The following is a 112,639-nucleotide window of genomic DNA, read 5'->3' on the forward strand; positions in this document are numbered from 1 at the left end:
TCCATGCCTCGGCCTCCCAAAGTGATGGGATTACAGGCATGAGCCACCACGCCTGGCCAGTAGCACCACTTTCTGGAGCCTTAAAGGTTGCCCGATCCACAGACGTGGAATCACACTTAACATAGCATCTTACCAGGTGAATTTTTTCATGGCATAGAAAGTTGAGGGAATGAACCCATGAACATAGTATCCATGGTCTTATCATACACTTCACCACCCAGTAGCTATAGGATGCAGTATTGGAAAGGCCAGTTAAAGATGGAGTCAAAGCACTAGCATGGAGGTGATATCCTACAATGATTACATAGCCTCCAGAACATCGTGGTATATGCCTTGAATCGGTCAAGTTAGTATGGTACTGTGTCCATATGTGAGTCTGGAAAGAATGGTTTCCAGAGTGGCCCTACTTAGTAAAATTCCAATGACCCCCTACAATTTCCTCTGCCCACAACACTGGGCTCTGCAGAGTTAGAGGTCCTGGTTCCCAAAAGGGGCACACTCTTGCCTGGAGATACAGCAGAGATCCCACTGGACTACAGTGATGGCTGTCACCAGGTACTTTGGCCTCCTAATGGTCAAAGACTAGCAAGTAAGAAAGGGAACGGCCATCTTATCCGAGGTAACTGTTGATGGTCAGCAGGAGGTGTGGCTGCTGTTACACAATGTGGGCAGGTGGAATATGCATGGAATTCTGGTGACCTATTTGGGTGTCTCTTGGTAATCCTTTGCCCATCTGGGCCTGAGATGTGCTCAGACCACTTACAAATAGGGCACCCAACCAGATTAAGCTATTGAGAGCAGCTGAGGTGGTGGCCAAGGGTGAGAGGGATTGGAATGGATAGTGGTGGAGGGATATGATGAGGACCAGACGACCAGCCGTGGCCTTGAGACCAACTACAGTGACAAGGACTATATATAGTTCATTCCATTAATTTCCCTCTTATAAGCTTCCCTGTAGGAAGAGTGCCCCTGAAAAGTTTGTTTCCTAAATACAAATGGATAAAGAAAGCCATGTGGTACAAAGGGTGGACTACAGCTGACACAGTGTGGCACTCAGGTCAAGCTTGCTGCCCAACTTTGAGGAGCATGTTTAGCCAATAGCCTCCAGCTTTAGCTCTTTCAAGATCTGCCCCAGCATTTGAGCTGAAGTCATCCACTTCTCTGGCGGCCCCCACCAGTGACTGAGCAAGGCAGTACAAGGGCCTAGACTTTTCTGTCCGGAGCTGGACCCCTACTCCAGAGCTTCTCATTGGGCTGGCAGAGACTTTGTCAGGTCCTCACCAAAGTCTGATAGGCCCCGTGGATCAATCATGCTTTTTCCTTTGACTTTTACTGGTGTTATGCCCCAGAAAAAGTGCAGAGAAAGTTCTGTACTCTTAACTCCATGTCAGGATCTCCTTCCTGGAGAACCCAATCTCTGATGGCACATATTTCAAAAATTTTCAAAATGTCTCCTTTTTCCTTCCCAGAACTCCTTAAATCACCTTTCTTTCTCCCTTTCACTTTCTTTTTTCCTTTCACTTTCCGTTCTTCTTTTCCCCTTTCCTTTCCCTTCTTTCCTTTCCTTTACTCCCTTTCCTTTCCCTTTCTCTTTCCCCTTCTGTTTCACTTTCCATTTCCCTTCTCTTCTCTTTTCAAAAGGATCTTCCTCTGTTGCCTTGGCTGGAGTGTAGTGGCACAATTGTAGCTCACTACAACCTTGAACTCCTGGGCTCAAGAAATCCTCTCGTCGTAGCCTCCCAAGTAGTTGGGACTACAGGCACATGCCACTATGTCCGGCTAATTTTTATTTTTAGTAGAGATGAGGTCTTGCTATGTTGCCCAGGTGGGTCTCACACTATGTTGCCCAGGAGGGTCATGATCCTCCCGCCTTGGCCTCCCAAAGTGTTGGGATTACAGGCACTGCACCTGGCCCTTAAATCATTTTTCATGGCTTCAAATTGGAGTAGATTCTATGTCTATTCTCCCAACCACTGTAGCCAAACTAGACTCTTCAGTCTCTCATCTTGTATATTCCCATTGCAGCGTTTATCCACGAATTTGCTTATATTTCCAAGCATTTTTTTCATGTCTTCCCATACATGCTCCTTGAGCGCAGGGACTGTTTCTTAAACTTCTGCATGTTCTTACGTTACTAACTAATGTAAGGACCACATAGAAGATAGTCAATAAACATCTGGAACTTAGTTGATTTGATAATAAAAGGTCCCTGGGAACCTGTCAGACCACAAATAAGGCCAAGTGGATTAAAAGACAACTATAGAAGCCGCAGCTAGAGGGAACAAGATGTCCCTCTTAGACATCCTGAGATGATCCTATGTGGCCGCCATGTTTGGCTGGTTTTCATAACAAAGTACTCTATTCCTGAAAGAGGGTTTATCTACCATGGATGACAAAGCGGAGAATTCTCATTAGTCATTTTGAAGAATTTCTAAGATGGCAACCAGATTCTATTATTTTTTAAAAAGATGTATTTCTTATCTGATCAATGACCCATCTATTTTATTTGAAGATGTTGGAAAAAAACAAAAAACAGAAAAAACCAAAAAAAAAAACACTTTTTCCTCTTCAACTTGTGTCCTGTCTTCAAGGTCCTAAAAATTAACTGGCAATAGACAGACAAACAGGAGAAAAGACAAAGTTTATTTACACATTCAAGGAGGAGCTTCCAGTAACAGAAAACTCAGAAGTAAAGGTTTATATACCTCAACTTAACAGAAAGGAAGTTTTCAGGGTTTCAGTAGGAGAGTTTGTAAGTTTCGATTGGGTTGTTTTCTGTTTTTGAGACAAAGTCTCAGCGCTGTTGCCCAGGCTGGAGTGCAGTGGCACAATCCCGGCTCATTGCAGCCTCCTCCCATGCTCAAGCAATCCTCCCACCTCAGGCTCCCGAGTAGCTGGGACTACAGGTGCACACCACCATGCCTGGCTAATTATTATTGTTGTTGTTATTATTATTATTGTAGAGAGCTCACTATGTTGCCCAGGCTAGTCTTGAACTCCTGGGTTCAAGCAATCCTCCCACCACCTCAGCTTCCTAAAGTGCTCGAATTACAGGCTGAGCCACCGTACCTAGCCCATTGGGTTTTTTGGTGCTAATGGTAATGGGACAGTCTATCTTCCTGGCAGCTGAATACTCTGAGAGGCTGTTAATGGCACCATGTTTTCGGGAGTTTCTGCTTTAGTCAGATAAGAGAAGTTTCATTAAGATTTCTTTCTACCTCTTCTGTAGCTCAATGTTTTCACTTAAAAACAATACGTCAACTCTGGGGGTCAAAGTGTGTCCCCACGGTGGAAAAGTTCTTGTCCCAATCTCTACAGGGAGGAACCGATCTGAAATCTTGGGATACGTCTTAGCATGTCCATCGTGATTGAGGTATAAGCAGTGGTTCAGGGCACCGAGTTAGCGATTCTAGGTAAGCAAGACCACGTCAAGAAGTGGTTCGTCCAGAAGTCCGTGAGAAGGCAGAAACGAGGGAGAGTGACAATCGTTGTTCTTTAAGAGGGCACGGTGGTGGAGGAGAAAGTTACACATCGGTCCTGGACCGGGCAGACCACGATTTGGGGCTTGGGGACGCGATCTGGGGAACCTCGGTGGCATCTGAGCTCCGCTTGATGCCAGTGCGTGTTTGTGCAAGTTACTTCCTCAAGTTCGGGGTGAGGATAATAATATCTACAGTATGGAGTTGCTGGGAAGATTTACTACCAACGGAGGCAGAGCGCACGGCTCGCAGGAAGCGCTCGCTAGGGTCTGCTCTTTCCGGGAATGGGTGGGGTGCGCACTCCTCAACAGGGCTCCCAAGACTTGCGTCACACGCCTCAGTCGGCTGGCTTATAAAAACACCGGCCAGAGCCCCAAGATCGCTTTTAGTTTCTCTTCTTTCTAAAGAAGCCACGCGGAGCCCGGCTGGGGAACCTCACCCTCGCCGAGCCTAGAACCGAGAGCGGCCACCCCAGGCGGTCACCAGCGGATTTGCCCGCGCGTTCTCTTTCTTTCCACCCAGTTGCCCTTGCGGCCGGCGGTAAACCTGCCACTAGGACCCGGTCGGTGAGAGCTAGCCTGTTGACCTGAGAGCGGAGAGTGGATCGCTGGGCTGGACTAACGGCGACGGAGAGCGCGCCCTCGCTGACTCCGGGCGCGCCCAGCAGGAGCACCGCCCGCGCCCGCCCCTGTACACTTGTAAGTTTCGATTTCCGCGGAACCGAGTCCCGCGCCGCGGCGGAGCCAGCACAGCCAGCGCGCCATGGCGGACCCGGAGGTGTGCTGCTTCATCACCAAAATCCTGTGCGCCCACGGGGGCCGCATGGCCCTGGACGCTTTGCTCGAGGAGATCGCGCTGTCTGAGCCGCAGCTCTGTGAGGTGCTGCAAGTAGCCGGGCCCGACCGCTTTGTGGTGTTGGAAACCAGCGGCGAGGCCGGGATCACCCGATCGGTGGTGGCCACCACTCGAGCCCGGGTCTGCCGTCGCAAGTACTGCCAGAGACCCTGCGATAACCTGCATCTCTGCAAGCTCAACTTGCTGGGCCGGTGCAACTATTCTCAGTCGGAGCGGTAAGTGCACCCGGAGGGAGGGGCGCTGTCCGCAACCCTGGTCTGGGTGGACTGTCCAGGCGGGCACTGTTCTGGGAGGGGCACGGCCTCGCCGGGACCCCGCACCTGACAGCCTCTGCCTTCAGCCACTGCCTTCTCTGCTCCCCTCTGGGAGCCCCTGCAGGACCCGCGCTTCTACCGTTCCCTTCCTTCCGGCACCTCCAGACCTTTTTTCGAGAATGGCTAAAATGCTAGTGCCTAGCGGAGACCAGGCTCAACCTCTACCCCTTTCCCCGCCCGCCCGCACCAATCAGAAGAATAAAGTGCTCTGGAGCCAGCCAGGGCCTAGAGAAGCGGGAGGCAGGGTTGGGAAGGAAGGAAAGAGCCTCTACTCTTTGGTATCTTGAGTCTTTCCCTCCCTGCTACCTTCTTCCCTAGACGTGGCGGAGCCAGCAACCAGCCGCGCTGGGCCCCCTGTCCGTCTCCGCCAGAGCGAGCCGCAGGTCTCTCTGCTTGTCCCTCCCTTCCTGGTCACCCCCATGCCCCTCATCACCGCTTTTCTGATGCCTGGCGCTTAACAGGGGTAGTCTTTTTCCAGGTTCCTGAATCTGTAGCAGCCGCGGGCCTTCCCTCCGGGTGGTCTCTCCACGGTGGCGCGCGCAGTTGACCACCTGCCTTGGGACAACTCTCTTAAATCGGTTGGAAGCAGTGCGGCTTACCTCTCGGGCCGCTGCTAATGTTTCCATTTGCCTTTTTTTTTTTTTTTTTTTTCGGTCTAAATGCAGGTGTGCTGCAAGGTTTGGGTTAAGCCTCTTGAGTGATTTTCTTCCCAGTTTCTCACTAAGAGAGCTTGCTCCCTCGGGGACAGCTGCACATCTGAAAAGATGGCTTCCAGGTCCACATTCGCTGTCCAGGCCTTTCCCTTGATCCCAGGCCCTTCCTCTCCCGCATGTGTCCTGTCCATAGAGTCAAACTCATCTTTTCCCCCAGGGGGGGTTTTAATCCTCTTCCTCACAATCTGTCATCACCAAATCCTTTTTGTGAAGTCTCTTTCCCGTCTTGGCGGGTTCCGCCTTCCCATCTCATTTCTCAATGAACTGAATGAATGCCTTGTTGAATTAATGAATGGTTCTCTCTGGTCAGTCTTTCCTTCCACCCTTTCTGTCACTATGTGCTTCTGCTCAATTACTTTTCTCGGTAGAGTACTTTTTACACTTGGCCCATTCTTAAACACTTTGAATTGTATCCCAGGGTTTAAAATGGTGGTCAGCAAACTTTTTAGGCTGGAGTTCAGTGACTCCACCTCGGTTCACTGCAACCTCCACCTCCCGGGTTCAAGCGATTCTCCTGCCTCAGCCTCCCGAGTAGCTGGGATTACAGGCACGCGCCGTCGCACCTGGCTAATTTTTGTATTTTTAGTAAAGACAGGGTTTCACCTTGTTGGCCAGGCTGGTCTCGAACTCCTGACCTCAGGTGATCCACTTGTCTTGCTCAGCCTCCCAAAGTGCTGGGATTACAGGTGTGAGCCACCTCGTCCGACCCGGTCAGCAAACTTTTGATCACGCACCTAACAAACAAAAACTCCAGTCACTCACCCCCAGTATACGTTTAATAAAACACACAAAGGTAAGTGTTTTAGATGGATGAGGTAGAGGACACAATATATTTTTTAAAAAAATTTCTTTACAGCAAAAACCCTTTCAGCTCACTCTAACGTTTTAAAAAAGTTCTTGAATGTGTTCCTTTATTTAAAAATTTCTTTAATATGTTGTGAGGCAATAATTTGAAGGTTATTTCTGAGTTGCTGGGAGTTATGGGTATTGAGGAAATCATCTAAGTTGTCGCTGGTCACCGAAGAAGTATCTGAGAAGGAGAAGAGAGCAGAGGGCGGGGATAGAAAAGGAAGGAACATTCTAGCATGTTCTAGCACTACACCAAATAACATGGTTGGAAGGCTTTGTTATGATTTTTCTGTTACTATCTTTTCTATTATGACAAATTCCTCACCAACTAGTGTTGACTTTTAGTTTGAAATACATATGCTTTTTATTTTTTTATTTCTTACTATGGATATTTTCAACATACTCAAAAGTAGAGAGAAAAAAATGATGAAGCCCCTTGTACTCATCATTTCATTTAAACAGTTTTCAAAATATGGCCAGTTTTGTTTCATTTGTTCTCCCTATTCCCCGTATGTCCCCAACTCCAATGTGTTATTTTAAAGCAAACCTCAGCAACCATTTGATTACTAAGTACTTTAGTATCTCTAAAAGATAAGAACTGTTTTATTAACATAATACAGTACAATAATCACATTTTTATAAAAAAATTACAATTTTAATATCATCTAATATCCAGTTGGTATTCAAATGTCCCTGATTGTCTTATATCCAACTTGTATTTTCAGGAAAAAGCCTACGTAGACATAATCCTTTAAAAAATTTATTTTTTATTTTTATTTTTTTACTTTTTGAGATAGGGTCACCCAAGGCTGGAGTGCAGTGGCCTGATCTCAGCTCACTGCAAACTCTGCCTCAGGTTCAAGCAATTCTACTGCCTCAGACTCCCAAGTAGCTGGGATTATAAGTGTGTGCCACCATGCTTGGCTAATTTTTTGTATTTTTAGTAGAGATGGGGTTTCGCGATGTTGGCCAGGCCGGTCTCAAACTCTGAGCTCAAGCCATCTGCCGGCCTAGGCCTCCCAAAGTGCTGGGATTTCAGGCCTAAGCCACTACCTTGCCTGACTTATAATTGTTTTCATATGTTACATATCTAACATTTAAATACTTAGTTTCAATTTGTTGCAGGCAATACACTTCGAAATTTTAGTTTTATGGATTTTATTATGGTATATTTTTCCCTGGTTTGAAATAGCAAAATTGTTTTAAAGTCGTTAATTGGGTTGTTAACCCCCACTTTTATAAGAATATATATAATATAGGGATTATTTGGTCTATCTAAATTTGGATGGGCCCTCCAGAGAATTCAATAAAGTTTATTTTTTTTTAGTAGAGTGATAAAATCTTATTTCCTAACGTTTATTGGCCGAGCCATATTTTTAATTCGTTTTACATCACTTTTGAATTTAGGAATTACAAACTTTTAATCTATTAATGTATAAAATGTTCTAATAAGGACCTCTGGGAGAATTTTTTTTTTTTTTTTTTTTTTTTTTTTGCCCTCGGGTCCTAGAAAACATGTTTTTTTTTTCCTCCCTAAGTATGTTTTTAAAATATTCTCCTCTTAGCAAGTTATAAAACCTTGTCTTCCAAAACTGCCACTTGTGAGTTTGAGGACTTTCTTTGTAGATTACCAGTTAATGGGGTCTGTTAACTAATTGCTACCCATCTTTTTTTTTTTTTTTTTTTTTTTTTTTTGAGGCAGAGTCTCGCTCTTTCGCCCAGGCTGGAGTGCAGTGGCGAGATCTCGGCTCACTGCAAGCTCCGCCTCCCGGGTTCACGCCATTCTCCTGCCTCAGCCTCCTGAGTAGCTGGGACTACAGGCGCCCGCCACCACGCCCGGCTAATTTTTTGTATTTTTTAGTAGAGATGGGGGTTTCACCCTGTTAGCCAGAATGGTCTCGATCTCCTGACCTCGTGATCCGCCCACCTTGGCCTCCCAAAATGCTGGGATTACAGGCGTGAGCCACTGCGCCCGGCCTGCTACCCATCTTGATGTTACTATCAGTTCAGTAAACTGGTCTCTGTTTACAGGGGGACGATTTGCATTGTGCTGGGTGTATAAAATTTTGTCTGTGGTACTATTATTTATAGATAGGATTTATCCTGTCCTGTAATTTCTGTCTTTTCTTATGCAATGTTTTTAGTTATACATTTTAGTTGACAACAGGGCTTGCTTCGATGTTGGATAATTGTTTTGGTGAATCGGTTTGGATATTTCTATTTGCTTTGCTGAAATATATGCCCACACAGGGAGTTCTAATCCCAGTTCTGATGCAAAAATAATCACTATTTATCGAACAAATAACTATGTGCCAGCCACTATGATAAGCACTTTGGAGATGATATCCAGGTTAGTCTTTAGGGTAGCTCCTAAGGTAGTATTTTAAGTCCCATCCTTATTATAGGAAACTCAGGCATAGAGTTTTTCAGAAATCTACTGAAAGTAACATAACTAGAAGCTGGCAGGATTGGTATTTGAACCTAGATCTGCACGACTTCTTTTTTTTTTTTTTTTTTTTTTTTTCTTTAGAAATGAGGTCTTGCTTTGTCACGCAGGCTGAAGTGCAGTGGCAGGGTCATAGCTCACTGCCACCTCGAATTCCTCGAATTTCTGGCTCAGATGATCCTCCTGCCTCAGCCTCCTGAGTAGCTGGGACTACAGGTGGGCACCACCACGTCCGGCTTGCTTTTTTTTTTTTTTTTTTTTTTTTTTTTTCCCCGAGACAGAGTCTCACTTTGTCGCCCAGGCTGGAGTGCAGTGGCGTGATCTTGCTACAACCTCGGCCTCCTGGGTTCAAGGGATTCTCCTGCCTCAGCCTCCCAAGTAGCTGGGATTACAAGCATGAGCCACCACACCCAGCTAATTTTTGTATTTTTTAGTAGAGATGGGATTTTGCCATTTTCCCTGGGCTGCTCTCAAACTCCTGGGCTTAAGCGATCTTCCCATCCTCCCAAAGTGCAGGATTACAGGCATGAGCCACCGCTCCTGGCCTTGCTTGACTTTTTTTTTTTTTTTTTTTTGTGGTGACAGAGTCTGGCTCTGTCCCCAGGTTGGAGTGCAGTGGCGTGATCTCGGCTCACCGCTGTTTCCACCTTCTGGGTTCAAGCGATTCTCCTACCTCAGCCTCCCGAGTAGCTGGGACTACAGGCGCCTGCCACTACGCCTGGCTAATTTTTTTTCTTTTTTGTATTTTAGAGACGGGGTTTTACTATGTTGCCCAGGCTGGTCTCCAAATCCAGAGCTCAGGCAATCCGCCCACCTCGGCCTCCCAAAGTGCTGGGATTACAGGCGTGAGCCACCGCACCCAGCCTTGACTTCTTAACTAGCTACTTCCATTGTCCAGTAACTATATGAAGTTATTAATTCAAAATTTTTTTTTGCCTGCATGATTTCTGTTTAACTGTTTCAAGCAGGCTGCCTAAGCGTCTTTACCTTGCTTTGTGGTTTTTGCCAATGTGGGTGTTTCCTCTGGGTTCTTTCCTGTTTGTGTCTTTCCTTTTCGGTTAGTTCACATTTTGGGTGGGGGTGGGTAGATGGGAAGAGGACTAGTTGACTATTTCGCAAATTGGATAGAATACTGAAAAACGCAAAGAATAATATAACAAGCACCAGAGAATATTTATTCTGAACCCATACAAGTTATAACTCCCCTCCTAGAATAAATAAGTGTTCACATTTTTCAATTCTGCTCCTCTTTTAAAATATAGTAAACAATCATAACAGACCTAAGGTTATTTTTTTCTCATCCCCCAGTCTCATTTCCCTCTTTCCTAAGAAGTAGCTTCAATCATGATTTTGGTGTGTATCTTGCTCTTCCATGATTTTATAACTTCCTCATATATATTTGTATCCATATACAAAATGTAGTATTATTTTATGTGTTTTCAAATTTTTATTCAATGCTGTGTTTTGGAGATCTATTCATATTGCTACACAAGGACCTAGTTTATTCATTTTAAGAGTTGAAAAGTATTTCATCATAGGATTTATACCTCAGTTCAGTTACCTGTTCCTCCCAGTAAGGGATATATGGTATATTTCCAGGTTTTTGTTATACCAAATCAAGCTGTCAAGAATTTACATGCAAGTGTCTCTTGGTGCTCATGGTTAGAGCTTTTCCAGGGTAGATCATTAGGAAGCAGAATTGTTGGTTTGAATATTACATAGCTTCAACTTTTCCAGATTCTGACAAATTAGTATAAAGGTGGCTGTGCCAATTTATACTTATACGTTTGAGTGTCCCCGTTTCTTCATTTTCTGGCCAACTAATGCTTGGTGTTATCAAACTTTTTTGACTTATGCCAATTAGAAGGCTTTGAAATAGTCATTATTTGAATTAATTTTTTTTTTTTTTTTTTTTTCTGAGCTGGGTACAAAGCACTACATGGCTGTACTCCCAGTGCTTTGGGAGGCCAAGATGAGAGGGTTGAGGACAGGAGTTCAAGACCAGCCTGGACAACATAGTGAGACCCCCATCAAAAAATAAAAAAGTTAAAAAAAAATTTAAAAAGTAAAATAAAAAATAAAATAAAATAAATAATTAAATAAAAAACGAAAAAAATTAGCTGGGTGTGGTGGTGCATGCCTGTAGTCCTAGAAATGCTGGAGGCTGAGGCAGAAGGATTGCTTGAGCCCAGGAATTTTGAGGTTACAGTGGGCTATGTTCATGCCACTGCACACCAGCCTGGGCACCAGAGTGTGGCTCTGTCTCAAAAAAAATTTTTTTATAACAAATTTTAAAAGTTTTTGTATTAAAGTTTTTATTATGTGATTATATATACATACTTTTTTTTTTTTTTTTGAGACAGGGTCTTGTTCTGTCACCAGGCTGGAGTGTGGTGGTGCAAACATGGCTCACTGCAGCCTTGACCTCCTGGGTTCAAATGATCCTCCCACATCAGCCTCCCAGTAGCTGGAACCAGGCTAGTGCCACGATACCTGGCTAATTTGTGTGTGTGTGTGTTTAGAGACAGGGTCTCACTATGTTGCCCAGGCTGGTCTCAAGTGCCTGGGCTCAAGCAGTCCTCTTGCCTCAGCCTCCCAAACTGCTGGGATTACAGGCATGAGCCACTGAGCCCAGCTGAGCATGATTTATTACTATTAAATATTTAGACATTTGTATCCAAGCCTCCATTTATAACCTTGCTCTGGGCCCCACCACTTTTAGAGAAAGACTACTCTGATTCACTGAAATGTTTTCATTACTTTCTTTTGCATGAATGTACACAATTTATACATTGATTTTCTTATTATTAAAATTGAGACTGGGCTCAATAGCTAACATCTGTAATCCCAGTACTTTGAGAAGCCAAGGTGGGAAGATCTCTTGAAGTCAGGGGTTCGAGACCAGCCTGGGCAATATAGCGCCTACAAAAACATTAAAAAATAAAATTAGCTGGACACAGTGGCACACACCTGTAGTCCCAACTACTCAGGAGGCTGAAGTGGGAGGATCACTTGAGCCTGGGAGGATGAGGCTGCGGTCAGGTGCAAGTGTGCCACTGCACTCCAGCCTGGGCAACAGAATGAGACCCTGCCTCTGAAAAAAACAAAGTGAAATTGATTTAAGTTTTTGCTATTAAACCATTATGCTGTGAACATTTTGGTATATGCTTCTTTGTGTACATGTTACATGAGTTTCCCTAGGGATCCAGTAGTGGAATTTTGATTCTTAAGTTTTATGTGATAATACCAAATTGTTTTCTGAAGTGTGTTTGCCAAGTTATACTCCCACCAGAAGAATAAGAGCCTTCCCTTGCCTCACATCGTAGCCAAGTGGTATCATCAGCTTTTTAAAATTTGTGCCAATACAAAGAATGCAAATTGTATCTCACTGTGTTTTTTTTTTCTTCTTTGAGATGGAGTCTCGCTCTGTCACCCAGGCTGGAGTGCAGTGGCACAATCTCGGCTCAATGCAGTCTCTGCCTCCTGGGTTCATGCCATTCTCCTGCCTCAGCCTCCCAAGTAGCTGGGACTGCAGGTGCCCACCACCAAGCCCGGTTAATTTTTTTTGTGTGTGTGTTTTTTAGTAGAGATGGGGTTTCACCATGTTTGCCAGGATGGTCTCAATCTCCTGACCTCGTGATCAGCTCGCCTTGGCGTCCCAAAGTGCTGGGATTACAGGCGTTAGCCATCGCGCCCAGCCCTTATTGTGGTTTTAATTCTTTATGTATTCTGTGTCTCTAGCCCTTTTAAGTCTCATTACTTGTTTTTTAAGTTTGTCTTACTTGGCATCTTAGTAGTTGCTTCTTATTTGCATTTTACTTTTTTGGTCATCTTGGCACTCTATTTTTGTTTGTAACAGTTTTTTTTTTTTTTTTTTTTTTTTTTTTTACCATTTTAAAAATGGCTAAAACTATTTATTTATTTATTTTATTTTGAGACAGAGCCTCACTCTGTCACCCAGGCTGGAGTGCAGTGGTGCGATCTCGGTTCACTGCAACCTCTTCTCCTGGGTTCAAGTGATTCTCTTGCCTCAGCCTCCCCAGCAGCTGGGATTACAGGCGTGTGCCACCACGCCCGGCTAATTTTTGTATTTTTAGTAAAGACAGGGTTTCGCCATGTTGGCCAGGCTGGTCTCGAACTCCTGACCTCAGGTGATCTGCCCACCTACCTGGGCCTCCCAAAGTAAAACTATTTTAAAGTGTACAGTTCAGGGGTAGTAAGTACATTCATGATGTTGTGCAACTGTTACCACTATTGGAATTCCAGAACATTTTCATCACCCCAAAGAGAAACCCCACACCCATCAGGAACCAGTCCTCATTCTTCCCTTTCCTCAGCCCCGGGCAATCTCTAACCTACTTTTTGTTTGTTTTCCAATTCTGGACATTTCCTATAAATGGAACCTAATAATATGTGACCTTTTGTGTCTGCTCCTTTCACTAAGGAAACATGATTTGCATTTTACTGTTGCATGTTCTGTGTTGTTTGTGCTGGCGTATTCATCTAGGAGAAGTCTTTCTGAAGTTCCTTCTGTTACTAATTTTGCACTGTCCATGGAGTCATGTTGTTGTCGGACTGGTGGCCTTAGAGACATGCTGTTTTCTGCAACATCGTGACACAACAGGATCATTTGGGAATTTTTGTTCTCTTTTCACAATCACTACATCTCAAATTTTTAATTTGATCAAATTTGACTCTCAGTGTCTGCAGTTTTCTTTAGAAATTAAGCTAACAGCGGGGCGCGGTGGCTCAAGCATGTAATCCCAGCACTTTGGGAGGCCGAGACGGGCGGATCACGAGATCAGGAGATCAAGACCATCCTGGCTAACACGGTGAAACCCCATCTCTACTAAAAAATACAAAAAAAACTAGCCGGGCGAGGTGGCAGGCGCCTGTAGTTCCAGCTACTCAGGAGGCTGAGGCAGGAGAATGGCGTGAACCCGGGAGGCGGAGCTTGCAGTGAGCCGAGACTCTGTCTCAAAAAAAAAAAAAAAAAGGAATTAAGCTAACAAATATAATGACATTGTAATATTGTGAACCATGATAAAAATCTTAAATAGTGGCCGGGCGCGGTGGCTCACGCCTGTAATCCCAGCACTTTGGGAGGCCGAGACGGGCGGATCACGAGGTCAGGAGATCGAGACCATCCTGGCTAACACGGTGAAACCCCGTCTCTACTAAAAAATACAAAAAACTAGCCGGGCGAGGTGGCAGCGCCTATAGTCCCAGCTACTCGGGAGGCTGAGGCAGGAGAATGGCGTGAACCCGGGAGGCGGAGCTTGCAGTGAGCTGAGATCCGGCCACCGCACTCCAGCCTGGGTGACAGAGCAAGACTCCGTCTCAAAAAAAAAAAAAAAAAAAAAAAATCTTAAATAATGACAAATGAAGCATGTGATAACACAATATTTTCTACTTTTTACATAATGCAGAGTTGGCAAAATTAAACATTTAAAATAAGTAGATATATTTTTCCATCCATTAAATGGTTCTGATTTGCTTACTGCTTCTGCCTGTATTTACTTCCAAACCAGGCATCTGTGATCTTTACCTATGGCTACTTTGGGATAGAAGAAGCCATAATAACATGGGCATAAAAAAGGGATAAAAGGTTTCAGTAGCACCTAGGATTTCAGGCCCAGTGAGTAATCACTTTAACCAAATTGCAGCAGGGGAGCTGGTCTCAGGTTGGGAGGAGAGAGGGGAGACTTATTTCATGATCTTTTCCCTATTTCCTATACAGGGAAGAGATTGTATTTTATTTTTTTTATGTACTATTTTTATTTATTTACTTATTTATTTATTAAAATAGAGACAGCGGTCTCAATGTTTTGCCTAGGCTAATCTCAAACTCCTAAGCTCAAGCCACCCTCCTGCCCCGGCCTTCTGAATAGGTGGGATTACAGATGTGTACCACCATGCCTGGCACTGAGAAGATATTTTCATATGTTTTAGACCAATTTAGAAAATCAAGCTAAAAGACGTCATCTAGGGAAATCATTTCCTAACATTTTGATCCCGCATACCTATCAGCAGAGAACGTTTTGAGCATGTACTCCTAATCCTAATGTGTGTACATTTATTTAAACATTCTATGATGTAAAATTCTTAATTTGTATGCTATTTACTGTTTTACTTTTTAAAATTTTTTAAAATCAATTTTATTGAGGTATGATTTACATACAATAAAATGTACCCATTTAAAGTGTATGGAGGCCGGGTGCGATGGCTCATGCCTGTAATCCTAGGACTTTGGGAGGCCGAGGCAGGCGGCTCACTTGAGGTCAGGAGTTTGAGACTAGCCTGGCGAACATGGTGAAACCCCATCTCTACTAAAAAAAGCAAAAAAAAATTTAGCTGGGCATCGTGGTGTGCACTTGTAATCCCAGCTACTCAGGTGGCTGAGGCAGGAGAATCTCTTGAACCCAGGATGTGGAGGTTGCAGTGAAGTCAAGATTGCACCATTGCACTCCAACCTGGGTGACAGAGTGAGACTCCATCTTAAAAAAAAAAAGTAAAGTGTATTGTTTAAAGAGTTTTGATAAATGGAGGCACCTATGTAACCATCACAACACCCTAGATACAGCACATTTTCATCAGCCCTAAAGGTTATCTTATGCCCCTTCTCAGTTAACCAGGGAATCCCCCCACTCCTCCAGCCCTTTTGGCCCAGGCAATACTTTTCTGGGCTGAAAAGATTTTTTTACATTAAAAAATATAAGGAGTTCCAGTATTTTTTCCCATCCATGATGGATTGTTTTGAGTAGCTTCTGGGATGTAGTTACCCAGCTTTGGAGCAGTACTTCTCAAACTTTGACATGCATTTTCATCACATGGGAGAGTCTACTAAAATGCAGGTTCCCAAGTCACGTATTGGAAATTCTGTTCCCAACAGGTGGGTTGGAGCCTGAGAATCTGCGTTTTTATTCATTAGTTTTTAAATTTTTGTTTACTTTTTTTTTTTTTTTTTTCCAAGACAGAGTCTCCCTCTCTCGCCCAGGCTGGAGTGCAGAGGCAAGATCTCTGCTCACTGTAACCTCTGCCTCCGCCTCCTGGGTTCAAGTAATCCTCCCACCTCAGCCTCTGAAGTAGCTGGGATTACAGGCCTCTGCCACTATGGCCGGCTACTTTTTTGTATTTTTGTATTTTTATTTTAATTTTTTTTTGAGACGAAGTCTCACTCTGTTGCCCAGGCTGGAGTGCAGTGGCCGGATCTCAGCTCACTGCAAGCTCCACCTCCCAGGTTTACGCCATTCTCCTGCCTCAGCCTCCCCAGTAGCTGGAACTACAGGCGTCGGCCACCAGGCCCGGCTAATTTTTTGTGTTTTTTAGTAGAGACGGGGTTTCACCGTGTTAGCCAGAATGGTCTCGATCTCCTGACCTCGTGATCCGCCCACCTCGGCCTCCCAAAATGCTGGGATTACAGGCTTGAGCCACCACGCCTGGCCATTTTTTTGTATTTTTAATAGAGACAAGGTTTCGCCATGTTGCCCAGGCTGGTCTTGAATTCCTGAGCTCAAGCTATCCACCCAACTCAGCCTCCCAAACTGCTGGGATTACAGATGTAAGTCGCTGCGCCCCAGAATCTGCATTTTAAATACCATCCTAAAGAATCCATTTGCAGGGGTCAAACCACACTTTCAGAAACATATATTTCCTTAGGGGTAACTTCCTGGAAGACTGCAAATGCAAAGTTTTATGTGGCTTTCGAGTTTGAGGGAGTAAAAGAAATGAATTTTTTAGTGCAGAATGAATGAAATATTTTTCTTTAAGTGATCTTTCTCAGAGATTAGGGGTTCTATTACTTTTATGTGATAGACCAAAAGACATAGGAAACTTTTGGCATCCTAGGCACCAGGTCAACAAATATTTATTGAGCACATACTTTGTGTCACAAACGGTAGATTATTCTAGAGGCTTCTGCCCCTTCTCTGTTACTCACAGGATCCTGAAATACTGTCAACCAGTTAATTAATCTCTCTCTGGTTAGTATTCCTTAACTTTCAGAGGGACTTACGCTGGGAAGTATTGTGGCGAGTGGTGGGGAGAAGCCAGCCTGTGAGAGGAGAGGAGGCTTGTGTGAACTACTTTCTCTGATCATCAAGATTTTGGTGGCCGGGTGCGGTGGCTCATGCCTGTAATCCCAGCACTTTGGGAGGCCGAGGCAGGTGGATCACCTCAGGTCAGGAGTTTGAGACTAGCCTGACCAACATGGAGAAACCCTGTCTCTACTAAAAATACAAAATTAGCCAGGAATGGTGGTGCATGCCTATAATCCCAGCTACTTAGGAGGCTGAGGCAGGAGAATCACTTGAACCCGGGAAGTGGAGGTTGCTGTGAGCTGAGATCGTGCCTTTGCACTCCGGCCTGAGCAACAAGACTGGAACTCTGTCTCAAAAAAAAAAAAAAAAAAAAAAAAAAAAAAAGATTTTGGCAGTAACACCACCACCTCCGGCCATCTACTCTCCTTTTTCTCAGTCCTGATGTGGACCCAGGGCGATGTTTCTCAAACTTTGCTACGTGTTGGGATCACTTAGGGAACCTTTAAAAAATATGGATGCCTGACTCCTACATTCTGATTTAATTATGGTTTGAATTGGAACTTTGGGATTTTTTTTTTAAGTTCCTAGATGGTTTTTAATGGGCAACAAAGCTTGTGAACCATGAACTTAGGGGACTAGAGAAGTCAAGACTGGAGAGACCGTCCATAATAACAGAAAGATTATTTTTTTGGTGGCACCCGTGCTGTTTGTCTCACTCTTGGTACAATCGTCGGATATGTGCAGATTCTTGGCCTCCTGCCTCCCCCGTCCTCAGCAGGCCCGGCCTCCTCTGCTGCCCAGTCTTGCAAGGCCCTCGGTGCTTTCCTCCCCCTCGGTGCAGGCTGGGGCTTGCCATGGCTTCAGCCTTAGGATCATCATCTTCTGCAGTGAGCCGGGGCTCTCTTTGTGCCTGGTGTGTTCTGGGTAATACAGTTGTGGTTAAAGCAAGCTCATTTTTTTCGGCTCCACCCTCTGTCTCTCCCCACATCCTTTCTTACCCTGCTCATGTGATCTCGTCCGGTCTATTCTGTTTCTACTCCATCTTACTAGGGGGTCTAGAGGCAGTGAACCATCCCTACCCTCTAATAACATGGCTATTTAATCTTGAATATCAGAAGTACAAACATGGGGAATAGGAATCTCGTGGCTTTAAAATAGTATTTCGTTAGGGTTGGTTTTGACTGATGACATTTTATTCTTTAGCTCAATGTTCTCTAGATTTTATCTTTCACACGTCCTGGTTCCTTTTTCACCTGGCTTATATCATGGTGAGTGATTTCCTGTTTTCTATACAAATCAGCAGTCTTTTTGTTTTTGTCAACCCTATTGGGTGTTGGGGAGCAGAGGGGATGAAGGAGAGAAGGGAAAGGGAAGGAGTACTTCAATATAAATTACTGTCAAAAAAAAAAAAGACTCGGGTTACTGTCTCTTTTTGGTCTGTTGAGTCAGAGCTAGCCCTGTGTTTACCGATGTGTGAAGTGCAAGAACTCAGAGGTGAACATCCGGTTCAGGAATCTAACCCAGAATTGAATGTGACAAGCATATCCAGTGATACTCAGCTCTGACTGCACACTAGAGTCACCTGGGCTCCCACCCCAGTCAAATGAAGCCAGTCTCCAGGGCGGGGCCCAGGTTTGGGTATTTTCAACACTGCCCAGTTGATTATTATGTGTAGCCAGGAATGAGAATCACTGTGCAGGCTAGTTGTTTAGGCTGCACCCGTGGTGAGAGAGAGCACTTATTGCCTGGGCTAAAATAACATTTTGTTCTGTGGCTGGAAGAGAAAAGTGAAAAGGTCATTTGTTTTTAGGCTTTTGGCTTGAGTTCCTTAAAGAGAGACAATTCTGTGTCTTTCAAGGATGTCTTTGCTCTTTTTTTTTTTTTTTTTTTTTTTTTAAGTTATCACCTCCTACCGCAACTTGTCCCGTTTGTTTGAGGTTTATCTGCTCCAAATGTGGGTAGCATTCTGCAAACGCTTGTTTTGTCCTGGGAAATTCATAATAATTTGTAGGAGAGCTCTTTTTGTCCTGGCGAGAGGGGAGTTCCCACAGCTTCTAACCAACCTTCTGTAGGACCTCTTGTCTTTTTTGGGGAGGTGACCCTGAGCTGCCTATACTCCAAGTATGTTCATAAAACCAGATTGTTAGACATGCAAATTCTTGACCTCCACCCTTAGATTTACTGATTCACAGACTGCAGGGTGGGGCCCAGGAATCTAACGGACCACTTGTCTAGGTGATGCTGATGCATGCTAAAAGATTGAGAATCACCCTGGGATGTCTGGGATGGGGCCTGAGAATCTGCATTTCTGACAACCTCCCAAGTGATGCTGATGATGCTGGCCTAGGGACCAAACTTTCAGCATCGCTAGCTTAGCAAACCCCAAAGGGCCACGGGAGACTTTCACACTATTTCCTGGCCGAAGCCCACTAGCCAATATTAGGCACCTGGAGCTGGGACAGAGTGATCAGAAGAAAGTCGGAAGGAAGGTTCTGCCACCTGAAACCTACACATGACCCCCTTCACATTCTGATCGTGGCCCACGCCGCTGAGCTTGTCTGTACAACATTAATTTTCACTCGCATCTGTGTAAAGAGACCACCAAACAGGCTTTGTGTGAGCAACAAGGCTGTTTATTTCACCTGGGTGCAGACGCGCTGAGTCTGAAAAGAGAGTCAGCGAAGGGAGATAGGAGTGGGGCTGTTTTGTAGGATTTGGGTAGGTAGTGGAAAATTACAAAGGCTGGCAGGGGCGGGGGACACAAGGTGCTCAGTGGGGGAGCTTTTGAGCTAGGATGAACCAGGAGAAGGAATTTCACAAGGTAATATCATCAGTTAAGGCAAAAACAGGCCATTTTCACTTCTTTTGTGATTCTTCAGTTACTTCAGGCCATCTGGATGTGTACGTGCAGGTCACAGGGGATATGATGGCTTAGCTTGGGCTCAGAGGCCTGACACTAATCACAACAAGTAGTGCCTATCACATACTGTGTTCCTACCACACCCTTTATGTGATTTATGTCCACGATCTCTGCTTGCACCCTGCTTAAATAATAGTGTGGGAACAGTGGCTTAAATCATTCTGGATGCCGATTTAAATTTTTTTTGGTTTGAAAAGGTTTCAGATCTGTTTTTGTTCATTTTCCCAGCTTAGGTTTTTGCTTGTGTTTTGGGATACCTGTTCATTACTGGATCTTCCTCTTATCTCAGTCACCTTTGATTTCTCATTTTATCAGGCATATTCCCAAAGTAGGATTATCGTGACTACTAAATTAAATAAGAGAGGTGAAGTTCCTGTCACTTAGTAAATGCGTAATAAATGTTAATTTCTGTGCTTAAACCAGATAGAAGGGAAGTGTAAACTGCCCCACCTTGGTGGCTGAGCGAGTGTTGTACCTGAGCGAGTTAGAGAGAAACGCCACACTTTGAGACGAATTTAAGAGTCCTTTATTAGCCGGCAACCGAGAGACGGCTAACGCTCGAAACTCTCTCGGCCCCGAGGAAAGGGCTTGATTTTCCTTTATGCCTTAGTTTAGAGAGGGGAGGGGGAGCTTAATTGCAGCAATTCTACAGAAGTAAAAACATGCAAAAAATTTAAAAAGACAAATGGTTACAGGGAAACAAACAGTTCCAAGTGCAGGGGCTCTACATCTATCATAAGGCGATAGATGTGGGGGCTCTGCCACACACAAACTCAGGGCTTTACGGTCTTACCTCATGAGCAAAATCCTGGAAACTTGGGACATTGCTTGCTTCAGTACCTTATCAGTGAATTGGACTCTTTGATATGTTGAGAGTCAGCTTACACAAGTTAACTCCTTGAGGAAGGGGGTGGGTAAGGAGTCCTTGATGTCTTGTAAATGAAGGAGCCAAATGGAGTTTGTCCGGTTTTGTCAGCTAAGGGAGAGCCTATTCATGTGGAAACAAGGCTAGGTGATTAAGGGAGAGTCTAAAAACAAGGTTAGGTATTACATGATCAATATCCTGAAATTAGGGCAAAGAAAAAGCCCCTAAGAAGCCACTGGGGAGAAGTCTAGGGAATGTGGGAAAACGAAGCAGAGTTTGCCAGGGAAGGGGCTGCAGGTCAGACCCAGTCGAGACAGAGATGTTGCAGGTCGAGACTGGGTTCAGGGTGAGAATCACAGAATCTAGAGGAATAAGAAGTTTGCCTGAGGATGGAGATGAAAAATGAAAAAGAAAACCAGGCCCCCAGGTGGGCAGCGCCAGGGACCCCAGCCAGTGCAGCATGGGCTAGCTTTGACTTTTCTTTCAGACAGGAGCACCTTGGGTAGCTTTGGAAAAGCCTGGACACTTGGGGTTCCAGGCAGAGGGGTCCCTATTAGGCTACCTGGCTTCCTTTAGTTATTTAGAGGAAGTGCTGACTTCAGGGACCTTGGAAGTGCCACACTCCTCATCTAGCACAGGACAGGAAAAATTCTGCATCTCGCCGTGATCTGCACAGGTGCCGTAGGCTTGGCTTTAAGTTTAGGACATCTGGGCTGGAGCTAAAGGGGAAGCAAAGATTCTTAATTCCTTCTGACTAACAAGTTGCTAAATACATCAGAGCCAGAGGGCAGAACCTGTCTAGTGGTGGGAAGTTTCAGTGAGGTCATTTTCAGCTCAATATCAAGAAGAATATTAGGGTGGCATGGTGGCTCATATCTATATCCCAGCACCTAGGCCTAGGTGAGAGGATCACTTGAGCCCAGGAGTTCAAGGCTGCAGTGAGCCATGACTGTGCCACTGCACTCCAGCCTGGACAACAGAGTAAGACCCTGTCTCAAAAAAAAAAGAAAAGAAAAAGAAAACGTTAATGGTAATGGCTAAATGGACATCAGCACAATGAGGTAAGATCCTTGTGAGATAAAGAGGCTCACGGTCATCTGGTCAATCCACCAGAGAGGATTTCTGCTTTGAGGTGGAGGCTGGAGGGGATTACCTTTCTTTTTTTTATTTTTTTGAGACACAGTCTCCCTCTCTTGCCCAGGCTGGAGTGCAGTGGTGCGATCTGGGCTCACTGCAAGCTCTGCCTTCCGGGTTCACGCCATTCTCTTGCCTCAGCCTCCTGAGTAGCTGGGACTACAGCTATTTTTAGTAGAGATGGGGTTTCACCTTGTTAGCCAGGACGGTCTCGATCTCCTGACCTCGTGGTCCGCTCACCTCGACCTCCCAAAGTGCTGGGATTACAGGCGTAAGCCACCGCGCCTGGCTGGCTGGAGGGGATTATCTTTCAAAGGCCCTTCTTGCTGTAGGAGTCCTTCCTCCGGGATTGATAAAGTGGAGTCTTAGCCCAACTGCTGAGGGTTCTGGGTAGGGGCTGGCGGGGACTGGTTATCTGAAACCACAGTGCAGGACCAAAAAGCAGAGGTCGACCTTATCAAGGAGTGCCAGGAAGCCAGGGTCACCGGGTGGAGAAAGCAAGGAGAGGGCCTGCCTGGGAGAATGGCAAGGATAGAGGCTGTCGCTAGAGCCTGAGTGACTGGCCTTGACTTCTCCAGGAGGCAAGGTACGCGGAGGGCTGGCTGGGTTTCAAGGGCTCCGCTCCTGGTTGACAGAGTCCTTGGTTCTCTATTTTTTTCATATGAGGTTATGCTGTGAGATCTGAAGGCAACCTGGAGAGTTGCAGAACGATTTACACACAAACAATAGCATTGAATAAGTGACTTTTAAAGATTAATTCTTAGAGAATAACTTTTACCTAGATGTTTGCATTTTCAAAAAATCATCAATTTCAATAAGATCATTTTGCATTTACCAGTGACAATTAAAAAATAATAGTGCAATCCCAGCACTTTGGGAGGCCGAGATGGGCGGATCATGAGGTCAGGAGATCGAGACCATCCTGGCTAATATGGTGAAACCCCGTCTCTACTAAAAATACAAAAAACTAGCCGGGCGAGGTGGTGGGCGCCTGTAGTCCCAGCTACTCGGGAGGCTGAGGCAGGAAAATGGCGTAAACCCGGGAGGCGGAGCTTGCAGTGAGCTGAGATCCGGCCACTGCACTCCAGCCTGGGCGACAAAGCGAGACTCCGTCTCAAAAAAAAAAAATAATAATAATAATAATAATAGTGCAACAGATGATATTCAATATTTTGGAAATGAAGGAGAACTATTAAAAGAAAAATTTAAATTCACAATAGGAAAAAACAGAATAAATGGAGAGATATTTTCTGTTCTAGAATCAGAAGATTTAATGAAGTTAACATGCTATACTTAATATCCAATCTAATTTATGGAGTTAATAGAAATTACATTCCCAATGTACTGTTTTATGGAAATTGAGATAATTTATTCCCTAATAAAATTTTTATAATGAAAATAATAGGCTGGGTGTGGTGGCTCACATGTGTAATCCCAGTGCTTTGGGAGGCCAAGGATGGAGGATCAAAGAAAAGAAAAGAATAGTTAAGCACACTAAAGAGTTTTTTGAAAAGGTGTAAGCCAATGATATGAAAAATTACTGTTAATATTTAAAGTATATTTAAAATGTTAACAAAGGGCCAGGCGTGGTGGCTCATACCTGTAATCCCAGCACTTTAGGAGGCTGAAGCAGATGGATCACCTGAGGTCAGGAGTTCGAGACTAGCCTGGCCAACATGGTGAAACCCCGTCTCTACTAAAAATACGAAAATTAACCGGGCGTGGTGGTGGGGCCTGTAATCCCAGCTACTTGGGAGACTGAGGCAGGAGAATTGCTTGAACCTGGGAGGCGGAGGTTGCAGTGAGTTGACATGCTGACATCTTGCCATTGCACTCTAGCCCTGGCAACAAGAGCAAAACTACATCAATTAAAAAAAAAAAAAAGTTAACAAAGGACATTTAAATTTTATGATATTGATATGCTATGGGCCGGTACGGTAACTCACACCTGTAATCCCAGCACTTTGGGAGGCCTAGGCAAGTGGATCACTTAAGGTTGGGAGTTCCAGACTGGCCAACATGGTGAAGCCCCCTCTCTACTAAAAATACAAAAATTAGCCAGGGGTGGTGGCGCATGCCTATACTCCCAGCTACTCAGGAGGCCAAGACATGAGCATTGCTTGAACCCAGGAAGCGGAGGTTGCAGTGAGCCAAGAGAGTGTCACTGCCTCTCAGCCTGGGCACAGAGCAAGACCCTGTGTCAAAAAAAAAAAAAAAAAATTAATATGATATGATAAATTGTATGATACAGGATTCAAAGCAGAACAGTAGATTGATTAAAAACACAATAGGGATTACAATTGTTCTTTGTAAATTTTTTATTTCTTTTAATTTTTTATTTATTTTTTAGAGACTGAGTCTTGTTCTGTCATCCAGGCTGGAGTGCAGTGGCACAGTCATAGCTCACTGCAGCCTCAAACTCCCAGTCTCGGTGACCCTCCCGCCTCAGCCTCCCATGTAGCTAGAACTACAGGTATGCACCATCATGCTATGCTAACTTTTAAAATTTTTTGTAGAGGCATGGGTCTTACTGTTTTGCTCTGACTGGTCTCAAACTCCTGACCTTAAGTGGTCTTCCTGCCTTGGCCTCCCAAAGTGATGGGATTACACACATGAGCCACCATGCACAGCCCCAGTGGTTCTAAATTTGATAAAAAGTTAATTAAAAAAAAGTCTAGGATAACAAAATAAGAAAGGAATCATATTTAATAGACGTAATTGAGAAAAGTTGATATAAAACACTTATGTCCTCTGATGTCATTTATTATAACAGTCTTCAGATGTTTTATTTTTATTTCATTTTATTTTTTATTGTATTTTATTTTTTCTGAGACGGAGTCTCGTTCTGTCACCCAGGCTGCGTGCAGTGGCACAATCTCGGCTCACTGCAAGCTCCGCCTCCCAGGTTCACGCCATTCTCCTGCCTCAGCCTCTCGAGTACCTGGGATTACAGGCCCCCGCTACCATGCCCATCTAATTTTTTGTATTTTTAGTAGAGATGGGGCTTCACTGTGTTAGCCAGGATGGTCTGGATCTCCTGACCTCATGATCCGCCCACCTCGGCCTCCCAAAGTGCTGGGATTACAGGCGTGAGCCATCGCGCCCGCGCCCAGCCTAATAATCTCCAGATGTTTTAAAGAATTAACATTGAAAGTATCTCTTTTAAAAGTTAAACTAATTAGGATATATGTAATAGTTATCCAGCTGTGGTGGGTGAATTAATTTTGCTAGTATTAAAGCAGTAGGCTAGGGCTGGGTGCAGTGGCTCATGCCTGCAATCCTAACATTTTGGGGGGCTGAGGCGAGTGGATCACTTGAGGTCAGGAGTTCAAGACCAGCCTGACCAACATGGTGAAATCACATCTCTACTAAAAATACAAAATTAGCTGGGCATGGAGACGCATGCATGCCTGTAATCCCAGCTGCTTGGGAGGCTAAGGCAGGAGAATCGCTTGAACCTGGGAGATGGAGGTGACAATGAGCTGAGATTGTGCCACAGCACTCCAAGCAGGAGAATCGCTTGAACCCGGGAGATGGAGGTGACAATGAGCTGAGATTGTGCCACTGCACTCCAGCCTGGGCAACAAAAGCAAAACTCTGTCTCAAAAAAAAAAAAAAAAAAAAGTCTTTGATATGAATTACTTGTGTTTCCTATCTATTGAAGTAGCATAATGACAAAATCCAATGCAAATGTGCTTGTATGGGAAATAGGCACACTCCTAGATTGCTGTTGTGTTTTCTGGACAACAGTAGATCAAAATGAAACACAAGCTGCCAAGAAAATTACTGTTTTCTTTAAGGCCATATGCCCAAAGGAATAACTCTCAGGAAAATAATGTATAAGAAGAAAGGTTATTTGTATAAAAGTAATGCTAGCCACATTATACTAGCGAAAATCTGGGCATTACCCAACTACCTGACAACTTGATAATTGTGGTGAAAACTAGAAAATATTAATATGTGGTCATATTAATAACTACTAAGGCCATAAGCCTAAGGATTTTGACACTATCACCCGTAGAATATTTAAGTTAAAAGGTGGAATGATAGCCAGGTAAGGTGGCGGGCACCTGTAATCCAGCTACTTGGGAGGCTGGGGCAGGAGAATCACTTGAACCTGGGAGGCGGAGGTTGCAGTGAGCTGAGATCGCGCCATTGCACTCCAGCCTGGGCAACAAGAGTGAGACTCTGTCTCAAAAAAAAAAAAAAAAAAAAAAGTGGAATGAGGCTTGGCATGCCTGTAGTCCCAGCACATTGGGAGGCTGAGGTGGTTGGATCACTTGAACCCAGGAGTTTGAGACCAGACTGGGCAACATGGCAAAACCCTGTCTCCACAAAAAATTTAAAAATTAGCTGGGTGTGGTGGCTCATGCCATAGTCCTAGCTACTTGGGAGGCTGAGGTGGGAGGATCACCTGAGCTTGGGGAGGTTAAGGCTGCAGTGAGCCTGATCATACCACTGCTCCCCAACCTGGGGGGCGCGAGTGAGACCTTGTCTCCTCAAAAAGAAAAACATGTGGAATGAGTTTGTTGTATGGACATTGATAACTGTCAAATTATGTTTGCCTAATAAGAGCAAAAGTGCTACTAATGTTTCTCAGTGATCTCAATCAGTGCGTCTCAGACTTTAATGTGATTAAACCAAGTGCTCTATCATGCTTCCATCTATAGCTTCCATATAGGAAAGTTTATATTATACAACAATTCCATGATCATGGAAAGTTCTACTGACATTGTTGAACTAAATCATTAAAGTCTCAAGGTGAAGGGATGTTACATCTTTTTCTGTAGAGTTTTTTGAAACATGCAATTAAGAGCTTGTTCCATTCCTTTGTAGTCACAAATAAGTATGTACATTGGTATATAAGACATACAAGAGATACAGCAATGAGCAATGTTATATAATGAAAAGATTAGATAAATGGAATTCTTTTGTCCCATTGATTTTTACTGCAGTCCTGGATGTGTTTTCATAATTTGTTCTCTCTTTCTTGATAGGCAATCATTTTTAATAGATCTGTTTTAGTTTCTTTGCCAATCTTTTCCTTTTCTGACCTTTCTGAGCTATACACAAATTATAACTTAATGACTTAATGTATACTAGAGGAAATGCTGTTTAAAGAAGTATTGCAATAATTTAAACTCAGATATATGTATGTATTTGAAGAAGATACACCATACTCCCATCTACCTGTTTCATGAATTTATTTTACTAAAAGTGTATTTTTGGTCGAGTGCAGTGGCTCATACCTGTAATCCCAGCACTTGGGGAGGCTGAGGCGGGCAGATCACCTGAGATCAGGGGTTCGAGACCAGCCTGGCCAACATGGTGAAACCCCATCTCTACTAAAAATACAAAAAATTAGCCGGGTGTGGTGGTGCATGGCTGTGGTTCTAGCTACTCGGGAGGCTGAGTCAGGAGAGTCGCTTGAACCCAGGAGGTGGAGATTCTAGTGAGCCGAGATTGCACCACTGCACTCCAGCCTGGGCAACAAGTGCGAAACTTTGTCTCAAACAACAACAACAACAACAAAAAAAACAGTAAAAAAAAAATAATGAAGTGTATTCTTTAAGCAGAACCAACCCGTTTCTGTTATCAAAGGATATGGGCATGGGTCTTTGCTGACTGAAAGTTTTATGGCTGATTTCTGTTTCTTTGCATCTGTGGAGTAGAAATACTGACCATTGTCGTGTTTTCTTCCAGGAACTTATGCAAATATTCTCATGAGGTTCTCTCGGAAGAGAACTTCAGAGTCCTGAAAAATCACGAACTCTCTGGACTTAACAAAGAGGAATTAGCAGTGCTCCTCCTCCAAAGTGATCCTTTTTTTATGCCTGAGGTAAGTTGTGATTCCTCAGTTTAAGGAGGGAGAATATTGCTGGCAGTATTGTGTCACAGATATTTTGGAGCAGGAGCAGAGAAAATTCAAAATTAACACCAGGGTTCTGCAGGTGGCAGTCGAGGCTGTTCTGAGTGACCTAAGAGATCCCAGAAATTTCTCTCCTATTTGAGGTTTTAAAAGAATGTGAGTCTGGAATACCTCTTCCACTGGGCTGTAAGGGAACCCTGTGTGAGTAAGTATGAGCTGAAGATCTGATAGTAGTCAGACTACTTGATGCTTTAAATCAAGGTGGCTTCTTGGAGGAGATGGACTTTGGAGTGAGGTTGGGAAGATGGCAGGGAAGATGAGGGTAGGCTAAGCTGTTGTAACAGATATCCCCTCAAAACGCAGTGATTCAAATAAAATGTAATTTAGTTTCTCTGTCACTTGATAATCTAGGTCAGGAGTCAGCAATCTATAACCCAGAGGCCAAAGCTGGCCCGCCACCTTTTTTTTTTTTTTTTTTTTTTTTTGAGACAGAGTCTTGCTCTGTCACCCAGGCTGGAGTGCAGTGGCGTGATCTCAGCTCACTGCAACCTCTGCCTCGCAGGTTTAAGCAATTCTTCTGCCTCAGCCTCCCAAGTAGCAGGGATTACAGGTGCCCACCACCATGCCCGGCTAATTTTTATATTTTAATAGAGATGGGGTTTCACCACGTTGGCCAGGCTGACCTCGAACTCCTGCCCTCAAGTGATCTACACACCTTAGCCTCCCAAAGTTCTGGGATTACAGGTGTGAGCCACTGCACCCAGCCTGTTTTTATAAACAAAGTTTTATTGGAACACAACCGTACCTATTCGTTTATGACTGCTTTCACCCTGCAAGGGTGAGTTGAGTAGTTGCAGCAGAAACAGAATGGCCTACAAAGCCTAAAATATTTACTATCCGATCCTGTATGGAAAAGGTTTGCCAACTCTTGGTTTTTCCTGGATGTGGATGGGGGTAGCCTGAGTTGTCAGGCAGCTAGACTTGATGATGTCATCAAGGGACTCAGGTCAGTAGGTCAGCTCTGTTATCTTCAAAAATGTGGCTTCCATCTCCGTGTACAGTGAGTCCGTACTCACTGTCACCATTTTCTAGCCAGTGGAAATGTAGAGAGGAAGTAAATGAAAGGCAAGCAGTTTCCTTTTTTAAAAGATGTGACATGGACATTGTTTATGGCACATCTGCTCAATCACATTGGCCAGAGATTATTACATGTCACACTTAGCTGAAAGGGAGTCTGGGAAATGTAGTTTCTGTCTGGGTAACCATGTGTCTACCTAAAACTTGGGAGTTTCTTTTACTATTAACAGTTTCTTCCACTCAGGAATATAGACTTAAGGATCAGAGAATACTGTTTAAAGACTGGTTTCTGGTCCAATAAAATCCATGAGTAGAGAAGTTAGCCTCACAGTTAAAGAGAGGCATAGAAACATAATGGGTGAGTGGAAGGGATGGAGAAAATGTAAGTAAAATTGAAATTCATTTGCACTTTTTTTTTTTTTTGAGACAGGATCTTTTTCTGTCACCTGGGCTGGAGTGCAGTAGCATGATCAGGGCTCACTGCAGCCTTGACCTCCTGAGCTCAAGTTATTCTCCTGCCTCAGTCCCCCAAGTATCTGGGACTACAGGCATGCACCACCATAACTGGCTAATTTTTTTTTTTTTTTTAAATTTTAGTAGAGACAGGGTCTCACTATGTTGCCCAGGCTGGTCTTGAACTCCTGAGCTCAAGCGATCCTCCTGCCTCAGCCTCTCAAAGTACTAAGATTACAGGCGTGAGCCACTGCACCCAGCTCAGATGCACTTTTATATACAGTGAGATAGCTGTTGGGGACTTCTGGAGGCTTAAACACTTTTTGACTCTGAGCTCAGTGTGTTTCCCTAAGAACTTAAAAAACTTATAACATGAGAAGTGATTTTGAGTTGGCCACTGAGCTCAGGAGAGATATGAGTGCAAGACACATTATAAAGACTTGTTGGGGTTTGGGGGGGAGGAAAATATACCCCATTTTCTCTCCAGCCCCATGCATTCTTCTATCTAGATACTTGGATTTGTTTCTCTGTTTCTCTCTCTCCCTCTTTCTCTGTCTTTCTCTCTCTCTGTCTCTCTCTCTCTCAGGTTCTTACCTGAAGCTTATTTTTAGCTAATAATTTAATTGCCATTTTCCACTTGTGAGAGTTAAGATTCTGGACTGGGAGACTGCATTATTTCCTGAACTAGAGGTCTGAGGAGCTGGTTTCTGGAGTTAGCATGAATTAGTATTGTTGGCATAAGTTTTGTTCAAGAATGTTGGGCAAGAGAAGGCTCTAAAGGAGTGTTTTAACTTGGGGGAGTAGCATGGAATTTTTTCATAGGGCTTTAGCAGTCTCTCTGTCTCTCTCTCTCTCTCTCCCTCTTTCTCTGTCTCTCTCTGTCTCATTTCCAGGAGTCCAAGGTTTAAAGGTCTTGTCTTGGGATATCTATGGGCCTTGGCCTAGATACTAGCCCAGTTCCCCATCACTACCAGCATGGGAAAAATGCCTTATACATCAGCCCTGTTAAAGCTCCTACTGACGATCAGAGACATCCCATCCTTTTCCTTTCATTGAGGGAATGACAAGATGGAGTCTTGCCATGACACTTGAGAGAAGGTATTTTGTGGTCTATCCTTAGTCTAGTGTTAACCTGGAGGCTTGGAAAGGCCATTCATCATGTCTGATCCCTGCTTCAGTTCTTCAAAAGCATCAGGTACTTTTAACATTGGGCCACACATCTATGTTGAGTCCCTGGAGAATAAGGACACTCTTCCTGTATTAGTCCATTTTCATGCTGGTATGAAGACATACCTGAGACTGGGTAATTTATAAAGAGAAAAGGTTTAATTGCTCACAGTTCCGCATGGCTGGGGAGGCCTCAGGAAACTTACAATTGTGGGGATGGCAAAACAGGAACATCTTACATGGCGGCAAGCAAGAGAAGTGAGTGCTAAGCAAAGGGGGAAGCCCTTCATAAAACCATCACATCTTGTGAGAACTCACTATCATGAGAACAGTAGCATGGGGGTAATTGCCCCCATGATTCAATTGCCTCCCACCAGGTCCCTCCCATGAGATGTGGGGATTATGAGAACTACAATTCAAGATGAGATTTGGGTGGGGACAGAGCCAAACCATATCAGTTCCCTTCTCTAGGGAGGAGGTCAGCAGACATGAACCTAAGAGAAGGCGCTGTTGTGTTAAGGGATCCCAGAAGAGCCCACTGACCACAGTGCTGTGAGGGTCCCTCTAGGAAAATGCTCTCATCATGCTTTCATCAAACAGTGCAAAGAAGAGGTCAGCGTCACCCAAGGCTCCCTTTCCATTGTTAGAATTCAGTACCCACAATTAGAGGGTGGGGTGGGGTGGGGTGGGGAGGTTCTTACCTGAAGCTTATTTTTAGCTAATAATTTAATTGCCATTTTTCACTTGTGAGAGTTAAGATTCTGGACTGGGGGACTGCATTATTTCCTGAACTAGAGGTCTGAGGAGCTGATTTCTGGAGTTAGCATGAATTAGTATTGTTGGCATAAGTTTTGTTCAAGAATGCTGGGCAAGAGAAGGCTCTAAAGGAGTGTTTTAACTTGGGGGAGTAGCATGGAATTTTTTCATAGGGCTTTAGCAGGAGGAGTCAGCCAGAGTTCAGCTAATTTCAAGAAGAGTTGGTCCAGGATGGCTCTCTAAAAATGGAGGAATTATCCCTGCAGATTTGCAGCTGTTGTTTTGGGCAATTTGGATTTTTTTTTTTCTTTTTCTTTTTTGAGATGGAGTCTCACTTTGCCTCCCAGGCTGGAGTGCAGTGGTGCAATCTCAGTTCACTGCAACCTCCGTCTCTTGGGTTCAAGCGATTCTCCTGCCTCAGCTTCCTAAGTAGCTGGGATTACAGACGTGCACCACCACACCCGGATAATTTTTTGTATTTTTGGTATAGACAGGGTTTTACCATGTTGGCCAGGCTGGTCTCAAACTCCTGACCTCAGGTGATCCTCCCACCTCAGCCTCCCAAAATGCTGGGATTACAGGTGTGAGCCACCATGCCCAGCCTGAACCACCAAACCTGACTGATTTGGATTTTATCAGAAGGGATGAGGAGGAAGAGAGGGGCTAAGTGCAAGAGGCAGTGCAGAGAAACAGCTTTGTGGTTTACGGGGTGTGAGATGGGGACCACAGTGGAATGTTTCCAGTCACTTCATTGGTTGTTTTGCATTTGTTCAACTAATATTTAAGAGCACGTGCAAGTGTTAGTCACAGTGTTAAAATACTGGAGGTAACCAGTGGGAAGCCACACACTCATCCCTAAAAAACTACATATTCAGGCCAGGCGCGGTGGCTCAAGCCTGTAATCCCAGCACTTTGGGAGGCCGAGATGGGCGGATCAGGAGGTCAGGAGATCGAGACCATCCTGGCTAATACGGTGAAACCCCATCTCTATTAAAAAATAGAAAAAAAAAAAAAATTAGCCAGGCGAGGTGGCGGGCACCTGTAGTCCCAGCTACTTGGAAGGCTAAGGCTGGAGAATGGCGTAAACCCGGGAGGCGGAGTTTGCAGTGAGCTGAGATCCGGCCACTGCACTCCAGCCTGGGCGACAGAGCGAGACTCTGTCTCAAAAAAAAAAAAAAAAAAAAACAACTACATATTCACACTTTTTCATTTTGCTTCGACTTGTGAGAACATAAAAAGATCGGGCAAACCTAACTGCCTGGTATATAAACTTGTACAATTGAAATTTGCTTATTAGGCCGGGCACGGTGGCTCAAGCCTGTAATCCCAGCACTTTGGGAGGCCGAGGCGGGCGGATCACAAGGTCAGGAGATCGAGACCACAGTGAAACCCCGTCTCTACTAAAAATACAAAAAACTAGCCGGGCGCGGTGGCGGGCGCCTGTAGTCCTAGCTACTCAGGAGGCTGAGGCAGGAGAATGGCGTGAACCCAGGAGGCGGAGCTTGCAGTGAGCCGAGATCGCGCCACTGCACTCCAGCCTGGGCAACAGTGTGAGACTCCGTCTCAAAAAAAAAAAAAAAAAAAAAAAAAAAAAAGAAATTTGCTTATTAAAGGAAGAAATGATTTCATTTGGCCTAATGAAGGCAGGAGCATTCTTGTTTAATATCAGCGTGGGAATAGGAATGTTACCAAAACATTATTTGTGAAGTTGCTAATGGTGCTTTTTTGCTACAGTTCAAACTTTAGCGTACATCAGAGTCACCTGGAAGGTTTGTTAAAACACAGACTGTTGGCCGGGCGCGGTGGCTCAAGCCTGTAATCCCAGCACTTTGGGAGGCCGAGACGGGCGAAACACGAGGTCAGGAGATCGAGACCATCCTGGCTAACATGGTGAAACCCCGTCTCTACTAAAAAATACAAAAAACTAGCCAGGCGAGGTGGCGGGCGCCTGTAGTCCCAGCTACTCGCGAGGCTGAGGCAGGAGAATGGCGTAAACCCGGGAGGTGGAGCTTGCAGTGAGCTGAGATCTGGCCAATGCACTCCAGCCTGGATGACAGAGCCAGACTCTGTCTCAAAAAAAAAAAAAAAACAAAAAAAAAAAAAAAAAAAAAAAACAGACTGTTGGGGCCCACCTCTGATGGTTCTGACTCTATGGATATAGGCAAGTGCCTGAAGATTTACATTTCTAACAAGTTTACAGGTAGTACTGATGGTGCTGGTCCAGGGACCATACTTTGAGAATCGCTGGTCTAGAGTCTAGAATCTGGATAATAGACTTGATAGCAGTTGCCTATATCTATTTGAATCATGTTTTAGCGATTGTCCATGTGGCTAAATCATTGCTAGTGGGGGTTGAATCATGGCTTTGCCATCTAGACAGATCACAGTGAACGATACTGATCTGGTTTGCTCAGAGTCTATAGAAATGACTCATTAAAATCTCTGAAATTCAGGTTTCTTACTAATTATATTGGTTTCCTCATTTCATGGTTCAAACACTTGCATCACACGTTATATTTTCCATAACACATTTACAAATTGTGTTATTTAGTCTGCTTAACAACTTGGTTTTTGTAGACAGAACAAATCTTTTTCTCCTGTTACAGCAAAGGAAACAGAGGCTAAGAGTAGGTAAGGAGTCTCTTGAGGTCACACAACTGCTTCCAGGGCCTCAGATTTTAAAACCAGCATCCTCCAGTTCTGTATCATATGGCCTGGCCTCAGCTGCAGTATTTTCTCTGCCCTCTTTCCAGTAGGAACTACATCCCTTCAGAACTGGTCACATACATGTATGTATTTGGATGGAAATATAAAACTTATCTTCTTTAGGCAATCTTTTGAGAAATGTCATTCTGCCTAGCAGAGACTAAATTTTAGATTTCCAAACAGTTGCAGGTAAGACCCATGTGTCCTTTTCTTTTCTTTTTTTTTTTTTTTTGAGACGGAGTCTCGCTCTGTCGCCCAGGCTGGAGTGCAGTGGCCGGATCTCAGCTCACTGCAAACTCCGCCTCCTGGGTTCACGCCATTCTCCTGCCTCAGCCTCCCGAGCAGCTGGGACTACAGGCGCCTGCCACCTCGCCCAGGTAGTTTTTTGTATTTTTTAGTAGAGATGGGGTTTTACCGGGTTAGCCAGGATGGTATCGATCTCCCGACCTCGTGATCCGCCCGTCTCGGCCTCCCAAAGTGCTGGGATTACAGGCGTGAGCCACCGCGCCCAGCTCCATGTGTCCTTTTCATTGCAAAGCGAGTTGATAACCAAAGATGAGCTTTCCTATGCTGGGTTCCTTCATGATATAGGGCTCACTTTGGGTCCTGTTTGTAGCTAACCAGTTTACATTGATTCTTCCGAGGGTTTTCAAATTCATCAGTATCTTTTAGTTAGTCTGTGGGCCTCTTCTGCCCCAAGTAAATCACCAATTGAATGTGACTCATCAAAGATTGTAGAATATGCGTGTATTTTTCCTCCTTTGGTATATCTCTGTTTGCTTCAGAGATTTTTGCACACGTGAGCTTGCCTTAATTAATGTTTGGCAGATACAAGAAGGTGTTTTGACTCTGGCTATTGTTTCTCCCTTCTGTAGATATGCAAAAATTATAAGGGAGAGGGTCGGCAGCAGATTTGTAACCAGCAGCCACCGTGTTCAAGACTCCACATCTGTGACCACTTCACCCGAGGCAACTGTCGTTTTCCCAACTGCCTCCGGTCCCATAACCTGATGGACAGAAAGGTGCTGGCCATCATGAGGGAGCACGGGCTGAACCCCGACGTGGTGCAGAATATCCAGGACATCTGCAACAGCAAGCATATGCAGAAGAATCCCCCGGGACCCAGAGGTAAAGGCCTTTTCTTTTCCAATTGTGTGAACTCTTTTTTTTTTTTTTTGAAACAGAGTATCTCTCTGTCACTCACACTGGAGTGCAGTGGCATGATCTCAGCTCACCGCAACCTCTGCCTCCCAGGTTCAAGTGATTCTCCTGCCTCTGCCTCCGGAGTCGCTGGGATTACGGGTGCCCACCACCACACCCAGCTAATTTTTGTATAAATTAGAGGCAAGGTTTCGCCATGTTGGCCAGGCTGGCCTTGAACTCCTGACCTCAGATGATCTCCTTGCCTCAGCCTTTCAAAGTGCTGGGATTACAGGCATCAGCCACTGCACCCGGCCAATTGTGTGAACTTTCAAATCAGCAGAAATCGCAACAAAGAAAAACTTTGCCATAAAAACTCTACCTTGCCACGTAAAACTCTTCATTTTCCCTTCCAAACTTCATGCATATGCATACACCATTTTTACATAATTATAATGGTAGTATACATGCAATGTTTGCAATTCAATTTTTATGCTTAGCACTATTGCTGCCCCCCAGGTTTAATTTTTTTTTTTTTTTTTTTGAGACACAGTCTTGCTCTGTCACCTAGACTGGAGTGTAGTGGCACGATCTTGGCTCACTGCAACCTCTGCCTCCCGAGTTCAGGCAATTCTCCTGCCTCAGCCTCCCAAGTAGCTGGGACTACAGGTGCCTGCCACCACGCCCGGCTAATTTTTGTATTTTTAGTAGAGATGGGGTTTCACCATATTGGCCAGGCTGGTCTTGAACTCCTGACCTTGTGATCCACTTGCCTCGGCCTCCCAAAGTGCTGGGATTACAGGCGTGAGCCACCACGCCCGGCCAGCCCCCCAGGTTTAAAAAGTGTGTATCATTTTCCTAAAAACAAATTAATAAAGCTTTTTTTTTTTTTTTTTTTTTGAGACGGAGTCTCTCTCTGTCGCCCAGGCTGGAGTGGCAGGATCTCAGCTCACTGAAAGCTCCACCCCCCGGGTTCATGCCATTCTCCTGCCTCAGCCTCCCGAGTAGCTGGGACTACAGGCGCCCGCCACAACGCCCAGCTAATTTTTTTGTATTTTTAGTAAAGACAGGGTTTCACCATGTTAGCCAGGATGGTCTCGATCTCCTGACCTTGTGATCCACCTAGGCCTCCCAAAGTGCTGGGATTACAGGCATGAGCCACAGCGCCCAGCATTTTTTTTTTTTGAAATACAGTCTCGCTCTGTCGCCCAGGCTGGAGTGCAATGATACGATCTTGGCTCACTGCAACCTCCATCTTCCGGGTTCACGACATTCTCCTGCCTCAGCCTCCTAAGTAGCTGGGACTACAGGCACCTGCCACCACACCCGGTTAATTTTTTTTTTGTATTTTTAGTAGAAACGAGGTTTCACTGTGTTAGCCAGGATAATATCCATCTCCTGACCTCATGATCCACCCCCCTCAGCCTCCCAAAGTGCTGGGATTACAGGCGTGAGCCACCGCGCCCGGCCTAAAGGTTTTTTTTTTTAAGGAAAAGAAGCAAACATAAAATTGTTTAGATTTACCAGCTGTTAACATTTTGTCCCAATTGCTTTAGCACTTTCTATCTATACATACATACAGCTCCACACGTAGAACATTTTGGTGGTTAAAGCATTTGATATATGCAAATATCATGACATTTCACACCTGAATATATCAGCATGTATCTCCTCAGAACAAGACCATTCTCTTACATATTCACAAGACAATTAATACAGAAAATTTATTATTGATGCAAAACTATGTACAATTTAATTTATGGTCCTCAGTGCCATTTCTTTAAAAAAAAAAAAAAACCAATATTTTAAAATTTCTAAAAAAATCACAATGACTCCCATTCCCTCTTTTCCCCATCCCCTGGCAACTAACATTCTGCTTTCTGTTTGTATGAATTTGACAACCCTAGGTACCTCATATAAGTGGAGTCGTACAATATTTATCCTTTTCTGACTGGCTTATTTCGCTTAGCAGGATGACCTCAGGGTTCATCCATGTTATAGCATATGTCAGAATGAATAATATTTCATTGTATGTATATAATTATATATTTTTTATTCATTCATCTGTCGATGGACATTTGGGTCATTTCCAGTTTGACTATTGTGAATAATGCTGCTGTAAATATGGTGCACAGAAGCCACTTTAAGACCCCGTTTTCAGTTCTTTGGGGGTGTATAATCTGAAGTAGAATTGCTGAATCACATGGTAATTCTATGTTTAAGTTTTTGAGGAATGATCCTACCTTTTTTTGTAGCAGCTGTGTCATTTTTCATTTCTGCCAGCAATGCACACGGGTTCACATTTCTCACATCCTCTATCATTTCGTGTTTTCTGATTTTTTTTTTTAAATAATAGCCATCCTAAGGAGTATGAAGTGCTATTATTACTTTTTTTTTTTTTCTTTTTTTGAGACAGTGTCTCACTCTGTCACCCAGGCTGGAGTTCAGTGGTGTGACCTCAGCTCACTGCAATGGCCGCCTCCTGGGTTCAAGTGATTCTTCTGCCTCAGTCTCCCAGGTAGCTGGGATTAGAAGTGCCTGCCACCATGCCCAGCTAATTTTTGTATTTTTAGTAGAGATAGGGTTTCAACATATTGGCCAAGCTGGTCTTGAACTCCTGACCTCAAGTGATCCACCCACCTTAGCCTCCCAAAGTGCTGGGATTCCAGGCATGAGCCACTGTGCCCAGCCAAGTGCTCCTATTTCTGAAGCATTTTCATATTATATAATGACATTCATTTTTAATGTCTTTATAAAAGTGGATGTAGAAAAGGTGAATTTTATAAAGCAGATAGAATACATGATTCTAAGATTCTGTGCAAAGTAATGAACAATTAAATTTCCTTATATTTGGGAAATGGTTTATCATTTACAAGGGACTTTCACCCCAAATAAATATTTCATCATTGTTCCTCACAGTGAAACCACAAAGAAAGGCAGATATGTCATTTATTAGCCTTACTTAAGGGGGAAAAGAAACTGAGACTCAGAAATAGTAAGAAACTTCTATTGCAAGCAGTCTCAGCTCATTTTTAGAAGAATGAAGGATAATACAATGAAGAAATAAAAGGTAACATTTTCAAGACCTCACACCACTAGAAAGTAGCAGAGTGCATGTTCTGATCCCATATCTAATGTTTTTTCTCCCACACTACAGTGGCCTCGGAACAGGGGAACGTCTGGAGGGATGGGTTTTGGTGGTAGCTTCTCAATGTAAACTTACTGTGAATGAGAAAGATCTGTATATGTTTTCACTTCTAGTTAATCTCCCGAGTGAAGCCTTTTCTTGACAGGAGGAGGGTGTTTGCTTTTACTACATTACTGCTGCCCCCTGGGGTTTGGAAGAGAAAAAACGTCTCTTCTACCCCTTCTCCACACAAAAAACACAACTCACACACACACGAGCACACGTGCACACCTCACATTCACACACCACACGTGCACATGTGCCTCAAACACAGGCATGCGCGTCTTCCACATGTACCCCCAGCACACACACACACCCCCCCCACATAAACATCACATGCACCCACGCCACACACACACTCCACACGTGCTCACAAACACACCCTACTCCTTCCTTCCTCCCTGCTTCCAGGAGGGTGTGACCTGTCAAGTTTCTAGAGGGAGGCCAGTTCCCTCCAGGCCACACTGCTTTGTCGATGTTGACTTCTGATACACTTTGGCCTTATGGAGTGGGATGAAGAAAACTAGGAAAATTTCCGGCTTAAACAAAGTCAGGCCTTTAGACTGTGGTTTCATTTTCTGTTGGTTTGTTTGAAGCATTGTGAATCTGTCAATAGCCAGGTACACCCATATCACAATACGGGCAAAATTGAATGCTTTCTGGAAAATCTTCTCTGATTTGCCCTAATCTGTCTCTCTCCATTGACCACAGTGGTGAATGTTGACTCAGGACCAGGAGATAGTGGACAGCCCCACCTAAAAGTTTTGGGGTTTGGGGGCTACTTTGAGTCCCAGAAGAGAGCCTGGGTCTCACTATCATCCTAGGCCATGGAATGACGTGCTCTGCCGTGCAGGCAGAATGTCAGGATTCTTTCATCAACTGACACAGTCAGTGAGCACCTGTAGTCCCAGCTACTAAGGAGTCTGAGGCGGGAGGATCGCTGGAGCCCAGGTGTTCGAGGTTGCAGTGAGCTGTGGTCGGGCCACTGCATTCCAGCCTGGGCAACAGAGCAACACTCCATCTCTTAAAAAAAAAAAAAATTTCCCGTCATTGTCAAACCACTCACCTTCAAGATTTTTACACGTCAAACCACCCATCTTCAAGATTTTTACACATCAGATTAGGCCAAGTAATTTGATAGCACTTGGATAGCAAGGCTGGAAAAGCAAAGAGGAGGAAGGGTGGTAGGAACTCAGTTACATTAACTCCAGTGTTCATTACTTTGTTTCATTTTGGCTTTTTCTCCCCTAGCTCCTTCTTCACATCGTAGAAACATGGCGTATAGGGCTAGAAGCAAAAGCAGAGATCGGTTCTTTCAGGGCAGCCAAGAATTTCTTGCGTCTGCTTCAGCGTCTGCTGAGAGGTCCTGCACGCCTAGTCCAGATCCGAGCAGCCACAGGGCTTCCCTGGAGGACACGCCTGTGGATGATCTCACCCACAAGTTCACGTATCTGGGGAGTCAGGATCGCGCTCGGCCTCCCTCAGGCTCGTCCAAGGCTACCGATCTCGGAGGAACAAGTCAGGCCGGAGCAAGCCGGAGGTTTTTAGAGAACGGCAGTCAAGAGGACCTCTTGCATGGAAATCCAGGCAACACTTACCTTGCTTCCAATTCAACACCAGCCCCCAAGTGGAAGAGCCCCACATCCTGGACGAACGACCAAGGCGCCAGGAGAAAGACCGTGTTTCCTCCCACGCTGCCTGCCGCCCTCTCTTCTCTTGGCTCTCTGCAAACACCTGAAGCTGTGACCACCAGAAAGGGCGCAGGCTTGCTTTCCTCAGACTACAGGAACATCAATGGCAAAAGTGGAACTCAGGACGTCCAGCCTGGCCCTCTTTTTAATAATAATGCTGATGGAGTGGCCACAGATACAACTTCTACCAGATCCTTAAATTACAAAAGCACAAGCAGCAGTCAGAGAGAAATATCAACACCTAGGACTCAGGATGCTGGACCTGCTTCCCGAGATGTTCAGGCCACTGGCAGAATCACAGATGATGCTGGCCCAAGAGTGGCACTTGTTAATGGTAAATACAAAGGGAAGAAACTTGGGGCTAGTGCATTTGTTCACGATACACCAAATGGCTCTAGTCAAGTGGCAGATAAAACTACTGACGTAGAAAAAACTGGTGCCACTGGTTTTGGCTTCACAATGGCAGTCATGGTGGAGAAAGATAAGTTACGTTCTGGAAGTCAGAGTCTGAGGAGCCTGGTCCCCACCACACCTGGGGAATCCACTGCCTCTGCACAAGTCAGCACTCTGCCTCAGTCACCTGCTGCGCTTTCCTCAAGCAACAGAGCTGCAGTATGGAGGGCCCAGGGGCAGAACTGCACCCAGGTTCCTGTTTCCCCTGCCAGTGAGCTCACAAGGAAGACAACAGGCTCTGCTCAGTGTAAGTCACTGAAGGACAAACGGGCCCCTGTGTCTTGAGTCTGCAGCAGAGTGGCTATGGCTGCCGGGTTTTCCTGGCATGTTCCCCAGTTCTTAAAGGGTAAAGAGTTAGAGGGTTTTGGTTAAGGGGTGGTCTGGTGAGGAGGTTGACTAGTGAAGACAGGGAACCACCAACCAGTAGAACCACAGGGAATAAGCTGCCACATTTATTGACAATAGGAATATTTCAACTATGATTTAAGAAATAAACACAACTTTCACAGGACTCTGAGGTCCACATTTTTGTTTTATGGAGGGGCTGTCTAGACACTCATGAGAAACACATAAATCATAGGAATTTTCTTGAACATGGCCTGCATTTCAGATATTCTTTCCCATTGTGAGACCAAGTGCCTTGATTTTTGGTTTAAACATTACAATCAGCATACATGCATACTTTTTTGTTTCATAGATTCTTTATCTGATGTCACAAGTACCACATCTTCTAGGGTGGATGATCATGGCTCAAAGGAAATTTGTCTTGACCATCTGTATAAGGGTTGTCCGTTTAATGGTGAGTAACCTAAGGACTTTTCTGTAAGCTTCTACCTTTTGGCCATTGTAAATAACGCTGCTATGAACATGGGTGTGCAAATGTCTTCTCAAAACCCGGCTTTCAATTCTTTTAGATATATACACAGAAGTGGAGTTGGGGGATCATACAGTACTTCTTTTAATTTTTTTTTTTTTGCGGAACTTTTTTTTTTTTTTTTTTTTTTTGAGACAGAGTCTCGCTCTGTCGCCCAGGCTGGAGTGCAGTGGCGCGATCTCGGCTCACTGCAAGCTCCGCCTCCCGGGTTCACGCCATTCTCCTGCCTCAGCCTCCCGAGTAGCTGGGACTACAGGCGCCCACAACCGCGCCCGGCTAATTTTTTGTATTTTTAGTTGAGACGGGGTTTCACTGTGGTCTCGATCTCCTGACTTGTGATCCGCCCGCCTCGGCCTCCCAAAGTGCTGGGATTACAGACACTTGTTCTTTTTGTGTGTATTTGTTTGCCTTTTTTGTTTGTTTATTTGTTTTGAGACGAAGTCTCGTTCTGTCACCCAGGATGGAGTGCAGTGGTGCAATCTCAGCTCACTGCAACCTCTGCCCCCTGGGTTCAAGTGATTCTCATGCCTCAGCCTCCCAAGTAGCTGGGATTACAGGCGTGTGCCACCACGTCCGGCTAACTTTTGTATTTTTGGTAGAGACGGGGTTTTGGCACATTGGCCAGACTGGTCTTGAACTCCTGACCTCAAGTGATCCACCCGCCTCGGCCTTCTAAAGTGCTGAGATTACAGGCATGAACCACTGCGCCCAGTCACTGTTTGTCTTTGATAGCAGCCATTCTAACAAGTGTGAGTTGTGGACTATAATGAGTGGTTATGTACTTTTCAATCAGCCAAGTCTCAAGTGGGGCCACTCTATGGGTGTCCCTCCAGTGTCTAAACTTGTCTTTTTTGTTAGTTTGTTTTAGAGCTGTCACACATCTTTATTTTGAGTATTTCAAAACAATTTAAACATAATATAATGCAAATTTTGAAAAACAGAACTATTTTCTATCCTCCTGTATTGTAGCTTATAACATCTATTCATTCTTTAGCCGGCATTTCTGCAATGGGTATCTTTTTTATGCCTAGCCCTGTGCCAAATATGCAAAGGGGATGTAAGCTAAACCATAGTGCAGCCTTCTCTTTAGTGACTTTGTAATTAAGGTAGGGCATGAAAACATCCATAAAATGCTAGGCACAGTGGCTTACGCCTGTAATCCCAGAACTTTGGGAGGCTGAGGCAGATAGATCACTTGAGGCCAGGAGTTCAAGACAGTCTGGCCATCATGGTGAAAACCCATCTCTACTAAAAATACAAAAGTTAGCCGGGCGTGGCGGCACAGGCCTGTAATCCCTGCTACTCGGGAGGCTGAGGCAGGGGAATCTCTTTAACCCGGGAGGTGGAGGTTGCAGTGAGCCAAGATCGCGCCACTGCACTCCAGCCTGGGCGACAGAGTGAGTGAGACTCTGCCTCAAAACAAAAACAAAAACAAACAAACAAAAAATCCGCAAATGAGAAAACTGTGTGCAGTAAGTAAAAACTTATACAAAATTAACCCCCAACTGAGTATTGGGTACTGGCTAAAGGAATGCAAAAAATACAAGTCAGATGGAGATGGAGTGAGATTCGTTAGGAGAATCTTTCTGGAAGAGATGAACTGTAGGCCAGGGCTTCAAGGAAATACAGGCTGTTGCCTCTGCTGGAGAGCATTTTGGCTTAATACACTTGGGGGGGTGCAGAAAGGGTAACTAAATTTCTGATTACCTCATATTTCTTTTTTTTTTTTTTTTTTGAGACAGAGTCTCGCTCTGACACCCAGGCTGGAGTGCAGTAGCCAGATTTCAGCTCACTGCAAGCTCCGCCTCCCGGGTTCATACCATTCTTCTTCCTCAGCCTCCCGAGTAGCTGGGACTACAGGCACCCGCCACCACGCCCGGCTAGTTTTTTGTATTTTTTAGTAGAGACGGGGTTTCACCGTGTTAGCCAGGATGGTCTCGATCGCCTGACCTCGTGATCCGCCTGTCTCGGCCTCCCAAAGTGTTGGGATTACAGGCTTGAGCCACTGCGCCCGGCCACCTCATATTTCTATCTGGATAGAGTGACTTTGGGGGTAGTGGAGAATTTTTGTTTTGTTTTGTGTTTTTTTTTTTTTTTTTGAGACAGAATTTCACTCTGTCACCCAGGCTGCGGTGCAGTGGAGTGATCTCGGCTCACTGCAACCTCCACCTCCCAGGTTCAAGTGATTCTCCTGCCTCAGTCTCCCAAGTAGCTGGGATTACAGGCACTCACTAGCATGCTTGGCTAATTTTTGTATTTTTAGTAGAGACAGGATTTCATCATGTTGGCTAGGCTGGTCTTGAACTCCTGGCCTCAATTGATCTGCCTGTCTCGGCCTCCCAAAGTGGTGGGATTACAGGCGTGAGCTGCCACGCCTGGCCTGAATTTTTGTTTTCTGATGCATCTCCAAGGTAATGAAGGAACCTGGAAAATGGACACACGGCAATGTCAGCAGGTATAGATGGGACCTGTCTGGCAGGGGGCAGGCAGGAATGGATGGGGAAAGCTGGCAGTGAACTTGACTGAATTGTTTAGAATCCCCGCTCAACAGTCCCTCAGACCCCCTCTTTGTCTTTGTAGGTAGCTGCAGCAAAGTCCACTTCCATCTGCCTTACCGGTGGCAGATGTTTATTGGTGAAACCTGGACGGACTTCAAGCCCATGGAGATGATCGAGGAAGCCTACTCTGACCCCAGAATCCACGTGTAAGTTGGTGACTGTACTCTGGCTTTCAAGAGTCCAACATTATCAAAGGGAAGCATTAGTGCTATTCTTAGGGGAAAAAGAAAAAAACACTCTTCCATCGGAATCCCATTCCAGATACTTCTTGAGATAAAAATGGCAAGTGCCTGCCAAGTTAATGAAGGGAAAACACTGCTGGGTGGATTTGAGGTCACACTGAGCCTGGCTAATACTAGAGATCCTGGGAATGTCTGCTAACTCAAATGAATCAAACGGTGACATGATTATTTGTTTAGTTGATAGTTGTCTGTGTCCTGCAGAAAAACACAATGCAGAGGCTGGTTTGTATCCTGATCAATTCATCACGGAACTATTAAAAGTACTAAATGATTTAGGATGAAAGAGCCTTTGGCTTAACTTCATAGTTTAAAAACATGATTTGAATAATTTCATATAGTTTTAGTGTGGAATTTTGTTGTGGACTTTAGCATTTAATACCTTCCTTATGTTTGCTATTTTCTCTAGCCTGGAGTTGTCTAAGAGGGTACCTTACATTTCTGCTTCTGGCTGAGCATCGTTGTTCATGCTTATAATCCTAGCACTTTGGGAGGCTAAGGCAGGAGGATCACTTGAGCTCAGGAGTTTGAGATTAGTCTGGGCAACATGATGAAACCCTGTCTCTACCAACAATACAAAAACTAGCCAGGCGTGGTGGCACGCACCTATGGTCCTAGCTACTCGGGAGGCTGATGTGAGAGGATCACTGGAGCCCAAGAAGTAGAGGCTGCAGTGAGCCGTGATTGTGCCACCACACTCCAGCCTGGAAGACAGAGTGAGACCCTGTCTCAAAAATAAGTAAAAACATTTCTCCTTCTGGAAGAGCTGAAATGGGTGATACCCATATGACCATATTTATCTATGGTGTGCAGGGATATAAGAAACATCCCAGTTTAACAAGGAAATTCTTTAGGGGGAAAAGTTACATTACTTTTCATCATATGAGAATTTAGTGATTTGGGGGTGGGAATTCTGTGTTGCTGCATTTTTACCACTAGAGGGCGACATCAGCTATTTTCTTGTTGCTATGTCTCTATTTCCGCCCCCAGGCAAGTGGAGAGCAGGGTTTCTCAACCTGAGCACTACTGACATTTTGGGCCAGATAGTTGTTTGCTCTCAGGGCTGTTTAGCGCTATTCCTAGCCTCAAAACACAGATGACAGGGAGCACCACCCCCCACCAGCCCTGCTGGTTGTCATAACCCAAAATGTCTTCAGATGTTGTAAAATATCCACGGAGGTCAAAATCGTTCCTGATTGAGAACCACTGATCTAAGAGGTCTTTTTTTAGAGCAGCAGTTCTCAAACTTTTTGGTCAGAGAACTCCGCAACACTTAAAATGTATTCAGGATCCAAGGCCGGGCGCGGTGGCTTATGCCTGTAATCCCAGCACTTTGGGAGGCCAAGGCGGGCAGATCACAAAGTCAGGAGTTTGAGACCAGCCTGGCCAACATAGTGAAACCCCGTCTCTACTAAAAAAAAATACAAAATGTTAGCTGGGCGTGGTGGTGGGCGCCTGTAATTCCAGCTACTTGGGAGGCTGAGGCAGGAGAATAGCTTGAACCCAGGAGGCAGAGGTTGCAGTGAGCCGAGATTGCGCCACTGCACTCCAGTCCAGGCAACAGAGCGAGACTCTCTCTGTCTCGAAAGAAAAAAAAAATGTATTCAGGATCCCAAAGAATTTCTGTTTATGTGGAATATATAAATTCTGTTTATGAGCTATCAATATTTACCATATTAAAAATTAAAACTGAGAACAATTACATATTTGATTCACTTAAAAATAAGAATAAGCTTGCTATATGTTAACATAATGAAATATTTCATGTAACTATATTTAATACTATATACATACTCATGTATGCCCATTTAATATACATACCCAGATATATAACTGTGTGTATTTATATATGTATATATAATATTTATATGGATAATTATAAAATAACTGTTTTCCAAAACAAAAAATTTATTGAGAGGAATTTTATATTTTTGCAAAATAATGTCTGGCATGATAGAAGATAACTAGATTCTCATATCTGCTTCCTTATTCAATCTGCTGTGAAATCATATATTGCATAGCCTCTGGAAAATTTTGTCGTGTATTCATGAGAGAATGAAAGTGAAAAAAGCAAATAATGTTTAATGTTATTATGAAAATAACTTTAACCTTGCCAAATTTCCACAACGGTCTCCACATTTTGATAACGATTTAAATAATAATAAATAATTTAAAAAATGGACCAAACGTGAGTTTCTAACTTACTTTCTAACATTGAGCCAATCAGGAGTTTTGTGGGCATAGTTTTATTTTGGGATTTTTCTGAAGGAAGAATGCACCATGTGACACCATTAATTATGTGGTGCAGACAAGTCACTTTCCTTTTCCTCTCTGCGTTTCCATGTTTCTTTTATGTATAGGACCTGGAGCTATGGAAAGAAAACTTGAAGATCTATTTTAGGAAAGTTTAATTCTGCGCTCTCATTAGGGAAGACGAGATTGTAGAAAACAGGGGTCTATGAAACATTATGTTAACTTAATACTTTTCTCTCTCAGCTGTTCTGTAGGAAGTTATACAATCAATTTTCGGGAAATGAGTTGTGATTTCATTCCTATCCGACGCCTTTCCACTCCTTCTTCTGTCACCAAGCCAGCCAATTCTGTCTTCACCACCAAATGGATTTGGTATTGGAAGAATGAATCTGGCACATGGATTCAGTATGGAGAAGAGGTGAGCACTGTTCCTCTTTGTAGAGGGCTCTTGTTTAAACTTGTCAACTTAAAAAGAACACTATTGGCTGGGCGCGGTGGCTCACGCCTGTAATCCCAGCACTTTGGGAGGCCAAGGCAGGCGAATCATCTGAGGTCAGGAGTTTGAGACCAGCCTGGCCAACATGGTGAAACCCCATCTCTATTAAAAATACAAAAATTAGCCGGGCGTGGTGGCATGTGCCTATAATCCTGGCTACTCCAGAGGCTGAGGCAGGAGAATCTCCTGAACCCGGGAGGTGGAGGTTGTAGTGAGCTGAGATTGCGCCACTGCATTCCAGCCTGGGGGATGGAGTGAGACTCTGTCTCCAAAATAAATGAATAAATAAATAAAATAAAAAGAACACTATTAATAAAATGTTTGACGCCTATGTGGTTACCCATGGAGTGTGGGAGAGGAAGTGGTATTTTTTTACTTTGTACACAGCTATATTCAATATTTTTTCAGCAAGCATGCACTCCAGTTGCAGTCATACATTAAAGTATATATTAATTTTAATTTTAATTTTAATTTTTTTTTGAGATGGAGTTTCACTCTTGTCACCCATGCTGGAGTGCAATGGCATAATCTTGGCTCACTGCAACCTCCACTTCCTGGGTTCAAGCGATCTTCCTGCCTCAGCCTCCCGAGTAGCTGGGATTACAGGCATGCACCACCACACCCAGCTAATTTTTGTATTTTTAGTAGACATGGGGTTTCACATGTTGGACAGGCTAGTCTTGAACTCCTGACCTCAGGTTATCTGCCCACCTTGGCCTCCCAAAGTGTTGGGATTACAGACGTGAGCCTCTGTGCCTGGCCATATATTAATTATTTTTAAGGAATCACTTGAGACGTGTCAGCTGCACTTCCCTCTTTCCTCACCATCAGAGGGGAGAGTGGAACCTTGAGATAGCTTTCTATGTATAAACGCATAGATATACAGAGGCTACTGCTTTGAGCTGGAAAAGAGGGCGAGAGTGAGAACTTAAAGGACCATATGGATGATGGCATGGTTAATTAGACCAGGGCATGTGTTAATTCACTAATGCAGTGAAACCACATCTGGTACAGATAGTCACTACTCTTCAGTCAGAGTCTGGATTTAGATGGACTTAAAGGACTGGAACTAGAAGATTCTAGGCTGACCCATAGTGGGGGCATAGTAATAGGGGATGGAAGTTTAGATAAGCAGAGCTTCTGTCCTTCTGTCTCAGTGTCCCTTCCTCCCTTCAACTCATAGATTAAAGAGAGAAAGAAAGCAGACCTTAAGCAGGTAATGAAATCAGGGTGGGCCGGGCGCGGTGGCTCAAGCCTGTAATCCCAGCACTTTGGGAGGCCGAGACAGGTGGATCACGAGGTCAGGAGATCGAGACCATCCTGGTTAACATGGTGAAATCCCGTCTCTACTAAAAAATACAAAAAACTAGCCAGGCGAGGTGGCGGACGCCCGTAGTCCCAGCTACTCGGGAGGCTGAGGCAGGAGAATTGCTTGAACCTGGAGGCAGAGGTTGCAGTGAGCCGAGATTGCACCGCTGTACTCCAGCCTGGGTGACAAAGTGAGACTCCATCTCAAAAAAAAAAAAAAAGATAATGCAGGGACAAAGAAATGGCAGCGTAAGGTTCTACATATTTAGGTTGGTGTAAAATTACTTTTGGGTTGGTGGTAATTACTTTTAATAGCAAAAACAGTGATTACTTTTGCACTGAACTAATAGTTACAATCAGTGGGTTATACATTTGGTTCTGAGCTGCCTAACTGCCAAAGCAAACCAAATACTTGGGAGAGGCACTGCTCTGTTATGTTAGTGAGGCCTGAGAAAAACACCTCCTATAGTGGGCCACATGGCAGGAACCCTGTGTGCTGTGGTGAGGTCCTCAACCACAAACAGCCCTACCATGAATTCATCTGCATGTTGATTTCCAAACTGTCTTAACAGCAGATACATTTTATCAAACCATCTTTCAAAGACCTTAAAGGAGCCAATGAGAGTAGAGCAGGGCTGCCCTGGTGGAATAGGATAGGGGCTCAGAGTGGTCTCCTGGGCCCCTCCTTGTTGCTCTCCTCTCTCCTGTGGTGGCCCATGTAGCATCTTTGCGGAACAGAGTTCTGCTGAAACTCCCGTGTGTGTGAAAACGCCTATGATATTAAACTTTGCACAGATTCTTTGTATGCTCAAGCCAAGGATGATGTCAAATAAGCGATTCTGTCAGGCACCTGTGGAAATAAAATTATAAACCTAAATTAGCCTGGGTTAAAATAAAAATAAGCTATAGGTCTTGATTTTTTTATATCAAATAATTGGAATTTTCAGTAAGATATAAAGGGGAAAGGTTGGCAAACATTTGCATTCTAGTTACATCAAGGTTCCAGGAGGCCAGGCGTGGTGGCTCATGTCAGTAATCCCAGCACTTTGGGAGGCCAAGGTGGGTGGATCACCTGAGGTCAGGAGTTCAAGACCAGCCTGGCCAACATGGTGAAACTATGTCTCTATTAAAAATACACACAGAAAATTAGCTGGGCGTGGTGGTGCCCACCTGTAATCCCAGCTACTTGGGAGGCTGAGACAGGAAAATCGCTTGAACCCAGGCGGTAGGGGTTGCAGTGACCCAAGATTGTGCCACTATACTCCAGCCTGGGTGACAGAGTAAGACTCAAAAAAAAAAAAAAGTTTCAAGAACCAAAAAGAACTATTCGGGGGAAAGAGAGTATTTAAATTTAAATTTAAATTTACACAAGTTCAATCATGTTCCCTAATAAAACATCAAGAAACTTCCTGAGCTTTTTTTTTTTTTTTTTTGAGACAGAGTTTTGCTCTTGTTACCCAGGCTAGAGTGCAATGTTGTGATCTCGGCTCACTGCAACCTCTGCCTCCCAGGTTCAAGCAATTCTCCTGCCTCAGCTTCCCAAGTAGCTGGTATTACAGGCACCCACCACCATGCCTGGCTAATTTTTTGTATTTTTGGTTGAGACGGGGTTTCACCATGTTGGCCAGGCTGGTCTCAAACTCCTGACCTCAGGTGATCTGCCTGCCTCAGCCTCCCAAAGTGCTGGGATTACGGGCGTGAGCCACCATGCCGAGCCCTTCCTGAGTTTTTTAATACAAAGTTCTTTCTGGGACATTTAGTCTGTGTTAGCTGTAGAGTTTTTATTTTATTTATTTTTATATTCTGGATTCCCATGAAAACTGTAGTTTTTAGAATGTAACATTCAATCTGCAAACACGTGAATATTGTATTCATTAAATGTGACGTGGGTCTGTTGGATGTTCACTGAAGATGTGAATGAACTCTTACTATCATACTAATAAGACCCATCATTACATAAACTGAGTTGGCTCTAGTTATTAAAAAAAAAAAAAGGAAAAATCAGGTCCTGGATTTAATGTTTTCCTTGCTGGGAATCCAAGTAAAATTAAAATAATGTTTCTGGGAGATTTGAACCCCACATATCAGGAGCAACCTGGTTTCTTTCGTGGGTCAATACATTATGGTCCAAGTTTGCAGCCCTTTGGTGACCTGCCTTGAGCCAGTGTACGGGCTCAAATATTTAGAGAAAAGAGTGGACTGTGTAGCCTTCAGCCAGTGCTCCATAGCTTTTATTTCTTGTAACTGAATTTTGAATAAGTCAGGCAACTAAGAGTCCTGGGTTGGAACCTCTCTAAGGGGACCTTGAGGTGTAGAAATTTTTGCCAACAAGTAGGTACATATGCTTTGATTATGAGCTCTCTGGGAGGTAAAATAGATATCCTTTTATGGAAATTGATGTACTTAACCAGGACTCATACCTACATAGATGGTGGGCAGGGAAAGGGTGTGGTATTAGGAGAAGTGATGATTGAATCGATGGGCAGCTGGGCAGGAATGGTGTAGGGTAGAGTGATAGCAGGGCTGACAGGAGGGCAGAGCCTGGGAGTCATTGGATGTGCACCAGGTAGGGAGTGCAGATTCAGGTCTTCGAAGATGTTTACCAGCAAAGTAGCTAAGCTTAGCAGCTGTGGAAGCTGGTGTTGAGAAACAGCGGGAGGCTATGGCCTGAGAGACCCTCTCAGAGCGAGGACAAGCCACAGCTCTAGAAAAGCCAAGGTTGAGGCAATCATTGACACCCAGGATATAAGCTAAGACCCGTTTACTGCAACTGAAACATAGATTCAAGTCTTGTGGGGAATAAATAATTGGCGGCTGTATGATTTATTCATTTATTCAGACCTGGAGTAACAGTACTGTACTCTAGGACACATGATGGCTATTAAATTAATGGTAGCTAAAAGGTCAATGAGACATCTTGCAAGGCTGTCACTATCTGTCACTTAAGAGTATGGGACAACTGTAGCTTAGGATTGCCAAAGAACTGGGGCCAGCTCAGCACAGATATGACTGATTTTCAGATACCACCAAAAAAGACTCATCGTTACAAGAATACCTTACGATACCTTTACAATAGAAACACCTGGTAATTGACCCAGACAGCACACAGAAACGAGAGAGGGACTTTGAGAGTTGCTTCTGGACCACCAGCCACTTGTGTGACCTCTTGACCATAACATACCCATGACATGGGCATGTTCCTGCTGTCCTATTAGTCTTACAATAGCGAGGGTTGAATGAACCAGCCTATACAGCAAGCAGTGCCTGACACTCATCTCTGATGTGGACTAAACCAAGGGGAAATGTTCCCCTGGAGGACTTTACCACCTATCAGCGTTCATGAACATGACAAGTGCAGTGTGAGGGCAAGGCTAGAGAAGGTCAGAGTGGAGCCATGCTAGGCTGTACAGATGCCCAGACACTGACTTACTGGCCCTGTGCTGTCCAGTATGACAACCACTTGCCATATGTGGCAATTTCATTTTAAACTTTAATTAAACACATAAAAAATTAAGAAATCAGTTCCATGGTCACTGTAGTCACATTTTCAGTGTTGTATAGCCACATATAGCTTGACTACTGAAGGAGTTAAAAATATGCCACTCTGGGCCAGGCGCAGTGGCTCATGCCTATAATTCCAGCACTTTGGGAGGCTGAGGCAGGCGGATCACGAGGTCAGGAGATCGAGACCATCCTGGCTAACACAGTGAAACCCTGTCTCTACTAAAAATACAAAAGAATTAGACGGGCGTGGTGGCGGGCGCTTGTAGTCCCAGCTACTTGGGAGGCTGAGACAGGAGAATGGCGTGAACCCAGGAGGTGGAGCTTGCAGTGAGCGGAGATTGCGCCACTGCACTCTAGCCTGGGCGACAGAGCAAGACTCTGTCTCAAAAAAAAAAAAAAAAAGCCAATCTGGCATATTGACTATTTTGAGTTAAAAGCACTTGAAAAACAGCAGGTGCAAGATGATCACTCTGACCTTCTGTTACTTAAAAGCAGGAGATGAAATTCCTATGTGAAAGATGTTCTTCCCTGGCTGGGCATGGTGGCCCACATCTGTAATCCCAGCACTTTGGGAGGCTGAGGCAGGCTGATTACTTGAGGTCAGGATTTGGAGACCAGCCTGGCCAACACAGCGAAACCCCATCTCTACTAAAAATACAAGAATCAGCCAGGCGTGGTGGTGCATGCCTGTAATCCCAGCTACCCGGGAGGCTGAGGCAGGATAATCGCTTGAACCCAGGAGGTGGGAGTTGCAGTGAGCTGAGATCATGCCATTGCACTCCAGCCTGGGTGACAGAGATTCATTGAGTCTCAAAATAATAATAATAATAATAAAGAAAGAAAGAGATCCTCCCTATACCAGAATGAAAGTAGCATTCTTATCATCAAAGCCAGGAAACCTGTGCAAACAAATCCTATTAGACAAATCTTCATCCTCCTGGACACTTCTCCACCAAATTAACTTCCCTAGCCAAAGCCCCTTTGCCTCATCCCGTTTTCATAATCTATGACTCTTTGTCTAATTCAATACAAGTGTTTGTCTCTAACTGCAGCTTTGGGTCTTCACTTTCTTGTGAAGTCTCCTATGCCATGTAAAACTTGTATTAGATGAACGTGTATGCTTTTCTCCTGTTGGTCTTTTTGTATATAAATTTATGGAGTACAAATGTGATTTTGTTATATGCATAGATTACCTAGTAGTAAAGTCAGGGCTTTTAGGGTGTCCCTCACCTGAATAATATACACTGTACCCATTAAGTAATTTTTCATCATCTACTCGCCTCCCAACCTGCCCTATCCTGAGTCTCCACTGTCTTTCCTATCGTGGTCTTATGTCAATTTAACGCTCAGATCCAGCCAAAATACTGTAAAAGGTAGAGGTGAAATTTTGCTTCCCTGGCCGGGTGCTGTAGCTCACACCTGTAATCCCAGCACTTTGGGAGGCCGAGGCAGGCAGATCACCTGAGGAGTTCGAAACCAGCCTGATCAATACAGTGAAACCCCATCTCTACTAAAAATACAAAAATTAGCTGGGGTGTGGTGACATGCGCTTGTAATCCCAGCTACTCAGTAGGCTGAGGCAGGAGAATCGAACCCAGGAGGCGGAGGTTGCAGTGAGCCAAGATTGTGCCACTGCACTCCAGCCTGGGCAACAGAGGGAGAGGGAGACCCTGTCTCAAAAAAAAAAAAAAAAAAAAAAAAAAAAAAAAAAGAAAGAAAAAGAAAGAAAGAAAGAAGGAAAGAAAGAAAGAAATTAATTTTGCCTCCCCTACATATCATCTAGGACAGCGCAGAGAACATTTTCATCACCACAGAATGTTCTAGTGAACAGCACTGGTCTAGACCCTAGAGCCTTGCTAGTCAAAGTGAGGTCCACAGACCAGCAGCATCAGCCGCAGCATCAGCCTCAGCATCACCCAGGAGCTGACTGAAGTATGGAATCTAAATCGTCCCCAACTTCCCAGAATCATATCTGTACTTTAATATGATCTCTGGGGCACTCACATGTATGTCAAAGTTTGAAAGTCTCTGGCCTTTTAAGTGAGGAACAGAGTGGGTTTTACAGAGCTGAGCAGGCAGTGGATGGATACAGGGCTTCAGCTGTAGGGATGGGAAATTGGGAAGCGATTCAGTTAGTGGTCAAACCAGGGGATATCAAGGTGCCAAAGCTGTTCCACCCGCCCCACATCATGCCAGAGGTGTTTTGCCCGAGGAAGGCATAGGGTTTACCAGGCACCATCGAATCACAGCAGCAATCTCTTTTACAATCGCTCTGATAGATACTATCCACACAGCTGTGGCAACAAGCATCTTCATGATATGAATTAATTGTTGGCTGCTGTAAGTTAGAACATTCTGCTAAAGTCAGCATCGTTGTCCCTTCCACCCTTAGTACTGGTTCTACCTCCTGAAACACATTCAAGTTTATTGCCACTTTGCCCTGTGTACAAATATTTGAACACTGCTTTCTGGTCCCACCATGCTCCACTCCAGGATAAAGAGACCCAGCTCAGGCCTTTCTCTGTCCAGGACATTTTCCTTAGACACTTTCATTCTGTTGCCCTCTGCTTACAGCCAGCAGGCATTTCCATTAGGGAAGAGGAAGGGGTGTGGGTCTAGCTGAAAGCCCAAGAGTCTGGAATGTCATTTAAAAAAGGAACTGTGAGCCCCTCCCCACCACGGCTGCCTGGAAAAATTTGCTGTCATTAACTCCTTTGTTCTAAATCACAGGAAACAAGTGTCTCCTCACCATTATATACAGGGAACCCCTGCTGTTAGGGGTGTACATCTAGTCTCCCCTGATTGGCCAGGGTGACCGCTGGAATGAGGGCAGTGGATCAGTGGCCTAGCCTGCCCCCTTGCTAAAATCAACTCATTTCCCTTTTACCACCCATTCTGATGTTTGCATGCTTTCTATATGCTTTGAGACTAGCGATTATAGCTTTACATTTGCGGGGTATGCCTCATCCCTTCCTTCTTTCCTTCCTTCCTTCCTTCCTTCCTCCCCCTCCCTCCCTCCCTCCCTCCCTCCCTCCCTTTCTTCCTGCTTTCCTTCCTTCCTTCCTTCCTTCCTTCCTTCCTTCCTTCCTTCCTCTTCTCTTTCTTCTCTTTTTTCTTTTCTTTTTTTTTTGAGATGGAGTCTCGTTCTGTCACCAGGCTCTGCAATGGCACAATCTTGGCTCACTGCAACCTCCGCTTCCCAAGTTTAAGTGATTCTCCTGCCTCAGCCTCCCGAGTAGCTGGGACTACAGGCACCCGCCACCACGCCCGGTTAATTTTTGAATTTTTAGTACAGACAGGGTTTCACCATGTTGGCCAGGATGGTCGTGATCTCTTGACCTCGTGATCCACCCACCTCAGCCTCCCAAAGTGCTAGGATTACAGGCGTGAGCCACAGTACCCAGCCGCCTCATCCCTTTCATTATAGCTCCTGTTAGTGGCAAATCCAAGTGCATTTTCAGTTAGCTGGCTAGCAGGAGGCTTGGCCAATTTTATTTACTTACTCTGGTTCAGGACAGAGGAGAGGGTTCGGTTATTTATATTTGAACACTGCAACTATTGGAGTTTGGACGAAGAGCAGATGGTCTTTCTTTACTTCCCCTCATGACAACTGTAAACTGTGCGTGGCTAGAATAGCCCGCAATGTTCTATTTCACGTAAGAGTCAGTGTCAGATTCTGTTAGATGGCAGATGCCAATGCAGCATCACAAAAGAGGGGATGCAAGTTGCTCTGTACATTTGGCTGCTGTAAAAGAGTATTGCAAAAAGCTACATTTTTCAGGCATCCCCCAAGCGTGTAGTGAGTTTCTGCAGGATAGACTCTTAGGTACTATGATGGAGAAGACCACAGAAGTTTGTGACATAGCCCTGAGCTGGAAGCTCTTACAATCTGGTTTGGGAAGCAAAATGCACTCCTGTTCACATCCCGTTACTAAAATGAAATCATGTAATAGTAGAGATTTCCTAAAAACCTACCCTGAACTCTTTACCTTTTATTTTTTTTTTCCAATTAGAAAGACAATCAGAAAAGTTCAAACATCGACTCTTTATACCTGGAGTCTCTCTATCAATCCTGTCCGAGGGGAGTTGTGCAATTTCAGGCGGGCTCACGGAACTATGAGCTGAGTTTCCAAGGTGAGTTTCTGTGTTTGGCAGTGTGGTGTGTCATTGAAATCTGCCTGCAGTGCACACGTGGGAGTGGGAGCAGAGTGGGTATGCATTGCTATGGCCAGGGTCAAGGTCAAGATTTAGCAAGGCGGGGGAGTGCAAGCTATGGCCATCAGGAGACCTGAGTTCTAGAGCTCTGGCTCTGACAAACACTTGCTCTGCTCCCCTAGGAGGGGCACCTGGCCTATCTAGGCGCACTTCTCTCAACTGCAAATTCAGGAGCTCAGACTAAGTAGTCTTGGGGGTACTTCCAGCTCTGCTATGCTGTTTCTGATTCTGGCTGGGCAGATGCCCAGACAGAGGCAATATTTCAGGTGCTGGTGACTACAGTAGAGGCCTTGGGCTTTTGGATACCTTCAGAGTTTTAGAAACTTGCTGTTTCTTTTAGGCTTTATCGTCTAGGTCAGTGGTTCCATCATCATATTGATTAAAGTACTTTGCCTTCCACCATGTTTATTGGAGCCACTGTAGAAAGGTCTTCTGGTGAGCTGCTGCCAATCTACCTGCTGTGTTTAGTTAGATATCAGGGCAGGAACTGCCCTCCTTCTGAAGGTACCATCCCATCAGGCACCCCCTGCACATGATCAAGTACTTGCCCTTTTGGGACCTGCAGGTGCTTTGGAAGAGGTAAAGGAGCCTTTCTTAGGTCCCTGAATTCCCAGATGGTACCTGCAGTTGGATCCTGTACCACTTAGTGGGCATTAGATGATGTAGCTTTTACAAGGACCATTATACCAAGTATTTGGAAAAACAGTCTGGCAGTACATGTCAAGTAACATTAAAATTTGCTAATATGTTTGTCTTTTCATTCCCTCAGGAGCCTTTCTTAGGAAATAATTCACTAGAAGAAGGGGGGAAAAAGCTATAGGCATAAAGTAAGGTGCTTGTTAAGCAGCATGGTGTGACTGAAGAATGCTAGACCAATACCAGTACCTACAGTACTAAAAGTAGGGCCAGTCTGTGTGTACCAGTACAGTGGTGACTAAATAAACTAGGGTATTAAATTTCAGTGGCGTATTTGGCACTTGTTAAAGATTTAGATATGAAAACCAGATAGGAAAAGCAAAATTTGGTATTGTTAAATGAAAAAGGCAGAACGCTTTTTTTTTTTTTTTTAAGACAGGGTCCCGCTCCATCACGCAGGCTAGAGTGCAGTGGCACCATCACGGCTCACTACAGCTTCAACCTCCCCAGCTCAAGCTCTCACCTCAGCCTCCCAACTAACTGGGAGTACAGGTGCATGCCACCATGCCCAGCTAATTTTTAAATTTTTTGTAGAGATGGGGGTCTCACTATGTTGCCCAGGCTGATCTTAAACTCCTGAGCTCAAGCGATCCTCCCACCTCAACCTCCCAAAATGCTGGGATTACAGGCATGAGCCATAGTGCTCAGCCAGAACCCCAAATTTATGTTTCTGAAATTTTCTGTTTATATTTAAAATAGGAAAGTTAAAAAAACACAACCAAAAATCAATGTGCGTGATTGCAGCAATGCATGCATGTGGGCCAAGACTGGAAGATAATAATGAAAAATTAAAATCTATTATATTGGGTGGTAGAATTAAAAATGACTTAAATTACAAACAATTCTTTTTTTTTTTTTTTTTTTTTTTTTTTTTTTTGAGACGGAGTCTCGCTCTGTCGCCCAGGCTGGAGTGCAGTGGCCGGATCTCAGCTCACTGTAAGCTCCGCCTCCCGGGTTCACGCCATTCTCCTGCCTCAGCCTCCCGAGTAGCTGGGACTACAGGCGCCCGCCACCTCGCCCGGCTAGTTTTTTTTTGTATTTTTTAGTAGAGACGGGGTTTCACCGTGTTAGCCAGGATAGTCTCGATCTCCTGACCTCGTGATCCACCCGTCTCGGCCTCCCAAAGTGCTGGGATTACAGGCTTGAGCCACCGCGCCCGGCCAAATTACAAACAATTCTTAGGTGGTATTGTATTGTTTTTATGGTTTAAAAGGGTGGTGGAGAGATGAGAGCCAATAGACTTTGTTCCTGAATCTAGAGTAATTTTTCCAGCTACTTCTGTTTGATTGGTTCATATAAACCAGTTCAGAGCAGTTTATAGTGTTCCAGATGGCTTTTTCTTTTCTTTTTTCTTTTTTTCTTCTTGAGATGGTGTCTCGCTTTGTCGCCAGGGTGGAGTGCAATGGTGCAATCTTGGCTCACTGCAACCTCTGCCTCCCAGGTTCAAGCGATTCTCCTGCCTCAGCCTCCCAAGTAGCTGGGACTATAGCTGTGTGCCACCACGCCTGGTTAATTTTTTGTATTTTTAGTAGAGATGGGGTTTCACCGTGTTAGCCAGGATGGTCTTGAACTCCTGACCTCTTGATCCACCTGCCTCAACCTCCCAAAGTGTTGGGATTACAGGCGTGAGCCACTGCGCCCAGCCGCCTTTATCTATTTCTTAACTAGACTGCCAGTGTATTCTGTAATGCATTAAGCTAGTATCTGAGTGCCAGCTGTGTACTGGCTACTGCTGTGGGTGCTGGGATACAGTGGTGAAGTTGCTCTTCGAGCCTATATTCAAAAGGGTGATGAGAGACAATGATCAAGTAAACAAGTCGGGCCATATCAAAAAGTGGTAACAGTTGCTGAGAAAATGAAACAGTGCCAGGAAGCAGCCAGAGAATGGAGGAGTCAGTGGGACAGCACTTACTTTTATAGAGCAGCCTCTGCCTGTAGGAAGGAGGGCGCTCCAGGAGAAGGAAGAACTAAGGCTAAGGCTGGAAGGTACAGACCAGCTTGAAGTTTCGCGGAACAGGTAGATGGTCTGTAAGAGATGAGAGCAAAGATAGAAACTTGGATATTTTATTAGGCGGAGGCCCTGGGAAGATTTTGAGCAGTGTTGTGGTATGATCCTATTTGTGTGTGTGTGTGTGTGTGTGTGTGGTTTATGTTTGTTTCCTATTTTAAGAGTGCAGTTGGATGAGTATTGACAAATGCATGTAACCACCACCCTAAGCAGGATATAGAACATTTCCATCAATCCCAAAAGTTTCCTTACGTCTCTTTGCAATCAGTCTCCCCAGCAACACCATATACACCTCACTTTATCCACCTCACAGGCTATTGCTGATTTGCTTTCTGTCCCTGTTTTACCTGTTCTAGAACTTGATATTAATAAATGCTTGCAGTAGGTATGTTGTTGCACGTGGCTGACTTCTTTCACTGTGAATAATGTTTTTTAGACTCATCCGCGTTGCTGCATGTATAGTAGTTGTTCCTCTTTTATTACTGAGGAATAAGTAATAAGTAATAAGTAATTGTAAGGCTATTCCATACTTTGTTTACCAGCTGATGGACATTTAGGTTATTTCTACTTTTTGGTTATCATAGTAATGCTGCTGTGAACATTCATATGCATGTCTTTGGGTGGATAGAGGTTTTCATTTCTCTTGGGTAAACACCTAGAAATGGGATTGCTAAATCATATAGGAGTGCATGTTTCACTGTATAAGAAGCCACCAAACTGTTTTCCAACGTGGTGGTTTCATTTTACACTCTCACTAGCAATGTATTATGATTTACTTTTTGAAGGGATCACTGTGGTTGCAGTTTGGACTGAGGTTTACAGCATGAATTGAAAATGATATTTCACACTTGATGTAGAAGAGAACCCTTCAAGACAGCTACCAGATTCCAACCCGCAATCACTGATGTCTGGTGCAGGGAAGCTTGCAAGGATGGCGTCTTGTTATTTGGCTGCCCCATCTCTCCTCTTTTACCATGCAACTTGGATTTAAAGATTAGATCAATTCCTGAATATTCATTCACTCCTTTGCTTTCTGAGCCTTCTACTAATGGCAGTGAAGGATACAAGTCTTTTACTGCAAGCAATTCTCATCCCAAAGGATTTTCTCTATTCGTATATAAACGGGTCAGTCTCGAATATTTGCTGTGTAAATAGCCTCTGCAAAATAACAAGAAGTCATTTTCTAGAACTGATCTTGATTATTTTATTTATTTTTTTCTGTCCAAAGGGATGATTCAGACAAACAAAGCTTCCAAAACTCAAAAGGATGTCATCAGAAGACCAAAATTTGTGTCTCAGTGGGATGTGCAGCAGATGAAGAGAGGGCCAGAGTAAGTGTTCTGAAGCAGCTGTTTGCTGACAGATGCTTGAGATGGTCATGCCCTGGGCTCACCAAGTCACTCGTGAATCTGGAGCCTGTTTCCCTGAAAAGTTCCTGCTTGCATTACTCTGCAGTTTCCATTTGCATTCTCTATGAGTAAGATGCTTGTTAAGCAGCGTGGTGTGACTGAAAGGATACTAGATCAGAAAATGAATTTTCTTTCTGAAAGGGAAGTCTGAGCAAGTCTCTTAAATACTCTGGGCTTTAGCTTCTCCAGCTGTGAAGAGCTGGATTGATGTGGCATGCCTAAGGAATAATCATATGTACTAGGTTTTTGTTTTGCTGTGGATTCTTTTTTTTTTTTTAAGAGATGGGGTCTCACTTTGTTGCCCAGGCTGGTCTCGAACTCCTGAGCTCAAGCGATCCTCGTACCTCAGTCTCCCAAAGTGCTGGGATTACAGCCGTGAGCCACCATGCCTGGCTTTGCTGTGAATCCTTTTGGGTGTCTTGTTTTCCTACATGATTTATAGAGGATGAGGGGCGGAGAGAGAGAGAAAAAAGGGATGAGCTAGCTGTTAGAGCAAAGGCTTCGAAGACAGATAATGTTGATTGAAGGGATTTTAAAGGAAATGTTGCTGTGGGGGATTCGTTGTAACTCTCCTTGTGAACTGCTCAGTAAACTCTACATTGTTCATGAACATTTTTGGAGTTGGATATTTTTTTTCTGGGTGATGTGTGATTATATAAAATAGGCTTCAAGAGAAGTATAAAATCAAGGCGTTCTAACTAGGTTCTTTGGTTGTAAGAATTCAAGCTATTTGATGAAAAAGGGAAGTTACTGAAAAGATAAATAACTCTGAGGTCATATGGAAAACAACTCGCAAGAATCTAAGAATGGAAACTGAGCTGTATCAGGGCCTCAGGAAGGGGAGCTGCTTCCAATTCTGCTTTTGAACTGGAGCAGCCTAGAGTCAAAGATTCTTTCTTGGGACCAGGTTAACAGCCTGGACGCTGGATCTAGCTCACCTAGGTTCAAATTCCACCCTGCCACCCATTAGCTGTGTGGATTTGGACAAATGAATCACTCTGTATATTCTTGTCTGTAAAATGAGCTTAATAATAATACCTACCTCGGCCGGGCGCGGTGGCTCACACCTGTAATCCCAGCACTTTGGGAGGCCGAGGCAGGCGGATCACGAGGTCAGGAGATGAAGACCATCTTGGCTAACACGGTGAAACCCTGTCTCTACTAAAAATACAAAAAAATTAGCCAGGCGTGGTGGCGGGCGCCTGTAGTTCCAGCTACTCGGGAGGCTGAGGCAGGAGAATGGCGTGAACCCGGGAGGTGGAGCTTGCAGTGAGCCAAGATTGTGCCACTGCACTCCAGCCTGGGCGACAAAGCAAGACTCCATCTCCAAAAAAAAAAAAAAAAAAAAAATTATATTAATAATACCTTCCTCACGGCTGCTTGGGTAACACATTCCAAACACTCATCAGGTGTTCAGTAAATGTAAACTCTTCTGGTTATTATTATTTTTATTCCCCTGCTATTAATAGACTTAGTAACTATATATAATTAAGTTGACTTAATTCTAATTCATAATTCCAACCTGCATATCCCTTCAGCCTTATCTTCTGCCACTAACTGCCTAATTTTCTCTGAATTTCTCAAGTTGATTTCCCAAGAATTAGAATCTGATTGATGTAGCTATCTAAAGTCCCTTCCAGCAAGTTTTTTTTTTTTTGGACAGAGTCTCACTCTGTTGCCCAGGTTGGAGTGCAGTGGTACGATCTCAGCTCACTGCAACGTCTGCCTCCCTGGTTGAAGTGATTCTCGTGCCTAAACCTCCTGAGTAGCTGGGACCACAGGCGCCCGCCAGTATGCCCAGCTAATTTTTGTATTTTTAGTAGAGACGGGGTTTCACCATGAGGGCCAGGCTGGTCTCGAACTCTTGACCTCAGGTGATCCACCTGCCTTGGCCTCCCAAAGTGCTGGGATGACAGGCATTATCCACTGTGCTTGGTCCCTTTCTGTAGTTTAAATATTCAAATGAATAAAGTAAAAAGAATATTTCAGGGTTTCAGGAAGAGAGGAGTGAAGCTCATGCCCTTACAGGAGCTTACATTCTGGTGGATGAGGCAATAACTGTTTCAGTTCCTGACAAATGTTAGATGGGGGAAGAAAAGGCAGAGTAGGAGGATGGGGAAGGGCTGTTCACATTCAGCCAATGAATGAGATCATCAGAGCTGCTTTCCATTTGTTACAATGGTTCTGGCAGGATGTCTTCACAATAGTGTGTTGGAACTGTCTTTCCTTAAAGCAACAAAGCTGCCTTTTTTTTTTTTTTTAAGTTCCGGTAATGTTGATTTTTTAACAATTCAGATATTCCCAATTAGTCTCAACTAGTGAGACCATGCTTTATGGCCCTTCTGGACAGTAGGAACTATGGAAAGTATAGAAGACCTTGACTCCAAGCCGGATGGTTCTTTCTGTGCACGTATATTTCTAGGGGAAAAAACTGGTTTGTGGCATTTCCAGAGAGCTCCTGTAGTCAGCCACTGTCAATCTCGAGAACTTCCATATGTCAGAGTTGCTTCATGCTTCTCCATTTGCTCTTCCCCTTTCCAGAAATACTCCTTCCCATCATTCAGATGAATACAGCATCCCTCATGATTTAGCTGGAATGCCACCTTCCCATACTATAACATTCCTCGTGACTCTCCTCCAATTCTCCTGTGCCCTCCAGGAACACTCGAGATTCCCTTATAGTACTTACCCACTTCTACCTTGTAATACAGTTACTCATGTAAATGTCTCTAGCACAACCTTCCTTCCTCTTCCCTTCTCCCTCCCTGCCCACCAATCTCAATTATCAGCTCCTCAGAGCTCTCGAAATATTTTGGTGGTTTTGTTTTGTTTTCGGTTGGGGGGTTAGGTTGCTGGGGTGCAGTGAGGCAATCACAGCTCACTGCAGCCTCAACCTCTCGGACTCAGGTGATCCTCCCACTGCAGCCACCCAAGTAACTAGGACTATGGGTGCACACCACAGCACCTGGCTAATTTTTGTATTTTTAAATAGAGACATGGTTTCTCCATGTTGCCCAGGCTGTCTTGGAATATGTTGTATAATGCATGGCACATAGTGATAATAAATAGCCACATGAATAAAAAAAAAATTGAGAAAAACATGTTAGTGAGGGAGGGTTGGAGGGAGTGGGTCATGCAGAGAACCAACTTTAATCCTGCTCTCACCAGCCTAAGGAGACACACTTGCTGTAGGATAGAATAAGGGCTGGCGTACTATCCTGGACTACAGTGGGATATAGAAGTGAACTATAGCACACGTCACTGTTCATGAGAGTTTACAACATACTCATGCAATCTATCCCGCGTTATACAAATCCAGAATGGAAACCTGACCTTAAAATAGAGATAAATTGGGGCCAATCTTTGTCATTCTAATGAGTTGTCTTCTTCTTGAAAGAGTTTTTTCCTTCAAGCATTTATTTTTAAAAATATAATTGTTTTGGCCGGGCGCGGTGGCTCAAGCCTGTAATCCCAGCACTTTGGGAGGCCGAGACGGGCGGATCACGAGGTCAGGAGATCGAGACCATCCTGGCTAACACAATGAAACCCCGTCTCCACTAAAAATACAAAAAAATTAGCCGGGCGCGGTGGCGGCGCCTGTAGTCCCAGCTACTCGGGAGGCTGAGGCAGGAGAATGGCGGGAACCCGGGAGGCGGAGCTTGCAGTGAGCCGAGATCGCGCCACTGCACTCCAGCCTGGGCGACAGAGCGAGACTCCGCCTCAAAAAAAAAAAAAAATATATATATATATATATATATATATATAATTGTTTTGATCATGGAAAATTTCAAACATAAAGTACAAAGAATTGATGACAAACCCCTGTGTACCTGTCATCTAACTTAAACACTGTCAATATTTTACTATCTTTGTAACAGATTTGTGGTAGTAGTAACAATATTGTTACTACCATCACCTCTCAACTTTTTTTTTTCTTTGAGAAAGAATGGAACTCTGCACGCGGGTTAGAGTGCAGTGGTGCCATCGTGGCTCACTGCAGCCTCAACCACCCGGATTCAAGTGATCTTCATGCCTTAGCCTCCCAAGTAGCTGGGACTACAGCCATGCACCACCACACGTGGATAATTTTTTAAAAATGTTTCTAGAGATGAGTGGGGGAGTCCCCCCATGTTGCTCAGGCTGGTCTTGAACTTCAGATCTCAAGCAATCCTCCTGCTTCGGCCTCCCAAAGTGCTGGGATTATAGGCATGAGCCACCACACCTGGCCTAACTTTTTTTCTTTTGCTGGAATATTTTAATGTAAATCCAATACATGTTATCATTTCCCTGTATATGTATTAGGTGTGTTCCTAACAGGTAAGAGGTTTTAAAAAACATTATACAATATCATTAACCTATGTAACAAAGTTAATGATAATTCCTTAATATCATCTAATACCCAGTTCACGTTTTATGTTTTCCAATTGTCTTAAACAATGACTATTTAGAGTTGATGTGTTGCAATCAGTATCTAAGCAGGGTCTGTACATTGCATTTGGTTGATTTGTGTCATAAACATCTTTTAGTCTGCTACAGTTTCCCCTCCTCTACTTTTTTCATGCAATTTCATTTTTTAAGAAACTAGTTAGGCCTAGTGTGGTGGCTCATGCCTATAATCCCAGCACTTTGGGAGGCCGAGGCAGAAGGATTGCTTCAGCCCAGGAGTTCAAAACCCTCTTGGGCAACATGGTGAGACCCCATCTCTACAAAAACTTTTTAAAAAGTTAGACAAGTGTGGTGGTACACACTTGTGGTCCCAGCTACTCAAGAGGTTGATGTGGGAGGATCGCTTGAGCTCAGGAGGTTGAGCTGTGTTTGCACGACTGCCTGGGCAACAGAGTGAGACTCTGTCTCAAAAAACCGACAAACAAACAAACAAAACAACAATAAAAACAACAACTAGGTGATTTGACCTATAGAATTTTCCAAATTCAAAATATAGCAAATTGACCTGGCATGCTGGCTCACGCTTAGAATCCTAGCACTTTGGGAGGCTGAGGTGGGAGGATCACTTGGGCCCAGGAGGCTGAGGATATAGTGAGCCATGATCACACCACTGGACTTCAGCCTGGGTGACAGAGTGAAACTCTGTCTCAAAACAAATTAGCAAATTGTTTCCTTGTGGGGTCATATGATGTGTAATTTCTATAAATTGACCATTAGATTTAGAGAACTGATTAGATTTAGGTTCAGTTTTGAGTCAAGTATATTATACAATTGATGGCTTTGTACCAGTGATCCTGTCCCATCTTCTGAAGAGATATATAGTGTCTGATTGTCCTATTTTTAGTGATGGAGATCACAGAGTAGGTTCAGGACATTCCAGTCTGATCATTCCACTATACTATTCATCTAATCTTTCACTTAATGGTTTTAGTAGCTAATGATAATGATTGTTTAGAACCATGATGTCATTAGGTATTGCCAAATGGTGGTTTTCTAATTCTATCAACTCTTTTGCAGCTATTAGTGCAATTCATCTATAAAGAATAATTTTTCTGGTAGCTTTAGGTTCTATGGAATAGAAAAAAAAAAAGAATTATTTCTCAGGTATGGTTACCCTGAAATATAGTTCATACTGGAAAGGCAGAATTCTTTCCTCTAAATTCCTAATGTATTTAATTGTTTATCCTTTGACCAAGAAGCTGTAAGACACATTTGCTTAATGCTAACACATTAGGACCTTTGAAAGTTGAGCCGAAATAGAAAAAGATGTTTTTACATTTTAAATCAATAGGAAAATGGCATTTAATTGACCGATTATGAATAGTTGCAGCATTTTTAAAAGACATGATTACTGGTACATCTATACCAGGAATATGCGAGGATGTAGTCCAGACAAAAATACAGAAATAAATGTTGTGTATTTCTCTAGGCATCCTTGGCCTAGTGGCTGGAAGTTAAGAGAAAAGGTCACTTGGACCTGTGGAGCAGAGAGTTAAGTGATTTCTTTCTCTTTATTTGTAGCCGTCAGCCAGCACAGACCTCGTCAGTGTCTTTAACTGCGACCTTTCTTCCTCAGGAGGACCTTTGCTTCCTATCCTCAAATAAATACAAGGTACTTGGTTTTTACATGTTTGGTGGATGAATACATTAAAAGTTAGAAAAAGTACTTTGCTACAAGTGTATGTGTTTGTCTGGATGAATGAATTGCTCCTGCAAAACTCTTAGATCGGCTGGGTGCAGTGGCTCACACCTGTAATCCTAGCATTTTGGGAGGCCGAGGCAGGTGGAATGCCTGAGCTCAGGAGTTCGAAACCAGCCTGGGCAACACGGTGAAATCCCGTCTCTACCGAAAATGCAAAAAAATTGACTGGGCATGGCGGCGTGTGCCTATAGTCCCGGCTACTTGGGAGGCTGAGACAGGAGAATCGCCTGTACCCGGGAGGCAGAGGTTGCAGTGAACTGAGATCATGCCACTGCAATCCTGCCCGCTGAGCTCCGGCCTGGGTGACAGAGCGAGACTCCGTCTCCAAAAAACAAACAACAACAACAACAACAACAACAAAACACTCTTAGATCAAGGTTGGAAGGCAGACATCTAATGGTTCTCTTTCCCAGAGATCACCTAAGTGCCATAGGGCACCTCACTGTTTCCAGAGTTCAGCCACACACAGTCTCATTTGGGCAGATCCTCACAACAGTCATATGAGATGAATATTAACATCTATTTTATGGACGAGAAAACTAGAACTCACGGAGTAAAAGTGACTTGTCCGTTAGTTACAATTAACAAGTTTCTATGGGAGTCCAACAAACTGTGCCTCACTTTGTCACTTAACCTAGTTGGAACACAACTTTTCCTAGATAGCTTAGCCTCCCCATGCTGGCTTCAGCTGTTGTGCAGGCTGGTCTACTTGGACTGCAAGGCACCTCAATTCCTCTTGCCCCGCATTGGGAAGAGGTTACTGGACTAAATCATACTGCTGGGGACTTCCCTTTTCCCTTAGGCATAGTGCTTTGCTAGCTTTCAGTTGGCCTGGACAGACAGGCCCGCTGCCTGTCTGGTTAATGATGGGAATGAATTGGCAGATGTGGGAACCCTGAGCCAGCTCATCCTATCTGCTGTTAGAAAGAACCCTGGTAACAATACTTGATGGCATAGAGGGGCACATATGTGGATGTATCATGCTTTAAATGTTACCTATTTCACATTTATATATTTTTAAACTTTATTAGTTATCAGAGATCCATCATCTACATCCGGAATATGTCAAAGTAAGTGAGCATTTTAAAGCTTCCATGAAGAATTTCAAGATTGAAAAGATAAAGAAGATCGAGAACCTAGAGCTCCTGGATAAATTTACACGGTTGGTGGCCACGTTATCATGTTTCTTTGCATAAAACCGGAAAGGATTAGTTAACATCCATCCTTTGAGATTTATATTTACTGATTTATTTTAATAGTCAACAGTTCCTTCAGGCTGTAGTCTTTTTCTTTCATTGTATCAACTCCGGCTTCTCTCTCTCAGCCTTACTGTTTTACAATTCAATGATTTCATGTGTCTATCTTTTGAAAGTTTTCATAAATTTATTATTGTACAGCTGCTGCCTTAAAGTTAGTAGCTCCACTGTGAAAGCAGATGGAATGAGATTTTTAGATGATTAGACTTTAGCTGGGATTAATGTTATGAACTGGAGTGGGAAGGGGATGTCTCAGTGTTAAGTCTCACGTTTCCTATATTAGGAAGAAATCACAGATGAAGGAAGAAGGAAGCCTCCTATTTTATGCGACAAGTCGTGCCTACGTGGAATCTATCTGTGCGAATAATTTTGACTGGACCCTGCATGAAACTCATGAAACCAAATATGGAAAAGGTTAGTGCCGGGATAGAGACGCACTAGTAGAATCATAACTCAGGCTTTATACGAGCTTCTATTAGGAGGTACATGTAATTATTTTGTATTAACTAGAGTGTCCAGGCTCTAGTGGTCCTGGAGAGATAATAAGCTCACGGTAATATCAAATGCTGAAATGAGAGTGAATCAGTTGGCTTGAAGCTTGATTGCTGGACCTTAGTCCCACTCCTGTCTTCTGTTTGCTTTCTGGGACTGACCAAAGTCCTCGTACGTGCTAGTAAACTACTCCATCTGTTGGTCTTGTCTACCATTACTACTCACTTCTGGCTGTGGCTCTTTCTGAACCCATGTCCCTGCCTGCAAAGCTATTTGAAGCTTCAGTTGTCACAGACTGGTTTTAATTAGAGAGAGGGAGAAGAGACCTCTCCCCATCTTAGGCCACATTGGGTCACCTGGGTCTGAAGTGTCACAGGTGTGCCCACACAAAAAATCTTTATAGCTCTTTCTTTTTGCTCCTAAACTCCTGCATGCCAATTTTTTTTTTTTTTTTTTTTTTTTTGAGACAGGGTCTCACTTTGTCACCCAGGCTGGGTGGCAATCTTGGCTCACTGCAGCCTCGACCTCCTGGGCTCAAGTGATCCTACCACCTCAGCCCCTCAAATAACTGGGACAACAGGTGTGTGCCACCACATCCAGCTAATTTTTTTTTTTTTTTTTTTTTGCATTTTTTGTAGAGACAGAGTTTCGCCATGTTGCCAAGGCTGGTCTCAACTCCTGAGCTCAAATAATCTACCTACCTTGGCCTGCCAAAGTGCTGGGATTTCAGGCGTGATGCATGCAACTCTTTTTTTTTTTCTTTCTTTTTCTTTTCTTTTTTTTTTTTTTGAGACAGAGTTTTGCTCTCGTTGCCCAGGCTGGAGTGCAATGGCTCAATCTCAGTTCACTGCAACCTCCGCCTCCTGGGTTCAAGCGACTCTCCTGCATCAGCCTCCCAAGTAGCTGGGATTACAGGCATGCGCCACCACGCCCAGCTAATTTTGTATCTTCAGTAGAGATGGGGTTTCTCCATGTTGGTCAGGCTGGTCTAGAACTCCTGACCTCAGGTGATCTGCCTACCTCCGCCTCCCAAAGTGCTGGGATTACAGGCATGAGCCACTGCGACCGGCCTGCATGCAACTTTTAAAAACAAACAAACCAAACTGAAAATCACTCATCTTTAGGAAATAAGTAATAGTTTATCACAGATTCAAAGTGAATTCAACTCATACAACTAGGATTAAATTCAATTCTTGCCCCAAAAGGCAAGAAGTCAATCAGTCAGTCAGCAAATATTTTTGAGTGTCTTCTGTATACTAGATGGTGGGTACACAGTGGTGAGCAAGTTCGTAATTAATTAAATGATTGTGGCCAGGCATGGTAGCTTACACCTGTAATTCCTGTACTTTGTTTTTTTTTTTTTTTTTTTTTTTTTGAGACGGAGTCTCGCTTTGTCATCCAGGCTGGAGTGCAGTGGCCGGATCTCAGCTCACTGCAAGCTCTGCCTCCCGGGTTCACGCCATTCTCCTGCCTCAGCCTCCCGAGTAGCTGGGACTACAGGCGCCTGCCACCTCGCCCGGCTAAGTTTTTGTATTTTTAGTAGAGACGGGGTTTCACTGTGTTACCCAGGATGGTCTCGATCTCCTGACCTCGTGATCCGCCCGTCTCAGCCTCCCAAAGTGCTGGGATTACAGGCTTGAGCCACCGCGCCCGGCAATTCCTGTACTTTGGGAGGCTGAGCCCAGGAGTTGGAGACCAGCTTGGGCAACATGGCGAGACCCTAATTTTTTGTTTTAATTACAAAAAAATGTTTTTAATTACCTGGGCGTGGTGGCACATGCCTGTAGTCTCATCTACTCAGGAGGCTGAGGTGGGAGGATTGCTTGAGCCCGAAGTTTGAGGCTGCGGTGAGCTGTGATTTTGCCATTGCACTCCAGCCTGGGCAATAGAGCTATACTTTGTCTCAAAAAAAAAAAAAAAAAATTAAATGATTGCAAATGTCGGGCTGCTATAGAGAGAAATAATAGGTCCAGGTGTGGTAGCTCACGCCCATAATCCCAGCACTTTGGGAGACTGAGGCAGGCAGATCACTTGAGGTCAGGAGTTCAAGACCAGCCTGGTCAACATGGTGAAACCCCATCTCTACTAAAAATACAAAAATTAGCTGGGTGCAGTGGCATGTGCCTGTAATCCCAGCTACTTGGGAGGCTGAGGCAGGATAATCCCTTGAACCTGGGAGGCAGAGGTTGCAGTGAGCCAAAATCGTGCCACTGCACACCAGCCTGGGCGACAGAGCAAGACTCCATCTCAAAAAAAAAGAACAGGTCCTGTGGACAGCTAACCCAGCTAGAGAGGTGTTCCCAAAGATTGGGCTAGAGTAGGATTCCCCTGCCTTGTAGAGTCACCACATAGTGGAGAAGGGAGAAGTGGTACAAGATATGACCATAAAGAGCTAAACTTGACTGTAAGGGCATGGGAAACTAATGAAAGGTTTCAAGCTGGGGAATGAATTTACTGATGAGATTTCATAAGTTTATTAAGTTTAAATGTATCAGTGAAACTTACCTAGAAGTGTTTGAAGGAAATGGGAAATGTAACCATCTTGAGTGACATATAACAGGTGAAATTAAAACCCATCAGTTTCTTACAGGTCTATCCTATGTTAGAATCCAAACAAATATTTATCCTAAAAAATGAAATGTTAGGCTAGGCACTGTGGCTCATTCCTGTAATCCCAGCACTTTGGGAGGCCGAGGTGGGTGAATCACCTAAGGTCAGGAGTTTGAGACCAGCCTGACCAACATGGTGAAACCCCCTCTCTAATAAAAATACAAAGTTAGTCAGGCGTGGTGGCACATGCCTGTAGTCCTGGCTACTCGGGAGGCTGAGGCACGAGAGTTGATTGATCACAAGAAGGGGAGGCTACAGTGATCCGAGATCCTGCTACTGCACTCCAGCCTCAGCTACAGAGGAAAACTGTCTCAAAAAAGAAAAAAAAAAAGCACTTATAAATGTAGGAATAGAAATGAAGTTTCTTAACACAATAAAGGGAATTTAAAAAAAAGAAAATACAGATTCCAGATTACATAAGTGTGTTATAAAAAAACTGATGCAACAAAAACAAAAATCGACAAATGTCATCAAACTAAACAGCTTCTCCACAGCAAAGGAAACAATTAACAAAGTGAACAGACAAACCCACAGAGTGGAAGAAAATATTTGCATGCCATACATCTGATAAGGGATTAATATCCAAAATGTATAAGGAACTCAAACAATTCAACAGCAAGAGAACAAACAACCCGATTTTAAAATGCGCAAGCTGTTCCCATAAGTGGCCTGAGGTGATCTGTGAAATGGTTCGCTGTTCACTTGACCCAGAAAACTCCATGAAATCATGCAAATAAAGAGGTTCAAATCTTCATGTTCACTTTAAGAACACCCATGAGACTGCCCAGGCCATCAAGAGTATGCCTGTATGAAAAGCCAGCAAGTGTCCGAAAGATGTCGCTGTATAGAAACAATGTGTATCATGCCAACGTTCCAAGGGTGGAGTTGGTAGGAGTGCCCAGGCCAAACAGTGGGGCTGGTCACACAGTTGGTGACCCAAAAAGAGTTGAATTTTTGATGTACACACTTAAAAATGCAGAGAGTAATGCTGAACTTAAGGGTTGAGCTGTAGATTCTTTGGTCATCAAGGATATTCAGGTGAACAAAGCACCAAAGATGTGCCACCTGACTTCCAGAGCTCATGGTTGGATTAACTCATGCCTGAGCTCCCCCTGCCATATAGAGACAATCTTCACTGAAAAAGAACACCGTGTTCTTAAACCAGAAGAGGAGGTGCCCGGAAGAAAAAACTATCCCAGAAGATACTGAAGAAGCAAAAACTTATGGCACAGGAATAAATTCAGCATAAAATACGTGCAAATAAAAGTTTCAAAAATGAGCAAAAGACTTGAATAGACATTTCTCAAAAGAAGAAATACAAATGGCCAATGAGTTCATGAAAAAATGCTCAACATCATTAATCATCAGGGAAATGCAAATTAAAACCACAACGAGCTGTTGCCTCATACCAATTAGAATTAGAGGCTGAGGTGGGAAGATTGCTTGAGCCCAGGACGTCAAGCCTGCAGTGAGCCAAGATTGCACCACTGCACTTCAGCCTGGGCGACAGACGACAGAGACCCCGTCTCAAAAACAACAACAACAGCAGCAAAAAAAAAAAAAAAAAAAAAAAAAAAAAGAGAGAGAGAGAGAGTTGAATGTAGTGACATAGTAAGACTTCCAGGACTAAAGTGGAAAAAAAAGTTGTAGAACAGTTCATATATTATGATCCTATCTATGAACAAATAGAACAGTTCATATATTATGATCCTATCTATGAACAAATAAACCACCATAAAACTATATTAGAGTATATGCACATATATGTATGTGAATGCATAGAAACAGGTGTGAAAGAATTCCCACCAGCCATAAACTGTTTTGGGAAGAGGGGTGGGATTGGATGTGGTAGGTCAGTATAGGTAGACTTCCATATTTCACTTTAAATATAGTAGAACATTATGTGCATAGAATATCTAGTATCTGACCTATTCAGGATAAGCAATGTTTCTGGAATTGAAACATCTAACTATAAAATGATAAAAAGAACAAAAACAAAGTAAATGCAAAGTATATTAAACATTTGTTACCACAGATAAATTCATTTTACTTATTGATTCTTGCATGGAAATTGGAGTTGGCAATATCTACTCATGGTCTTTAAAATGACAGAGTAGCCCTGGCCGGGCGCGGTGGCTCACGCCTGTAATCCCAGCACTTTAGGAGGCCGAGGTGGGCAGATCACGAGGTCAGGAGATCGAGACCATCCTGGCTAACACGGTGAAACCCCGTCTCTACTAAAAATACAAAAAATGAGCCGGGCGTGGTGGTGGGCGCCTGTAGTCCAGCTACGTGGGAGGCTGAGGCAGGAGAATGGCGTGAACCTGGGAGGCGGAGCTTGCAGTGAGCCAAGATCGCACCATTGCACTCCAGCCTGGGTGACAGAGCGAGACTCTGTCTCAAAAAAAAAAAAAAAAAAAAATGACAGAGTAGCTTTCTTAAAAAATATTATTTGTATTTTTTGATAGAGTCTCACTCTGTTTCCCAGGCTGGAGTGCAGTGGTGTGATTCTAGCTTACTGCAGCCTCAGCTTCCTGGGCTCAATCAATCCTGCCTCAGCTTCCTGAGTAGCTGGGATTATAAGTGCACACCACCATGCCCGGCTAATTTTTAAATTTTTTGTAGAGATGGAGTCTCCCCATGTTGCCCAGGCTGGTCTTAAATTCCTAGGTTCAAGTGATCCACCCGCCTCAACCTCCCATAATACTGGGATTACAGACATGAGCCACTGCACCTGCCCAGAGTAGCACTTGACAATGATAAAAATAAAAATCTTAACTTGGCAGGAAATTGTTGGTCTGCTGTGTATGGAAGCAGCAATCATAATCTGAGGTTGTTTTAGAGAGGACAAAGCATCAACTGACTCATCAGTTCCAAGTTGGCTCAATTCAGTTCACACTGGGTGAACTGCATGAATTGGGCCACTGTGTCATTCTCATTTGGTCATTGCACCCAATGGTTCACACTATCAGCATGAGCTCTGCACTGTAGCAAATATTCCTCAGTCATTTCTATAAGGTTATATACTGTATTTAAGTTTGCCTGCATCATGAACATGTTTTTAAGTGCAAAGAAAAGTTTATAAGTATCAGTAAGGTATTATTGACATATGCTTAGTCCACGCCCATCTGACTATGTATAACTAATCTTATAAACTGCATACCTTCTTTTATAATATGTCTTAACCTTTCTTTCTGATTCTTTCTAGGAAGTTACTTTGCAAAAGATGCCATCTATTCCCACAAAAATTGCCCATATGATGCCAAAAACATCGTTATGTTTGTAGCCCGAGTTCTGGTTGGAAATTTTATTGAAGGAAATGTGTCGTACATGAGCCCTCCTCAGCCATACAACAGCTGTGTGGATACCAGGTTGAATCCCTCCGTTTTTGTCATCTTTGAGAAAGATCAGATTTACCCACAATATGTGATTGAATATACTGATGCAGACAAAGCCTGCGTGATTAGTTAGAACCGATGAATACAGCGTCAGAAGGATGCCATAACCATTCTGTTCCCTTACAGAACTAAATTGCCCCAGACAGGAGTTAAAGTTTTATATTTTCCTGCCCAGTTATCTAATGCCTTAGATCAGTGGTCCCCAAACTTCACTACACATTTGAATCATCTGGGAAGTTTTAAACAAATTCTGATGCCCAGGTTGCCCCCCATGCCAATGAAATCATTTCTGGGCTTCAGCGACAGGCAGTTGTATTTTTTTTTTTTTTTGGAGATGGAGCCTCACTCCATCGCCCAGGCTGGAGTGCTGTGCCACAATCTTGGCTCACTGCAACCTCTGCCTCCCGGATTCAAGCAATTCTTCTGCCTCAGCCTCCCGAGTAGCTGGAACTACAGACACACACTGCCACGCCCAGCTAAGTTTTTGTATTTTTTTAGTAGAGACAGGAATTCACTGTGTTGCCCAGGCTGGTCTCAAACTCCTGAGCTTAGGCAATCTGCCCGCCTTGGCCTCCCAAAGTGTTAGGATTACAGGCGTGAGCCACCACGCCCTGCTAGCAGTCGTATTTTTTAAAGTCCTTCTGATGATTCCAATGTGTTGGAAAGTTTGTCTTGTCTCAGATGTAACTGGTAAAGTTTGATTTCTAAATTTTCTGTAATTGCAGCAACCTTTCCCTCCTGTCTACCCTTTTAGTTTACTGTATGCCATGGTTTTGTTTTGGTTACATTGAAAGAAAGTTAATTTGGAAAATTTGGGAGAAATCTAAACATGCCTATTAAGGATATAAGACATTACAGCTTTAGAAGAAAGATTATGAAAAACTGGGAAGAAAATGCTTAAGGACATGCTAGGGAAAAAAAAGTAAAGTTGAAATGCTATTGCAGACATAGCTGCAGTACTGTACCTCATCATTCTGATGAAACTGATTTGGAGCACCCATTTCTTTATCGCTACATTTATTTAGGGGACCAACTCCATCCAGGTTGACTCTCTCTGGAATGCGGTAATAAGAGCTGGCAAGTATGGCTCAGAGAGAAGCAACCAACTGGAGTTAATTGCCCATTTGGGCTCTTTGTATAATTATGGCAAAGTAGACATTTATGTTCTAATTAATATGATTACAGAGAAGGCTTTTTCTCGGGTCAGGCTTTTCATGAAAGTATTTTGAGAACAATGAATTGCAATAACCAGCTTCACACAAGCATAACTGATAAATGCGAGTGCTATTGTAGTCTTGGCAAATGAGCCAAGAACCTAGGAGCAGGGCCATTCCTACTGAAGGACGGGCCCCCGACGGGGATGACATTTGTTTCCTGGTGAGCACAGAATCAGAACAAAGAACAATATCCCAAAGAGGCCCTGTGCCTACCAGGAGCTTCTTTTTCCTAATGTAATGGATGATATGGAATTGTAGTACCATCGGTTTTTACTTAGAGCCCTTGACGTGCTTGGACCAATATTTCCTTCCTTCTTATGAACCAGCTTTTTCCTTCTGATTTTCCCTTTTCAACATTCCTTACCAGTCACTAAAGTTTCCTGTAGTAATTTCTTCTAGCAGACATGTTATAAGTCAGATTTCACTAGCATCAGAGTTGATTTTATATTAGCCAGATTTTGGATCATCACAGAGATCTCCAAACTCCTTGGCTTAAACGGCTCCACCAGTAAAAAAATTAGAGAGAGATTTTTTAGAGTAGAGTTATTTGCTGGGAGGGTTACCACAAATGCTTATTCTCATTGACTTATTTCTTTCATGGTAACTTTCGTTTTGGAGCGTTCATTTTCTGAACTTGACCCTCACATTGTAGGGGCGCAGTTTGTCCAACTCTTTCCAACAGCCCATTAGACACCACTAGCTGGATATTTCACAGGCATCTTTGATTCAACATGTCCAAAGTGGAACTCTCCATCTACTTCCCTCACATGAATCTGTTCCTCTCCCAGGATCTGTATGTAAGTGAATAGCATCACCATCTACCCATTGGCTCAAGCAGAAATCCGGAAGTCATCTTTGACTCCTTCCTCTCCCTCCTGATAAACATCTAAGCAGTTTCTAAATCTAGTTTTACCTCTTAAATATCTCTGTTCCCCTTCTAAGTTGTTTGCTGTGTTTTCTTCAGAGCAAGAAGGTTTTATTTTTTAAAATTTACTTAGTAATGCACATGCAAAACATAAATCAAGTCTTCAGGATAAAGTTCAAAACCGCTGTCATGGCCCCATGTGATCTCTCCCTCCCCTACCCCTCTATCATTTAGTTTCTTCTGCACAAGCCACTCTGGCTTTCTTTCAGTTTTGTGGTTCCCATTTTTAGCTAGTTCAGTGGTTCTCAATGGGCATTTCTGCCTTTTTTTTTCTAAATGACAAATACAAATACATCTTCTTTATTATCCTCCAAATCCAATTCAGAGGTAATATGCTCCACCTACACACAATTTTAGAAATAAATTAAAAATTAAATAAAACTAATATTAACATAAAGAGGAAAAAAAAAGGTACCTAACTTGGGTAAAACTGTAATTGAAGACCTAATGAAGTAGTCAGATGCTTACAACTATTTATAATGCATCAATTTGAACTTAGAAGGTAGGAGATCAGTCCCTATGCGGGAAAATGTAAAAGCAGGGATACGGGTGGACATTAGAATAAAAACTAGGGATACAGTAACTTCTTTGCATATGACAATACTTATTTGTATATAAGAGAAAGAACGAAATAACCTTTATTGAAATAAAGATACTATGCAAGAAAATGTACAGATTGTCGAAGTGGAGAAAGTGAGGATATATTCTTGCAGACGAGCTATAGGTCATACATGAATGTCTGGTGAGACATTCAAAATTCGTATAGGGTGCAGAATAATTTCTTATTGTGAGGAACTGTCCAATGTATTGCAAGATGTTCTGCATACTCGGCTCTCACATACTAAATGCTAGTAGCGCACCCACCCCCACGCCCAGTCATGGTGACAACCACAAACCCTATCAGATCTATTCACCCTTTTCAGAGCAGATATTTTGTAACATTCTCTTTGCTGTCCTGAAATGACTCATAGATAATACAATCTACTTACACACATGAATTTCTTTTTTTTTTTTTTTTTTTGAGACGGAGTCTCGCTGTGTCTCCCAGGCTGGAGTGCAGTGGCGTGATCTCGGCTCACTGCAAGCTCCGCCTCCCGGGTTCACGCCATTCTCCCGCCTCAGCCTCCCGAGTAGTTGGGACTACAGGCGCCCGCCACCACGCCCGGCTAGTTTTTTGTATTTTTAGTAGAGACGGGGTTTCACCATGTTAGCCAGGATAGTCTCGATCTCCTGACCTCGTGATCCACCCGCCTCGGCCTCCCAAAGTGCTGGGATTACAGGCTTGAGCCACCGCGCCCGGCCAATGAATTTCTTAAAAAATCAATTTAATGCCCTAACTCTCTTATTAAGGAGAAATAGAAAAGAATAAATTTATAATGAAAAGAAGATGAATTTCATTATGTAAATGCTCAGGCATGACTCCGCTGTTTGAAACAGACAGATGTTTACTCTTCCTTGTAATGAGTAGGTTTGGATTTAAGAGCCGATTAGCGGCTACTTCCTGTAAACAAGTACAGGAAAATGAAACTAGAGGGATGGGGGACACTAGAATGAAAACCAGTGTTAGGGTAAAGTCAAAACAGACCATATACATAATCTGTGTATGGGAAAAGAAAGAGCGAAGTTACCTTACTTAAAGATAATAGGACAAGACAAATTACAGATTGTCTCAGAGAAAACAGATGAGTTACTCTCTCGGACAAGCTGTAGGTCCTACATAAATGTCCAGCAGGACATTAGACAGTCGTACAGGGTACAGAATAATTCTTCGTTGTGTGGCACTAACCCACACACTGCAGGACATCGTTCTCCCTGGCTGCATCCACTCAGTGCTGGGAGTAGTCCCCAGTTATTATGAAACCACCAACAACCCACTGACCATAGTGAGAACCACAGATTTTTTTCCACTGACCTAGCGAATATCTAGCATCCTTAGATTGGCTCAACTGTTACTTACCTAAGGAGTCCTTCTATAGAATAGGTCAGATACTTGCCTCCCGAACTCCTTATTTTTAAAATACTTGGCGCCTTGCTTTGATAATTTGTATTATGTATCCAAACTGAAATTATCTGCTTTCCGCATTAGAATGTAAGCCCCCTGAGGGGTGAGTCAGTCTGTCTTGTTCGCTGTGCCACGCCTGATGCTCAGCCCAGCAGCATGCTTTGTACACTGATATATTGGGTAAATTTTGTTGAATAAATTAAGCTCAACTATTTATATTTCAATAGTTGAGTTGTATTGCTTCTTGTTCTTCAAGCTTAATTTGAACTGTCTAATAAAAAGAGTTAAATAATTTGGTTCTATTGCCTTTATTTGATCTATTTCTAGGTATCTCCAAAAACATCATCAACTGCAGACACCAGTTATTCAATGGGAGAGAGATGATGAGTTTTGCCCCTTCCAGCTTTATCATTCCAGGGCTCAATGACCAAGTCACCTGGGCAAGGCATGGTGGTGGTGATGGCCCCCACATCTTTTGTCTGGGGATCAGAGAGGGAAGGGCTGAAAGCTGCTAACATACCTTTCTTCCTTTGGTCTCAGGGATGTGAACAGGGCCAGGCTGAGGCACAAAAGTTAAAAATATAAATGGTGATAAGCAGAATTACCGTATCAGCCATTCCTCCTTCAAAAGCCCTTCCCTACTCATTACCTTCTTTTTTTTTTTTTGAGATGGAGTCTCACTCTGTCACCCAGGCTGGAGTGCAGTGGCGCAATCTCGGCTCACTGCTACCTCCGCCTCCTGAGTTCAAGCAATTCTCCTACCTCAGCCTCCTGAGTAGCTGGGATTACAGGCGCCTGCCACCACACCTGGCTAATTTTTGTATTTTTAGTGTAGATGAGGTTTCACCACGTTGGCCAGGCTGGTCTTGAATTCCTGACCTCAGGTGATACACCTGCTTCGGCCTCCCAAAGTGCTGGGATTACAGGTGTGAGCCACCTCACCGGGCCTCATTATCTTTTTTAATCACAAAGCTTTCAGTGGGAAGGGAGCAGGGAGAGAGTGAGGGAAATGAAGAGGGAGAGCAAGTTCTATGGCAGTAGAGATTTAATAAAGTGAAGGTAAAACTGCCATTTGACTTGGACCTCAATATAAATAAAGCATGGTGTAGCAAAGTCATTGCTGTCAAAGCACCTGGATTCAAACGCGCAAAAATGCTATCAAACCAAGCATGAGCAGATCTTGGAGTTTTTTGATTATTTTTTTCTATGAGTATATTTACTTTGTCATAGTGCACCCAAGTAAACCTGCCATTATCTAGTTTCTGGTGGATTCCTCAGTCCAGCATTTGGTAGAAATGAAGCTATGGCCGGGTGCAGTGGCTCACGCCTATAATCCCAGCACTTTAGGAGGCTGAGGCAGGTGGATCACGAGGTCAAGAGATTGAGACCATCCTGGCCAACATGGTGAAACCCTGTCTCTACTAAAAATACAAAAATTAGCTGGGCGTGGTGGCGCACACCTGTAGTCCCAGGTACTTGGGAGGCTGAGGCAGGAGAATGGCTTGAACCTGGTAGGTGGAGGTTGCAGTGAGTCAAGACTGCCATTGCACTCCAGCCTGGGTGACAGAGCAATACTCTGTCTCAAAAAAAAAAGGAAAAGAAAAAAGAAATGAAGCTACATAGCAACCACTTTCCACTCATACCCTCATACCTTAGCTACTGTAAAGAGAACTGCCATGAAAGGCAATACTTAGTTGAGTGCTAAGTGTGTGTGTCCAGCGCCATGGGGGCCATGTTCTGGGACATGTTTTGGAAAGAGTTCAGGGGATAACAGGCAGGCTTCATTCTTCAGAAGGTTAAGACCAGAGCGGATGAATTTATAACAGTGATATCAGTGTATGTCCCCAGAGTGACTGGCTGCAAAGCTCGTGCTACACATGCATGCCTGAGTGACCATAAGCTTGAGAATGAGCTTCAGAATCAGTGGGAGGAGACATCAGAACGTTCCAGGAAGTGCTTAAGTCTTAAAAGCTCCAATTCTAAAATACCACCCCCAATCTCAACCTCCTGTTTTCTCTTTCCATTCCCTTGTGAACCTGCCCGGCGTCTAATGTCACCCTCTTCTTCCTGAAAAATCCACACGCTTCAACAGTCTGCTCTGGGATCTTTTTACCCCTTTATGCACTTCCCCATGAATAGTCTTATTTATTCCCAGATTCAAATGTCACACACTCTGACTCCAGGATCTAAACCTCTGCTGAGGAGTCAGATAACCTGTGCATGGTGTCACGGCTACTGAGTAACAGAACCAAGATTCTAAACCCGGAAGTTCAGCTGCAGAGTCTGCAGGTTAAGTGTGTATCTGTAGGAACAGTCTTGACCTCTCTCACCTGCCCACCCATTAACTCGTGCATTTACTCTTGGAGTCTTCTCCACACTCTGCCTCATAGTCTTCCTCTCCACACAAAATCCCCCCTTTTCCTTCAGTATTCACTGTGGTCAACCCATGCAACACCCCTAGCCTTAGATGTCATTAACACTTGTCTTCACTGTCCTCACTATTCGGGGAATCAACATCGATCACCCCACTGTCATCAGTCAGAATTACTCTAGAACTGCTTTCTTCTTTTTGAGACAGAGTCTTGCTCTGTCTCCCAGGCTGGAGAGTGATGGTGTGATCTCAGCTCACTGTAACCTCTGCCTCTGGGGTTTGAGCAATTCTCCTGCCTCAGCCTCCCAAGTAGCTGAGATTACAAGCGCCTGCTACCATGCCCGGCTAATTTTTAGTAGAGATGGGGTTTCAACATGTTGGCCAGGCTGGTCTTGAATTCCTGACCTCAATTGTTCCTCCTGCCTCGGCCTCCCAAAGTGCTGGGATTACAGGCATGAACCACCATATCTGGTCTAGAACTGCTCTTTCTGAAATCCCAAACCTCTATATTCTACCTCTGACCCCAGCCTGCTTTTTAGCTCTCTTGCCTTCCTACATTTCGTACATCATCTCTCTCTGCTCACATACAGCCCCTTACTGTCTTCCCTCCTCCCTTACCTAGTCTCCAGCCCATTGTTCAGCCCCTGGCCACTATTTCTTTTCTTCTCTCTCTCTTTTTTTTTTGAGACAGGGCCTCACTCTGTCTCCCAGGCTGGAGTGTAGTGGTGAGATCTCAGCTCACTGCAGCCTCCGCTTCCCAGGTTGAAGTGATTCTCCCACCTCAGCCTCCCGAGTAGCTGAGATTACAGGTACCCACTGCCATGCTTGGCTAATTTTTAGTAGAGATGAGGTTTCAATATGTTGCCCAAGCTGGTGTCGAACTCCTGACCTCAGGTGATCCTCCTGCCTTGGCCTTCCAAAGTGCTAGGACTACAGGCATGTGCCACCACACCTGGCTAATTTTTGTAATTTTGGGTAGACACAGGGTTTCACCATGTTGCTAAGGCTGGTTTTGAATCCCCGAACTCAGGTAATCCACCTGCTTTGGCCTCCCAAAGTGGTGGGATTACAGGCATGAGTCACTGCACCCAGCCCCCGATCACTCTTTGAATTCATACTTTCAATCATCCAGAACCTTGGACCTTAAGTCTCATCCACTGGCAAAACCTAACAGTGAATCAATCAAATTCTGTTCTTACACCTTGAGAGCTTTTAGGAGAATTGCAGCACTGTTTGGATCCATGCCACTACCAATCTGTGGCTTTGACAAGGCCCTCCCCATACCCACTGGTCCTACCTGTCAGCCTTCTCCCCATTCCACAAGTCAGCTTTGTCAAGCCTTTATGGTCTCCTCAAGTGACTCTCCACCACCCATTCTTGGTCTTGCCTTAAAAAGACAAAACAAAACAAATAGATGCTCTAATCCTTGTCTCCTTTCCTGTTGTGTGAATGGAAGAAGCATCTCCCCTCCTGGAGGACGTTAGTTCCTCTGACGTCTCCCATTCTCTCTCACTGCCTATGGACATCCCCCACGGATTACCATTCCCCTTTCCTTTACATTCTTTCTTTTTTTCTTCTTCCTTTTCTTTCCTTTCCCTTCCTTCCTATCTTTTTTCTGTTGCCCAGGCTGGAGTACAGTAGCACGATCTTGGCTCACTGCAGCCTCTGACCTCCTAGACTCAAGCAATCCTCCCACCTCAGCCTCCTGAGTAGCTGGGACTACAGGCACATGCCACCATGCCTAGCTAATTTTTGCATTTTTAGTAGAGATGGGGTTCTACCATGTTGCCCAGGCGGATCTCAAACTCCTGCGCTCAAGTGATTCTCCTGCCTCAGCCTCCCAAAATGCTGGGACTGCAGGCATGAGCCACCACGCCTGGCCTCCTTTATTTTCAACTTTCCCTTCTTACTGGCTCTTTCTTTTCTTTTTGTTTTGTTTTTGAGATGGAGTTTCTCTCTGTCCCCCAGGCTGGAGTAAAGTGGCGCAATCTTGGCTCACTGTAAGCTCCACCTCCCGGGTTCCCGCCATTCTCCTACCTCAGCCTCCCGAGTAGCTGGGACTACAGGTGCCCGCCACCATGCCTGGTTAATTTTTTGCATTTTTAGTAGAGACGGGGTTTTACCATGTTAGCCAGGATGGTCTCGATCTCCTGACCTCGTGATCCGCTCGCCTTGGCCTCCCGAAGTGCTGGGGATTGCAGGCGTGAGCCACCGCGCCCGGCCTTGCTGGCTCTTTCTACTCAGTATGTAACTATGCTTGTCTCTCCTATAATAAAATACCTTTCTCAGTCTCGTGTCTTCCTCTTATTATTACCTTACTTACTTTTAGAAGTAGTCTAAAGTCCCGAATTTTTCCTTTCTTCTTTTTTTAACCTACAGAAATCTACCTTTTCTCGTTACTCCTCTGAAATAAACTTGCCTAGGTTATCACTGCCTACAAGCTTTCCCTTGTCGGAAAGCTCCTCCCTGTAGTATCTCACCATGCTGATCACTTCCTCCTTGAAACTCTCTCCTCTGCGTGTCCATGAATGACTCTCATTTTTCTCTAACCTCTCCTTATCAGTTTATATGTTAGGCTATGTTCCCTCAGGAGCAATCAGACAAGGATTGAATGCACGCAGTTTACTTGGGAGGAGATCCTAAGAAACACTGGCAGGGGAATGGGGAGGTGGGGCAGGGAAAGGAAGACTGTAAAGGAAGTGCTAATGAGCAGGGGTGGCTGTGGGCAACCCGGGTTCAGTTCCACTGAGGAAACACTGGGACACCATGGAATGTACACCTCCAAGTGGTTCCACATGAGGAATAATGAGTTGGGCTGTTTGATCCATTGCTGGGGAGGAAAAACTTTTCCTGAACCCTCTTAGGTTCAGTTCTGAGGGGCTGCAAATTTAACTGACAAGAGAAAAAATATATATGCATACGGCAGTGCACAAAAGAAGTGATGATGATTTATTTACCTAACTTAATGGGGGGGGGGCAAAAAGACTCCTGCGGGAAGAACGAAGGGAGATAAGGAAGTTTGTGATCATGTTTGTTTATGCAGGTGCACATGGTCTTCTATTTTATGTTCATAAACTCCTGGAGAGGAGATGAATGGCAGCCTCATTCCCAGAAGCTTTTGCTTTTACTGAAATAAAGGAAGCTTCGAGAAGGCTTCTTTTTGCCTCTTTTGAATCTTAAATATCTTTAGTTTAAAATAATCCTCATGCCAACTTTGGGGTTGAGAGTGCATCGTCAAACCAACAACTCCCCAGCATCCCTGGATGAGGGCTCTTCCTGGAGGTGTTGGCTCCTTGGTAATTGTAGCCTGCCTTTCCTGCTGGCTGCTTGCTCCTTCTGTTGGAAAAAGCTTAGGCAGCGAGTTCAGGAACAAATACTGAGTGCCAAGGGGACGCAGGCTACTGCCTATTCTTCTCTTCCCCCACTTGCTTATTTAATGTGGGTATTTGCCAAGGTTCTTTCCCCCCACCTCCGCTTTTTCACACTCTCCATTTTTGCCAGGTGATCTTATCAACTCTCAGTTACCTAACACTCTGATGTAACACAAATCCACATCCCTTCCCTTCTCATGTCCCTCAAGGTCTAGACCTGTATACCGAATACACCTGCCTGTTGAGCATCTTACCTTGGGTTGTCCACTGCAAACTCAACATAAATAATATTGGGGTTGTAGTCCCTCAAATCCTGTTTATTTTCTGTTATTCCCCACCTTGTCTTGCTTTTCTAGAAATCCATTCTTCTCATTGCTGCCAGGGTTTTTTCTAAAACACCTATCCTACAATACGGCCAGGTACTATTTTAGGTGGTAGGGATACAGCAATGAACAAAACAAGGTTCCTGCTTTCATGAGCCTGAATTCTATAGCCAAATATATAAAACAATAAACAGGAAAAATATCAGTGGTAAGTTCCATGCAGACTGGGGAGCTACTTTTGATTTGAGAGGTCAGGAAAGGTTTTGCTGAAGAGAAGACATTAAAGCTCAGAGCTGAGTGACACACCTTGAGTGGCATTCAGGAGACATCCACACTTCCCGGATGAAAATCCTTTAGTGACTTCCCAACGTTCTCGGGATATAAGTCCGTATTTCACAGCATGGCAGCGTAGGTCTTCTGGCATCTGGCCAATTGTCTTCCTCTCCAGCTTCTTTACATCACACGACATTAATGCATTTAATCCTCACAAGCACCTTGTAAAACAGCAGCTAAGCTGGCTGAGTTCTCTGATGGTCTGATTCATCTTTGTACTGTCACTGCGTTAGTAGTTGGCCCAACAAATGTTCATTAAACAAGCAAGGTGTTGGACAAAAAGCATGGATGCTTAAGGCAGGTCTAGACTGGCGCTCAACAAAAATAAGGTAATTCACATTTGCAATTTAAAATTTCCTCGTAGCTACATTAGGAAAGTAGAAGCAACACATGAAGTTGTCGTAATATTTTATTTATCCAAATATATCCAAAATATTATCAGTTTAACATGTGATTCATATAAAGTTAATGAGATATTTTACATTCTTTTTTTCATTCTCAGTCTTCAAAATCTAGTGTGTGTTTCTCACACTTACATCACATCTCAATTCGGACTAGCCACTTTCCAATAAAGCTCAGCAGTCCCGCGGGGTGGCTCACGCCTGTAATTCCAGTGCTCTGGGAGGCGGGGGCAGGTGGAGCGCTTCAGGAGTTCGAGACCAGCCTGGGCAACATGGGGAGACCCCTGTTTCCACAAAACAAAACAAAAACCAAAAAAATTAGTGGTGTGAACCTTTGGTCCCAGCTACTCAGGAGGCTGAGGTGGGAGGATCGCTTGAGCCCAGGAGTTCCAGGCTGCAACAAACTATGATAGCGCCACTGCACTCCAGCATGGGCGATAAAGTGAGACCTTGTCTCCAAAAATAAAAATAAAAACAAAAATACAACAACAACAACAACAACAAATCCCAGAAGTGCTCAGCAGCCACATGTGGCTAGTGGCCGCCTCCCCAGAAGCAGCCCGGCCACTCACCACCTACCACTTTTTACCTATTTCACCTTCTCCGAAGGCCTCCCTAGCACTACCAGTTGTTGTCTTACTTCTTGGCGAGTCCTTTGTGACTCCCACTATACAAGCTCCTCAAGGCTAGGCCTCGCCCTGAACGGCGCCCGGGCACAGCAGACGCTCCATCAACGCTGTCCCCGCCAGAGTCCGCGTCCAGGGGATCGGCAGGCCCCGTACTCTGTTTCCACGCGCCGGGGCCGCCCCTCGCCCGGCCTCCCGCAGGCCCACCCCTCGCCAGGCCCAGGCCCATCCCCGGAATGTTCGCTGGAAATCGTGGACGTGACTGGGAGGAGCCTGCCCGCCCCGGCTCTCTCTCGGCGCCGCGCGCACAGGGTCCGCGCCAGCGACCATGGCGGAGCCCACGGTGTGCTCCTTCCTCACCAAGGTGCTGTGCGCCCACGGCGGCCGCATGTTCCTGCGGGACCTGCGCGGCCACGTGGAGCTGTCGGAGGCCAGGCTCCGGGACGTGCTGCAGCGCGCCGGGCCCGAGCGTTTCCTGCTGCAGGAGGTGGAGACCCAGGAGGGCCTCGGGGACGCGGAGGCCGAGGCGGCGGCCGGCGCGGTGGGCGGTGGCGGCACCTCCGCCTGGAGGGTTGTGGCCGTGTCCTCTGTGCGCCTCTGCGCCCGCTACCAGCGCGGCGAGTGCCAGGCCTGCGACCAGCTGCACTTCTGCCGCCGGCACATGCTGGGCAAGTGCCCCAACCGGGACTGCTGGTGAGAAGGCGACGGCGGGGGGGACTGTGGGCGCTGGCCGCTGGCCTGGCCGTCCGGCTGGAAGCGGGAGCGACGGGAAGCGGGGCTTCGTCCCGGCCGGGGCCGGGGACGCGGGGCTGGACGACCCCCTCCCGCAGGCCCTTCCCGGGGCGGCCTCCCCCGCACTCCCAGCAGCTGGGCGGAAAGGCGCGAAGGTCCTCTCCATGGAGACGGCTCTACCGCCCCCGCTGGAAAAGTTGCTGCCCCCGCCCCCCGGATCCTGCGCGACGCGGCCGGGTTAAATCCGGACTGGGACGTTGGAGTTCACTTACTCCGGTGATCTTTGGCGGGAGGTGGGGGGCAAGGGGCGTCTGAGGATCCCGTGAGATCCCTGGACCCTTTATCCGGAAATCGCCCGTTCCCCCATACCCACACACTTTTGCAGAAGCAGGTCTGCGCCCTCTAGGTTTAACAGCGCTGAGCCAGTCCCACCCCAGGAAACAGGGCTGGAGGGCTTGGGTGAGGCCCTGTGGTTCCTGACTGCCAGAGCTGGGGTTCGGGGCTGCCTCCTGACCCCAGGCTGTGCTTCACATCCCCGAATTTTCCTTGGTTGTCTCTAGCCACACACACCGCCAAAGCGGTGCTGGGGATAGGGGCGCTTTCTTTTTATCGTTGGTGGACTGTTGGGGTGGGCAGCTGTTGCCGGGGAGAAGGCCGGGGAGAAGGCCGGGGAGAAGGCCAGGGAGAAGGCCAGGGAGAAGGCCAGGTACATTCGCCTACAGAACAGATGCGCATCCTCAGGCGAAGTGCGAAGTGCATCCTGAAGCGAAGTGAATCCTTGGCTTCAAAGCATTCCTACTGAAAATTCAAATGACCCTGGGAACGGAGTTGCTTCAACCCAACTTTCTTATTTTCCATCAGTGCTTATTAGGCCATGCTATCCCCCGTTTCATGAAAATTTTTCAACTTCACATGTATTAAATAAATTGAAAGCTGTTCAAGGCAAGGAATTGGACAGACTGGTCCTTCTTCACCTGGGCATCTGACCGAGGACTTTGTTCTTTTAGGTCTACCTGTACCCTTTCCCATGATATCCACACACCTGTCAACATGCAGGTGCTGAAAAACCATGGACTTTTTGGTCTCAATGAAGCCCAGCTTCGGATCCTGCTTTTGCAGAATGACCCTTGTCTTTTACCAGAGGTGAGTCACCGAGGAGTCACCCTCATGTCACATTCGTTACAAGTACTTTCCCCATTTACTTTTCTTTTGGCTTTAGATATTTTAATTGCTTTGAAGCAACATGATTCAGTTTCACACGCTTTAAAGGTACCCTTTATAATTGCTATCATGGCAAAATAGTATGTTTGTTTGGGTTTAGCCATATACAAAGAAGTTTTAAAAACAAAATAGTACAAATCCAAAGAGAAAATTGGAACATCAATTAAGACCACCAATTAAAAGTAAGATTTTCTAATCTAGCACAGTGATGCTGTCATAGACACCTCTACTTGGCCAGAAGAGGGATGGAAAGAAGGGAAGATGTTGAGAAAACAGAGGATAGTTCATAATTGTGGCCCGATTTTAACTCTAAGGCATTTCAGAGTCTAAAATGGAAGATAGCCACAAGACTAGAGGCAGGAGCTGGAGCCTTTGGTGCAGGTGGCAGAGGCTGCCCTCAAGGCAGCAGAATCTGTACCCCGAAGGCAGTCCTGGAGTTGATCTCAGGAACAAGGAGGTTTCTTCCTGACATGCGTAACCTGTTTCATTTCTTCGAGCACTGAAGCCAAGTCTGGTACGTCATGGTTTTGAGCCAGATGCATTCCAGCCAACCATGTTGCCTGAAATAGATCCAAGCAGTAGCTGAAGCAGGTTATTGGCAGAAAGGGTGAGGAGGGTGGCTGCAGCTATGAGGCTGGGTCCAGTCCTTCCTCTCTCAGAGAGGAGGTGTGGTGCTGCTGCTATTTGCCTTTTAATTTTATGTACTTTTTGATTTATAGAAGTTTAGTATTTTTATTTTGTCAAATCTATCGAATTTTTTTTGGTGTGCTCTTTTTTGGGGTGTATCCTGGGCCCAGCCTCACCTTGTCATATTAGACTACTTAAGTGTTTTGTGAGCAGCTGAGGGGTTGGTTGCACTAACAACAGGAGCCTCCCACCTGCCTCCACTTGTTCCCATCACCTGGGACTGGAAGTAGGTGACATATGGCACAAAACGTGACCATGTGGACAGCAGGGACCATGGAAAAACACAGTGCATGAGGCATGAATGGTGCCTCACATCTCTTGTATGAAATGCCTGATGATTGCTTTTACCACTCTCTCAATAAAAAAGACAGTAGACAAATAAGTTTCATGCTGGTGCATTAATGGACAAATTTCTAGAAAAATATAGCTCATCAAAATGGGTTCAAGAAGAAATGGAAAGCCAAAATAGTCTCATAAAAATTTTTAAAATAAAAGCATTAAACACACCTCAAAGCATTAGAAGGCTTGCACAAGAAAACATCAGACTTACATAGTTTTTTTTTTGTTTTGTTTTGTTTTGTTTTGTTTTTTTTGAGACAGGATCTTACTCTGTTACACAGGCCAGAAGTACCTCGGCTCACTGTTGCCTCTGCCTCCTGAGTTCAAGTGATTCTCCTACCTCAGCCTCCTGAATAGTTGGGACTATAGGCATGTGCCACCATGCCCAGCTAATTTTTGTACTTTTTGGTGGAGACAGCAATTCACCGTGTTGGCCAGGCTGGTCTTAAATGCCTGACCTCAAGTGATCCCCCTGCCTCAGCCTCCCAAAGTACTGGGATTACAGGTGTGTGAGCCACTGCCTGGCCAGGCTTACGTAGTTTTACAGTTGAATTCTATCAATTTTTTGTCTGTATTGACGTATAGTTGACAAAAATTTTATATTTACAGTGTATAATGTGATGTTTTAATATATTTACATTGTGAATTGATTGCAATGATTAAGCTAATTAGCATACCGTTACTTCACATAGCTATTATTTTTTGGGTGTGGTAAGGACAGCAATTTTTAGGTATACAGTATGTTATTTTTTAAAAAATTTCTTTTCTTTTTCTTTTTTTTTTTTTTGAGATGGAGTCTCACTTTGTCATCCAGGCTGGAGTGCAGTGGCGCGATCTCGACTCACTGCAAGCTCCGCCTCCCGGGTTCACGCTGTTCTCCTGCCTCAGCCTCCAGAGTAGCTGGGACTACAGGCGCCTGTCACCATGCCCAGCTAATTTTTTGTATTTTTTTTAGTGGAGATGGGGTTTCACCATGTTAGCCAGGATGGTCTCGATGTCCTGACCTCATGATCCGCCTTCCTCGGCCTCCTAGAGCGCTGGGATTACAGGTGTGAGCCACTGTGCCTGGCCATTACGTTATTATTAACTACAGTCACCATGCTGTACGGTAGATTTCCAGAAATTCATCCTGTCTAATTGAAACTTTGTTCCCTTTGACTTACATATCCCTATTCTCCTTAATTCTAACAAATCTGTAAGGAACAGGCTGTTCCAATATTTGGAGTAGGTCTAGGATCTATTTTTCATGATCTCCAATTCTTGAGCCACTATCATACTAAAGTAGTTTATCTTTCATTTTTAAAGTTTATTTATTTACTCTTTTTGAGACATGGTCTCGCTGTGTTGTCCCGGCTGGAGTGCAGAGACAGGGTTTTGCCATGTTGCCCAGGCTGATCATAGCTCACTGCAACCTTGACCTCCTGGGCTCAAGCAATCCTTGCATTTCAGCCTCTCTAGTAGCTGGGACTACAGGTGTTCATCAACACACCCAGCTACTTTTTTTTTGTTTTGTTTTTTGAGACTGACTCTTGCTCTGTCACCTAGGCAGGAGTGCAGTGGTGTGATCTTGGTTCACTGCAATCTCCAACTCCCTGGTTCAAGCGATTCTCCTGCCACAGACCCCTGAGTAGCTGGGATTGCAGGCGCTCGCCACCATACCCAGCTAATTTTTTGTATTTTGAGTAGAGATGGGGTTTGTCGTTTTGGCCAGGCTGGTCTTGAACTCCTGACCTCAAATGATCCGCCCACCTCGGCCTCCCAAAGTGCTGGGATAACAGTTGTGAGCCACAGTGCCCGGCCTCCAGATACTTTTTTTGGTTTTGTTTTGTTTTTGTTTGTTTTGTAGATAGTCTCGCTCTGTCACCCAGATTGGAGTGCAGTGGCGTGATCTTAGTTCACTGCAACCTCCGCCTCTCAGGTTCAAGCAATTCTCGTGCCTCAGCCTCCCGAGTAGCTGGGACTACAAACATGTGCCACCATGCCTAGCTAATTTGTTGTGTTTTTAGTAGAGACAGGGTTTCGCCATGTTGCCCAGACTGGTCCGAAACTCGTGAGTTCAGGCAATCTGCCTGCCTTGGCCTTCCAAAGTGTTAGGATTACAGGTGTGAGCCGGTGTGCCCCGCCTACTTTAAAAATTTTTTTGTAGAGACAGGGTCTTGCTGTGTTGCCTAGGCTGGTCTCGAACTCCTTGGCTGAAGCGATTTGCCATCCTTGGTCTCCCAAACTGCTAGGAGTACAGCCGTGAACCACTGTGCCTGGCTGATTTTGTTTGCTTGTTTAATCAATTCGTGTTTCCTTTTCCAGATAAGCTTTAGAATCACTTAAATTCCTAAAAGTATTTTAAAGGAATTCTTTGAGAAGGGTAGGAATTGCATTAAAGTTATGAATTTATTTTAGAAAATTGGCATCACAATTATAAATAGGATGCTATTTCGTTTTAAACCAGGTCGTCTGTGTCTTGTAGGATTTCCCATATTTTAGATTTGACTGATTACATTCCTGTAGTAGTATTTAACATGTTCCTGTATCCCTCAAATTTTGGTCAGGTTTAGGATTTATTTTACTTTATTTTATTTATTTATTTATTTTTGAAACGGAGTCTCGCTCTGTCGCCCAGGCTGGAGTGCAGTGGCACAGTCTTGGCTCACTGCAACCTCCACCTCCCCAGTTCATGTGATTCTCCTGCCTCAGCCTCCTTAGTAGCTGGAATTACAGGTGTGTGCCACCATGCCCGGCTAATTTTTGTATTTTTAGTAGAGTTGGGGTTTCACCGTGTTGGCCAGGCTGGTCTTGAATTCCTGACCTCAGGTGATCCTTCTGCCTCGGCCTCCCAAAGTGCTGGGATTTACAGGCATCATCCGCCACGCCCGGCCAGGATTTATTTTATAGCAGGAATTTTTTTACATGTGGAGCATTGTTAGGGTGACTCACCATCCCATTTGCCTGGGACTGAGGGGTTTCTGGGGATGTCAGATGTTCATAGTAAAACCTGGACAGTTCTGTTTCCTGTTGCATCACATCGGGAGGCATATGATGTCATCCTTGGGTGAGAGGCTAAGACTGATGCGTGGTTTCAGGGTCAACAGCCTGATCCCATCATTATAAAGTTCCCCTTCAGTGTGGTCTTGGTGTGTCTGGGATAGACCCAGTTTGTCTGAGTTGTCCCAGGGTGATTATTAATAGTGCTCCCTTGCACCCTAAAAATGCCCTTGTCTGGATCATAAATTATATCTTTGTGCCACCTGTTGAAATTGGTTTCCCTGGAAGCAGAGCCTGAGATAGAGACTGAGGTGCATGTGAGTTTTTTTGAGGGTGGGCTTTTCAGGAAAACCCAGTATGGGAGAGAGGGAAGCAGGGTCTAAGGAAGGAAAAGCTACAGTCACATTAGGTCTGGCCTTGACTTGATTCATGGGGAGCTGTGGAACAAAGATCACACTGAGTCTAGTTTTGAGGCACTTCAGCATTTTTTTAGCTTTGTCTAAGTCATTCATTGGCTACAGGCCTTGGGGGCAGAGGGCAGGTCAGCTGAGAGTGTAAAGTAAGAGAGGGGCAACTGTGAGTCACGAGCAGCCAGTACCCACAGCAGCTGGAGTATGGTTAGCACCACTGCGCTATCATCAGGCTTTCACCCCAAGACTTTAACAGCCACTGGTGATCAGAAGGAGTCATTTAGTCTTAGTTTAGTTAGAGAAGCTATAGTTTTTGGCTTGAAAGATGGAGTGAAAACTAATATTGGCCGGGTGTGGTGGCTCACACCTGTAATCCCAGCACTGTGGGAGGCCGAGGCAGGCAGATCGCCTGAGGTGAGGAGTTGGAGACCATCCTGGCCAACATGGTGAAACCCTGTCTCTACTAAAAATACAAAAATTACCTGGCTGTGGTGGTGAATGCCTGTGGTCTCAGCTACTCAGGAGGCTGAGGCAGGAGAATCGCTTGAACCCAGGAGATGGAGGTTGCAGTGAGCCAAGATGGTGCCACTGCACTCCAGCCTGGGTGACAGAGCGAGACTCCATCTCCCAAAATAAATAAAATAAATAAATAAATAAATAAATAAATAAATAAATAAATAAATAAATAAAAGAAAACTAGTGTTTCAGGTGTTGCCTCATTTCTGTACCAGGTCTGTTTGCTCTATAACAAAGGGGAAGCCCTCTATGGCTACTGCAACCTGAAGGATAAATGCAACAAGTTTCACGTGTGCAAATCCTTTGTCAAGGGAGAGTGCAAACTCCAGACCTGCAAACGGTCCCATCAGCTTATCCATGCTGCATCCTTGAAGCTGCTGCAGGACCAAGGACTGAATATTCCAAGTGTTGTTAATTTTCAGATAATCTCCACCTACAAGCATATGAAGCTGCACAAGATGCTTGAAAATACAGGTAGGAAAATCCAAGGAGGACAGAGAAGTATCAGAGATATAGTTTTGGGCTGCTTCACTGTAAAGAAATAAGAACACTGACATGAAAGTGAGTTGGGGGGCAAAGCAGTTCCTATGTTAATTTCAGCTTTGTTCTTGGGAAAATTTAGAACAGGCAACATTTTATTGTATAGAATGGTGATCCTAACCAAAGGAGGAAAGGGGTGGAGTTTATCTTTAGCACTGTCACTGCCAGCTACTAAAATCTACCCAAGAGATTGAACAGTTGGTAATTGGATGTCAGGTTTTTTATTGAGACGGAGTCTTGGTCTGTCGCCCAGACTGGAGTGCAGTGGCGCCATCGTGGCTCACTGCAACCTCTGCCTCCCGGGTTCAAGTGATTCTCCTGCCTCAGCCTCCTGAGTAGCTGGGACTACAGGCATGTGCCACCACGCCCAGCTAATTTTTGTGTTTTTAGTAGAGACAGGGTTTCACCATGTTGGCCAGGATGGTCTCAATCTCTTGACCTCATGATCTGCCTGCCTCGTCCTCCCAAAGTGCTGGGATTATAGGCATGAGCCACGCGCCTGGCCCAGTAGAACAGTTTTAACAACGTGGTTAGGAAAAAGAGGAAGGAGATGGACCAGTGACTGGAAAAGTAAGATTAATGTAGGGATGACTTTCTTTTCATAAATAGAATTTTTGGCTTTGTTAATTTTTAAGTAATTTTGATGACATTGTAGAACAATTTGGAAAATAGCAACTGGAAATGCAAATTGTATATGATTTTGCTCACTCTAATCTACTATACTTGTTACAATTTTATTATAGGCCATTTAGTTCTGTTATATACAAGCACGAATCCAGTTGTGCTCAAAGTACATGTTAATTTAATATCTTAAATTTCTACTTTATACAACATATTTTCTCATCTTGCTAGGAATATTGCATATTCCCATTATAAATATATTCCCATAGTCTTTCAGTAATTTTTGTTATTGTTTTTGGAGACAGAATCTTGCTCTGTTGCCTAGGTTGGAGTACAGTGGCGCAATCATGACTCACTGCAGCCTGGAACTCCTGGGCTCAAGTGATCTTTCTGCTCAGCCTCCCTAGTAGCTGGAACTATAGGCACATGCCACCATGTCCAGCTGTTTTTTTTTTAAATTTTTCTTTTGTAGGTACAAGGTTTTGCTGTGTTGACCAGGCTGGTTTTGAACTCCTGGGCTCAAGCAGTCCTCCAGCCCTGGCCTCCCAAAGTGTTGGAATTACAGGCGTGAGCCACTACACCTGGCCTTTAGTAGTTTTTTAAAGTCTGCAAAGTGTGATTTGGTGTTATTTTAATTATAATGCATTCGGTTACTTATTCCGTTACATTTGCTGGTACCTGAAAATCAGTGGGTGGTAGGCTTAGGAGAATTGCTGTTGGGAAAGGTAAATCACCAAAAGTGGAGTTGCCAAACCTTTGCCATGCTAAGCTTTTCATATTTTGGGATGTCAGTGTCAGACGTAGTGAGTGCAGGCAGGGAGGGCTCTGCATATACCAGTGTCAGGGCTGTTTAGGGAACCGTGAGTGGTGGCAGGTTGGCAGGTACCTTCTACCCTATGCTGTGTCTAGGGCCTGTCACTGTCTTCATCTGGTTTTGCTTGGTGAGTCTCTCCTGTGACATAATGACTTTCCGCTTGCTCGCTCTCTCTCTCTCTCTCTCTCTCTATTTTTTATACACAAACACACACAGAATTTTTTAAAACCCAGAAGACATGAACTCTCCAAATCCAGGTGTTGAGAGTCTTGTCTGATGTCTGGTTAGCTGGGCTGTTGCTCCCAACATAAAATGAAACTTGGGGTATCATAGGAAAACTTACCCCTTTCCTCTTTGCAGATAATTCATCGCCTTCTACTGAGCATTCACAAGGCCTTGAGAAGCAAGGAGTGCACGCGGCTGGAGCCGCAGAAGCCGGTCCTCTGGCTTCTGTCCCTGCTCAGTCGGCTAAGAAGCCCTGCCCAGGTAAACCTTAAAGGGGGTCAGTGAACTAAGAAGAAGCTTGTCCAGCTTGGAAGATCTGAAAACAAGCCTTCTGTTTAGCTTTAAGTTGTAACCATTCATTCATTTAATGATAGATTTGTAATGGTCATAATAACATCTACCTCACAGTGTGTTGTGAGAAGTAAAGAAGATGGAAAAGGAGAAAATGTCCTTTTGGAAGAATACAGTTGGGCATGGGTGGTTGGGGATGGGGTTGGAGTTTGAGCAGGCAAAGAGGCTAAAATGGAGTGCAGATGGGGCCAGGCCAGGGCAAGTGCTAAAGATGGCAGCTTCTACCTGCAGCTCCTAGGTGCTTTCCTCAGGCTGGGTGGATGGAGCTCTGCTGACTTGTGTGGTCCACCATAGTTTTTCTGTCAGTTTATATTGTGGCAATCATAGAGTACTTTGCACACTTTTTTTTTTTTTTTTTACTTAATATTGTTTCATAAGCATCTTTCTATATTTGTTCACATCATACATAATCATGTTTTTGCACAGATACATTAATATCTCATAGTTTATTTAACTACTTGCCTTTTTCTAACAATTTTTTTTTGAGATGATCTTGCTCTGTTGTCCAGGCTGGAGTGCAGTGACGTGATCTCGGCTCACTGCAGCCTTGACTTCCTGAGCTCAGGTGATCCTCCCACCTCAGCCTCCTAAGTAGCTGGGACTACAGGTATGCACCACTACTGGCTAGTTTTTTGTATTTTTTTTGTAGAGAGGGTATTTTGCCATATTGTCCAGGCTATTATTGAACTCCTGGGCTCAAGCAATCTGCCTGCCTCAGTCTCCCAGGGTGCTAGGATTACAGGCGTGAGCCACTGCACCCAGCCTCTAACAAGTATAACTCCTGTCTTAAAATCTGCAGAATATTGAATTTTTCCAGCTATTTTTTACTTTTGCTTAGCTTATAGATGCTAAGGGATACTGTCATTTGCATTTTTAAAAATATATATATGAGTGAATAGTTTTCTGGTGTCTGCTTTCTGATTGTCCTTATTTTTTCATTTTACATTTGGCCTTTTATTAATGGGGTCCTCATCTATGCTGATGTGGGACAGCCTTTAATGAGACTTCACAATTTTCATGAAAGGACCTCAGCAATACTGTGTTTGGATGATACTCAATTTTTGTAGGTCCATCCTCAGCCAGTAGTACAGAGCATATAACCTTTGGGTTCTCTCCAGAGACTTCTACCTCACTCTGTCTACTCTTTTTTTTTTTTTTTTTTTTTTTTGAGACAGTTTCACTCTTGTTGTCCAGGTTGGAGTGCAATGGTACAATCTCAGCTCACCATAACTTCCACCTCCTGGGTTCAAGCGATTCTCCTGCCTCAGCTTCCCAAGTAGCTGGGATTACAGGCATGTGCCACCACGCCCAGTTAATTACGTATTTTTAGTAGAGACGAGGTTTCACTTTGTTGGTCAGGCTGGTCTCGAACTCCTGACCTCAGGTGATCTGCCTGCCTCGGCCTCCCAAAGTGCTGGGATTACAGGCGTGAGACTCTTTCTACTCTTCATCTCTTATTGAACTTTTACCAAAGCCCAGTTGCTATAGTTTGAAGGATGGGCAGTTTATCCATTCCTTTAAATTGTATCCATTCTTCCTGTGGCTCAGGATGGACCATCAGACATCTGTATACCTCACGCATTTCATGTTCCCTTTCCCCTTTCTCCCTTCTCCCTTCCTTCCTACTCTCCACCTATCTAGCTATGTTCATTGAGTTACATTTCAATATTTTGTGGTTTATCTTCATCAAGGGGTACCACAAGAAGCAGCTTTATGAAATTAAATTTTTTGTTCTGTTTATTGTAGTTATCCCCAAATGTCACTGTGTAGATTGTTGTTGTTTTTTTTTTTAAATTCAACTGTCCTGCAGTAACATAACATTTGAGAAACAGAGACAATGTAATAAGTTTTCATAAAGCTAAATTAATGTAGAGAAATTTTTATCATGAAATGCTATCTCTTCAATTCGGGGAAAAGCAAAAGTGTCCTTTTTAAAGTGAGAAATGGCTGTGTTTTCTCCTAATGGATAGTAAGAGTCATCCCACTTGTGTTGACCTTTTTACTTTCATTGTCAGCAATATTTCTGAAAGCCCTTATGCTCTGCATATTTTGTTTCTTTTTTTCTAGTCCAGATTTCTTCTGGTGATAAGTAAAAAAATTATTTTACATTTAATTATTACTATTATTTACACTTATCATTTTACTATTTGATTACTGTTTACTAATCATTCACTATTTTTGTAGTGAGCTATCTTAAATCTTTAATGGAAACAGTGTAGGGTATAAATGCATTTCCTTTACATTGAGAGACTTGGTGGACCTTTACTTGTTTATGTTCTGTTTTTATATCTTATCATTATGCTTTTATATGTGAAGTTATTGGTCCTCTGTCATCTTTGTTGTAGTATTTTATTCAATTCTATAATAGTCTACTTTAATCTTAGTTCTGTTGGTATTCATTCATTCTGTAAAATATTTTATATAACCGTACCTGTCTTTCTCTGATTTTCACTCATGATTCGGCTGTTAGAAAGTTACTGCGTTATAGTTGGAGAAGAGTTTTCTTTGGTAATTTATCGGGGTTTTTGATGTAAAGTCGCATGTCTGTAGACTCTACAAATTCAACATATTCTAAGTTGAATTATGAATTTCCCTCTAGTCTTGTTCCTCCTTTTATTTCCTTATTTTTGAATGTCCCCACTATCTACCTAATGGCACAGGCAAAAAGCTGTAAATTGTCCTATACTTTTCTTTCTCCTTGTTCCCTTTGTCAAATTGGTTACCCAGTGTTGGAGAGTTTCTTCCCCTCATAAGCCTTTCAAATAGTTATCCTTCTCTGCCCCTTTCTTTCCACCCCGTACTTACTGCCTTGTTTCAAACCCTCATCACCTTCCTGCATATATCCCACAGATGCGTAAACTCCGTGGTTTTCTTTTCTTTTTTTTTTTTTTGTTTGTTTTTGAGACGGAGTCTTGCTCTGTCGCCCAGGCTGGAGTGCAGTGGCCGGATCTCAGCTCACTGCAAGCTCCGCTTCCTGGGTTCACGCCATTCTCCTGCCTCAGCCTCCCGAGTAGCTGGGACTACAGGCGCTCGCCACCTCACCTGGCTAGTTTTTTTGTGTTTTTTTTTTAGTAGAGACGGGGTTTCACAGTGTTAGCCAGGATGGTCTCGATCTCCTGACCTCGTGATCCACCCGTCTCGGCCTCCCAAAGTGCTGGGGTTACAGGCTTGAGCCACCGCGCCCGGCCAACTCCGTGGTTTTCAAGACATGTGTTTCGGGAGTTTTTGGTAAAAGGTGCCCTGTTCCCACTGCAGTGATGGTAGCCCCATTTTAATCTTTAATAGAATAGGCTTTTGTGGATTTCACTGTTCTCTGTGCCACTCTTCACTTCTCCAGCCTTCCATCTGGCTGCCTGATGTTTTGAAAGCAAACCCAATCATACGGCTTTTTTCCTGCTGAAACCTTCCTTGGTCCTCATCATGTAGGGTAGTATTGCTAAATTCAGACGCCTGCAGGGACTAGAAAGGTGAGTTAAATGGATGAAGTGAACTGGATGCAAGAGAAGTGGGAGAAGGGAGAAGTGCTGTGGCAAACTGTCCCATCTAAAAGAGATACCTGCCTCTTGTATCCATGTGGGAATGTGGGCCCACTTTGTCATATTGCCCAGTTTTTTAAAAAGAAGCCAGAAATTCAGATTGTTATGAGACATTTTCTGATTGAATGTTGACTTTAGTCGAGTTTTTAAAATGCAGACCAACATTGTATATACTTGACCTACTTGGAATTTCTGGAATGTGCTATTTCGTCTTGTGATTCTCTGTAAATGATGTTCCCTGTTTTTGTTTTTTGTTTTTTCCTTTGAGATGGAGTCTCACTCTGTCGCCCAGGCTGGAGTGCAGTGGCATGATCTCGGCTCACTGCAACCTGTGTCTCCCAGGTTCAAGTGATTCTCCTGCCTCAGCCTCCCGAGTAGCTGGGATTATAAGTGTGCACCACCACGCCTGGCTAATTTTTGTATTTTTACTAGAGATGGGGTTTCACCATGTTGGTCAGGCTGGTCTTGAACTCCTGACCTCAGGTAATCCGCCCACCTCGGCCTCCCAAAGTGCTGGGGTTATAGGCATGAGCCACTGCACCCAGCCTGATGTTCCCTCTTTTATAAGTGTCATTCCTTCTTCCTCCTTCCTACCTCACAACCTGGCAAAATTGGATTCTTCAAAATGCCAGGTTGGCCTTTCTTGACTCCAAAAGAGGTGGCTCTTGTAGCATTCTCACAGGCCTAGCATAGCACTTACTTTATGTTGCAATGCTGTGTGTTTTTACTCCCTAGCTGTGAGCAAAGCATTATTTATTCTTGGTAGTTGTAACACTTAGTAGTGAAGACATTTTTTTTTTTGCCATATAATGGATTATACTTTGTCTTTGAATCCGTGTGAATCAGTAGCATATTGGTGTTCATTGTTTTTCCTTCTTCTCCTACATTTTTTTGAGACAGGGTCTTGCTCTGTTGCCCAGGCTGGAGTGCAAGGCACAATTATCGCTCTCTGCAACCTTGGTATCTTGGGCTCAAGCCATCCTCTTGCCTCAGCTTCCCTAGTAGCTGGGACTATAGGTGCATGCCACCATACTCAGCTAATTTTTTTAGGTTTTTAGTAGAGACAAGGTCTCACTATGTTGCCCAGGCTGGTCTTGAACTCCTAAGCTCAAGCAGTCCTCCCTCCTTGGCCTCTTAATATGCTGGGATTACAGGCATGAGCCACTATGCCTAGCCATATTTTTTCCAATATTAAAAAATCTTTTTTCCCCCTAAGGAATGTGTTCTATCAGGTCAACATCTTTTTAGTGCTTCAATTTGACTTGTCTACATCTAAAGTTAACTCTTTCAGACTTACATTTATGATAGTAATTCTTTCCATTGAGGGATTTAGTCTCCATTATTATCACGTTTCTTGATTTTTTTTTCATTCTACTTGGTTCTTCTTTTTGTCTAGGTTTTATATATACCTTAATTCTTTCTTGGCTGTTTTATATGTGTATGTTGCTGTCAGTATGGGAATCTCTATTATTAGAAAGCTATTAACTTTTAAAATATGTATCTTTTGGTGATTGTCTTTGTTCTAACAGTTTTAGATGGTGTGTTTGCTTTTTCTAAATATAAAATCATAGGTATTTCTATTTTATTTTTGTGTTTCATAAAATTGTAATTTTTTTTGATATTTCTTCATTACATATGAAGTTAATTGTTGGTTTTAAACAAATGTTCTTTGTTAGGATAACAGAAATAACATCTTCTATTCTTGTTTGTTGGAAGCTAAAAGCTTGATAAAAGGAATTGGTGTCTTTTGATACAATCATATTTTTATCACTTAAATTGCTTAATATGATTAAAATAAGAGTTTTTGTAATATTAAAACTTCCTTAAATTCCTGAGATAAAACTCTGCCTGGTTATAGTATATGTTCTTTTAATGTATTATCTTTCCTATTTGCTGTACATCTATACTTTCATAAATAAAATTCATTTATATTTTATGTGTATATGTAGTAATTTCCTTTTTATTTTTACTGGCATATGGTCAAAGTATAAATCTTATTCTCGGTACTGTCTGGAGTGTTTGTAAATTGATTTGTAATGCCATTTTTATTTAAAAAATAATGTATTATTATATTTTTGAATTTCCCTCTCTCTTATTAGGAATATTTTTCCAAAATTATTTTTTGAAAATATAAGACTATGTCATTGTGGAAATTTTGAAGAGTACAGGAATGTATGAAGGAAGACGTAATAATCCCCTCATAATATCACTGTATAATCACTCTTAATACTGTCTTTTCTTTTTTCTTTTCTTTCTTTCCCTCCCTCCCTCCCTCTCTCCCTCTCTCCCTCTCTCTCTCTCTCTCTCTCTCTCTCTCTCTCTCTCTCTGTGTGTCTGTCTCTCCCTTTCCTTTCCCCTTCCTTTCCTTTCCCTTCCCCTCCCCTCCCCTCTCCTCCCCTCCCCTCCCCTCCCCTCCCCTCTCCTTTTGGGTTTCTCTGTGTCACCCAGGCTGGAGTGCAGTGGTGCAGTCACAGCTCACTTCAGCCTCTGCCTCCTGGGCTCAAGTGATCCTCTCACTTCAGCCTCTCACTTCAGCCTCCTGAGTAGCTTGGACTACATGCATGTGACACCACACCCAGCTAATTTTTTTGTATTTTTGTATGGAGACATGGTTTTGTCATGTTACCCAGGCTGGTCTTGAACTCCTGACTCAAGTGATCCACCTGCCTCCCAGGTGGAGTCCCGGCTTCCCAGAGTGCTGGGGCTGCAGGTGTGAGCCACCAGGCCCAGCCTTTTTTTAGTCTTTTTTATGCATATATCCTTAAATATTGAAGGTATGCTATATATACAATTTTATGCCATTTGGGATTGATATTATTTTGTAAACATTTCCCTATGTAATTGAAAGCATTTACAATTACATGTGATGGTTTCATTATATTTTTGAAGTATTATTTAGTAATAGTTCTATTGTTGGATATTTATTGTTTGTAACATCTTATTAATGGTACATAAATCTTTGTCTGAATTTCTGACTTTTTTTTTTTTTTTTTGAGATGGAGTCTCGCTCGGTCGCCCAGGCTGGAGTGCAGTGGTGCGATCTCGGCTCACTGCAAGCTCCGCCTCCCGGGTTCACTCCATTCTCCTGCCTCAGCCTCCAGAGTAGCTGGGACTACAGGCACCCGCCACCACGCCCGGCTAATTTTTTGTATTTTTAGTAGAGACAGGGTTTCACCGTGTTAGCCAGGATGGTCTCGATCTCCTGACCTCATGATCCGCCCGTCTCAGCCTCCCAAAGTGCTGGGATTATAGGCGTGAGCCACCGCGCCTGGCCTGATTTTTTTTTTTTTTTTGTTATGGAGTTTTGCTCTTGTCGCCCAGGCTGGAGTGCAATGCTACGATCTTGGCTCACTGCAACCTCTGCCTCCTGGGTTCAAGTGATTCTCCTGCCTCAGCCTCCCGAGTAGCTGGGATTACAGGCATGCACCACCATGCCCAGCTAATTTTTTGTATTTAGTAGAGACGGTTTCACCATGTTAGTCAGGATGGTCTCGAACTCGTGACCTCAGGTGATCCACCTGCCTTGGCCTCCCAAAGCACTGGGATTACAGGCGTGCACCACCGGCCAATTTCTGATTATTTTTTAGAACAATTTTTTAGATGTGATTATACTGTGCCAGAAGATATGAATAGCATAAAGACTCAAAAAGAATTTCAAAACTATCTTCCAGAATAGCTGTACCATATTACACTCATTGTCAGCATAGGAATTGCCTATCTCAGTACACTGGATAGCCTGTGTTAGAAAGCACATTCCCAGGAAAGGCACAGAATATATTTTGTTTCCTAAGGGGTTCTTCTGGACAGATACTTAGAAAAATACATTTGTATTGATTTTGACTGACTTACACAACCAGAGCTATATTTTAATGTTTATTATACAATAACATGATTAAATTATGTACATTTTCTGATGTTTTGTCTTTACTGAGATTTCGTTTTGGATTTATGTTTGCATTGTTACTTTTTTTGGTGAACTGATCACACATTAGCCTTCTAAAAGTATTATTTTATTCTCATGGTGCCTCATAGGTGCTCACTCTCAGATATTTATCTCCTAGATACATTTTCAGTTTACTCAGAAGAGATGCTGCCTCGTCTGGCATATATAGCAAGCTCTCAGTTTAATGAAGGAATGTCTGTTAACTTGAGTTGACTCTACCTACTTTCAAGATAAACTTGGGAAAGCCTCAGATAAAACCTTCCTTTGGCTCAAACTTTTCTACAGGTTCATAAAATCAAACCAGAAAACGTGAGCGGATTGTTCTGTTACTTGTTTGGGTAATGGAGACTAGAGGAGAGCCCCCATCACAGCTCCTCTGACAGTATAGCCTGGCATTCTCTCCGTCTTATCCACATAAGACTCAGAAGAGAGGCTGGGCGCAGTGGCTCACGCCTGTAATCCCAGCACTTTGGGAGGCCAAGGCGGGCGGATCACCTGAGGGTGGGAGTTCGAGACCAGCCTGACCAACATGGAGAAACCCCGTGTCTACTGAAAATACAAAATTGGCTGGGTGTGGTGGCGCAAGCCTGTACTCCCAGCTACTCGGGAGGCTGAGGCAGGAGAATTGCTTGAACCTGGGAGTGGAGGTTGCGGTGAGTGGAGATTGTGCCATTGCACTCCAGCCTGTGCAACAAGAGTGAAACTCTGTATCAAAAAAAAAAAAAAAAAAAAAAAAGACTCAGAAGAGAGTCCAGTGCCTTTCTAAGTGAAAGATACAGGGACAATAAGGGCTCACACAGACTGTAAAGATGAAGATAGGTTATTTGCAGCAGTGAGCAACTCCCAAATCTCATGGCTTAATAACAACATTGTAGTCAATTTCAGCTTTGTTCCTTGTCATTTTCACTTAAGAGGCAGGTTGACTGAGCATCCCCCACCGGGACCAGTGCTGGTGTCCTGGCAGGGGAAGACCACAAGCTGGCTCTTCAAGCTTCTGTTTTCATTGCACTGGCCAAAGAAAGTCGTATGGCTACCCTGTGTTCGACAGGGTGGGGATGTATAATCCTACATGGAGGGGCACTGCAGGTTACATGACCAAGTTTAATGTCAATGGACAAGGACAATAATATGCCCTCAGGAAGGGGCAGTGAATGTTTTCAACATAATTCAGTCACCAAGGAGGAAGCTCAGGCAGGTGGCCTTTCTTGTGCTGCCTTGGAGAGGCAGAGTTCCCTTTAAGGATGCTGTAGAATTTCTGATGGTGGACTTTTGTTGTCTCAACCAAAAAGCGGCAAACATTGCCAATGTGTTGACAACAGAGGTCAACCAAGACACCACAGAGTTGGGGTTTCTGGCCAGAGGAACCCAGACCAGCGCTAAGCTCCTAATTTAGGTACAGCTTGGGTGAGGGGCAGAGCCAACAATCCTTCAGACTGGGGTATGGCTTAGGCCAGGGTGACCAACTATGCCCGTATGCCCAGGACAGAGGGGGGTTCCTGGGACAGTATGGGGCACAGCTGAGACATTCTTTGTGCTGCCTCATTTCTGCAGTAATGCAGACTTGCTTTGAAGCAGAGTTGAGGAGGTGAGCTGACACATCGTGGCAAACATTTATAATCCCTGATTGAATTAGGCAAAGCCTGGGAAGTGGGGTGTGTGTGTGTGTGTGTGTGTGTGTGTGTGTGTGTGTGTGTGGTGGTGTGTGTTGGAAAAGGAAAAGCTCTTTTGTTTTTTTTTTTTGAGATGGAGTCTCGCTCTTGTCACCCAGGCTGGAGTGCAGTGGCACGATCTTGGCTCACTGCAACCTCTGCCTCCCCGGGGAGAAGCTCATTTTTCATTTTCATTTTTTCATTGTATTTAGGGAAGAATTTTTATTTGATTTGATGTTTAATTTTTTTAATTTTTTTTTTTTTTCTAGACAGAGTTTCGTTCTGTCACCCAGGCTGGAGTGCAGTGGTGCGGTCTTGGCTCATTGCAACCTTCACCTCCCGGGTTCAAGAGATTGTTGTGCTCTAGTTTCCCTGGTAACTGGGATTACAGGCATGTGCCACCACACACGGCTAATTTTTGTATTTTTAGTAGAGATGGGGTTTGTCCATGTTGGCCAGGCTGGCCTTGAACTCCTGACCTGAAGCAATCCGTCTGCCTCAGCCTCCCAAAGTGCTGGGATTGCAGGTGTGAGCTACCATGCCCAGCCAGAGAAAAATGTTTTAAGTGTTCATTTAGCTCTGATAACTAAAAATACATTGTGTTTCAGAATATACTTGATGACCTTAAGGATAATTAAAAACAGGGTGCCACTGCCTAAGTGATTATAGAAAATCAAATAAAATCAAATACAATTTGTCTAAAAGACAAAAAGAATAAGCAAACAACAACGATGACAACAAAGTGGAGCATCCAAAACAAAGTAACAGAAATAGGGCTAAACATGCCGATCATATACTTTCTCAGTCAATGGTTGTAGTTGCAGCCTGTAGAAAGCAATTCTGGTTTAAGCAAGTGAAGGAATTTGTTAAAAGAATATTGGGTAGCTCACAGACTCTGCAGAGCTGTAGAGGAAAGCTCAGAGACCGTGCTCTTGGAACAAAGTTGTGCTTAAGAACCGGTCCATTAAGACATCCAATGGGATGCTGCAGGCGGCATTGCCTGCAGCAGGGGTGTTGCATCCTGAAAGCTGAACTGCTGCCACCCAGTGTCCAAACCATTCTGTACAGTCTTTGTTTCTCTGGATTCCCAGCTTCTGATTGAAAGTGAGACTGTTTGGGGTACAGCATTGTTGGGTACAGCATTGAGGGGTAGAGTCTATATCATGTCACTCTGCCCCAGTCGTGAGGAAAGATGAGAAAGTCTCTGGAATTTCCAGCTTCTGTAGTGGGAGATGGGCTCCACTTCAGAGGAGGTGAACTTATTCAACACGTGAGGATTTCCAATGACAAATGCCTATGCCGTTTCATTGCTTTGGCACGCCAGCATCATCACACACACGTTTCCCATTCTTACTTTCAAAAAGAAGTAAGGATTTTCTAAACACTCTTAGAATATTTTTTTTTTGTTTTTGGCTGGTCACGGTGGCTCACACCTGTAATCCCAGCACTTTCGGAGGCCGAAGTGGACAGATCACAAGGTCAAGAGATCAAGACCATCCTGGCCAACATGGTCAACTTGGACACCTCGTCTCTACTAAAATACAAAAAATTAGCCAAGCATGGTGGTGCGCACCTGTAGTCCCAGCTACTCGGGAGACTGAGGCAGGGGAATTGCTTGAACCCGGGAGGCAGGTGTTGCAATGAGCTGAGATCACGCCACTGCACTCCAGCCTGGCGACAGAGCAAGATCTGTCTCAAAAACAAAAAAAAAAAGAATTTTTTTTGTTTTTCAGATGGAGTTTTGCTCTTGTTACCGGGCCAGAGTGCAGTGGTGGGATCTCGGCTCACCGCAACCTCCACCTCTCTGGTTCAAGCGATTCTCCTGCCTCAGCCTGTTGAGTAGCTGGGACTACAGGCGCGCGCCACCAGGCCCGGCTAATTTTTGTATTTTAGTAGAGACGGGGGTTTCACCATGTTGGCCAGGCTGGTCTTGAACTCCTGACCTCAGGTGATCTACCTGCCTCAGCCTCCCAAAGAGCTGGAGTTACAGGCTTGAGCCACTATGCCAGCCTCTTGCGGTATTTTTTAATGGGGAAAAGAAAACCAAAATAAATCGTATCTTCAATCTGACTTCAAATAATAATTGAATAGGAAAAATATTAACAGTGTTTATTTCTGGATGGGGTGTTTCTTCACACCCTTCTGAACCTTCTAGATTTTCTGCAATGAGCATGCATTATTTTTAGCAGGAAAAACACTCAAAACAGAAGATGCTCAAAACATAAACAGACAAATCATGCCCTATTCCCGGTATTCGTCAATCCAACTTGGCCTTACCTTGTTGAAATCAGTGCTTCCAGTGCCCTGCTGGGGATGATCCCATCCTAAGAGTCCATTGCATGGCTGATCTATTTTCTAGTGCCCGCTTCTCAGGAAAGATGCCATCCACCTCCTGTGGGAATGGATATTACTCATTCATATTATGAAGACAATAAAGAAATAGATGCTACTTTTTTCTTTTTTCTTTTCTTTCTTTCTTTTTCTTTTTCTCTTTTTTTTTTTTTTTTTTTTTTTTTTTTTGAGACAGAGTCTTACTCTGTCACCCAGGCTGGAGCACAGTAGTGGCTTCAAGTGATTCTCCTGCCTCAGCCTCCCAAGCAGGGAGGATTACAGGCACGTGCCACCACAGCCAGCTAATTTTTTGTGTTTTTAGTAGAGACAAGGTTTCACTGTGTTAGCCAGGATGGTCTAGATCTCCTGACCTCGTGATCTGCCCGTCTCAGCCTCCCAAAGTGCTGGAATTACCAGCATGAGCCACCTTTAAATCACTACAGGATGTTCTATAAAGAACAGAGTCCTATAAGGAACCATAATATGAGGGAGGGTCAATGCCACCCCACATGGAAGAAGTGGCATTGACCATTTCCCATACTATGGCTCACTATAGGGCTTATGTTTCTATTTCTGAATAAGAAAGTAAGGCAGGGACAGCTGGCAGATGGCGGGTCAAGATCCAGAGCTTCTTGAGACACCATCTTCATCACTGCTGAATGCCAGTGGTTCGACATCAAAAGGACTTCATCATGGACCTGCACAGCGGCCCCGCCTCAGCCCCTCCTCTGTCACCAGCTTTGTGATAAGCATTCTCTTCTGTCCCGTCCTGAACCTCCATGTGTGCCAGCCACTGCCATCTACTTTTTTGAGAAGGTTTGCACTTCCAAGGACTTCCTAACCACTGCGTCACTGCCTATGGTGCTGGTTCACCTGGCCCTGCCCACTGTTCTATAGCAAGAAAGAAAATATTAGCTGAATTTTAGAGGTGAACTGCTGCTGCTACATGATCTCCACGTAAGAGAGTTGCTTTGTCCATCTCCCACTGCTCCACATTGGAGTTTGTAAATAACAAAATCTGGCACTTCCTCCATTGAGAACATATTTGCTGCTGCCTCTCCTATCAATGTGGATGAAGACAGTTGTTCCAGCCCCATGAGTTACACCAAGCAAGGTCAGCCTCCCTGAGGGGTGGATTCCAACCACGGTTGCTGATACCCCAGGAGCATCCCATATGTATGGCTGGGAGGGGTTGGAGCTGAATCATCAATTTAGCTGTAGGCACAGTTCTCTCTCTCTCTTTTTTTTTTTTTTTTTTTTGCCCCTGAAAAGAGGCAGAAGTTTATGTTTGCCCTAAGAAATCTGTATATTTGACAGATGAAAGGCTTATATTTGCTACCAAAACTTCTACTACAAGTGGGGAAAAAAACAAAACAGGTTAGATGTCTTATAAACATCTGAGTATTTTACCCATGTAGCAATCACAGATTGTTCAGAACCTCCTCTGCACCTTCCTCATGATAACTCTACATTACAAAATAACTGTATACACTTTGTATACGCTGGGTGTTAAGACAATCAAACTCTATTTTTTCCCCTATTCAGAAATGTTCTATTTTTTTTTTTACCTGATCTTTGGGATTAGCGTGTATTGAACATATTCACTTTAATTTTCTGTGTCCCATGGCCTCCCTGTCAAGCAGCTAGTGATCTATAAATACATAAGTGCCTTGAAGGTACTCATCATTGGTGGAACAATGTTATGAATATTTCTGTAATGGGAGCAGTCATAACCTGAGTTACCTATTTTGGGAGTTGGAACTATAGATGCCCATATATGCTGCTCATCTTCCTCCCTCTCTCCCCTCTGGATTATCTTGATTCTACTAATATGCTAAACATAACTGCCCCCAGTTTTGCTTACCTGCCAACTCCCTCCTTATATTTTTTGCTTCAGTCCATGTTGGCCATTCTGCTCTAATTCTGACAGCTTTGGTCTCACAGTACAAGTTGCTGATAGCCATACCCAATTTTAAGTCTCCAGAGAGAAGGAAGCAACTCACCAGAATAAGTGAAATTACTCCACAGCGAAATCCATGCCACTGCCCCCTGATGCTGTACGGTACTCTGCTTCTTCAGCCTAAGCTTCATTCCTGACTTTTTTCTTTGGATGACTTTTATTCAAACAAGTGACTACCGGTTTCATCCTGCCCATGGTTTCTTGTGTCAGTCTTGAGTCTGCCGGTGGATCAGACTTGACCCTGTTTGCCTTCTGTGCTCAGCCCTTATTCTATCAGAAGGGACCATCTCTTTCTGCCACCCACAACTGAAGTCTACTCATTGGTCTGCCCGAGTGAAGACCTAACCAGCCCTATAACTGTTCCTGCGTACAAGGCAAACAGTATCTGTTTTAACATGTAGATGTTGGTTTTGTTTTTATTCAGAGTTGATGAGGCCAAAAGATTAGGAGATGATTGCCATGGAAAAGACAGTTTATTATAGCTCCCAAGAGGAGGGGAGCATGCCATGCTGTGCAAGGCCACACAAGAGAACGCCAAGGTCACAGGCACGAGAGAGACACACACACAGAGAGAGAAGAAATGGGTGAGTCAGGATAAGCAGGCTAGGCAGGTTTAAGATTGGCTAGTTTTAGTGAAAAGAGTCAAACTCTGTATAATATTTAAAGAGATTTATTCTGAGCCAAGTATGAATGACCATGGCCAGTGACACAGCCCTCAGGACGTCCTGAGAACATGTGCCCAAGGTGGTCAGGGTGCAGCTTGGTTTTGTACATTTTAGGGAGGCATGAAACATCAATCAAATACATTTAAGAAATACATTGGTTTGGTCCAGAAAGGAGGGACAGTTCAAAGAGCAGGCGCAGGCAGTGGGCTTCCAGCTTCCAGGCTACAAGTAAATTTTAATATTTTCTGGTTGACGATTGGTTGAGTTTATCTAAAGACCTGGGATTGATAGAAAGGAAATGATCAGGTTAAGATAAAAGACTGTGGAGACCAAAGGTCCTTTGAAGTTGTTGTTTCGAGACAGAGTTTCACTCTTGTCACCCAGGCTGAAGTGCAATGGCACAATCTTGGGTCACTGCAACCTCCACCTCCCAGGTTCAAGTGATTCTCCTGCCTCAGCCTCTGGAGTAGTTGGGATTACAGGCGCCTGCCACCTCGCCTAGCTAACTTCTGTATTTTTTTAGTAGAGATGGAGTTTTGCCACGTTGGCCAGGCTGGTCTCAAACTTCTGACCTCAGGTGCTCTGCCTGCCTCGGCCTCCCAAAGTGCTGGGATTACAAGCACAAGCCACCCACCAAGCCTGGTCCCTTTGAAGTCTTATAGTGGCTGCCCTTAGAGACAATAGATGACAAGTGTTTCCTATTCAGACCCTTAAAAGGTCCTAGACTTTAGTTAATCTCTTTAGAATTGGGAGGGCCTGGAAGAAAAAGATCTAGCTATGTTAATAAAGATTGTTTACAGATGCAAATTTCCCCCCACAAAGAACAGCTTTGCAGGGCCATTTCAAGATATGGCAAAGAAACATGTTTTGGGGTAAAATATTTTGATTTTCTTCCTTGTCTTGTAATGTTATGCCAGAGTCATATTGGAAAGTAAGTCACGATATATATAGGGTTAAAAAAAACCCATCTGATATGGTTTGGCTGTGTCCCCACCCAAATCTCAACTTGAATTGTGTCTCCCAGAATTCCCACGTGTTGTGGGAGGGACCCAAGGGGAGGTAACTGGATTATGGGGGCGGTATTTCCCGTGTTATTCTCATGATAGTATATAAGTCCCATGAGCTCTGATGGGTTTATCAGGAGTTTCTGCTTTTGCTTCCTCCTCATTTTTCTCTTGCCACCACCATGTAAGAAATGCGTTTCACCTCCTGCCATGATTCTGAGGCCTCCCCAGACATGTGGAACTGTAAGTCCAATTGAGCCTTTTTTTCTTCTCAGTCTCAGGTATGTCTGTATCAGCCGTGTGAAAACAGACTAATACAGGTTAAAAAACCCATCTGATGAGAACTTACGGTTTGTAGAGCATGACTCCCCAGACCCCTTATATAGGCATTTGGACTAGATAAAACAATCAAAGCTTAGTCCTCACTAGTTTGAATAGTAACTGTGGGCTCTGTGGTATATCATCTGCCTCAGGCTGTCTGCTGCTTGCTTTGGGATGATTAGGGCAGGGGGATAGTGTCCTGCAGTATAAGAGCCCAATAATGCGGCTGGAAGGAGCTGGGGGCTGGAAGGATTGGTTACTCCAATGAAAGGTGCCTTTGAAGGAGTTATTTTCTATCGCTGGGAATCTGATAACCCTGAGAGGGGCAGTCCTTTTCCAGTCAACAAGGCCTCAATGATAAAATTTCAGGTACAGAAATTTTTTTTTTGTTTTTTTGAGATGGAGTTTCGCTCTTGTTGCCCAGGCTGGAGTGCAATGGTGTGATCTTGGCTCACTGCAACCTCCACCTCCCGGGTTCAAGTGATTCTTGTGCCCTAGCCTCCTAAGTAGTTGGGATCACAGGTGCCCACCACCATGTCCAACTAATTTTTTGTAATTTTAGCAGAGACGGGGTTTCACCATGTGGGCCAGGATGGTCTTGAACTCCTGACCTCAGGTGATCCACCTGCCTTGGCCTCCCAAAGTGTTGAGATTACAGGCATGAGCCACTGTGCCTGGCCACAGAAACTAATAAAACACTTTAGTTAATACAATGTTTTAAATACCTCAGTCCTTCCTGGGCAGGGCTTAGCATTAGCTATCTGCTCAAATCCAGTACCAGGTGATATGCTGGTGGTCACTTGGCCGTGGATTTGCTGCCTGGCCATCCTTTTGTATGAGACACCTGTAATAATAGCAGATTGGTTGCAAAAATGGCTCAATACCTCTCCCTGTATCCACATCCTTTGCAATGTGACTTTGCAGCTCCTCCCATCAAAAGATAGAGTCTCTCTCCTCACTCGTTGAATCTGGGCTGGTCACGTGACTTCTTTTGACAAACAAAATGCAGGGGAAGTGAAGGTATACCAGTTCTCAGCCCCTTTGAAAATCTTTGCACACTTCCAGTCATTCTCTTCAACCCCATATGAAGAAACCCAGACTAGCCTGTTGTGGGACATGAGATCCTGTCAGAAGCATTTGAACCAGAACAACTCCATCTTGAATAGGGGCTGGGTAAAATGAGGTTGAGAAGTATGGGGCTGCATTCCCAGACGGTTAAGGCATTCTAAGTCACAGGATGAGATGGAAGGTTGGCACAAGATACAGGTCATAAAGACCTTGCTGATAAAACAGCTTGCAGTAAAGAAGCCAGCTAAAACCCACCAAAACCAAGATGGCGACCAGAGTGACCTCTGGTTGTCCTCACTGCTACACTCCCACCAGCATCATGACAATTCACAAATGCCATGGCAACTTCAGGAAGTTACCCTATATGGTCTAAAAAGGGGAGGCCATAAAAATGGGCAGCCAGCAGCCCTTGGGGCTGCTCTGTCTATGGAATAGCCATTCTTTTATTCCTCTACTTTCTCAATAAACTTGCTTCCACTTTACAGACTTGTTTTGAATTCTTTCTTGCACAAGATCCAAGAACCCTCTCTTGGGGTCTGGATTAGGACCCCTCTCCAGTAACAATCCCATGGAGGACAGTCCAGTTGTCCCAGTGGAGGCCATCCTATACCAGCCTCTTGCCTATTGTCCCCCAAACATGAGAGAGAGCAGCCAAAATTACCAGAGTTGCCTACTTAGCCTGCAATTGACCATTTTGTGCATGAGCAAGCCCATCCAAGATCAAAAGCACTGCCTGGTTGGCCTGTAGCTTTGTGAGCAATGATAAATGCTAACTGATTTAAGCCACTGAATTTTGGGGTGGTTTGTTACACAGCAAAAGCTAACTGATACTATATATATCTCATTTAAATATGAGAACCCACCTGGTATAATTTAAGGTACTATTAGCATTATCCCCATTTTACAAATAAGGACACTGAGGCACAGGGTACTGTAGACAAAAAGCCAAACTCTGTAAAATACTTGAAGAGATTTATTCTGAGCCAAATGTGAGGATCATGACTTGTGACACAGCTTCAGGAGGTCCTGGGAACATGTGCCCAAGGTGGTTGTGTTTCAGTTTAATTTTACATGTTTTAGAAGGACAGAAGTTACAGACAGACATCAACCAGTATACCTAAGGTGTACATTGGTTTGTTCTGAAAAGGTGGGACAACTCAAAAGGGGTGGGGAGGGGCTTCTGGGTCATAGGTAGTTCTAAAGATTTTCAGATTGGCAATGCTTTTTGGCGGGGGGATAGGTCTTGCTTTGCTGACTAGGCTGGAGTGCAGTGGTTCAGTCATAGCTCACTGTAGCCTCTAACTCCTGGGCTCAAGCAATCCTCCCACCTCCTCCACTGGAGTAGCTGGGACTACAGGTGTGTGCCACTATGCCTGGCTGATTTTTCTTTCTTCTTTTCCTTTTTCTTTTCTAAGTAGAGATGGGATCTCATTGGGTTGCCTGGGGTTGTCTCAAACTCCTGGGCTCAAGTGATCCTCCTGCCTTGGCCTCCCAAAGTGCTGAAATTACAGATGTGAGCCACCATACCTGGCCCTGATTGGCAATTGGTTGAAAGAGGTATTATCTAAAATATTGGAATCA

General features: G+C 44.2%; 2 protein-coding genes across 3 annotated transcripts; both read left to right on the plus strand.

Moving 5' to 3' along the window:
* Positions 1 to 3,130: 3,130 nt before the first annotated feature.
* Positions 3,131 to 78,015, plus strand: ZC3HAV1 (zinc finger CCCH-type containing, antiviral 1). Of its 2 annotated transcripts, none has more exons than XM_050784996.1 (13): positions 3,131 to 4,549; positions 27,318 to 27,453; positions 34,518 to 34,770; positions 39,221 to 40,360; positions 40,811 to 40,912; positions 43,568 to 43,691; positions 46,281 to 46,455; positions 55,359 to 55,479; positions 59,493 to 59,595; positions 65,641 to 65,731; positions 66,853 to 66,983; positions 67,361 to 67,491; positions 73,388 to 78,015. In XM_050784996.1, exons 1-13 carry the CDS (start codon positions 4,242 to 4,244, stop codon positions 73,648 to 73,650), a joined length of 3,078 nt encoding a protein of 1,025 aa, XP_050640953.1. In that variant the 5' UTR covers positions 3,131 to 4,241; the 3' UTR covers positions 73,651 to 78,015. The 2 variants fall into 2 exon arrangements, with proteins under 2 accessions (XP_050640953.1, XP_050640954.1); XM_050784997.1 differs by having other exon boundaries at positions 39,221 to 39,994.
* Positions 78,016 to 85,448: 7,433 nt separating this feature from the next.
* ZC3HAV1L (zinc finger CCCH-type containing, antiviral 1 like) lies at positions 85,449 to 94,825 on the plus strand. Its single transcript, XM_050784998.1, has 4 exons — positions 85,449 to 85,839; positions 86,886 to 87,021; positions 92,246 to 92,504; positions 94,366 to 94,825. The coding sequence occupies exons 1-4, from the start codon at positions 85,475 to 85,477 to the stop codon at positions 94,500 to 94,502; spliced, it is 897 nt and encodes a 298-aa protein (XP_050640955.1). The 5' UTR covers positions 85,449 to 85,474; the 3' UTR covers positions 94,503 to 94,825.
* The last annotated feature ends 17,814 nt before the right edge of the window (positions 94,826 to 112,639 follow it).

Source organism: Macaca thibetana, chromosome 3 (genome assembly GCF_024542745.1).
Source record: "Macaca thibetana thibetana isolate TM-01 chromosome 3, ASM2454274v1, whole genome shotgun sequence".
In the NCBI taxonomy this organism is placed as follows: Eukaryota; Metazoa; Chordata; class Mammalia; order Primates; family Cercopithecidae; genus Macaca; species Macaca thibetana.

Bases quoted from the DNA above. Each gene is read 5' to 3' on its own strand.
- ZC3HAV1 (XM_050784996.1), top strand. From the start codon at position 4,242: ATGGCGGACCCGGAGGTGTGCTGCTTCATCACCAAAATCCTGTGCGCC. The intron at 59,596-65,640 runs GTAAGTGTTCTG...CTTTATTTGTAG, and splicing joins CAGATGAAGAGAGGGCCAGA to CCGTCAGCCAGCACAGACCT. The intron at 67,492-73,387 runs GTTAGTGCCGGG...GATTCTTTCTAG, and splicing joins TGAAACCAAATATGGAAAAG to GAAGTTACTTTGCAAAAGAT.
- ZC3HAV1L (XM_050784998.1), top strand. From the start codon at position 85,475: ATGGCGGAGCCCACGGTGTGCTCCTTCCTCACCAAGGTGCTGTGCGCC. The intron at 87,022-92,245 runs GTGAGTCACCGA...TTTCTGTACCAG, and splicing joins ACCCTTGTCTTTTACCAGAG to GTCTGTTTGCTCTATAACAA. The intron at 92,505-94,365 runs GTAGGAAAATCC...TCCTCTTTGCAG, and splicing joins CAAGATGCTTGAAAATACAG to ATAATTCATCGCCTTCTACT.